Raw genomic sequence first — 134,007 nt, 5'->3', positions numbered from 1 at the left:
TGGATGATTCGTTAATCGGGTAGTAACCCATCTAGCAAGTGGAGTGAGGGGGGCTCTGAGCAGTTGTACAAGTGGAAGGAGGATGGGGGCAAGAAAGTGAATAGTAGGGGCGCCTGGGTGGCTCAGTCGTTAAGCGTCTGCCTTCGGCTCGGGTCATGATCCCAGGGTCCTGGGATCGAGCCCCGCATCAGGCTCCCTGCTCCAAGGGAAGCCTGCTTCTCCCTCTCCCACTCCCCCTGCTTGTGTTCCTGCTCTCACTGTCTCTGTGAAATAAATAAATACATGAAAGAAAAGAAAGAAAGAAAGAGAAAGAAGGAAAGAAAAAAAGGGACTGTTCCTGACAAGATCACTTTCCCTTAGTGGGGAGAACAGGGGGTCTCACCATGCGTGTTAGAGCTCCCTCTGGGAGATGGTGAGGGCCATGTGGCAGACTCATTGGTGCCCATCGGAAAACTCCACTGACCAGTTAAGACTACATTTTGGGGGGTGCATGGGGGGTGCAGTCAGTTAAGCGTTCAATTCTTGGTTTTGGCTCAGGTCATAATCTTGGTCGGGGTCATAAGATGGAGCCCCGCATTGGGCTCTGATCCGAGCACAGAGTCTGCCTGAGATTCGCTCTCCCTCTGTCCATCCGGCTTGTGCTCTCTAAAATAAATAAAGCTTAAAAAATGAGACATTTTAGGGGGAGGTCGACAATGCAGATTAGGTATTAAGCCCCCTTTGGGGGACTTGGCCTAAGTGATATCATTTGGGGCCTATTGTTTTAAGAGAGGGAGAGAGAGAAAGGTGGGGGGAGGGGCAAAGGAAGAGGGAAAGCATTTTTTTTATTTGAGAAAGAGAGCACAAGCAGGGAGAGGGACAGAGGGGGAGGGAAGCGGACTCCCCTTTGAGCAGGGAGCACAATGTGGGGGCTCGATCCCGGGACCCCAGGATCATGACCCGAGCTGAAGGCAGATGCTTAACCAACTGAACCACCCAGGTGCCCCAAGAATTTTTTTTAAAGGCATCTCAGCGTGGAAGCTATTTTTCCACTCAACGTTTGTTTGTTTGAAGATTTTATTTGAAAGAGAGAGCATGAGCAGGGGAGGGGCAGGGGGTAGAGAGAGAGAGAACCCTAAGCAGACTCCCCCCTAGCTTGGAGCCCAACGTGGGGCTCAATCCCACGACCCTGAGATCATGACCTGAGCCGAAATCAAGAGTCGAAAGCCCAACTGACTGAGCTACCCAGGCACGCCCGTTTTCTTTTTAATTATACGTATGGTTTCCCAACATCAGGGAAGAATATTCAAATGCCAAAAATGACCCCTAAGAGCCCCCCCATCCGCACCCCACCCCCACCCAGACGCTCAGGGTAGGTCAGTTTGCAAAGCAGTAAGAAGCCTGAAACAGTTTTCTTCATGGAGATCATTTAACATTGTATCATCACTATGATATACTCCATCTTGCGGCTGTCCCACTAGAAGACTGTGCTCAGCACCCCCTGCCCTCCCACCCACCAACCCCCCCCCGCCGGCTGCCCTCTAGGATCTGACTCCAGTCTCCATTCTTGGGGAAGTGTCTTTAATGAAGATGTTGAACTACTTCGGGACAAACGGACTCTGCGTACAAGTTTCATACACACGCCTGTGAGCAAAGGAAGCGATGGACGGCTGTCAGCAAGTCTGGACGGCCTCCAAAACCTGTGACTGCAGGATGCCAGGGTGCAGCAGCAGGGGTGAGTGGGCCTCCGGGCTCTGCCCTTACAAGCTGTGTGACCCTAGGCCATTTATATAATCCTTACCCTTAATTCCCCCTTTGTAAAAAAAAAAGGGGGGTGGGAAGGGGCACCTATCAAGTACCTTGCGGAATTCCTGTGAAAAATACTTTAGATACAGATGAAATGCCAAGGACACGCTTGGTTCATGGCACGTGCCATATATAGCCATGGTTTGATTTTTTTAAGTTTATTTATTTAGGTAATCTCCATACCCAACGCGGGGCTCGAACTCACGACCCTGAGATCAAGAGTCACATGCTCTTTGGACTGAGACAGCCAAGCGCCCTAGAGCTATTATTTTAAAATTCTATCAGATCATAAAACCCCTGGGGGCAGCGACAGTGCTTGGCACTGTAGCTAATCACCAAACATTAATGGAATGAATGAATGGAGGGAGGGAGGGAGGAGAGAAGGAAGGAAACGGATGGATGGATGGATGGATGGATGGATGGATGGATGGAGGCAGGAAGAAATGAATGGGATGGGATGGGATGGGATGGGATGGGATGAAGGAAGGCAGGCAGGCAGGCAGGCAGGCAGGCTAAAGGCTAAAGGCTTAATTCTAGGGAAGCAGGTGCTGACCATTTCTTTCAGGAAGGGAGCTGCTACACTGAGGAGCAAATACTGAGTTCAGAGGCCTGCACTGGGGTAGCCCTAGGACACAGCTGGAGACCCGCTCAGAGAAACTTCTGCAAACTGCTTACACAGCACAGCGCAACATTTTAAAAAGCGGAATCCAGAAAACTTCTGTTTTTCTGATGAGAACATGCAGGTCCTGACTTGCACGCTTTCATACACCCACAAGCCCCTCAACCCCCGTTACGAGGAAGGGGCACATACAACATCCCACCGAGCCCAGAGGAGTGACGGCAGGCACAGCGTGGCGATCACTGGGTAGAGTGTGTGTGGGGGGGGGGGGGGCGGGCAATGGAACATTCTCCCGGCCGCGCATCCTCACTTCCCAGTGTGGGCTCTTTCCTCTTTCTGGCCCACAGACAACCCTGTCAGAGCAGAAGCAAAGACAGATCCCATGGCATAAGGCAGAAGCAGGCAGGTTAACAAAACCAGCAGAGTTGTTTTTTTTGGCATTTTGGCCCTTGTCTGTCCAAGACGTATTTGGAGAGAAGGTGGGGTGCTTCTGAGTTTGAGGATGAGGAGGACAGCAGACCCCCAGGCACAAACCATCAGGCCCAGGGGAGCCTCCCCGGCCTGCTCAGTGGCCTCCTTCCCGGGTCCAGTTTCGGGCATTGATGAAGAGCTGCAGCCAGGGGGAGGCAGTCAGGGTGTCAAATGGGGGAGGTCGCCAAGCCCACTGCCACGGCCTCACAGCCCGCTCAGGGTGAGGCATGAGAGCCAGGTGGCGGCCATCAAGGGAGCAGACGCCTGCCACCCCCCCGGGGGACCCGTTGGGATTCATGGGGTACTGTTCCGTGGGCTGACCAGCATCATCCGCCCAGTGCAATGGAGCCAAGCCCCTGGCCTCAATCTGGGCTTGGAGTTCCGGAGAAGAAAATGCCATGTACCCTGCGGGGGAGGGGGGAAGTGAGGGCAAAGCTCCCTCAGGCCCTCCACCCACGTCTGCCCCCAGACCCCCCCCAGACCTTCCCCCGGCCTTCCGGAGCCTGACCTTCCCCGTGAGCGCTCCACACGGGCAGTACGGCGCCCTCCATGCCTCGCAGCATCAGGGCGGGCCCGGGCCCCACCCGCACGCTGGCCCAGCGGGACTCGAAGCGCCCGGACAGATTGTGGCGCAGCACGAGGCCAGGCGGGGCGGGCCAGGAGTCTGGGTCCGGCTCCTCGGCCTCCTCGCTAGGGCTGCCTCCCACCCAGCCCAGCAGAGCCAGCAGCTGACAGCCGTTACACACGCCCAGGCTGAAGGTGTCGGGCCGCTTCCGGAAGCGCCTCAGCTCGGCCCCGGCCAGGGGGTGGAAGGTCACGGCGGCTGCCCACCCTAGGAGGAAACAGGGACGTCAGGGTGGGGCTGGCATGGAGGGGGACGGCCGCTTTCCTGTGCCAGCCAGCCCCCAACACATGTGCGCACACGCACACATGCACACATACACACATGTGCACACACATACACCCTACAGGGCAAATACAAAGGGAAGAAACAGGCTTATCTGCTTAAATATTGCCATTCCTGGACCAGAGATGGCCCATAAGTGTTTTGGCCTGGCCAGCAGAGCATTTTCAACACTTTTTATTTAACTGCCTGATGTTTAAAAATAAGATTTCATATAAAAATCTGGATCTGGCGGCGCCCCAGTCTGTCAAGCATCTGCCTTCAGCTCAGGTCATGATCTCAGGGTCCTGGGATCTAGCCCTGTGTCAGGCTCCCTGCTCAGCGGGAGCTTGCTTCTCCCTCTGCCCCTCCCCCTGCTTGCGTTCCTCTCGCTTGCTCGCTCTCAAACAAGTTCTTAAAAAAAGAAAAAAAAGAACCATTAAAAAAACAACCAATCTGGATTCTCGGCTTCTCTTAGAAACCAGAAAGATCTGGCCACGCTGAACCCGCCTTCCGAGAGCACAATGTGCTGGCGCTGCGTAGCTGCCGCCCCTTTAGACGGGCTCCTTGCCACCCAGTGCCACCCAGCCACCCGGCCTCACGTCAGTTACCCACGGGCCTGCTGCCAGCACCCGGCCCAGAATGACCATCCTCCCCACCCATGGCCCTGCAGAGGTGAGAGGCCAACTTGCGGTCAGGAAGGGGGGGGGGGGAGGGCGCCCCCCGGGAATGCGCAGGGGGGGGGAGCGGGCAGATGCCCGACACCTACCTTTGGCAGAGCCCAGGACATCTGCATAGCTGAAGCCGCCCACGAAGGCCACACCACGGAATGTGTCCAGACCGATTGCCCCAGAGCACAGGTCCTGCATGGTCACGTCCCACACCTGGCAGGACAGGCAGGAGAAGTATAGGACGACACACAGCCCAAGGCCCAGCCCTGGCCCCAGCTCTGCCGGCCACCTGCTCACCTCAAACCCGGCCAAGTGGAAGGCATCTGCCATCTCGCGGTCTCCATTACTTCCCTCCTCTCGCAAGATGGCAACACGGGGCACAGGACCACCTGCGGGGAGGGAGAGTGTCTCTGGGCCGGAGGGCTCCTTCCCTACCACAAACCACGCCCCTGCCCCCCCGACACCTTTTCCTGGGCAGGCCCCGGCATCCAGGCCTTGGGTTCCAGCCCCCAGGCTGAGGGTTGGGGAAGCCCAGACGGCACAGAGTCCCTCACCAGGCTCGTGGGGCACAGATGCTTTGGGGAAGGTTGGGGGCAGGCAGTAGCTGGGCCCCGTCCGCTCCCTCAGCCCCTGTTCTTCCTCGGCCACACAGTGTGGCTCTGCCTGCAGCCGGTCCAGCTGGAAACTCGTCTCCTCCCAGACGGCTCGTAGCTGCCCAACAGGCTCCTCCAGGACCACGGTCCCGTTCACGGACACTCGCACCTTGAGGGAGGGGCGCGTCAATCAGGGCCAAGAGCAAGGGTGTCCCGCCTGGGCCCCCCGCCCCCCCCCCCCCCCCCCCCCCCCCCCCGCCGGGCGGGGGCCCCCCCGGGCCCCCCCCCCCCCCCCGCCCCCCCCCCGCCCCCAGGCTGGCACAGGTGAGCCACGGCCTCCCCGCTGTGCACCGCTCTGCCCTTCCTCACCAGGGCGTGGGGCCCGGCGTCGCCCGTGGGGCCCAGCTCCAGGCAGCGGAGGCCGGCAGCCCGGAAGCGCTCCAGCACCTGGGCCAGGTCTGGCTCCCGCACCTCCAGCACCAGGCCCGGCTCCTCGGCGAACAGCACAGACAGCGCTGGGAGAACGAGGGGGGGCACGAGGGTGACGAGGGTGCCGCCAGGGGGCTGTGGGGGATCAGAGGTGAGGGGAGGCCTGGGAGACAGGGACCAAGGATGTGGCCTCAGGGTCTGGGGGCCCCGGATGGGTGAGTCACCAGGCTCAGTGGTCAGACAGCCAAGGACTTGGGAACGGGGTTGGGGACACTCCATTTTTTTCACAGGACGTGGGGCCTACAGGGTGGGGCAGGCAGCCCAGGCCCGAGTCTAGACCCCAGGCTCCTCACCGTCGACCCCAGGGGCAGGCACATCCACCTCTATCCCACAATTCCCAGCAAAGGCCATCTCTAGCAGGCAGGTGATGAGACCCCCGTCACTGACGTCATGGCCTGAGCAGAGGAGGCGGTCTGGAGGAAGGAGAAAAATGCTCAGCAGCCTCAGGGCCCAGACCTGGTGGGCCTGCACCCCCTTCTGCAGAGTAGGTCACAGGGGAGAATGTGGGCACACTCCGAGAACCAGAGACCAGGGCGACGGACCCCTCTTGCCCACCCCCCTTACTTGCTCAGCCGGTGAGTGTCTGCCATGCGTCAGTCACGTGCCCCATCTCCCCCAAGGCCTCACTCACCTCTCAGCAGCCCCTGGGTGACGTTAAAGGCACGCACCAAGTTCTCGGGGAGGTCCAGGTTGGGAGGATGCTCGCCCAGCTGCGAGAAGCATTGGGCCAGAGCCGTGCCCCCCAGCCGGTGCTGCCCGGGGCTCAGAGGCACATACAGCAGAAGGCCTGGGGAGACGGGGCGGGGTGAGGGAGCTGGACGGCTTAGAATGCCCTGCCCTGCTCACGAGTACTAAGGTTCCCGGCATGTGGACAGACCCACAGACCCCCAGTCCCAGAACCAAGACAAGGGGCCCGGACCTCCCAGAGGACCCAGCTCTGAATACACAGTGCAGTGAGGGGCGGGGAGGGCCCGTACCTCCCCCTCCAGGATGCTTGAGGTCTGGGGTCACAGTGGCTGTAATGTCTGGACAGACGGCATAGGCTGAGATGACCAGCGATCCTGCAGAGCAAGGAGTAAGAGAGTAGGGGTGCCTGGAGGGTGCAGGCGGTGGAGCATCTGACTCCTGGCTTCGGCTCAGGTCATGATCTCAGGGTCGTGAGACCAAGCCCCGTGTCCAGACAGCTCAGGGAGTCGGCTTCCCCTCTGGCTCTCCCTCTGCCCCCTCCCTGCTCTCGCCCACAATCTCTAAAATAACTTAAAAAAAAAAAAAGGTAATCACAGACCCGTATCTCTGAAACAAAAATTATAGGTTAAAAAAAAATTAAAAAAAAAAAAAAAAAAAAGGAGTAACAGTGAGGTGCCAGCCCAGCCCCGCAAGTCTGCCCCTCTGCCCGTGACCCCCAGGACCATACCAGGAGCCCGCACTGTCTCAGAGCCGACCCGGGCGGCCATGCTGAGAGAGTCCTTGCCACCATCCACCGCCACACCCAAGGCCGCCATCACCGCCACCATAGCCTCACAGGCGTCAGCCAGAGCCGCGCCCTCCCCCGGGAGCTTGGCCGCCCACATCCAGTTCCCGCTGCACTTCACGTCCTGGGAAGCGGCGAACAGCGGCCGTCAGAGACAAGAGAGGTGGGGAGTCTGGGCTGGGGGCGGAGGGGCTGGGAAGTCACGAGCAGGAAGGACGAGAGTGGAAGGTGGAGGGTGGACGCAGACGCGTCCCAGCGGGACTCACCCGGAGGTTGGTGACCAGAGCGAACACTAGGTTGGTGAGGGCTTCGGCCACAGCCAGCCGGGCGGCCGCCTTGGGCTCCAGCAGGCTTTTCACGGGCTGCTCTCCCAGAGCTGTGGCAGCCCCGACGAGCTCCTGGTGACTCAGCGCCACGACGGCCACGTCTGCCAGGGGAGTCTGCAGGGCTCCCACACACTGCTGCTGGGCCACCAGGCCACCCACAGAGCGGTCTACCTGCAGAACCAGCTGGGGTTGGCAAGGGGCCAGGGACGCTGGGGCGGGGAGGGGGGGACCCCCACACACAGGCCCGAGGTGGCGGGAGCAGGGGAGCCGGCCTTCAGGGCCGCTTCTCCCTTGGGCCTGCTGAGTCCCCACAGTCACGGGGAGGGGGAGCAGAGGGAAGGGTACAGGGGCGGAGCAGGGGGTGTGGGGAGCACCTTGTTGGTGAGGTAGCGCTTGCTAGCCACGGCGGGCAGCCTCAGAACGCGCTCCAGAGCCTGGCGCACACGCAGACCCGGGGGCAAGGCCAGAGGCTTCAGCACGGGGAGACTCCTCTGGAGGAAGAACTCCTACGACACAGAAGGTGACAGGGGTGTGAGCAGCTGCGGGAGCACCGGGCATATAGGGGACAAAGCACGCGTCGGGCAAAGGGCGGTCGCAAGAGCTGGAGCAGAGAAGGTAGGAAAACCGGCCTTCCCTCCCACCGCCACATACCTTCCGAGGCATCTTGCCCAGCACCCAATCCAGCTCCAGGTCCACAGGGGTTGGGGAAGACAAGGGGGGGCCGTCCTTCTGGCCATTTCCTCCAACGGGGCACTCCCGATCGTCCACCAGCACTATCTACGGCCACACAGCCCACAGGGCTGACTGGGGACCCCAGCAGGGAATACTTCCAGAAAGCCCGGCAGAAGCACGCTTTCCACCCTCTGTCTGGCTTCCCCGTTGAGTGCCTGCCCCTGGCCGCCTCCTACACGCTGTCCGCCAGTTTGCGTGTCACCGACTCCCATCCTCCCCTCATCTCTTCCCCCTGAACAGCTCTCCCTCCCTCCGGCCCGGGAGGAAGCAGCTCCGAGCCCATCCACCGCGGCCGCCACCGACTCCCTGGGCCAACTCACTCTCCTGTCCCCCGTGATGGTGCCCACAAAGCTGGCTGGGCAGCGTTCCCGAGCGCTGACGCGATCGAGGAAGTCCCGGTCAAGGGGCCTCAGCAGAAGTGCATTTGACTCCTGGTACTCAGCCCCCCAGATTTCCAGGGCGTTCAGGGTCGGATCCCCGAGCTGCATCCAGGAGGGAGGAGGAAAGGGAAGGGTCAGTGGGCACTCCTCTGTCCCGTGTCTCTGCTAGGAGTCTCGGGGAGAAGGCTGGGGCCAGCGGGGACGGAGACACGGCCAGACCTCAGGGGACAAGGCCCACCTGGAAGCGGCTGGTGTAAATGACGGCCCCGGCGGGGTCACTCAGCTCCTTCAGGACGTTGCCTGGTGAGAGGGCATAGGGGAGAGGTGGTGACCCGGCCATGGTCAGGCCCTGGCGTCCAAAGGAGCCCCTAATTCTGTGTGTCCTGCTGCACCCCCACCACCAACCATCCCGCGACAGCAGGCTCCCACGCCCCCCAATGCCGAGTCTCTCCAGAAGGTACTGGGGGTGGAGAATGGGACCCAGGGCTGGGCGGCCGCTTGCAGACCCCCAGTGCCTCTGCCTCAGCCGAGTCCGGCAAGAGGCCAGGGAGGCCAAGTCCCTCAGCCCAATCCCTTTCCTCACCATTGCCACCAGCACCCTGGTCGTGGAGGCTGCAGATGGGGTTCCCCCGGGCGGCCTCCACACAAGCCCGGATCACACGGTTCATCTTCTGTTCCATCTCTGGGTCCCCGCGCTGCACGGCCCCGAAGTCCAGCTCACTGGTGTTGTCTCCCTGCACCTGGGGGAAGGGACGGCAGAGCACGGCTGGAGGGGTGTGGGGGCTCACACCCCACCGATGCCCAGGGCCTGACAACGTCACGGAGCCTGCCCCTGAGCTGGTCCCACTCACCTGCACAGACGACGCAGCTCCGCCCCCAACTCCGATCCTATAGACAGGACCCCCAACCTTCACCACATCCATGCCTGAGAGGAAGGAAGGCAGAGTCAGGATGCTGGGGAAGCCAACAGAAGAAGCGGGAGCAGGAACAAGTGTAAGGATAAAGGGAAGCGTGTAAAAGGGGAGAGCAATCAATATTACAAACGTACGTATTCTTTGGGTAAATACACGCGGCGGAATTTATGCCGCACCTTTAACAACATAGGCACAAAATGACCTATGCACAAAATTAAACATTGCAGCATCATTTGCAATACCAAAGATAGGAAATACAGTTGACCCTTGAACAACACTGCGGTTAGGGGGTGCTGACCTGCACAGTAAAAAATGTGCACAGAACAATCAACTCCCCCAAAAGTCAACTACTAATAACCTACTATTGACCGGAAGCTTTCCCAATAACAGTTGATTAATAAGTAATAAAAACTAATAAACTAATAAATAAGTAAAAAAACTACCGAACAATTAACACATATTCCATATGTTATAATACACCGTATTCTTACGGTATACGTTGTACTGTGTTCTCACAATAAAGTAAGCTGGAGAAAAAAGAATATTCAGAAAAGCAGAAGGAAAATACGTTTACAGGACTGTACCGTCTTTATTGAATAAAATCCAGGCACAAGTGGCCCTGCAGGGCTCAAACCCGTGTTGTTCAAAGGGTCAACTGTGATGTAAATGCCAACAAGAGGTAGCTGATTCATAAATTACGGTACATCCATACACTGAAACACTATCCACCCCCCCCTGCAAAAGAGGATCACACGAATGATTTTTATGATATTTATCAATATGACATGATCTCCAAGATATATATATTGCTAAGTGAAAGGAGCAAGGTACAGAATTATGCGTGCCCCTTTACAACTGCATCAGAAAGAAAATAACAATAATTAACGTAACAACAGAAGTGCAAGACTTACACACTGAAACTACAACATGTTAGTAGACCTAAACAAATGGAAACAGATCCCACGCTGACAGAGTAAAAGGTTTAACTTTGTTATGATGGCCATGTTCCCAAATGATCTGCAGTCAACCCGATCCCTGTCATAATCTAGCTGTCTTTTTCACAGAAATGGAGCAGCTGATCCTAAAATGTGCAATGAAATGTAAAGGACCTAGAATAACCAAAACAATCTTGAAAAAGAACAAAACTGGAGAACCCATACTGCCTGCTTTTAAAACTTACTACAAAGCTGTAGTAATCCAGACGGTGTGCTTCTAGCACAAGGACAGAAAGATACATCAATCGATCTGTGGACTATGGAATACAACTGTGAATCCATTATGAACTCTACGTTTATGGCCAGTTGATTTTTGTTTCTTTTCTTCTTTTAAGTTGGCTCGGCACCCAACATGGAGCTTGAACTCACAACCCCAGGATCAAGAGCCACATGTTCTACTGACTGAGCCAGCCAGGAACCCCCGGGGACAACTGATTTTTGAAAAGTCCCAAGACCATTCGGCAAGGTCCAAATAGTCTTTTCAAAACACGGCATTAGAACAACTGGATATCCATGCGTAAAAGAGAGAAGTTAAGACTCCTACCTCACACCATATTAAGAAATTCATTCAAAATGTATCAGAGGGGCGTCTGGGTGGCTGAGTCGGTTAAGTGTCTGCCTTCGGCTCAGGTCATGATCTCAGGGTCCTGGGATCAAGCCCCTCATCAGGCTCCTTGCTCAGAGGGGAGCCTGCTCCTCCCTCTGCCCCACCCCCTGCTCGTGCTCTCTCTCTCCTTTTCCCTCTCTCGAATAAATAAAAAAATCTTAAAGGAAAAAACAAAAAACAAAAATGTATCAGAAACCTAAATGTCAAAACTATAATAATATGACAAGAAAACACAGCTGTAAGTCTTTATGACCGTGGCTTAGGCAATGGTTTGGTTAGCCATGACATCAAAACCATAAGCAGCAAAAAAATATATAGATAAACCTGACTTGACCAAAACTAAAAACATTGTTTTCTTCACAAGACACCATGAAAAAAGTAAAAAGACAATCCACAGAACAGGAAAAAATACTTGCAAATCATGTATCTATCTGGTAAGCATTTAGCATCCTGAATACATAAAACTCCTATAACTCCACCAAAAAAGAAAGACAACCCAATTTAAAAATGGACAGAGAATCCAAAAAAAGAAAAAAAAAAGGACAAAGAATCCAGACAGACGTTTCTCCAAGGAAGATCTCTAAACACACGTGAAAAGATGCTCAACATCATTAGTCATTAGGGAAACGCAAACCCAAACCACAATGAGATACGACTTCATGCCATAGGGTGGCTAGAATCAGAGAGACATAACAGGAGTTGGTGAGGATGTGGAGAATTCAGAACCTCTTACACTGCTGGGGGGAGTGCAAAATGGTACTTTGGAAACCAGTCTGGGAGTTTTTCAAAAAGCTGGACACAGTTACTGTGCGAGCCCCCAATTCCACTCATAGTTACATAGGCTAGAGGCATGAGAACATACAGGCCCAGAAAACATGTACACGTGTGTTTATAGCAGCATTATCTACACTAGTGGAAGAACCCAGATGTCTACCAACTGATGCACAGATAGACACACGAGAGGTCTGTCCCGAAAAAGGAATAAGGGTCTGGTTCATGCTACCATACAGATAATTCTTGAAAACATTGTGCAAAGTGAAAGGTGCCAGGCACAAAAGGCTACATTCTGTGTGAGTCCCTTCACATGAAATGTCCGGAATAGGCAAAACCCCCAGAGACAGAAAGTAGATGAGCCGTTGCCAGAGGCTGAGGGAGGAAGACACTGCTAAGGGGTATGGCGGTGACAAGAATGTTCTGGAATTAGTGGTGCTCGAGGCACAGCTTTGTGCCTATCCTAAAAAACCGCTGACTTGTACACTTTAAAAGGGTGAACTTTACGGTACCCGGATTACATCTCGATAAAGTGGTGATTAAAAAAAAAAAAAAGAAGTAGTGTACGCCTATGTTATTTGTTCTAAAAAAAAAAAGGACAAATACGCATACAGGTCTGTTCACAGATGCAGGAAAAAACCCTCTGGTCAGATACACAAGTCACTGGTTTACACCGGTTATCTCTGGGGAGGGAAACTGGGAGGTCAAGGGAAGGACAGTTTTCACCGTACGACCTTTTCTGCCTTTTAAGTTCTGAACCACGTGACTGGATCACCTCTTCCATAAACGTGACCTGGCTCTTATCTTGACTCCAGCACACGATGCAGCACACGATGGGGCCTAATGGATGTTTGCCCCCCCCCCCCCCCGAACTGAGCGGGCAGATAAAAGCCCCTGGCGCACGGCAGGCACTGAACACACATGGGTTGGCCTGACTTAGCAGGGTGGGTCCCTGCCGTGCGGGAGGAAACCGGGGCGCACACAGAGGCGATGCAGACCGAGCACCCCACTGGCGTAAAGTCCTACCCTACCTTGGAAACCTGTACCGGGAGGAGAGACACACGCTGGGAGATGAAAAACCAACCTAGGAAGTGGCCTCTAAACTCCCCTCCGGCAGTGCTGGGGACAAAGCTGGCTGGATATGAAGAAAAGGGGCGGCGGGCTCTTACCTGGCTCCGGGGGCTCCTTGCTCACATGCTCAGCTTCCATGGACCCGATGCCCCCGCTAAACATGATGGGCTTGATCCACTCACGCCGCTGGCCGTCAGGGAGCTGGAGACCCAAGGAGCGGGCGAAGCCTGGAGCATGGACACCCCAGGGAGAGGGGGCAGAGTCCGGTCACCCAGTATCCCCCAGCACCCACTCAGTCATACACCCCACCCCCCTCTGGTACTCGGTGTCCGTTGTCCTCGACACCCCCAGCCTCACCGGCCAGCACTGGCTCCCCAAACTTGTTGCCGTAATCAGAAGCCCCATTACTGGCCTCAATGGCGACCTCCAGGGGCAGGGCGAAGTTTCCAGGATACTGGAAACTTGGATCCTCCCAGGGCAGATTATAACCTGAAAGGAAAGCAGAAAGTTGGCTGGACCGTTAAGACAGGACACAGAGGAGCCAGAGTCCTTCAGGAAGAGTCTAACTAAGCCACCAAGGACCACCCATGCGCGTAGAATATCCCATTTTAGGAAATCCCATTTCAGGAGGAGGTAGGGCGTACAACAAAGCACCAATCTTTCTCCCTAGGTCCCACGCCAAACTTCCCTCTGAGTCTTAGGATCAGGGTTCTTAGGACTTTGGGGATGCCTGGGTGGCTCAGGTGCTTAAGCTTCTGCCTTCAGCTCAAGTCATGATCTCAGGGTTCTGGGATCGAGCCCTGCACTGGGCTCCCTGCTCAGTGGGGAGTCTGCTGTTCCCTCGCTCTCCCTCTCTGTCCATCACAAATAAATAAATAAAATCTTTAAAAAAAAAAGGAAAAGAAATAGGACTTGGGGGACAGGTGGTCATGAGACTGACCCAGTGTCATGTTTCCTTGCTGAGCAGGTGCTAGCTGATAAAGAAAATGGCGGTTCTGCAAAGCCTGTCTGGTGACTTGGGTTTCCCCTGGCCTAGAGTCCTCACGGTGACAGGCCAGCTACTCTAGGGCCTGCCTCCCAAGAAAAGGCACCCGGGATGACGTAAGAGATAGAAGTGCTCCATGGCCGCCAGGACAAGGAAGAGATGGTCGGGAGGAAGGAGGTGGGACCTGGGATGTGCAGGTTTCCAAAGCAATAGCCAGCCGTGCCAGCCACCACGTGGGCCCCGCGGCCCGTGCACTGGACATCTCGGATCCGGCCCCCTGTGCCTGTGGTCGCACCGCTGAAGGGGGCCACTCCTGTAAAGAGATGGGGGAGATGTGTGGGTACCAAAGAGACAAACCTCAGTTCTGACCACCCCATTAAAAATCAGGACGGGACGCCTAGGTAGCTCAGTCGGTTAAGCATCCAACTCTTATCTCCACTCAAGGTCTTGATCTCAGCGTGGTGAGTTCAAGCCCCGCGTTGGGCTCCATGTCAGGCATGGAGCCTACTTAAAAAAAAAAAAAAAAAAAATCACGATAGCCAGCCTCCCTGATTGTTTTTCCCAGGCCCGGACCAGAGGACCTTCACTCTACCCCACACTCTTATCTCACCGATCCATACCCAGGACCCAGCTCACCTGTGGGGAAGTTGTGGGTCTCTGCTGTGAAGACGACATGTCTCAGGGCCTGCTGTTGCCGGAAGCAGCTTGGCTGTGTGGGGTCCTCGGGCCGTAGGAATCGGACTTCCTTCCCCTGGATTGCGCTGTGGACACAGTGGTTCTGGACCTTGCTTCCTTCCTGGGGCCTCCCCTCCCCTGAGCCTGCCACCGCCCCCCCCGACCTCAGGCACAGCCCACCTGCTGTTGTCACAGAACTTGAGGACATTGTTGGGGTTCGAGGACGCCTGGGTGCTCATGATGGACTCAAAGAGGGAGTGTGCCAGTTCCTGCCCGTCCATGTGGAGAAGGCCCTTGAAGAACCAATGTCGACTGTGCTCGCTGCAGGGGTGACGTGGGGAGGGAAGGAAAGGCAGAAAGCTGGGTCACTTCTCACACCATGCCGTGTCTTCTCAGCAACCAGCAACAGTTAACGGCCAACTCTTACATAGAGAACAGGTCAGAATAGATTCCAAAAAGCCAAAACCTTCAAATGTCCTGTCACTGTGGATTGCTGAGATCCAAAGTGAATATGAAATCGAGACCTGGGTATAGACTACCAGATGGAGGAGGAGCCCGGGCCCTCAAACAGACTCAGGGACACCCCCGAGCCAGAGGAGAGCCACGAAGGCAAGTCCCTGTGCCCTTCCCTTCCAACCTCCACGGGCTCAGCCTTCAGAACGTCCCCACTGCCCCACCACCTATTGGACTGAGCCAAGTCAAAGGCCTCCACGGTGCTGGGGTTCCGCTGTAGCTCCTGGAAGCGTTTGGTGTAGAAATCCAGGTCCCAGGAGTCTAGGGCCAGGCCTAGGAGACAACCCGGGAAAGCTGACTGTAAGACGCAGGGCACCAGGTCCCGGGGCCCGGCACCCGCTGACTGGCCTCGCCTGGGCCTCCCTCCCAGGCACCCCGGCTCACCCAGCTCCCGGTTGGCCTTCTCCAGGGCACACCGGCCCTCAGCCAGGATGTTGATAGAGCCGTTGAGAGGTGTGGAAATGCTCCCAAGGGAGAAGCTCTGGATGGGATGGGGGAAGGGCTGCTCGGTCATGCGGTCATGCAGGGTGGCCAGAGCGATGGTCTTCATCTCAGCCGATGGAGGGTGGGCGAACTAGGGGCAAACACACACAAGGCGTCAGGAGGTGGAGGGCTGGAGTCTGGACAGAGTGGTGCACCCCGGCTCCTCCCAGTCATCCAGCCCATGGCTAATCTGCGTGGTGCCCGAGTGCCGATTAGAAAGACATGCCCCGTCCAGGCACGAGCCCACGTAAGGATGCACAGATTAGCAAGGGGACCACAGGCTGGACTTCCTTCCCATTCAGCCCTCGACCAGGAAGTCTCAGGCAGTGAACAACCTGGGAACAGGACAGGCCTAAAGCCAAGAGCTCCTCCCCGTTTCTCCCGAGTTCAGGACCTCATCTCTTTTATTTCTGGCCCAGCTCCTCCTCCCCTTCACCACGGATAGCCCAACACCTCACCGAGAGCAAGTAGCGCCGGGTGGTCTCCACACGATCCACAGCCCCCAGCCCAGCAGCCCAGCACACTGACACGACGTTGGTGGATGCTGGGGTCGAGAAGTTCAGCCTGAGAAGTGGGCTGGATGGTTAGGACCTGAGAGCGCCAGCCGAGAAGGTGGATCCCGCCCACAGCCGTCCCGCTGATTGCGACCTGGCCTCTAGCCTCAGACCCGGGCACCAAGAAACCTGCTTTCGAAGGTCACTCAAATCAAACCGGACCTGTCCTTCCAGCATAAAATGCTTTGACTTCGTACTTCTCAGAATGCAATCTGTTTTACTTACAGAACGTGCCTGGTAGCTGGCTCGGTCTTTTTTTTTTTTTCCCAAAGATTTTATTGATTTATTGGAGAGAAAGAGAATGAGAGATAGGAGCACGAGAAGGAAGAGGGTCAGAGGGAGAAGCAGACTCCCCGCTGAGCAGGGAGCCCGATGCGGGACTCGATCCCGGGACTCCAGGATCATGACCTGAGCCGAAGGCAGTCGCCTAACCAACTGAGCCACCCCGGCACCCTGGCTCGGTCTTTCAAAGACATCTTCCCATATGGGGAAGGCAGGTGCATGGCCTTCTAAGCAGGGAGCAGGATGGAGTGAAGGAAAAACAGACCCGTCAAGGGTCACAGGAGAAGGAAGAAGAGGAATGGGAGTGGAAGGGGTGGGCAGTGTGTCTGGAAGGGAGCTCCGCCTGAGAACATGGAATGCATCTACCCTGGGCTGAGACACTCGCCTGGGCCCAACTTCCACCAGCAGGTCGTTGGAGTCAGGATGGAGCCAGGACTCCTGAGCAACATCACCCAGTAACAAGGGGCAGCCAAACAGCCATGTCAGCTTCTTCATCTCCTCAGCGCTCGGCAGGGACTTGGCTGTGGGGGGACAGGCCGGGCATATGCTGAGACCCTGTCCGGCCTGGCACCCACCCCCCATCCAATACTTGGCCCAACCTGTCCAGTTCACATTGTAGCACAGCTCTGTCTTGACACCCTGCAGCGCTGACAGCTTCCCTTGGAGCTTCCTCTGAGTGTGTCCAGCAGCTGCCCTCTCATGGCCAGAGGGATGGACGTAGAAGTGAAGAACGGAGGCCATCGCTGGAGTTGTCCGTTGTGGGAAATGATGTAGATCCCTGAAAGGTAATCAGCTATTCCCTGTCAAACAGATTTCAGATTTCCAAGACAGCTGAGGCTCTGGAGGCATTAGGGATGGGGTGGGGAAAACAGGGGCATTCGGAGAGACGAGATACTAAGAAAAACGGAAGCTCGGGGGGCTTCATCCTGCAAAATGTGGGAACAGGGAATACGGGTACATCCTTGGCACACGATCCTTGAGCACCTGCACTTTGCTGGGCCCCAGGCAAGGTCTTAGGAACACCGCTCTGAAGACAAAAACCATTTCCGCCCTCACAGACCTTACATTTTATTGAGGGAGACAGGCAAGCGCCCCCACGTTTCCAGCCCAGTGTGGTTAAGGCTGAGAGACTGTGGCTACCGGCCTAGCAGCTGAGGAGTTAGGGGAAACTTTCTGGAAAAAATAGCATCTAAATGTAAACCCACAGGATGAGCTGGACTGGGCCCAGTTGGTGGAGTCAGATGACACCATTCTTCTGGTATGCCTCTACCTTCTGGCTGCTCCGGCTCAGGCACCTGTCCTTCACTCTCTTCTGTCTACATGCTCTTCCCAAGTGACTTCATCCAGACCCGTGGCCTTAAATACCATCTAGTAGACTGAGCCAATGAAACCGCCAGGACTCAACCATTTTTGACCCAAAACAGCAATTTCATCTCATTCAAGTCGCTATCTGCCAACAGATTCCATAAATTAATTCAATCCTGACTTGCCCGGACATGCCAAACCGGTACATTAAAATGCTCACGTGACATCTCCACATGGATGTCTCATAAACACCAATGGTGGTCTGTTTGGGCCAAAACAGAAATTCTGATCTCTCCCTTCTCCAGACCTCCTGTTCTCCCAGTCTTCTCCATCCAATCAGCACTCTTAAATCAGTTGCTCAGGCCAAAAATACAGTCAACTTCACTTATTCCTGAGCCCTCTCTATATCTGATGGATTCATCAGCAAATCTATTTCCAAACATATCCCAAATCTGTCCACGTCCTTTTTTTTTTTTTTTAACTTATTTACTTGACAGAGAGAGGGGAAACACAAGCAAGAGGAGAGGAAGAAGCAGGCTCCCCACTGAGCAGGGAGCCCGATGCGGGGCTCGATCCCAGGACCCTGGGATCATGAGCTGAGCCAAAGGCAGATGCTTAACCAACTGAGCCACCCAGGTGCCCCTGTACGCATCCTTTCATCTTTGCTACCATCACTCTTTTTCAAGCCATCACCGTCACTCACTTGGGGCCTCCTGAATAGCACCCGATTCCACTCCTGCCCCAACCACAAACCATTTGCCATATTTCAACATAAGTGAGATCATGGCTTCTCATCACACACGGTATAAGCTTCTAACTCAGGACCTTGGCTCACCTAGCCTGGCCCCCTGCCCACTTCTCCAACCCTATCTCACACCATGATCTTTTTTCACCTGCAACGCCCCCACCACACTTGCTTCTTTTGTATTCTAACTTGCCAACCTCTGTTTTGGAAGGCCATTTTCTCACCCTGATATTTGCATGGCTTTTTTTTTTTTTTAAGATTTTATTTTTATTTAACACAGAGAAAGAAGCAGGCAGAGGGAGGGAGAGAGAAGCAGGCTCCCCGCTGAGCAGAGAGCTCCATGGTGCAGGGCTCAATCCCAGGACCCTGAATCATGACCCGAGCCTAAGGCAGAGCCACCCAGGCATCCCATGTCTAACTAGCACTAGCACTTTCTTATTTAGATTCCTGGCCTCTAGCCAGGGACTTCCTCAACCCACTCCTATCAGATGACCCTATCTTATTTTCCTATATAGTATTTAGCAGTACTTGAAATTTTATTTTATCTATTTAGTACCTCGTTTCATTTTATTTTTACTTATTTACTTTTAATACCTGACATTTTAACTTATTTAAAACTCTACCTTCCCCACTAGAACAAAATCTCCACGTGGGCACGGACTGTAGCTGTTTTATCTCCACTGGATTGCCAAGGCTTGGAAAAATAGGTGGGGCTTTTAAAAAGGAAAAAAAAAATCTAGTATTTGCAGACTGACTGAAGGGCCTCTTGATCTACATCCCTCAGCAGCCCCTCCCGCCCTTTCAGGCCAAGCCTCATTTCAGAGAAGGATGCTGGATTTCGGTTTCTCAGCGCTCCCCACCCCATTCTGATCACCTTTCTAAAGTTAGGTGCCTCACAGTTGTCCTTTATACCGTAACTGCCACAGGATTTATCACATAGAAACCATTTGCCTTAGATCTACCAGTCACGCTCCAAGAGCGCAGGGGCAGGGCTGTCTCTATCAGGGTTGCAGGCCCAACGACTAGGACATAAGCGAGGCAGTCGGCAGGGAGGCTTTCTGTTGGTGGAAGGAACTGGGCAAGAGGGGATGGCTCTACGTGGGGCGGGGGGGGGGGGACGGTCCTCCCCTGACTCGCGTCTACGGACCGCGCACAAGGTCGCAGGAAAGGGCCCCATCTGGACGCAGCTCTGCCCGTTGGGGACACGGAAGTGGCCCGCATCAGTCAGGCCTGGGGTGAGTGCAGAAAGAGATGGCAGCAAGCAAGGTAGCAAGGATGGCCCAGGAGAGCGATACCCACGTGAGAGATGGCCCGGACAGACTCGTGCACCGATGGCGCCCGGATGAGTCATCCAAGTGCGCGGGGAAAGACACGGGCCCCGACGGCGCCCCGCCCACTTCCGCGTGCCACCGTAAGCGTAGCGGCGCGGGGGGGTGTGGCTAAGGAATCTCGCCTGCAGGGCGCCTGGCTGGCTCGGACTGCCTTCTGCTCTGGTCTTGGTCTCGGGCTGCAGAGATCGGCCAGCGTGGGGCTCCCTGCTCAGCGGGGCATGTGCTTCTCCCTCTCACTCTTCCTCTGTGCGCGCGCGCTCTGTCTCTCCCAAAAGGATTAAGGGAACAAAGTACAGGGGGGGACACCCAGAGGATAGCAACAGCAGAAAGTGCTTCCCCTCTGTAGGCTTAAAGGGACAAAGGAGGGAATGGTGCTCTCCAGCTGCTAGAGAGGTGGAGCTGATGTGGGAAACAAAGGGAAAAGAAAAATTAAATTTCCTTACTACCTACAGCCCACGGACAAGTCCTTGAAATAATTGGAGTGACATTCCTCTAGAAAGTCAGCTGCTTCCATGTTGACACTTTACCAAGGGCAAAAGGTAATCTTAGCCCAACTCCCCAGGATCCTATAAGTCTACTTTAACATATAAAAATTCCTTGGCGGGGTGGCGCCTGGGTGGCTCAGTCAGTTAAGGGTCTGCCTTCCGCTCAGGTCATGATCTCAGGGTCCTAGGATTGAGCCCCCGCATTGGGCTCCCTGCTCAGCGGGGTGTTTGCTTCTCCCTCTCTCTCCCTCTGCACACACACTCTCTCTCAAATAGATAAAATCTTTAAAAATTGTAAGAAATAATGAAAATTCCTTTGGAAACTTCCTTTATCTCTACCCCCAAGATACAGGTTGGCAATCATCCCCCAAGCATATGACCCACCAATATACATCTGAAGGGTCTCACGACTAAGGTTTTATTAGATAGTAATAAATGACCCCTTCCCAACAATAGCTAGCCCCCTCAAGGTCTAAGCAACCTTGCTTCCAAAACGCTGTCCCTAACCTCCTTCCAACTTGAAATATATAATGGGCCACTCTTCATGACCCCAATATAGCTCTTTCTGCCCACGGGTCCTGTCCCGTGCTTTAATAAAACCACCTTTTTGCACCAAAAACGTCTCAAGAATTCTTGGTTGTCGGCTTTGAACCTTAACATCTTTTCTACATCATAGCCGTGAAAGAAAGGCATCCAACAGGGCAAAGGAGGCCACAAGTACAGTGTTCAGGGAGAAAGGGAATAACACTGCGTCCTCTCTCCTGGCCAAGTTCCCACATAAACTGTTTCTGTCTCTCATTAGCCAAACCTAATCTGAAGCCTGAGGGCAAGGAACCTGGAGTGGCATGGCGTGCCAGGGCAAACACAATACCTGGTGCAGTGGTCTTTTTAATGAGTCAGACAACAAAGGAATGGTCAGAGTAAAAAGTGAAAGTCTTTATCTTCATCTCTCTCCTTATTCATTCCCCTCTGCAGTACAGGTTCAAGACAAGGATAAGGCAAGTGAGGCACCTAGGGTGCAAAACTTAGAGAAGTACTTAAAATGTTCCCCTAATTCCAACCCTGCCCCAGACATAAAAGTTACTACCTGTTTGGTGTATAAAGTTCCAGGCTATTGAAATGAGTACTCTCAGGCTCACTTCTGACAGAGGCCATATGTTATATCTTTGACATCCGAGCACTTCTTGGTTTCTTTCCCTTTAGGCACTCCTTGGCGCCATCCAGTACCTACCTTCCAGAACCTTCCAGAACTTTCCAGAATCTTCCAGGAGCCTTAGTTTGCTCAGCTCTCTGGTCCTATTTCCTTCACATTTTCTCTCTCTCTCTCTCTCTCTCTCTCTGTGTGTGTGTGTGTGTGTGTGTGTGTGTGTGTGTGTTTTAAGAAGGCTCCATTCCCAACATGAGGATTGAACTCACAACCCTGGGATAAAGAGTCACCTGCTCTACCAACTGAGCCAGCCAGATGCCCCTCCTCCATATTTTAGTAGTCTCAGGGCACCATAAATTTTCAGTTTTCACCTCCATAGGGTGACTTCCAGATTTATCCTTTTGGCCCTAAACCCTCTCCTGACTTGGGTCCCATATATCCAGCTGCCCCTTGGACGAGTACAGACTGTTCAAATCACCAGGTCTGGAGACAACACACTTCCTTCCCTGTGTATGACGGGCCAGCCACTCTTCACGCTTCCCTAATATCTCCCCCTCTCCCACCACATTCCTTGAAGATGCTTATTAAATCAAGCTGGATCTACTTCAGTGGCTTGCTATTCTCTTGTGCCCCTCTCATTTGGTCTTGCATGCTGCCACCAGATCAACCTACATTTAAATCACACCAACAAGGGACGCCTGGGTGGCTCAGCCGGTTAAGCGTCTGCCTTTGGCTCAGGTCATGATCCCAGGGTCCTGGTATCGAGTCCTGCATCAGGCTCATTGCTCAGGGAGAGCCTGCTCTCCCTAACAAATAAATAAAACTTAAAAAATAAATAAATCACACCAATGGGGGGCTGGTGAGGGGGTAGATTCAGTACAACGCTCTCTGATCACTGTAGCTTAAATTCAACACTCCCTCCTAGGAACTATCAAAAGTAAATCCACATCTCCGTGGATTTGGTAAATAGAAGGAGTCTTCTGAGTTGAGAAAATATTGGAAGCAAAAGGAATGATCAGGTCTGGGACTTTAGGCTTTGACACCACAGTATCCTGCATAACTAGTTTATGCAGTAAGGAACAGAGAGCTTGCATCAAATGTGCGGTTGAATCAGGGAATACCATAACTTGTAGAATTAAAGTCTTTAGGGGCGCCTGGGTGACTCAGTTCTTGAGGGTCTGCCTTCAACTCAGGTCGTGATCTCAGGGTCCTGGGATTGAGCCCCGCATCGGGTTCCCTGCTCAGTGAGGAGCCTGCTTCTCCCTCTCTCACTCCCCCTGCTTGTGTTCCCTCTCTTGCTTTGTCTTTCTCTGTCAAATAAATAAAATCTTAAAAAAAAAAAGAATTGAAGTCTTTATTTCCTGTCAAATGATGACAAGAGCATTCTTTTTGTCTACAATGTTTATACTATCTTGTTCCAAAAATTTGAAGCTGCTATAAGTTTAAAATAACTTAAAAACTCCCCTTTACCTTATTTAAGATTTTTATTGATTTTTTGACAGAGAGAGAGACAGTGAGAGAGGGAACACACGCGGGGGAGTGGGAGAGGGAGAAGCAGGCCTCCCTGCCGAGCAGGGAGCCCGATACGGGGCTTGATCCCAGGATCCGGGGATCATGACCTGAGCCGAAGACAGACGCTAAACGACTGAGCCACCCAGGCGCCCAACCTTATTTTATTTTGAAACAAATTTTAAACTTTATATTATTTTTTTAAAGATTTTATTTATTTATTTGACAGAGAGAGACACAGTGAGAGAGGGAACACAAGCAGGGGGAGTGGGAGAGGGAGAAGCAGGCTTCCCGCGGAGCAGGGAGCCCGATGCGGGGCTCGATCCCAGGACCCCGGGATCATGACCTGAGCCGAAGGCAGACGCTTAAAGACAGAGCCACCCAGGTGCCCCCAAATTTTAAATTTTAAGTTGAAGTATAGTTGACATACAATACCGTATTAGTTTCAAATGAACAGCATTGTGAGCCAACAATTATATACATCATGAAAGGCCCACCACGATAAGTGTAGTTGCCATGTGTCACCACACACACTTATTACAATATTATTGACCATATTCCCTATGCCGTACTTTTCATCCCTGTGGCTTATAACTGGAAGTTTGTATCTTTTAATCCCCTTCGCCTCCTTCACCTATCTCCCCATCCCCCTCACTTTACCTTTTTAGATTTTCTTTTTTTTTTTTAAGATTTATATTTATTTGAGAGAGAGTGAGAGAGACAGAGAGAGCATGAGGGGGGTTGGGGGCAGAGGGAGAAGCAGCTCTCTGCTGAACAGGGAGCCCAACGTGGGGCTCAATCCTGGAACTCCGGGATCACGACCTGAGTCGAAGGCAGTTGCCCAACCACCGACTGAGCCACTGAGGCGCCCCTCGCTTTACCTTTTTAATCTCCTGTCTTCCCCTCCCACCGCACTGACTTCCTTCCATTTCTTTTCACCATAGCGCCTTTGTGCTTGTGGTTGCCCCCATCCATCATTTCTCTTTGGTCCCCACCATCTGAATCCTTCATCTCTTCCAATTCTTTACTATAATGTCACCTTTACAGTAAAGCCTTCTGCATACAAAAGGGTCACACTACCCCCTGCGTTCCCTGTTTCTCTTTCAATAGTACCTATTACTAATTGTGAACACTTTTTTTTTTCTTTTTAACTGTCCGTCTCCGTGTCCTAGGATGTAAGCTTCATGACAGCAGGGATTTTTATCTTTGCTCACTGCTGTATCTCCAGAACCTGGAACAGTGCCGGGCACAGAGTTGCGTGAATTCTGTTCACTCACTGCCTACTAAGCCATGGAAGGATTAGTTGGTTGACTGAATTAGAAAGAGCAAGAGGCTTTCATTAGCTGATCCACAAACATTTAGCAACAAGCTCTGTTCTAGGTACCAGACTGCAAAGATAAATAGAATGAATAGGATGTGCCTTCTAGGTACTCGTGGTCTAGCGGGGAAATAGTTACACCAAGGAGTCAAGGGCAGAACACAAGCACGAATGACGCGCTCAGGTCGCGTTGAGGAGGCACGTCTCTGTGCTTTGGCAACATCAGGGAGACGGAACGATGCTTAGGAGCGACCAACCAGGCCGGCTGCGTTCGAGCTCCGGAGCCGCCCCCCGCTCCCCTTCCCGTGCCAGGGACGCCACACGGGAAGTCATCCCGGAAGGAAGCGGGCGTGCGGGAGCCGGGGGGCTGCCGCGGCAGCTGCGCACTGGGGGCCTGAGGCCGCGGGTGGGAGGAGCCGGAGGCGCAGCCGCCGCCGCGCCCACCGATGCCGTCACCGAGCGGCCTTCCCGTGAGCCCTGGCGCGGCGGCTGTTCGCGGGCTCTCCCAGGGCGTAGCCTCGGGCGCATCATGGAGGCCAACCCGGCTCCGGCTCCCGACTCCGTGAGTGCGCTTCTCCGTCCTTCGTCCCCGTTTTTCCTTCTGGTCCTGTTCCCTCCACGTTGCTTCTCAGCCTCCCTCCCGTCGCTGGGCGAGGGGAGGGAGCTGCGAGGCTGATCGTCCTTCCACCGTCGCGGGTTCTGCGAACGCAATTGTGGGCGCCTGCGGCGCTAGCTGTGAGGCTTGGACACGTCTCCGCCCCCTCTCCAGGCTCCCAGCAGGGTGGGAAGCCGCGGGCGGGCTATTAATGGCGAACGGTGGGGCCCCTGACGCAGCTGGGGGGAAAGGGGTAACGGGAAGCAAGGAAAGCGTCTGAGACCCGAAGTGCATGTAGGGGTTATCCAGGCAGAAAAGCGCTGAAAGAGGTTTCCAGGCAGAGGCAAAAACACGTTCAAAGGCAAGAGAGAGAACAGGTATCTTTGGAAAACCCAAGTTCAGTTGGGTGGTGGTTGGAGGGGTGACGGCTGACAGTCTCGTGCGTCTTGCTGAACAGCGACTTTAACCTGAGGCTAATTGGGAGTTACTGAGGGGTTTTAAGCAGAAGAGCGATTGGATGAGATTTGAGATTTCGTTTCCTGAGGTAGCAGGGTAGAGAGTAGCGGTTAGAAGGCTGGGACTGGAAAGCAGTGAGAGATGATGGTGACCTCGACCACGGCAGCAGTGTTGAGGTTCCAGAAGTGAAAACAGTAAAAAAAAAAAAATATATATATATATATATATATATATGTTGAGGAGGTAGAATCTAAAGGACTTGGGTATGGAATGGAAGGCGTTATAGGAGGACCGCGGGTTTCAGGGTAGAATTACTTGGTTGAGGTTGCTGTTTGCTGATTGGTGAACGTTGGCAGAGGAGTGGGTTTTTTCGTTTTTTCGGTTTTTTTTTAAAGGTCAGTGTTGGGATGTGTGGTGCCTGTAGGTTGGCCAGGTGGAGAATCTGGTAGGCAGATGGAGGTCACGAGAGAGCTCAACTAAAGTAGCCTCTGTGGATGGCTAGTAAGGAAATCCAGTGGCAGAGGTCACCGAGGGGAAAATGTATAGTGTTCTCAAACTTCAGTTTATATTTATGATCTGGGGAGTTTATTTAAAACACAGACTCCTGGGGCACCTGGGTGGCTCAGTGGGTTAAGCATCTGCCTTCAGCTAGGATCATGATCTTGGGGTCCTGGGATCAAGCCCCACATCTGGCTCCCTGTTCAGTGGGGAGTCTGCTTCTCCCTCTCTCTCACCACCCCCTGCTTGTGCTCTCTGTCACTCTCTCTCAAATAAATAGAAAATCTTATTTTAAAATAAATGAAATACTCCTGGAGCACCTGGGTAGCCCAGTCAGTTAAGCATCCCACTCTTGGTTTCTGCTCAGGTCATGATCTCACGGTCCTGGGATCAAGCCCCAAGTCGGGCTCTGTGTCAGCCGGGAGTCGGCCTGAGATTCTCTCCCTGCCCCCTCTGCCCCTCCCCCTGCTTGTGCGCATGCTCACTCCAAATAAATAAATAAATCTTTTAAAGTTCCGATTCCTGGGTCCCCCACTCCTGCCAGGATTCTGTTTCAGTAGATGAGATCCATGAATTCACATTTTTAACAGAATTTAGGGGATTCTGAGGCAGTGGCACAACTTTGAACCATGTGCCGAGTGGTGGACAGGCCCTCAGGAGCTAGAGAGGAAGACAGAATGTAGGAGTCCGGGTGAGGCGCTCGTTATGTCGCTGAGGCAGTGCTGAATGATGATGTGGTCCAATCTTTTTTTTTTAAGATTTTATTTTTAAGCAATCTCAACACCCAATGTGGGGCTTGAACTCACAACCCTGAGATCAAGAGTCATGTGCTGTACTGACTGAGCCAGCCAGGTGCTCTGACCTAGTCCAGTTTTGACAACCATGATCACGGGTGACAGTGTTTGGCTAAGGTGGGGTAAAGGTGAAGTTTAGTGGTAGAGCTGTTCACAAGGACACTGAAGTCAATAGAACCTGAAGACAGGTCCCTTGAGCTGCTAATGATTGAGTGACTGTGGAGGATTGACCAGAAGGCTAATAGAAGGGCATTGGAGGAACAGGGATGGAGCTGTAATGGTTTAGCATTATCACTGGGGATCAAGAAGGATAAAGGTTGTACTCAGTACTGTTGAACGCTGTCAGAATTTTATTATTATCTTAAAGATTATTTATGTATATGAGAGAGAGAGGGATAGAGTGCACGTGCCATGACGGGGTGGGGGGGTGGGGGGGGTGACAGAGGGAGAGGGAAAGAGAGTCTCAAGCTGATACGGGGGTGGCGGGGGACTCGATCTCAGGACCCTGAGATCAGGACCTGAGCCAAAACCAAGAGTCGGACACCTAACCAACTGAGCCACTCAGGCACCCCTGTCAGAATTTTAAAATAAAGCAGCCTAGGGGCGCCTGGGTGGCTCAGTCGTTAAGCGTCTGCCTTCGGCTCAGGTCATGATCCCAGGGTCCTGGGATCGAACCCCGCGTCCGGCTCCCTGCTCAGCAGGAAGCCTGCTTCTCCCTCTCCCACTCCCCCTGCTTGTGTTCCCTGTCTCGCTGTGTCTCTCTCTGTCAAATAAATAAATAAAACCTTAAAAAAATAAATAAAAACAAAAATAAGCCATTTAAAAAAAAATAAAGCAGCCTAACATTGGAAGTAGGCCAAGCTGGTCCCCTTCTCTAGAACTAACTATAGAAAGGCAACTATGTCTCCAGACTGTGTGGTAAGCATACAAAGGTGGCTCATGTCCTGCTTAAGAAGTCTGCATCTCAGCCGAAAAGACAGAAAACAGATCTGGTGGGATTGCACTTACATTGATTTAGCTCATGGGAACTCAAATGTATATACTTGAGTAGAAAAACGAATGATTAAAAATCGTACTCCACCTATGTCCTTTTTACATACTGTTTGTAATTACGCATATTTACATTTATATTACATATTACTATGTAGTATTGTGTCCTATTTATGAGCAACTTAAAGGATTTTTTCCAAGAGTGATTTTGACTATTTTTCAACATGTTGGCCTTAGGACCACATCCCACGTAAGATGGGACACCACGATACTGTGCGTGATGATCGTTGCTCTCTATAGAATTATGTGCATGGTGCTGTGGGAGCTCCAGGAAGGGAGCAGCATTCTGCCTGGGACCGTCAGAGAAGGTTTCCCAGGGCGATGTTTATTCCAGTTGAGCATGTTAAGGACTGGTATGGGTCTGTTGGGGAAAGAGATAGGACCACCCGCACAGTTCCAGTGGTGCAGCCGGTTATCACACGGTACTTAGAAGAGAAACAGGTGAGACCAAAGCCGGAAGGCCAGCGGTCTGAGGAGGGACCGGACTAAGGCTTCTCAGGTTTCCTCCAAGTTCTAAACTCCAGTACTTGTTTATTTACATGCCCTCCGAATTTCTTTTTCTTTTACTTTATTCCCAGAATTTCATTGGTGGGCAGGATGGTTAGGAAGATGTTTTAACTAGTTTCCCTTTCCTCAGGAGCAAGCCTGGCTTGAGGCTGCCCAGACCTTCATCCAAGAGACCCTGTGTCTGCCTGGCAGCGAGCCCGATGTCCAGTTGACTCAGTCGGTGATTGACTGTGTGAAGACCACCTGGTTGTCCCAGGGAAAGAACCAAGGTTTTCCCCTGCCCCTCAGCTACAGGTAAGGAGAGGAGGGGTTCAGAAGGGGGTTAACTTTGGTACTAAAAAAGGACCCAGAGTTAACCAGGGGGAAACGAGAAGCACAAGGGGAAACATGCTAAGGGGAGGAAAATGTGCTTGAACACAACCCCCTCTGCCAGGCTTTTCCATCCTCCGTCAAGCTGCTTTCCCTTTCTGATGGCTCTCCTAAATTGGCTGAAGCCAAGTTAGGGACAAGGAGAAGAGAGAGGAAGGTGGGGGAAGATGGAAAATTCGTAAAAAGAACTCTCAGGGTGGAGAGAGAGGCCAATGTTCTTTCGTGTGTGTGAGGAAACTAAGGCAGCGAGTTAAGACATCAGCAAGTGCAGATAGTTGTGTTTAAGACCAGAGTTTAAAGTCTTCTGAGGGTGTTGCGTTTTTTGTTTTTAACAACACTTCCGTTTCTGAAACTGTTCAAAGCAGTGTTGATAAAGTACTGCAAGAAAAGGGTTCCATGGCCAAATAAGTTTGCGAGACACTGCATATGGTGTGATAAGCTTCTCTAGGAAAGTCACAAGGCTCATTAATGGATTAAAGGCTCTGAAAGTCCTGTGGAAAGAACCCCGTTTACCTCCTCAGAGAAGTGACCACGACTTCAAATGTGGGTGTATTTGTTTTAAGTTTTTATTTTTATTTTTTATCATTATCTTTTTTTAGGGAGGGAGAGAGAGGGCAGGGAAGGGCAGAGGGAGAGGGACAGAGAATCCTTAGCAGGCTCCATGACCCGAGCCATAATTAAGAGTCCATGCTTGGGACACCTGGGTGGCTCAGTCCGTGAAATGACTGCCTTCGGCTCAGGTCATGATCCCGGGGTCCTGGGATTGAGTCCTGCATCGGGCTCCCTGCTCGGCGGGGAGTCTGTTTCTCTCTCTGCCTGCCGCTCCCCCTGCTTGTGCCCTCTCTCTGTCTCTTTGTCTCTGACAAATAAATAAATAAAATCTTAAAAAAAAAAAAGTTGATGCTTAACTGACTGAGCCACCCAGGCGCCCCTTAAGTTTTTATTTTAATTCCAATTAGTTAACACATAGTGTTTTGGCTTAATGTTTTATTTTATTTATTTTTTCTTTTCAAATATTTGAATTCTAGTTAGTTAACAGGCCGTGCAATGTTGGTTTCAGGAGTAGAATTCAGTGATTCATCACTTACATATAACATCCAGTACTCATCACAACAAGTGCCCTCCTTAATCCCCATCCCCCAGCTAGCCCATCCCACCCCTGCCTCTATTTCTGCCTCTGTCACGCCTCAGTTTGTTCTCTGTTGTTAAGAGTCTCTTATGGTTTATTTCCCTCTCTTTTTCCCCCCTTCCCATACGTTCATCTGTTTTCTTTCTTAAATTCCACATATGAGTGAGATCATATGGTACTTGTCTTTCTCTGTCTTATTTCACTTAGCATAATATACTCTAGCTCCATCCAGATCATTGCAAATGGCAAGATTTCATTCTTTTTGATGGCTGAGTCATATTCCATTGTGTGTGTGTGTGTGTGTGTGTGTGTACGTGTGTACGTACACACACACACCATCTCTTTATCCATTCATCTGTCAATGGACATCTGGGCTCTCTCTGCAGTTTGGCTATTGTTGATAATACCGCTATAAACATTGGGTGGCACGTGCCCCTTTGAATCTGTATTTTTGTATCCTTTGGGTAAATACCTAGTATACTTGCTGAGTCATAGAGTAGTTACCTCGAACGTGGGATGAATTAGTCCCTTATCTTTGTGTTTTTATTGCATGTGCGTCCATCCCCAAGCCATGTACCATAGAGTTTCGTGTACCTTTTGTACATATTTTATATAGTCTCTGCAGTTTGCTTTTTGTGCTTCACCTGCTCCTGAGATTTACTCCTGTCAAGAGCTCTAGCTCATTTATTTCAACCGCTGTGTGGCATTCTGTGAGTGTACGTGTCACCGTTTATCCTTTAAAAAATAAAAAAGGCGCAAGTCTGTTTAGTTTTGCTTAATTAGGCATTTCCCAGCCTTGCGCAAGCATAGGGTACTTTTCCCCTGGACTTAACACTGCTTATGGCAGCGTGGCGTTCACTCGGCCCCGCAGTCCATCTCCATCAGTAAAGGCAAGGGATCTTTGGTGAGAAGACAGCTTAATCGTACTGTGTTATCCAAAACATCATCTTCAAAATCCTATGCTTTTCTCATCTGAGGACGTTGTTATAAACCAATGGTAACTAAATATGCTGCTCCACCAGACTGTGAACCAATTCAACTGCTGCCTTCATTGCAAAGGTGAAGCCCTCCAAATTCAGCAGTGGGCTTACTGACCCCGTGTGTAGTCCGACTCAGTGCTCAGCTCGTAAAAACCGTAGCATTTGCCATATTATTTGCTCCAGGTCTTTTTTTCATAAGAAATGAAACGTTACAGGTTTAGTGGAGTCTCCTCTGTGCTCTCTCCTGATCCAGTTGGTGGTTCTCTCCCCTTGTCCGGCAGCACCCAGGGTCCTGAAGGGAGGTGCGGGCTCATCGGGCATGCACGTGCCGTTCCAACAGGTGGACGTGTGCCAAAGGACACACGGGGCCATGTACCTCCATGTCCTGAACCATTCCCAAATCTGCTGTTTATCTTGTTGGAAAAATGGTTTTTGTGTGTAGTTGCTGGGTAGTAAATGATATCTTATTTTAATCCCAAAGTAATTTCTCAGGACACACTTACTTGGGGGCTTTTTTCTTTTCCTCCCGTGTAACTCTTCTCAATCTACTCCACTGGCTTTAGGTTTTCCTTCAATTTCCTACAGCCCTCGTCCACGTCCTAACTGTAACTATTACGGTTAAATGCATTGTTTGTGTAAACACAGAAACAGATCTCATTAGAAAACTGACCTGTTAGCATGGGACAGAGAGCTACCTATCAGTTAGTCTTGGTTGAAGAAGTTGTAATTGCTGTGAAGCCTCGTGCAGCGGGGTTTGAGTCTCCCACAGGTAACCGAGTATGTGCCTAGTGGCCTCCATGATCACAGTCTAATCAAAGAAAGATCCGGATCTCTCAAGATTCTGGCATTACTGGGATAGTGGAAAAGTGGTAAGTTGGAATCTGTTAGGAAAGCTTCCTAAAAGGAACCTTTTTAAAGTTTCTTGTTCTTCAAGATAAATGTAAACTAGGTGGCACGATGTGTTGAAGTGAGGAGTCTGTAAAGAATGGTGGGCGAGGCTAGGATAGGAATTATTCCCCGGGTGTAAAGATTTTATTCATACGTATTTCCGTTCTTCATGGAGTGCCTGCTGTGTGCCAGGCATTGTGCTAGGCGTTGAAAGTTGGAGATCAGTGACAAATGGAAGGATTCGAGCTTCTCACCTTCAAGTTTCCTGACCTAGACCCTGAAGAATCTGGGACAAATGACCATGTCCTTACTGTTTTCTGTCCTGAAGGTGCCTAGGGGAAAGAAACCGCTATTTCCAGCTTTGTCCTGGGCCTTTAGAAAAGTGGAGAAACACAGGGAAAGAACATGGTCTTTTGAGTGAGGCACTCCTGGCTTTGCCACCCACACCATTGTGTACTGACCTCTCCCAAGTTTCTTCACTGGTGGTGGTTACAGGGTTTTTGTGTGTTTTTTTTTTTTAAGATTTTGTTTATTATTTATTTGACAGAGAGAGACACAGCGAGAGCGGGAACACAAGCAGGGGGAGTGGAAGAGGGAGAAGCAGGCTTCCCGCTGAGCAGGAAGCCCGATGTTGGTCTCGATCCCAGGACCCCGGGATCATGAGCCGAGCCGAAGGCAGACGCTTAACGACTGAGCCACCCAGGCGCCCCATTCACAGGGGTTTTTGGTGAAGCTTCGGTGCATTACTGAGCATGAATGGTCCCAATATAGCGTGTGCATAGCAGGGACTCAACACATGCTAGTCACCATTTTTGCCTTTTATATCGTCCAAAGCCTTTGGGGAAAGAATGAAACAGATGTGGAAGGGGAGTGCGCCCCTCAGGATAGTGTTCCCAGCTGTCAGTGCTCTCACGGGGGTGGTGTTCATGAGTATGAGGAGGGTGAGATGTGCCACTTCATACCTTTATTCTTTCTCTTCTGCTCGGAAGACCATGAGAAGGCAGGTGTGTGGAATAACGGGATTACAGATGTGAATCCGTCACAACTTCAATAAATTCGCTGTTCACGTTCTGAGTGCCGCACCTCATCATTGGTAGTGACGAACAGTGTTGAGACACTTGCCTGGAGAATGGCTGATCTCAAGCCTCTTTTGAGATTTGGGGGCTCTAGATATGGACTCCCACCTCAGCCTCTGCTTCCCCGCCGGTCTCGAGTTCTGTGATATCCCAGCCTGGGGAGGAAGCCTGGCTGGGGCCCCTGAGGTTGGGCCATTGGCACGTGCCCTAGCGGCCCCATCGGCGTTCTCTGTGGAGCTGAGAGCCGAGATGCTGTCAGAGGAGCTGAGTGTGGTCAGGTGCTGTCCCCACGCTCAGCCCCCAGGCTGCTGGTGCACTCCTTCGTTCCTCTGGTCCTCTCCGAGGCGCCGTCTTGTGTAGAGTATCACTCAGCACTGACTTTCCCCCTCCCATCCGGAGGCACTCCCCAGTCCTCGGGCCCAGGCCGTATCCTCATTTCCTTAGGCTCTGAGCCCTGAAGTTCTTGCCGTTCAGCCAAACTCCTTTCTTGGTCTGTGGCGTCCATTGACGTTTCCTTAGGATCTTGGGGGACTTGTTGGGGTTGAGGGTAGTTTCCTAGGCTTGGATGCAGCTTTGCAGGACCTCTGCTCCGTTTCCTCTGCAGCTTTGTCTCAGTACAGGACCTCAAGACCCACCAGAACCTGCCATGCTGCAGCCACCTGTCCTGGAGCTCTAGTGCGTACCAGGCTTGGGCCCAAGAGGCTGGACCCAATGGGACCCCGCTACCCCGGGAACGGCTCTTACTCTTAGGGACGCTCACAGACCTGTTGGGGGACCTGGAACAAGAGTGCAGGAAAGGAGACCTCTATGTGAGAGATAACACTGGTGTCCTGACCTGTGAGGTAAGTAGGAAGGCGGGGTCCAGGTGTCTCGGAGCCTCACAAGGACGGTCTAGGGAGCGAGGCAGTTAGGTCTCTAAGGGAAAAAAGGAGGGTGGGTGGGATGCTAGGGTCCGGGTTAACCCTTGCTCTTGGTCTTCTCTAGCTCCTAGATCTGGACCTGTCTTGGTTGGGCCATCTCTTCCTGTTCCCCAGCTGGAGTTACCTCCCTCCTGCCAGGTGGAATTCTTCAGGGGAAGGACACTTGGAGCTCTTGAGTGCCCCAGTGCCAGTGTGCCCCTCGACCGCCAGTCCTGGCCCTCCCACCCCTCTCCCTGTTCTCTACCCAGAGACCGCTTCCCGCTTGCTCAGACACAGGTAGTCCTTCCCTGCCTCCAGGAGGATGGAGCCAGGTGAAACGGGGAGGAGGGAGGGAAAGGCCCTGAGAGCAGTCCGGGGCGGGGGTGGGGGGGTGTTCCCACCGGAGTCAGGGCGACGATGGGGTGGGGCCTCTCCCAGACGTTGAGTACGAGTCTTCAAGGGAAGTTTGCCTTGTCCAAGGTCAGGGAGAGTTTGAAGGACATCGTCGGAATGACAGCTTTGGGCTAGGGACATTTTAAATTCCTGCTAGGGTATTTACAGCAGTAGGGAAGGCATTTGTGGGGGGAAAAGAAATAAAAATTCCTCTTTCCTCTCGTCCTCCTTCGCTAGAGGCAAGCTCAGAGGCGTGCAGCCGAACCTGGCTGGGAAGCTGGCTCGAGTGAGTGCTCTGGTGAGGAGCCAGAAGAAAGCTCACTTTGTCTTGTCTCTTGGTGGCGGCTCCTCCCCAGCTGGCAGCCATGTGTCCATTGTCGTGCAGGTGAGGATTGGGGTCAGTTCAGGGTCGTGGAGGTGTGCAGGAGTTGTCAGGACTCTTAGTAGCAAAGGTGAACATCAGAGCAGGGGCCAGCTTAGGGGGGAAGGGGCGCTGTTTCCTGGGACATCGCTGTTGCCAGAGGGGTCCAGGTAGCATCACTCCCGCACGGAGAAGGAGGAAACACACTTTTCTCCTGTGCGCTTCGTATGCATAGACAACTTTCGTATCGTGTGTGACTATTTCAAAACCTGTCGGAATCACTTGTTTTTCCCGTGCATTAGCAGGATGACCATGAAAATTATCCAGCTCAGCACCATTAAGGCATCGAGTATGTGCCCTTTTTTTTTTTTTTTTTTTTTGGCCAGGTGCACTTTTTAAAACGCTTGGTACTTTATTATTTACTTTCTTTCTACATCAACTGGTACAATTTTAGAATCATTAATTTTTACGCTATTGTCTAATGACTCATATAATTATCTGAATGATGTTTCAAAGGCATTCAAAACAAAGGATAAAAAGACTTTCTCAGATGCATATCAAAAAAGGGAACTGTGACATTTATTAGCGCTGTTAGAATTCTTGTGTCGTAGGCGTCATAAGCTTGAGTGACGGTGATTAGCGGGTACAGGAACTGAAAATGCTAAAACTAAAAATGCTTAGGAGCTGCCCCAATTTCTGGTCTTGTTTCTCCTCCCAGCCTAGAGAGGAGCTTCTGTATTTTCTTTACATTAGACTGTTTCACGTCTCCTCGAGCCCAGTGGAAATGCTGCTCTGGGCAGAGTCGGCTCAGGGGAGAAGTGATCTTGCTGTGTTTGTAGGCTGCTGCAGACATACTGGAGACACACTTGTCACCCTAGATGAGCCCAGGGAATCTCTTCTGTGATGGAGGAGCTGAGATCATCATCTCTTGAAAAGGAAGGACTGGACTCTGAAAAGAGGAGAAAAGATTCAGGGTAACTGCCGTGCTAGGCAGTCGGGGATGAGACGTTGCTGCTGAGCAATGACTGTGGCCCTGCGGAGGGGGCTTGGCACTGGGGTGACGGGAGTCTGACCTCCGCAGGTAGGGCTCTTGTCTTCGAAGAGGAGCAGAGGACACTGAGCGGTGGCGACCCGCTGCGGTGGCCTCGGGGCGCGGGGGGCCAGACGGGCAGGGCTGGGGGTCTGCGTTCGGATGCTGGCATTCCGACAGAGGAAGGGAAGGGGCGTCTGAATACAGGCGGCAGGGCCGCGATGCCGGCGGTCCTGCTGAGGGCAGAGGGCAGTGCGAATGAGCAGAAGCACTGCTCCACGCTGCCTGCCTCCTTGACTCAGACCACCGGGGACCCCGGCTGTGCGCCAGCAGGCACCATCAGGCAGGGCTCAGCAGCACAGTGACGAGGGGTGGCGGCCGAGGTCTGACGGCGGTACTCACCTGCTTCCAGGGTAGAAGTGGAAGTCTGTGAGGCTCGGGTGTCCTGAGTCAGTGCGTTCGCCCCTGCGAACGGCAGCGTGCTGCGTGGGACCTGTGGAAGGAGCGTGCCCCAGACGGTTGTTAGGTTTGGGAGCCGTGTTTCTTCCCCTTGTGCTTAAATTTCTCCACAAGCACCTTCTGCAGCCCCTATGACACCCTGCTGTCTGCGGTTGGTTTTATTTCCGTACTTCGGGCGGTTCTCATTTTCCTCTAAAATCACGTCCTCAGCAGGTCATTGCTGGCTTTTCCCTCCTCTCGGCTCTCCCATCTTGTGTCTTGCGTCTCCCAGGAACGCTCCCTCTCCATCCCGGCCAGTGTCCTCACCGCCTCACCCGTCCTGAGTTCTGAACGCTTTTATGGTGCTGCCTCCTGCTGGAGTCGCCCCTCCCTCCCCCTCTCCTCCAGTTTGGTGAAGCAGAGACGCGCCCTTCGGGACCCTGTGTGGACTCCACTTCTTCCACGGGGTCTTCCCGCTCATTCCCACCCGCCCTGACCGGTCTGGCCCCGAAACCTTGCCCACTGTAGTTTTTGGTACTTGATCATATACGGTTCCACATCGTTACTTGAGTTTGCGTCTGTGTTCCCCAGGGGGTTGAGATATGTTGGGAGAGAGGGACCAGTCTGTTGTATTCCCTTCACGTCTGTCCCAATACCGAATACATATATACTCTCTACCTGTAGCTTAAATAAATGAAGGTGGTTTGTGTGTTACGGGGTGGGATGGGGAAAAGCAAAAGCCATGGAGTCTTGGGTGGAATGTTTCTGTATTTTGGAGGAAGTTTTAGGGATAGTTTGCATCTTAAGGGAGGGATTGGGAAATACCTGGCATCTCCCGTGAGAAGGAGGCAATCCAGGAGGTTAAGATTGAATTGTCAGAGCGCAGGGAGAGGCCAGGCAGAACTCACGAGGAGCGGGTCGCTGAGGTCAGATCATGATGGGGGGAGACTCTGGCAGAGGGGCAGTGTCGTGGGAAGCGTCTCATGTGCCGTGTTGCCTGCTCCCGCACAAGCCAGATCCCTGCCCAGCTGGTGTGGCACCGAGCCCTTTGGCCTGGTAGGTCCTATGTGCTGACAGCACTGCGAGTAGTCAGGATCCGCGGGCACTGCTACCGCGTGTGGACGACCAGTCCCTCCTCCCACCTGCTGCCACTGAAGCCAGAATGCGTGCGAGAGCTGGAACTGGAGCTGGATGGGCCCCTCTTGGAGGCTGACCCCGCACCGCTCCCCGTGCCCAGCAGCTCCCAAGATGGGGACAGGGAACCTGCTCTTGTCCGCCACTCAACACTCTTATCCTACACGGTGAGCGAGATGGAGAGATCCGAGAGGGGGGCGGGGGCGGGGGGGGGGCAGGAAATGTGGGACTCCAGAGAGGGAGGAAAGAGGGACCACCCGGACCTTTGGCCTCTCCGCAGGGAAAGGTCACCGGCGTGCTGAGTCAGCCGGCCGGCCTCTATGAGGTAGACGGGCAGCTGGCACTCTGCCTCGCCTACCAGCAGTTCCACAGCCTCAGGAAGGTGGTGCGGCCAGGAGTCTCCCTGGAGGTACGTGTGGCGTCGGCCCTCTCGGCAGCTTCTCCTTCCTTTCTGGGCTGGTACTCACCAGCAGCAGCAGGGCAGAAACTTCTGCGGCAGAAATGTAAAAGAACACGTGTGTGTCGGAGGGTGGAGGTTGCATACTTAATGCCAGGAATGATTTGGACAGGAGCTCAGATCAGGAAGGAGGAGAGGCTGGGACACGGGAGTATCTCCTTTACGGAGGGGCTTCCAACTGGAGGGGGAGAGGCCGGAGCCGAATCTCAGGTGTGGGGCCAGGAGGTCTCTGACAGCCTGGTGAGTAGCGGCGCCTCGCCCACCGGGAGCCTCCCGGCCCGCAGCAAAGCCGAGGGGAGCGCGTGGGAGATGAAGGCTCCCCACAGTGGGAGCGCATTGTGCAGAAAGGGGCCTGGGGCCTGGAAGAACATGCCCTGCGTGGGAGAAACGGTATTTCTTGGGCGCCGGGCAGTGGGACACCACAGTAACTCTCCCAGCTTTCATTGAGCTGAGGGCTTCACCCCGGCTTTACAATTTTTTCTGCTTTTCTCCAGCTCCAGGATGTTCACCTCCTGCAGTCGGTGGGTGGAGGGACGAGAAGGCCAGTGCTCGCCCCCTGTCTCCACGGCGCCATTCTCCTTCGGGGCTTCTCTTGTCAGAAGCCTGAGACTCAGTCTTTCTACCAGGCCCAGGGGGCCTCCCTGTTTGAGCAGCTGGTATGGGAACGCCAGTTGGGCCTTCCCCTGTACCTGTGGGCTACCAGGGCGCTGGAGGAACTGGCCTGCAAGTGAGGAGGACGGGGGGCTGGGCCGGGCGTGGAGGGCTGGCGCGGCTAGGGACCAGGGGCGCAAGATCCTGCAAGAGGCATCCCCCTCGGGGGGCCTCGAGCGCTTCTCTTCCTGGCCCAGGCTGTGTCCCCACATGCTGAGACACCACCAGCTCCTGCAGCACTCGTCTCCGGGGAACCCCAGCCCGGGACTGCAGCTCCTGGCTCCTGTCCTGGACGTTCTGGCTCCGCCGGGCAGCACGCGTCGGAATGCACACAAGGAAATCCTGGAGGAGCCGCATCACTGTCCCCTGCAGAAGGTGCGAGCGTGTGCGGGAAGCGTGCGTGGCCGAGCTCATGCCGTGGGGGACCCGCAGCCGCACACTGATTTCTCTTCCTTCCCCCACAGTACACGCGGCTGCAGACGCCCTGTTCTTTCCCTACTCTGGCCACCCTGAAGGAGGAGGGGCGGTGCCGGGCCTGGGCTGCCTTTGACCCTAAGAGCCTCCTGCCCCTGCCCGAGTCGTCACACCTGACCAGTTGTCAGCTCAATCAGCGCGTGTCTTGGTCCTGGCTGTCGCTGCTGCCTGCCACCTCCCACCCAGCCCAGGTAGGGGGCGCCGGGGGCGCGCAGGCCTCCTCCCTTGGCGGCCCTCACCGCCGCTCTCGTAGTCCTCCCCCACCCCTGCGGCTGCACCAGCCTCTAACCAGACCTTCCCGCCTCTTCTCGCCCTGGCCGCTTTCTCCGCAGCAGATGGAAAGCGGGGTACAGCCTCACTGGGCTCACAGAGCTGTCTTGTGCGAAATCCTTTTGTGCTTCCTCCCAGAGCACATGAGATAAAACGCAAAGTCCTCACAGTAGCCTGTGAGGTCCCGTACTGGCTCCTAGTTCTACCCTCAGTGTGTATACTTCCCCCCCCCCCCCCACTAAACGTGGGGACGCACGGGTCTTCTTTTCAAACCCGTCTTCACCACTGCAGCGTAAGCCCTTTGAGGTCGGAGACTGGATTTTTTGTCCACTCTGTAGCTAACATTTAACGTGGCACCTGACACAGAGTGGCTGCGGAGTATTTGTTGAACAAATAATTCAATACCTTGTTCTTCGTCTCCCTGCAGATTTTAATTGGGGTTCTGGCGGCTTCGTCTCATAAAGGCTGTCTGCAGCTTCGGGACAAAAGTGGTTCCCTCCCCTGCCTAATCCTGGCCAAGCACTCTCAGCCCATCACTGACTCCCGGTTCATAGGTTTGGAGTTCAGAAGTGGAGAGAAGGGGGCAGATGGGGAGGGTCTCAGAACAGTAGGGTTGGGGAGGAGGCACCTGCTGGGATGTTCTTGAGATGCTGAAGCGGCCTGTGTTGATCTGCAAGTTTTGGGACAAGGCCGGGACCCCGGTGTTGGCAGAGCAAAGGAGCGAGGGTTTCTCTAGCCAGAACTCCAACCCCCAATGTTCATTTCTCCCACCATAGCTTCGGACGTGCACACCAGCAGGACACTTCTAAGTTTGGGCTTACTGAGCCGTATTGACAGGAGATGTCCTGTGAAGGAAGGCTTCTTAGATCAAGGAACAGGTGTTCTGGGATTTGTGAGAAAGGTGAACTGAGCCTGGCCACCTAGGAGGCCGGGGCAGGATTGGACGCCTGGCTGGGATGGTTTCTCCCTTGGAAATATCAGCCCTTTGAGGCGGGGCTCGGGTCTGGGCCTTCACCTCGTGTTAGGCGAGCAGCTCAGGCCTGGGACAGGCGGTGAGACCTGCAGGGTGGTCTCCTCTTGCCAAACTAGAAAACTTTCTCTCTCCAGGCTGCTTGGTACGGACAGAGAAGTTCCAGTTGGTCATAGAGCGGAATGTCAGAAGCAACTTTCCTTCCTATAAGGAGCTGAACATGACAGGCTTCATCCAGAAGCAGCAGGCCAGGTTGGCTCCCTGGGGTTGTGGCCGCACCCTGAGTCTCTTGAGGGGCAGGGCAGGGCCTGGTGCCGGTGGTGGAATGCGGGGGCCCACGACGCCCAGTGCGCACATTGCTAAGAAAACTACTCCTTGTCTCTCCCAACAGAGTCTATATCCAGTTCTTCCTGGCCGATGCCCTGATCCTGCCTGTGCCCAGACCCTTGCTTCACTCAGCCACCTCCCTCACACCTCAGGCAGAGCCCATCCTCCCCGACGGTCCCCACATAGAACAGAGCCGGCTGTTCTTGCTGTCCCACAAGGAGGCACTGATGAAGAGGAACTTTTGTGTCCCCCCAGGAGCTAATCCAGAGGTGCCCAAGCCCATCCTCAGTTTCCACGTATCGGGGAGCTGGCTTGGGGGCACCCAGAGGAAGGAGGGGACTGCATGGGGCCCACCTGAGCCCAAAGGAGATGAGAACAAGGATCAGAAGGTAAACGGGGACCGCGGGGACCTAGGGCCTGTCGTCCTGTGCCCCTAGATCCTGTGTGGGAGCCCATCACCTGCCTCCCTCCATCCCTCCCTCCCTCCCAGGTTCTCTTAATCTTCCGTGGTCCCTCAGTCCGCTGGTTCGAGTTCCTGCACCCAGGTTATGTGTACCGACTCGTGGCTTCTGGCCCTCCTGTGAGTGCCCCACTTGATCCTTCATCCACCCTGCCCCGGAAAGCTTTTCTGGCTTAGGGACTGGAGAGGGAGTGCCGGTGCCTGGCTACTGTCTAGGTCTCCTGGGAGAAGGGCGGATTTAGATCAAATGCAAGGCCCTCTCACCAGCCTCTGGGAAGAAAACAGAACCGGTCGTAGTATTTTGTGAACTGCCTCTGGAGCAGGACGCACTCAGAGAGTTGTCTTCCTGTTCTCGGCAGACCCCGCTGCTGTTTGAGCAGGGCGGGCCATCGTGCATCCCACAGCATCCCCTGGAGTTGGCTGGCTGTGCGTCCTGCCTCACTGTGCAGGACGAGTGGACTCTGGAACTCGAGAGCGGCCCGGACTTCCCGGCCGTGCTGGACGCCAGCAAGGCCCTGCCTAAGACCTCGCTGGACGACCTGCTTAGTGGCAAGTAAATGTCCGCCAGCTTCTTCAGCTCCCGTGGCCACACTCTCCTACCGGGGTGGGGCTTGGTGAACAGTCTGTTCCCCCGCACGGCGCATGTGTCTTTGACGGGACTCAGCTCCTAGAGGAGAGATGTCCCCATGACCGGGAAGCTGGATTTCATGCCTGAGTTTCTCCCTAGCGCCTTAGCGTTCACTAAAGATCACGAGCGAGCTTCCTCACAGTTAAGGAAAAGCTGTAGCAATGAAAGGAAATCTAAGAAGGAAAAAAAAAAAAAATAAAAAAGAACAAAGCTGGAAGCTCTAGGCAGGGCCTTCCTCTTCAGTGCGAGCAGCACTGGCTTCAGGAACAGCTGTTCTGTCCCTCCCAGGCAGCTGCCGGTGCAGACGACGAAGCCACAGATTTCCCCTGGGGTTTAAGGGGAAAAACAAAAAGCCCCGCTGGATTGTATGTGTAATTGTGTAATTCTTACAAACCAGTCTCTAGTAGAAAGGATCGTTTCCACGGACCCATGAGTGGCGGGCGTGGGCACGAGCGCCGGCATATAAAGCCGCCAGGGGTGGGCCACCTGAGCTCCTTAGGCACGCACGCAAACGCAGCTTTAACATCTGCCGTACTTCCTGGTAAGGCCGCTGCTTACGGTGTCGTGTGGGTCCTGAGTGATCTGCCACAGCTCTGTTTTTCCCATAAGCCCTGTTACTTTTTTTTTCTTTTTAAGATTTATTAGAGCGGGCGTGTTGCCCACGAGCAGGGCGCGGGGCAGAGGGAGAGAGAGAATCTCAAGCCACCTCCCCGCTGAGCCCAGAGCCCCCTGTGGGGCTCCATCTCAGGACCCTGAGATCACGACCTGAGCCAAAAATCGAGAGTGGGACGCTTAAAGTGACTGCACCACCCAGGCGCCCACCCTGTTCCTTTTAGTGCGTGACTTGACCCGGGGCAAGGCTTTTTTAGGACCTTACAGATGATGTTCTTGCATTTACTTTAGCTCTTTTTCTTGTCCTCAGACCCCTCTCCAATCTCTGCTTTCTCATGCCTCTGTTATCACTGTATTTCTGTGACCCTCCAGCTTCACCGATACCCTGGTGTCTTTCTCAGCTGAGATTTTGTCACGGACCTTGTGTGAGCCATTCCCGGCCCCTTTCTGGGCAAAGCCTGGTAATGACGCCTCCTTTGCGGGGAAAGGGGTGAAGTCGCGTGCTGGGACTCTGGGGTCCCGGCAGATGCCCTTGACCCCTCCCCTTGGCTTCTGCAGGCGGCACTCGGACCTCGAGAGCGTCTGTGAAGCTGACCGTGGCCGTGGAGGCTGCCGACTGCCTGTCCCGCCCGCACTTAGACATCTATATCAAAGAGCCGCACTTGCCTCCCCCACTAGGACTCCTCCCAGGAGCCCGAGTCTACTTCGGCCAGCTGGAGAAGAAGATGTCCAGGTGAAGATCTGCGAGGCCACTTGGCCTCCCCGCCCCCCCCCCCCCCCCCCGCAGCACCTTCTCTTTGATGTGACTTCGCCGTGTAGTCTGGTGTGTATGCCCTCGGCCCTCATGAGACGCTCCACGCCGCTCCTTCCCTCATGCTTCCCTCTGCTTAGGCCACGGTGCAGCCTGCTGGGGGTGGTGGGGGGAGGGGTATGTGTCTAACTTGTGATCTGGTACCAGCTCCTGCCTCAAATTGATTTCTTTCCCCTCCTCTTCATTCTGCCGCCTGCACCTGCAGATCCCACAATATTTACTGTTGTTTCCAGCCATCCACTTATCTGCAGGTCCTGAGTTTCCCCCCCGAGACCACAATCAGGTCAGTGCCCCAGGCCCTGCTCCCCAGACTTCACAGCCTTGCATCCACATCCTACACATGGTCCCGGCTCTGGGAGTTTTGCCATAACTAGTGTTCTCCACTCCTAGTAGAACGTGTTGAGTCAGAAGGGTTTCCTCTGCCCCAAATAAAAATGCCCGGTGCTAGTTATTTTACCCAGAAAGATGTAGTGTTCTAGGTTTTTCAGCCTAGTGTTAAAGGCTTTTCAGTCTAAAATGCAGATCTCTTTCTGGGCTACCATCTTGGTTCAAGCCTGGGAAATAATGGACGTCAGAGGTGAGGATTCAGAATGAGCCGTGAGGCTTCTGGGAGAGTACAGTGTCCTCTCCCGTCCCCGACCCTGTGCCTGCCCAGTCCTTCCCGACATAGCCCGCTTTCAGAATGCTGTCGGCTCTTCCTGGACTCCGGTCTCTCTCTCTCTAGTGCTCCCCTGCCCCACATCTTCCTGGCTGAACTTCTGCAAGGTGGCCGAGCCCCCTTCCAGGCCAGTGCCTCTTGCCATATCGTTTCTGTCTTCAGCCTTCAGCTCCTGTGGGTGTGTGCTCACTGTACCAGCCTCTGTCCCCAGGTATGGGAGGGCACAGGCTGAGTGGGGTGCAGGGTGCCAGGTGGGTGTGAGGGGACTCAGCATTTTTCCAACCCCCTCTCTCCACCCCAGGGAAGGTGTACTCGTCAGGGCTCCACCTGTCCCACACAGACCTCTGTAAGCCAGGCCAGCATCAGGTGAGAGCACAAGGTGGGCACCCGTTGCGCCCCGTATTTCCCTGTCACGTGACTTGCTCTGTCTGCTGGCCTGTTGGCATGATTCCTGGCTTGTGCGAATGGCTTCGGAAGTTGTTAGGGATGAGTGGGTTAAAGTCAAATGGGTTAGGCGGGAAGTGGTGGGGAGGGAGGCACGTTGGGGCCACCCGGCCACCCGGGGTCTGCGTGGGAGTTTCTGTTTCTCCGGGGCCCCTCCTTTCCCCAGGCTCCTGGTGGAGGATGGGACTGCCGAAGCCGTGGTGACCTGTAGGAATCATCATGTGGCAGCAGCACTAGGGCTGTGTCCCAGTGAGTGGACCTCCCTCCTAGAGTCTGTCCGAGGGCCGGGGAAAGTGGCCTTGCAATTTACAGGTCCTGGAGCCCAGCCTGAGGTGAGACGTGGCTGGGAGGTGGGGGCTCGAAACCCAGATTGCCGAGGGTTTGGTAGAGGGTTTAAGAATCTGAGTTCTGAAGAAAAAAGAAAAAAAGGAATTCTGATTAATCCTCAGTTTCCCCTTTTAGTCTTCAGCCAAGGTGGATGAGCCCTTGACCCTCTTTCTCCGGACACTGTGTACCAGCTTTTCTGTCCTCCGCCCTGTCGTGCTTTCTTTTGAGCTTGAGAGGAAACCTTCCATGGTCACCCGGTTAGGTATGGGAGAGGGAGGGGGTACGTGGGTAGAGGGGCCCCTGAAGGAGGAGGGACGAGCGATCAGTCGATGGGAGGGTGTTGGGAGCTGGGGAGGAGGGTGGTGGGTGGGGGCGACAAACCACAAGCCTAGGACAGCCGGGTTCCTCTCTTCTGGTCTCAGAGCCTCGGCTACAGCGGTTCCAGTGCGGGGAGCTGACTCTTCTGACTCGTGTGAATCCCAAGATCCGACTGTCCTGCCTTTCTATCCAGGAGCCCAAGCACCCCAGCTCCCTGGGAGCCTTTTCTTTGTCCTGCTGAGCTGGAGGGCGGTGGGGGCCTGCCGGAAGCCTTGGGGCCCCAGGCCTATCATCTCCTCCCCCCTCGTTGTACCTCACCTGTTCTGTGATGGCACCAGGACCCCAGATCCCCGAATTCACAAACTGCTACCCTTCTGTGACGTGTCCTTCCCGTTCTGGTGCCAGCCTGCCTGGAAGTTGTTGAAATGGGCAGATGACGGAGCCGTTGATATTCCCTCTCTAGTCGGGGTCAAGGCATTGGCCCCAAGAGGGGGCCCCGCGCGCCTGGGTTCTGCCTTTGGGGGGGTATCTGTGGCAGGCCCCTTGGCCCGCAATAAAGCTCTGGTGATGTATCCCGCCTGTGCGTCTCTCCGGGTCCCAGGCCTCCTGACCTCCTGGCGGCCAGCCCATCACTTCGCTCTTGTTTGTTGCTAGAGCCAAATTCGGTTTGGAGAGGGGCTTCTGGTCGGACAATGATACCAAGAGTCAGGCCTTAAAGGGAGGAAATTGGGGAGTGGAGGGCAGGGTGGACAACATGGCCAGATGGTGTCGCTCAGCAACGCCGGGCCCCGGGGAAGTCCAGCGTGCCAGCCTGGGGTGTCGGGAAGGAACCGGACGGGTATCGGGGAGGGGAGCACCAAGCGCGGAGAGGGGCCTGGGAGGAAGCCGGGGCGCATGTGCCAGAGAACCCGAGTCAGTGCTGTGGGCCCGGGCCTGGCCCGAGGCCGATCCGGCAGGAATTCCGGAATCCGAACCCACAGAATCGGGAGTTGCAGGAGCATTTGTGGGCGATGATGCGTCTGGCTGGTGTTCTGTTTCTTTCCCGGGAGCTGCTCGCTAGCTGGAGAGGTACAGCCGAGTCACACCTCTTCGAGACGCTCAGAGGGCATTGCTTCCTGGCCAGTAGGGATCAGTTCTAGTTTGTATTTGGGAAGCCTTTGGGTCACGCTCTTGTGGTCTTCAAAATGGTCTTTCTTGTACTGATCCATATGTAGAGATTGAGGAAAACCGCGTAAGCAGCCGGCCGGTTAGCTCAGTTGGTTAGAGCGTGGTGCTAATAACGCCAAGGTCGCGGGTTCGATCCCCGTACGGGCCAAGTGCGGCTTTTTTTGTTGTAGTTCTTTTGTTTTAGCGCGCACCTGCTCTTTACAACCCAGAACTTTCTGCGGGGAGCCATTTGACTTTTGATCACAGACGACATCAGACCCACCGCTTCTCAAAACCTAAACTGCTAGCACACTCCATGGCTTGGGAGGGAGGTCCCCGGGCTGGGGCTGAGGGAAGCTTCCCCGGGAACGCGTTGTTGGAGGCGGTGTGAGACAGGGCAAGCTCCGGCACTAGGGGCCCAGAGAGGCGGGGCGGGCGCTGCGCGGGGGCGGATCGGCCCCGAGTCTCCCCAGCGCTGCCGGCACCCGCCGCTCTCCCGGCCCTGGGACCCCGAGTAATTTAGGAGGCGTGTCTGCCGGGCATGAGATCTAAGAAAGGCTAAGGACAAATACTCCAATTTCAACGGGGTAGTCGTGGCCGAGTGGTTAAGGCGATGGACTAGAAATCCATTGGGGTCTCCCCGCGCAGGTTCGAATCCTGCCGACTACGTGTGCTTATTTTTCCTTCTCTGACGTTCTGTCCGTTTACCTCCTGTCCAGGGCCGGAAACTGATCCCGCAGAAACCCTGGGTCTCAGGAATCCTGCCCCGCCCTGGGGCTTCCCCAACCCAGCACTTCTGTCTTTGGTTTATTCCTTTAGACAATGTGGGGACACCAGGGGTGGGTGTGTGATGCCAAATCCAGCTGCTTTGCAAAACTGGGTTTTAGAGAAGTCGGCAGTGGCTGTGGCTGAGCTCCGAGCGCTCTATTCCTGTAGTGCAGCCCCGGAAGGATCCCGGTTGTCCTTGGCGCCGTGGCTTAGTTGGTTAAAGCGCCTGTCTAGTAAACAGGAGATCCTGGGTTCGAATCCCAGCGGTGCCTTTTATTCAATCCTGCGAGGGGATTCCTAGCATTTTGTTGCTAAATCTATATTCCCTAATGGATTTATCAAGTGTTTTTATACTGGAGGAGCAAGGGTCCCCGTTCCGCCCTCGGAGCGCCCAGGTTTCCTGCAGACACGAACTGCCAGTCCTTGGAGACCACCGCTGCAAAAGCTGCCCCCACCCCCCCACCCGCCGGGCCCACGTCTTTGAACACCTGCTTCTGCCCTGGAGCCGGGAGGGTGGGCTAACCCAAAACCCCGCGGGAGGACGTCCCCGCGCGCCTGAGTCGGTTTGTTTTGTTTGGTTCTTCATTATATTTCTTTGTTTTGGGACCTCAAAATTGTATATGTATATATAATATGTTTTTAAATTTTTTTTATTAAAAAGAATTTGGAGGGGGTGGTGCAGTTCCTTCACGTATAGTCACCTTCATCGGTCTCTATCAGCTGGCAGTCGGGGTTAGGAGTTAGCAGAGAAACCCGTCCGTCTGGTTTCCTCCGAGAGGGTGCTGAAGGGCTGGGGCCACGAACGTGGACAGGGCGGGAGCAGAAGAGACCTCATTCCCCGTGGGGTCTCCCGAGAGTCGGGGGTGGAAGGGAGCACTGAAGCCGGGCTGGTGAGGGTGCAGGAAATGCCCGCTGTGCCTGCACAGCCCCCTTTTCTCCAAGAGCTCGTGGAAAGGAAGAGGAAATCACAACCCAATGCACAAAGGGCAGGAACAGGGAGCTTGACAACATGGAGAAGGGGTCTCTCATGGGGCCTGAGAGTAGAGAGTGGTCAGGGGTGGCTCTCTGGAGGAGGTGAGCTAATTCTGGAAGATCACGTGGAAATGTGCCCTATGTTCTAGTAAACAACTATTACTGTGTCCAGGCCGTTGATCTAGATCCTGGGAATATAGCAGGGAGCAACAAACACAATGAAATTGTCTTAAAAATTAAATTATATCATATGCTAGATCAATGCTACATAAAAGAATAATAGCACAAGGGATCAGAGAGTCTGTGTGTGTGTGTGTGTGTGTGTGTGTGTGTGTGTGTGTGTGTAGACAGGGGGTGGTTCTGGAAATGTCAAAGGCTTGCACCAGGGCAGTTGTGGAAGAGATGGAAAGGAGGGGTTGAATTCAAGGCATTTTAAGATTAAAAACAAAACAAAAACAAAAATGGGAGGACTCAGTAAATGATAGGATGTGGAGTCTGAAAAAGAGGGAGAAATTCAGGACGATGCCTGGGTTCTACTTTAGGGAAGGGCTGGGGGCAAGGGGTGCCACCAACTCAAATTCCCCAAGAATATTTTTTTCACTCTTTCCCACCCAAACTTTTTCAAACAACTGGGACTACCCAAAGTTATACCTTAGAACGCAATCTTGCCGTGTAAAGCTCTGACTCTTGTTGAAATGTAAAATACACCAAACTTAAATAGTGATCAGTTTACACCTTTGTTCTTGGATTCTAAAAGTGGGGTCGGAGGATGGGGCTTCGGGGTATCTGTGAACTCTCTGACATCTCATGTGCGTTTCTCTAGGGAAAAGGAGGACAGCTTTCATCGCGTTCTGTAAGGGAGGTCGGGCTCCACCTCTGTGCAGATTAGGCGCCTGAGCCCAGAGAAGAGAGTGGTTGGTAACTAGAGACTTGGGGGAAACGCTGGGGCCCAAGCGGAGGAGACAGAAGTTGCAGAAGAGTAAGGAGGAGGGAGATGCCAGAAGACCAGCCCTGAGCGCTTCAGCCCCCTGAAAAGGCTTGGGACACAGACAGGAAAGGATGATGGGCTGCTCTCTACTGTCCTGCCCCACCGTCTGGCCAAGGACACCTGGGAAAGAAAAGGCAACGTGTTAAACCCTTCATTGAAGTCTCCCCACCACAACATCTGTGGTTTGGATATTAGGAAGGACCGGCCCCCCACAAATCACCCGATTGGGAGGTGGGACAAAATGGTTCAGCCCAGAGATGCTACCGGGAGGTCGAGGGCCGTGGCTGGTCAGACCCTGCTGGGAGAACTCCCCAGAGCAGGCACTGAGCAGAGGGAAGGCAGAGCAGGTGGCCGAGGCCGCTGACTCCACCATGTCCTGCCAGGACCCTGGGCAGCCCCAAAGTGAGAGCGTGGTGAGTGTATTAAGAGCTTAGAGGCTCACCGAGCCCGGGAAACTCCGGTGGCCTGGCCTTAGACCACACTCAGGCGGGCGTTTGCCTCGGAGCCCCTTACCTTCTGGGGGGTCTTAGGCGGCAGGGAGGAGGGTCTCCTTCCCGGCCATCCTAGGCGGTAAGTGGAGAGCGGAGGGTAGACGGGAGGGTAGGGGTAACCTCATCGTACAGGCGGGAGGTCCTGGAACCAGTGCTGATAGGGGCGTTAGGCATCAGGGACGGTCCTGGCCGCCAGACCTCGCCCCAATCGCGCAGGTTGGAAAGTCTGTCCCCTACCCCGCCCCGCCCCCCATTCATCTCAATGACTCCTCCTCCGGGGTCCTCTTGGCCCCGGGAGTTATTCCCTTGCCTGGGTACTGGACCTGCTCGTCGCTCCAGGAGGATGGACAGGTGCAGGGACAGATAGAGGGGCAGGTGTTCACCTAGGAACCTCAGGACTCATTCATTGTCCCCAACCATGCAACTCCACCGCCTATCTTCAAAGCTCTGCGCCAGAGGACTGGGTCCGAGGACGGCGGGCGCACGCGGGAAGAGCCGGGACCCCAGGTTATGCAGTGGCCCCGAGACAGTGACCACAGGGAGTGGAACAACCCGGGCGCTCAGGGTAGTCCTGGAGGGCTGCGCGGGGTGCGGAGGAGGCCGAGACCACTCCCTCCTACTTCCCCGACGTTATTTCCTGGGAGGAGCCGGAGTTCGCGGGCGGGAGCGGAGATTCCCAGACCCGGCTCAGGAGTGCGCGGCGTTGGGGCCGGTGGTCCCCGCGCGCGCGCCGGACCGGCTCCGCCGCGAGCCGTGGCCCTAGGGCCGCAGGAGGCCTAGTACGACCTCTAAAGGCGTCCGCGAGCGTGCTTTCACGTCGGCTCGTTGGTCTAGGGGTATGATTCTCGCTTCGGGTGCGAGAGGTCCCGGGTTCAAATCCCGGACGAGCCCGGCTTTAGTTTTGGCGGAGACCGGAGTGCCCCAGGCGCTGGTGGAAGGAACGGCGCGGCGCGCAGGCCGCCCTGCAAAGCCCGTGCAGCCGGCCGAGAGCCCCGAGCCGGGGAGCTGGCAGCTCTTTTGTCCCGAGCGCACAGCCCGGTGACCGGAGGGAGCTCGCGGCGCGCAGCCCGGCCCGGGGAGGCGGCGGGGAGAGCGCAGGCACGTGCGGACGCGGGGCCAGCCCCTCGCGTTCCCGCCCGGCTTCTGAGCGCTCTGCAGCGGTCCCCGCCGGCCGGCTGGAGCTGTGGGGGACTGGGATGGAACGGGGTGGGACCTATCACAGCCGCGTTTCGCCGCGCCTCGGGGTCGCTCAGGGGCGGTCCAGAGCGTGCGCGGGTCTCCGGCTGGCCCTTCCCAGTGGTCGGCGGGCTGGAAACCGGGGTGGGGAGCGCGGCCAAGATGCCACATCTCCGAGCCAGAAAGCACTTCTCCCAGCTCCTTCCTCGTTAGTATAGTGGTGAGTATCCCCGCCTGTCACGCGGGAGACCGGGGTTCGATTCCCCGACGGGGAGAAGCAAAGCATCTTTTGCTTTTTTTTCTATCATCCTGTGATAAATCCTACTCACAGCGAAGTACCCGGCCCCGGGCGTGGGACGGAGGTTTTCCTTAAAAAGAAGGGGGGAAAAAAAAAGGAAGAAAGGGAAGGGAGAAAGTAAAGGGTAGTTAGTCCCGACTCTCGGGCTCACATTCCAAAAGTTCGAGTTTGTGTTTCGCCTCAAGCAACTTGCATTTTAAATGTGCGGCGGAATGAGCCATTTGTCCCCTCCGTTCAGTGAATGTGCTGATGAGACGCGTTCGCCGGCGATGACAGGCGCACAGCCGGACAGGAGCGCTCGAAGCCGGCGCAGCGCTCTCTCCGCGACGGGGACGCGCGCTCGTGGGCTCCGGTGGGCGCGCAGCCCTCGGTGCTGGTTGTGCATCGACAACGGAGTCCGGGTAGAGGGGCGGATCCCGGAGCGAGTGAAAAGTTGGTTTGTTGGTTTTTTTTTTTTTAAAAGGAAAAAGCGAGAACCACTGCGTTGGCCGGGAATCGAACCCGGGTCAACTGCTTGGAAGGCAGCTATGCTCACCACTATACCACCAACGCCTGCTGCGAAGTCTCGGTTCCGATGCTGGAACTTCAATACATGCGCAGGCGCGTGGCCTGAATGACACGAGTCTGGGCGAGCGGCGGGTGGGCGTGAACGAGGCGGCGTGAATGAGGTAACCCCGGTCACCCCGCGAGAGACTGCGCTTGACCACGCGCAGCCGACACAGGAGAAAGCGAGGTTCAGAGGACCGAAGTGAAGGGGCTTTCCGAGTCACTGGCAGAGCCGGGGTTACATCTATTTGTCGGGGTCGGGGGGCCGAAGAATCAGGACTGCAGTGACACCGCGATGGCTTTGTCATCCCCAGAAATAAGTCCCAAACACACCAGTTGCTCCTCTGCTGAGCAAGCGCCGTGTGTCCCAAGGTTAAAGAGTTGGGCTTTACGCCAAGTGCCCTTAAGCACATTTGCCCACAGAGGGAAGGTCCATTCCTACATGTCCACGCACGGTTCTGAAAGCGACGCGGGCGGAACCTTAGGGGAAGGACCTGAGGATTTAGCTCCGCCCCTCGTCGCTGACGATAGCTCTGTTCACGAGATCCCGCCCGCCGCGGACTCGGGAAGGCCTCGTGGCGCAACGGTAGCGCGTCTGACTCCAGATCAGAAGGTTGCGTGTTCAAATCACGTCGGGGTCACAAAAATATGCAATTTTCGATGTCTAGACCTGCGTTGATATTTTTCGGGCAAAGTTGGGGGGGAAAAATTCGTTTCTTTATCTTAGAAAAATACAAACCTCAGTGCCCCTGGTGTTTTGCTTTTCCCAAAGTGTATAAATTTTCTCCTAAAATACAAATTTAGGAATTTGTTTTTCAAATTTAGGAATTTCTCTTGCATCTTTATTGTTTCTGTCAAATCAACCAATAGTGACACCTTTAATCTCATAGATATTTTAGGTATCCTAGCGCAAATCGTTCACGAGCAGCTCCGAGTTCTTGTTCAGAAAATGTATTTGGAGCAATAAAGATTGTTTATTGGAAAGAGTGTGGCAAGAATTAATCATTATTATACGTAGCAACTGATTAATTAATTAAACACAAATGTTCTCCAGACTTCTCAAATGTCACTAAGAAGCCTGGAGCCGCGTGCATTTTTGCTGCTTTCAGATTATTGGGTGGGGGGCGGGGGGGACAAAGACATACAGGCCAGCCACTCCATAGGTCTTGTCCTTCCCCTTCCCAGCGGGAAATTTCTTCCTAGACATCTCTTTCCTAACAGTGCCTCTGTTTGAGGGTACCAGGCCTGGGCTGCGCAAGAGGAATTTGGGCGGGCTCAGCATCACGCGCACGCAAGCAGGCTGGACGCTGTGCCTCGCCCTCCCTGTCTGCTCCGCTCCCCTGCCGCTGCCCGGCTTTCTGTTGGAGCGGTCACTGTGTCGCGTGTGCCAAGACGGAGGCAGACAATCTGCCCTTCCTTGCACAGGCTGTGCGTGCTCGAATTGGGAATTGCTGATGACTTAGGAAGGCGACAGCAGCCCAGGAGCTCCGGCCACCTGACTCGGCCGAAGGCATGTGATGGGGACAGCAGGCAGCCCACCTCCCCATCACAGCCCCACCCTAAGCAGAGCACCTTTTAGGAGATACAAAATGGTGATTTTTTTTTTTTTTGTCAATTCTGTCTTGCATTCGACATTTATTAGCTGGCATTAATTCATAAAGAAGATCCTTCTCTCATCCACTGGGACCAGGTGATGTGGTAGTCATGGTGATAGCTAACATGGGGGGCTTGCTGTGTACCAGGCCTCGTGCTGAGTGCTATTCTCATTTTAGAGCTGATACTCAGAAAGATTGAACCGATTGCCAAGTAATACAGATTGCAAGGGGTAGGCTCAGACGTGCACCCGTAACACCCAAGTGCAGGAGCTTTCTGCTGCCTGGTGTTCCCTAAAAGCCCACCTGAGGGGTGACCAGGTAAGCTTGGTGGCCCCGGGGAGAGAAGGATGCTTGCAAAGTGCGGTTTCTGGTCTGGAAGAGCCCTGGTATTACGGATGGGATATTTCTAGTCTATAGACCAAATCCAGTCCACAGACATGTTTGGTGACTAATTATTTGCTGACATTTATGGCTCAGTAAATTTCAGTAAATTTCGTAAATCTAGTTTTCTAGCTTCTCTAAAAAAAAATGGAAAGATCTGTCCATACCTGGGCTACACTTTCACACAGTAACAAGCCGCTAGAACTGAGTCTTGCCTCTTTCAGACATGCACTCCCCATTTGCCACGCTCCCCGCCACTGAAGCTGAGCTCCTTCATACACCAACTTAGGGTCCATCCAGAAAACCTGGTCTTCGAAAAAAGCCTGGATTTTTTGGCAGAAACAGCCAAGATGAAGTTACAAACCCAAATCCCAAAACAGATGAAGAAATTTCATGGTGAGAGCATAACTGGAACAGAGACAATCATGGGAACATAAACGAAAAGAAGTCTATGGAGTGGTCTGACAAAGAATTTTACGTAAGTATGATTATGATACGTGAAAAGATAAGTAACAAAATCAAATCATGAGACAAAAAGACAAAAATTCAATAAAAGCATATGGATATGCAATTGACCAATTAGAAATCTTACACATGAATGACAGATGTAACCAAATAAGTCTGTCTTACATTCCAAACTGGGCACAACAGGAGATAGAGTTCGCTATTTTAAAAAGAGAACTCAGGAATTTACCCAAGACACAGAACAGAGGGACAAGAAATTTTAAAAGCACAGAAAAGAGGGACGCCTGGCTCAGTCACTGGAGCATGTGACTCTTGATCTCAGGTTTGTGAGTTCCAGCCCCACCTTGGGTGTAGAGATCACTTAAAAATAAAATCTTTAAAATAAATAAACAAGGGGCGCCTGGGTGGCTCAGTCGATGAAGCGTCTGCCTTCGGCTCAGGTCATAATCTAGGGGTCCTGGGATTGAGTCCTGCATCGGGCTCCCTGCTCATGGGGAGCCTGCTTCTCGTTCCCCCTGCTCATGCTCTCTCTCTCTCTCTGAAATAAATAAATAAAATCTTTTAAAAATAATAAAATTAATTAATTAAAGCATGAAAAAGGAAGCTAAATGATGTGGAGGAGAGAATTAGAAGCTCTGATTACCTCAAAGAGGAATTTTTTTTAAAAAAGACAATAGAAAATGGTACAGAAACTGTACACATAGACTTAATTCTTAAAATTTTACCCTGGAGCTTCACCTGTATGCCTTTTATTTCACTAAAAAAGAAAAAAAAAATCAGAAGCAAATAGGGCCAAGTTTGTTAAGATTTAAATAATTGAATAGTAGTTACACAAGTGCTTTTAAAAATTATTCTTGATATTTGAAATATTTCATCATGTTTTTGTGGTAAGATACACTTAACATACAATTTACCATTAATCATTTTAATGTATACAATGCGGGGGTCTGTACTATATTCACACAGTTGTGCATCAATCACCACGATCTGATTCCAGAACATTTTCATCACTCTGAAAACCCTGTGACCACTGGCAGTCACTTCCCACTCTCCCCAACCCCAATCCTTGGGGGTATTGGCCAGGCCTCCCTGCCCCCCAACCAGCCACTTCCAGACCCTCCTCATTCCTGAAAGAGGCTTATTGGCTGATGATGAGAATTCATGTCTTGAAACTTCTTTGGGGGATATCCCATGATCAGAAATTAAAGGGACTAACATCTGTTCCTCCCGAACATTATAATATCCTACCATCCTGCCCTGACCTTCAGATCACAATCCAATTCTAACCCTTCCTAGTCTTGGGAAAATTCCGCCGTAGCAAGAACAGTGACAATTCCCCCCTCATGACACCTCGAGAGTCACTGGGGTAAACAACAGAGATTTTGTTCCCGAACTTCAACAGGCAGCTGATGGTTGCCTAGCCGATAGAACAGACAGCTTTTGTTTTGTTTTGTTTTGTTGTTTATGAATAATGCAAATCCCGATCCTATGCTAGCCCATCAAATATTCCTGAAAGGCCAAATATCTTCTGGCATAACAGGCAAGTGGGAATTTAAAGACTGTGGGGGACAGGGACACTGTATTGGATCTATCAGGGCATATCCCACCCATGCACTGTGTCCCCTGACAGATTCCAGAAAAATCTCCCTTCACTAGGTCATGAGGAATAAAGTACTCGGCAGGTGATAGAATTTTTACAAAGCTTTTCATTAGCTGGTCTCTCCATGCCAAGCACGTTGATGAAGGCGCTGCAGTTGTGATGGGCTCCCTGATCTTGGGAAGCGGGGTTGGGCTCACCCTAAGACACTTTACCAGTCTCCTTTGCAGTAGCCATGGGACACATTTCTGGCCAATGAGAAATCTATTGGGTACTTCTAGAAAGGTTTCTACTCATCCTATAAAGGGGGCAGAGACCATTGGTGGCCATCTTGCAATCCTAAGGGACACCTCAAGAGAATCACAGCAAGGCCAATCCACATCTCTAACAAAACAACGGCCTACCTGCTGACTTCTTGCTAAGAGAAAACAGATCCCTATTGTTCGTGCCACTGCTGACTGGGTTTTCTGTAACTTGCAGCCAAAGGTGTTACGAAGCGATGGAGAAACCCATAAGGACTTCTTGGATCTACATGTGGCTGAATCATATGAAAATGGTATTTTTGTAGATCAAGTGATTGACTCTCAGCAGTTTTGCATCATTCACTCACACTCTATGGCTAAGAACCCTCTAGGTCTGTAGATGTGTGTCAGTTAGTATGCTTTTGACAGCGAATAACTAAACTCTTGAGTCAATGCATTAGGGAAGAGACCTACCGGTCCCTATAAGCAAAGTGCAAAATAGGCGTTGAGAGGCTGAACAACACCATCAAGGTCTTGGGTTCTTCCCAGACCTTCTACAAAGCTAGGCTCGTTCTCAGGCTGCTCCCTTCCGGAGCACCACCAGCAGCAGCAAGGTGGGCTTTGTGGAGAAAAGGAGTTTCTGCCCAGCATTCTTGACAAGAACCCTAAAATTCCCATTCATGGGGTCACTTGGGTCACATGCTAATCCCTGAACCACGACCACGATCCCGTAATAAAAAGTGTTGTCTGGTGTCGATCAGTTAGCATCCAATCCTGGACCTGAGATGGGGTCAGCTTCCCTCTCAGACCCAGAAAATTCTAGGTGCCTGCAGAAACAGAAACAGACGACAATGGAAACTGACTACCCAGAAGGGGGGGCGGTGCAGGTGGTTCCCTAAAGCAAAGTTGGGGCGTTGTTTGAAGAAAGAGGAAGGGTGCTAGGCAGGTGATACTTACAAATACCCACTACTTATTCCATAGAAGGCCCCCAAATGTATTTATTAACCCAATTATGACATGTGTGTTTGGAAAGAGCAGAGAAGGGAGCGTGGCAGGAAGGAGAAGAGTTAGGGTCAGTCCAAACAATGCAGCCACCGTCGGGAGATCTGCAGAGAAAGGTCCACTGGTGGAAAAGTCTTGTGAGTGCAAGACTTTAAAGAATAAAATAGTAATGACACAAAAATAAACACATGCAGACAATGGAATAAAGAGTCCAGAAATATGGAGATCCAAGTATCTACTATGACAATATATCAAGAGTAGTTTTTTAAATTTAATTTGATTTTATGATGTTATGTTCGTCACCATACATCATTAGCTTTTCATGTAGTGATCCACGATTCATTGTTTTCATATAATACCCGGTGCTTCATGCAGTATGTGCCCTCCTTAATACCCATCACCTGGCTAACCCATCCCCCCACCCCCTCCCCTTGTTTGTTGTTTTTTTAAGATTTTATTTATTTATTTGACAGAGAGAGAGAGAGACAGAGAATGAGCGGGGGAGGGGCAGAGGGAGAGAGAGAATCCCAAGCAGACTCCCCACTGAGTGCAGAGCCCGACGCGGGTCTTGATCCCACCACTTAAGATCCTGACCCGAGCGGAAGTCATGAGTCATATGCTCAACTGACTGGGCCACTCAGGTGCCCCAAGAGTAGTTTTTTCCCTCCATTTTTTCCCTGCTAATATATTAGAAGAAATAATGCCACACACATGTTTCAGCTTACATTTTTCAACAATATAATTGTAATCAACTAACATTTACATCTGTATCATAATGTTGCATTTCTTTCTTTTTTTTTTTTAACATTTTGACCCCCTTTCACTCATTTCTTCCATCCCCACCCCCACCACCTCTGGCAACCCCTAATCTGTTCTCTGTATCCATGAGTTTTTCTTTGTTGTTTTTAGATTCCACATATAAGAAAAATCATACAGTATTTGTCTTTCTCTGTCTGACTTACTTCACTTAGCATAATACCCTCCCGGTCCATCTATGTTGTCACAAATGACAAGATTTCATTCTTTTTCATAGCAGAATAATATAATATTCCAGTACACACACACACACACACACACACACACACACGCACGCACCTCATTTTCTTTATCCTTTCATCCAACTGTAGACACTTGGTTGTTTCTATATCCTAGCTGTTGTAAATAATGCTGCAGTGAACATGGGGATGCAGATACCTTTTTGAATCTTGCTTTCCTTTCCTTTGGATAAATACTCAGAAGTGAAATTGCTGGATCCTTTGGTAGTTCTGTCCTTAAGTTTTTTTTTTTTTTAAGATTTTATTTATCTATTAGAGAGCGAGCGAGAGAGAAACAGCATGAGAGGGGGGAGGGTCAGAGGCAGAAGCAGACTCCCTGCTGAGCCAGGAGCCTGATGTGGGACTCGATCCTAGGACTCCGGGATCATGACCTGAGCCGAAGGCAGACACTTAACAGATAGAGCCACCCAGGCACCCTGTCTTTAAGTTTTTGTTGGCCCTCCATACTGTTTGCCATGGTGGCTGCACCAATTTGCATTCCCACCACAGTGCACGAGGGCTCCCTTTTCTCTACCTCCTGACCCAAACTTGTTATTTCTTGTCTTTTTGGTGACAACCATTCTAACAGGTGTGAGGCTAAATCTCATTCTGGTTTCGATTTGCATTTCCCTGATGACTGATGATGGTAAGCATCTTTCATGTACATGTTGGCCATCTGTAGGTCTTCTTTGGAAACATGTCTATTCCAATCTTCAGCCCATTTTTAAATCAGATTGTTTTTTGCCATTAAGTTGTATGAGTTCATCAGATATTTTGGATATTAGCCCCTTATCAGGTATATGATTTGCAAATATTTCTTCCATTCACTAGGTTGCCTTTTCATTTTGTTGATGGTTTTCTTTGCTGTGTAGAAGCTTTTAGTTTGGGGGTGCCTGGGTGGCTCAGATGGGTCTGTCTTTGGCTCAGGTCATGATCCCAGGATTCTGGGATCGAGCCCCATGCTGAGCCCCACGCCAAGCCCCACGCCAAGCAGCCCCCCCAACCCCGCCGTGCTCCTGGCTCAGTGGGGAGCCTACTTCTCCCTTTGCCTCTTCCCCAGCTTATGCTCTCTCTCTGTGTGTATCTATCTCTCTGCCTCAAATGAATAAATAAAAATTTAAAAAAAGTTTTTAGTTTGATGTAGCCCCACTTGTTTATTTTTGGTCTTGCTATTGCTTTTGGTGTCAGGTTTTTAAAAATATTGTGAAGACCTATGTCAAGGAATCTACAGCCTGTGTTTTCTTCTAGGAGTTTTATGGTTTCAGGTCTTACGTTCAAGTCTTTAATCCATTTTGAGTTAATTTTTGTGTATAGTGTAAGATAGTGGTCCAGATTCATTCTTTTGCAGGTGTGGCTGTCCAGTTCTCCTAGCACCATTTTTTGAAGAGACTACCCTCTCGCCCTTGCGTGTTTTTGGCTCCTTTTCCATAAATTGGTTGACCATATATGTGTGGATTTATTTCTGGGCTCTCTACTCAGCTCCATTGATCTATGTGGCAGTTTTTATGTCAACACCGGGCTGTTGTTGTTGTTGTTGTTGTTTTTTTTTAACACCGGGCTGTTTTAATTACTACAGCTTTGTAATGTGGTTTGAAACCAGGGTGGGTGATACCCGTGGCTTTGTTCTTTCTCAAGATTGCTTTGGCTATTTGCGTCCTTTTGTGACTCCATACAAATTTGCTATTGTTTTTTTCTATTTCTGTAAAAACTGCCATTGGAATTTTGATAGAGATTGCGTGGAATCTGTGGATTGCTTTGGGTAAGGGTAGCATTTAAATTCCGCTGGGAACTAGGTGGTTTGTTTAACGAACGGTGCTGGCATAATGAACTCTCCATCCGTCGAGAACAAAACCCTGATGCATACACACAGAAGGATAAATTCCTGATAGATGGAAATTTTAAATTAATGAAAGAAGATGTGAGAACATTGGACTCGGGGATGCCCGAAACTTTCCTAACCCCGAATCTCCAGTGGGCGGTGTCTGGCATTCCGCCTCCGGCATTGGGTCCCACGGGCTACGTCACGGGGAGTCCAGCCAATGAGGACTGGGCATGGGCAGCGCGCTCAGCCAATGGGGCCAGGGCGGGAGATTTGAAAGGGCCTCAGAGGGGGTCCGGCCCGGCAGGTTCAGTCGTTTGCCCGCGGCCCGGGGGGTGGCTGTGCCACGGGCTCCAGGTGAGCTGGCTTCCTTTCGCGGGTCTTGCGCTGGGAGAGGGCAGGTGATCAGGCAGGTCGGGGGTCCGTTGGGCGGCCCGCGCGCACCCCCCGGGCTACTGGGAGCTCAAGGGTAGAGGGAGGGTCCTGAAAGGGGGGTGTGCAAGAGTAGGGCGGGGGCGGCGACACGAGCGCCCGGGTGCGCCCCGATGAGCCAGCGACTTGATCAGCCCCCTTTCAGCAGCCCTAGATCCGTGCTTCCGGCTCGATCGGTCCGACCTTCTCCTCTCTCGCTCTCTCTTTTTTTCCTGCTTCTTACAGCCCTGTTTCCCTTGTGTGCCCAGCTCTCCTCCCCCTTTCCCTCTAAGGATGGCCCAGAAGGAGAACGCCTACCCCTGGCCCTACGGCCGGCAGACGGTAAGGGCTTTCCCACTTCCCCTCCCCCCACCCGCATGGAGAATTCTTACCTGGGGATTTGAGGTCGTGCGGAGGGCGACCCTCCGAGTCTGCCCTGCTTTGCTCCAACGAATGCGTCCCAAGAGTTTGCTGGCGGAACCCGGTCTGGGCATTTGCAAATACATCCTATCAGGTGCTGCCAAGTTGAATCTGATCAGCCTATGAGGACCCCTGCAGGGTTGAGCCTACTTGTCACATATACAAATGATACCTGGGACTGAGCAGGCAGGTTTGCCCTTTGGGCCATGATTCCCAACCCTTGTCCTGAACAAACAGGCTAGACAGGAAGTAGAGAGAGACTCTGAACAGGGTTTTTATAAGTTTAAAAGATTCAGGACATGTTAAATTTGTAATTTGGAATTTGTTTTAGTGACTGGTGTGTGATCAAGATCTAAATAGATTTATTTTCCAGTTGTCCTAAGACCTTTTAGTGGACAGTCTACTCTGATTTGAAATGCCACCTTTATTATATAAAATGCCCACCTCTATGTGCGTCTATTTCTGGACTCTTATTTTGTCCAACTTGCTTGCTTATAAATTCTGTAGTGATATCACTGCTTGGGAATGGGTTTTTAGGGCATGAGGCTTTCTTCTCTAGGCTAAGAAGAAGGAAGGGGCTCACACAGGCTTTGCTCCCTGTTGGTGGGACTTGGGTATCCTGAAGTGTCCATCTGTCCCCTTGTCCACCAGCTCCTGCCCTCACGGAGCACTTAGTGAGGCTGGCAAGAACAGAAGCTGAAAGAGAAACCATTGTGGTCACTCCTGAAAGGAAGTTGTGTATATTGCTCTGAGAAGCTGCAAGAGAGAAATGGTCCGGGGCCATCAGAGTAGCCCTCGGTGTCTCCAAAGCCTCTTGTTGCAAAGGGGTGAACACTGGAATTTGTTGCAACATTCAAGACCTCCGGGACCTTATCTAAACGTCAATAGCCTGAGTTTTTTAATTTTTTTTCTAATTTTTTCAAAATTTTTTTTTCGAAGATTTTAAAGTAATCTCTACACCCAACACGGGGCTCGAACTCACAGCCCTGAGTTCAAGAGTTGCGTGTTCTACTGACTGAGCCAGTCAGGTGCCCCTAGACTAAGTTTTTAGGGCACTGTGAGAATGTTTCTGCTAAAACCCCTTGAATTGTGGGCATTTTTTTTTTCCTTTTTTAACCTGGCGCTCTACTCCCCACTGGGGTGAGGGAGGGCAGAGTGAATGAGTGTGGGGTTGTGGACGGTACCATAGAGGTTAGACAGTTATGTGCCTGAAAATGTGATGTGGGCCATGGCCAAGGAGGTGAAATGTTCGGTGTTGGGGTGAGTCCTTTGCTCCTTATCTTAGGCCAACCTAGGTCGCTTATGAAGAACCCATTTTAATATGGAGCAAAGAGCGGAGCCTTGGGCTGAGTAGCAAAACTGTGGTCTCAATGTTCCTCTTTGAACAGGGGGTGGGTGGGTGGCTGGCTGGGTGGGCTGACAGCAAGTATTGAAATGCTGCTTGCAGCACATTCCAACTCGCTCCCTGGGACAAAGGCACCCTCAGAGCTCCCCACTGCTGCTCCTTCTCAGACTCAGCCTGGCCTGAACACCCTGCCCCAGAGAATCCTCCGGAAGGACCCTGCCACCCCATCTGCGCTTGTCCTCATGAGCCGCTCCAATGCCCAGCCCACAGGTAACTGGGACACGGGAGGGGAGTGAGCCGAGGGGCCTAGCGTCTATGGGGAGGGTGCCAGGATGAAAATGTCAGAGTTGGGGGGGGGGCTCAATTCCCATGTTGTTTCCTTAGCTGCCCCTGGCCAGAAGGTGGTGGAGAACAGCAGTGGGACACCCAACTTCTCAACGTGAGTACCCAAGCCTTGGGGTGGTAAGAGGGTGGGGGAGAGCAAACTCGGAGGACATGGGGGGAGGCGGCCACTCAGGGCAGGAGCAGGGATGCAGGCAAGAAAGCCTGATCCGTCCTCAACTCCCTTGGGAGAGAAGCAGGGCTGAGGGCCGGCAGGGCTGAGGGAGAGGGGAGAATGTGGCCTCCTGGGATGACCCACAGGCTGGCGCTCGCCTGCCTTCCCCCCACCTCTCCTCAGGCGCTCCTTCACCATTGACGACTTTGAGATCGGGCGTCCTCTGGGCAAAGGCAAGTTTGGAAACGTGTACTTGGCTCGGGAGAAGAAAAGCCATTTCATTGTTGCTCTCAAGGTCCTCTTCAAGTCTCAGATAGAAAAGGAGGGCGTGGAGCACCAACTGCGCAGGGAGATCGAAATCCAGGCCCATCTGCAGTATGAGTCCTGCCCTCCGCTCACCCCAGCCCCTCTGCTCCTCCCCCGGCTCCTCTTTTACCCCCTGCCCATCCAGACTGCCCTGCTGCGGTCCCTTGGCCCACTGAGCTCCCAGCCCCGGTCAAGGCCCTACTGAACTCCCAGCCCCGGCCAGAACCTTGAATCCAGAGGGCCGCCCCCAGTTCCCCTTCACCACTGCCAGCCCCACTGTCCCCGGCCTGGTCCAAATGTGACCCCACTTTGCCCCACCTGGCACTGTCATCTTTCCCTTTTCCTTCGGCCAGGATGCAACCTGAGTCCTCCCCTGTCCCCTCCAGACATCCCAACATCCTGCGTCTCTACAACTATTTCTATGACCGGCGAAGGATCTACTTGATTCTGGAGTACGCCCCCCGCGGGGAGCTCTACAAGGAACTGCAGAAGAGCCGCACTTTTGACGAGCAGCGAACAGCCACGGTCCGGGCGGATGGGCGCTTTGGGGCACCAGCAGGGGCCCGAGGCTGGGGGTCTGCCGCTTGGAGCTGGAGGTCCAGCCTTGCCTGACCCACTGTCGTTGGCCCTCCCAGATCATGGAAGAACTGGCAGATGCTCTGATGTACTGCCATGGGAAGAAGGTGATTCACAGAGACATAAAGCCGGAGAATCTGCTCTTGGGGCTCCAGGGAGAGCTGAAGATCGCTGACTTTGGCTGGTCTGTGCATGCCCCATCCCTGAGGTACGGTGGGCCAGGGGACCGGGCCTGGGTGTGAATGGCAGGCACGTTCAGGGTAACAGGACTCCAGATCTTGGTCCCCGGACACGTGTGGGTTTGTCCTCAAGTGCCTATAGACACGGCAATCTCTTTACAAAAATAGGAGACCCCCAATTCTCTTGCCCAGATTTCCTACCGAATATCCTGGGACCCACTCATTGCGTCACTGAGAATACTCCCACCTCATTTGTAATGGCTTCATAGTATTGTACATAGATAGAACCTGATCCATTTTTTTCCCCAAGATTTTATTTATGTGAGAGAGAGATGAGCAGATGGGAAGGGCAGAGGGAAAGGGAGAGGCAGACTCCCCACTGAGCAGGGAACCCAATACGGGACTCGACCCAGGACCCTGAGATCATGACCTGAGCCGAAGGCAGATGCTCAACCGACTGAGCCAACACAGGCGCCCAACCTGATCCATTTCAGTGGGACCTGCCGGATGGACTTTTGAGAGGGCCCCAGTTTTCCCGTTAATTCTAAGATGAGCATTGTCCTTAGATCTGATTATTTTAAGATACATCCCTCCGGGTGGAAAGGCTGGGGCAGTGTGTGATTCTACCCCTGGGGCTTTGGGCTCTATCTTTACCCAACTCCTGCCCCAAAGGGCCCTGTCAGAGCCTGGTTGAAATACTCCCCTGGCTCATCCTGAGGTTGCTCAGCTCCCTGTCGGGCAGCAGGGAAAAGACAGGTGGTCTTTACCTGGGATCCCTGCCCTTTCCCCTGCCATCCCACCCAGGAGGAAGACGATGTGTGGTACCTTGGACTACCTGCCCCCAGAAATGATTGAAGGGCGCACGCACAACGAGAAGGTGGATCTGTGGTGCATCGGAGTCCTCTGCTATGAGCTGCTGGTGGGAAATCCGCCCTTCGAGAGCGCTTCCCACAATGAGACGTATCGGCGCATCGTCAAGGTGGGAGCGCAGGCCTCGGTGCCTGGCCGCAGAGGCCAGGCGGGCCCTGTGGAATTCTCCAGATGGAATGGGGGTGGTCAAGGATAAAACTAAGGGGGCCCTTGTCCTTCCTTGACTTCTGCAGGTGGACCTGAAGTTCCCCGCCTCTGTGCCCGTGGGAGCCCAGGACCTCATCTCCAAGCTGCTCAAGCATAACCCCTCAGAACGGCTGCCCCTGGCCCAGGTCTCTGCGCACCCTTGGGTCCAGGCCCACTCCCGGAGGGTGCTGCCTCCCTCCGCCCTTCAGTCTGTCCCCTGACTTGTCCCTGTCAGTTGTGTCTGTTTGTATGCCCGTGTATGTGGGGTTGGAAGGAAGAGTACCTGGCCTGTTTCCTTGACTTGTCTTCTACCTCCTTTTTATTTAATAAAGTCTGAAGCTTTTTATACGGATGAATTTAGATGCTTTACAGACAGGTGGAGACTGCTGAGGGGTGGGGGCGCTGGTGGGTGAGGATTGCCCCTGCTCAACTCTCCCTGGCCACACCCACCCTTGCCCTGGTCAGCTTCCTGCTCTCCCCACCCCTGTCTCCCGTTGTTTCTTCCCCTGCTCTGGCTGCTGGAGCCTCGGCTCCCCTTGGCTGCTGCTGAACCCCAGCTGCACCTCTAGTCTTTCTTTCTGGTTCAGCCCCTGCTAACCTAGGAGCCACTGAACATGGCCTTCCCCTAGAAGCTGTCTTTGTTTTACTGCTCTGCTCAGGATCTAGCACAGGACACAGAGAGGTTGCAGAGTCCACCAAAAGTCACAGAGCTAGTAAGTGGGGAGAGCCCAGTTTTAAAGTCCATATTCCTTAATGCTGTGCTAGGATGGTGTATTGATTACTTTTGGGCAGCACACACATTTATTTTATGTGCCTATGGATCACAGATCTGGAACAAGGAATTGCAGTTTTTACCGTTACTGTGTAGTCCAGGAAAAAAAGGTGCCTTACCAGATTAAGAAAGGGTTTGGTTTTTGGTGTCCTGACTAGATGTTGACTTTCATCAAAGGCTTTCTCTTCGTCTGCTGGTTACTTACTCTTTTAATCACAATCATGTGAGGTAGGGGAATAAATTTTCTTTTTTAGACTTCATGCAGTTTTGTTATTTTTTTTTATAAATGTTCTTATTTTGGGGGACGCCTGGTGGCTCAGTCGTTAAGGGTCTGCCTTTGGCTCAGGTCATGATCCCACAGTCCTGGGATCGAGCCCCACATCGGGCTCCCCGCTCAGCAAGGAGCCTGCTTCTCCCTCTCCCTCTGCCCGCTCCCCCCTACTTGTGCTCACTCTCTGTCAAATAAATAAATAAAATCTTTAAAAAAAAAGTTCTTATTTTTATTTGATCTTTGTTAACTGATGCGCCACCAGCCATTCCTAGAGCTGCCGTAACAAATGACCACCAAGGAGGTGGTTTAAAACAGAAAATTGGTCCAAAATCAGATTGGCCACAGTGCCCCACCCCCATCAAGGGCTCTGGGGGGGCGGTGGGGGGGAATCCTCCCTCCCCTCTTCCAGCTTCGGGTGGCTCCACGCATTTCTGGGTGTGAGGCTTCCCTACTCCCAGCTCTGCTTTTTCATGCTCTTTCCCTATCCTCTCTCTTCTGTGACTTATAAGAACTCTAGTCATTTTCATTTAGGGCCCACCCAGATAATCCGGGATGATTTTGCCTTAAGATCCTAAATTACAGGGCGCCTGGGTGGCTCAGTTGGCTGAGCGACTGCCTTCTGCTCGGGTCATGGTCCTGGAGTCCCGGGATCGAGTCCCGCATCGGGCTCCCCCCTCTCATGTGCTCTCTCTCTCATTCTCTCTCTCAAATAAAATAAATAAAATCTTTAAAAAAAAAAGATCCTAAATTACATCTGTAAGGACTCTTTTCCAGATGGGGTAAAAAGACTCTTTTACCCATGGGGTAAAACAATTGAATGATGTTATAAAGATTTTTTTTTAAGATTTTATTTATTTGACAGAGAGAGAGACAGCGAGAGAGGGAACACAAGCAGGGGGGAGTGGGAGAGGGAGAAGCAGGCTCCCCGCGGAGCGGGGAGCCCGATGCGGGACTTGATCCCAGGATTCTGGGATCGTGACCTGAGCCGAAAGCAGACACTTAAACAACTGAGCCACCCAAGCGCCTCAAGGTTTTTTTTTTTAAACCCTGGTTTCTCTCCCTTTTCTCTGCCAACCGCCTCCTTCCTTCTGCCAATGAAATCCACAGGGTCTCAGCCCTACCTCCCTTACTCACAAACTGCACTGCTCTCACCCTGATTCAAGCCACCAGCCTCTTAACTGTTCTCCCTGTTCCTATTCCTGGCCTGTCCTCCACATGGGAAGTTAGAGTTCTTGGAATAAAATCCAAACTCATTCTGTGGCAAGGTCCTCTACCCGTTTTCAACCCTGGCTGCACGTCATAATCACCTGGAGGGCTTATGGAGAAAACAGAACTCTTGGACTATCAGCCTGAGAAATTCAGATTTAATCAGCCTAGGCTGAGACCCAGGCATCCATCTGAGTTAAAAGTCCTTACCCGAAGAGATTCTGCTCCTCCCTACTTGGAGATCAGCTCCCAGCTGCTCTAACCCCTTCCATCACTAAAGCACTGGCCTCCTTGCTGTTCCTTGAACATTGCCAAATTTGTTTCTACCTCTGGTCCTTTGCACTTGCTCTTCCTTCTGTCTAGAATGGCACCTCCAGCCTCCTTTGAGTCATGGGAAGAATCCGCGGTCTGTATCATGATCTTTGGTCAGTGACCTGTGCTTGACCCCTCAGAGACTTTTCTAAGGGGCATCATCTCCTTGCTCATGAAAATTCCACATATTCTAGCAAGAGCCACCCCCTTAATTGAATAATGTGACGATATGACATAATTCCATATCCCACATAAACCCTACATTCCACCCCACAACCCACACAACAAATATCCTACTTGACAAATCCTACAGAGAACAGAAGGGCTTGTGTCCTGGGGTGTGGGGGAAAGGCTAGCCTGGTTGACATTTTTTTTTAAAGATTTTATTTATTTATTTGACAGAGAGAGAGAGAGAGAGACAGCGAGAGAGGCAACACAAGCAGGGGAGTAGGAGAGGGAGAAGCAGGCTCCCAGCCGAGCAGGGACCCCAATGCGGTGCTTGATCCCAGGACCCTGGGATCATGACCTGAGCCGAAGGTTGATGCTTAATGACTGAGCCACCCAGGTGCCCCTGGCTGACATTTTTTTTAAGTAAAGATACCATTACGCTGAGTCCAGCTGACTTGGAATGTTTGTTCACTCTGGGAGCTTGATGATCACCTTACCTTCCCACTGAACAGACGATGACAGGAAAAAGAAACGAAAAGCCACTTCTCTTCTTCCTTGGGCGTCTGGTTGTGTCCTCCTGGTAGGTTGGCCAATATTTTGCTCTTGAAAGCCTGTCTGCATTTCTGTGGGTGGTGTGGGCACTGGTAAGACGCAAGAGGTGGTCTGCTGCCCTCATTGTGGCCTGATTGGTGGCGGGGGGGGCTCTGTGGAGGAACGAGCTTTAGCTTCTGGCTGGCACCCCTGAGTTCTAGTCCTTTCTCCAACGTTCATTAGCCATGTGACCTTGGCCAAGTGGTTTAATCTTTATGAGCCCTTTAAGATGGAAATAACAATCCTATCTTGCCCTATAACATAGTCTGTTCTCAAGTGCAGTAATGTGCATGGTATAAATAGCATTAAAAAATATAGTCTCAGGCGCCTGGGCGGCTCAGTTGGTTAAGTGGCTGCCTTCGGCTCAGGTCATGATCCTGGGGTCCTAGGATCGAGCCCCACATCCGGCTCCCTGCTCAGCAGAGACCCTGCTTCTCCCTCTCCCTCTGCCTGCCACTCTGCCTACTTGTGCTCTCTCTATCTCTCTGTCAAATAAATAAATAAAATCTTTTTAAAAAAAGGAGAGAGAGAAGAAATAAAAGGCATTGGCGAGGATGTGGAGTAAGAGAAAGGAACCCTGGTGCACTGTTGGTGGGAATGTATGTTGGTGCAGCCACTATGGAAAGCAGCATGGAGAGTACCCCAAAAACTGAAAGATAGAACTACCATAGGATCCAGCGATCCCATTTCTGGGTATTTATCCAAAGAAAACAAAAACACTAACTTGAAAATATATATGCATCCCTATATTTGTTGCAGCATTATTTACAAGAGCCAAGATGTGGAAGCAACCAAGTGTCCATCGATGGATGAACGGATAAAGAAGATGTGGTATATATACGTATATATAATAAATATATATTTTTTAAATGAATATTTATAAATAACTATAAATAGTCTTATCCTAGAAAGGATTTAAAGTAGTTTACAAGCTATGTAAAACAAAATAATAGAAAAGTGGGGATGCATTCCTCAAAGAACATATATAGATGGCAAATAAGCACGTGAAAAGATACTCAACATTGTTAGTTATTAGGGAACGCAAATTAAAACCATGCTGAGACATTAGCACACACTTACTAGAACGTCTAAAAGAAGGAAGACAGACAGGACCTAGGAGCTTGACTGTGGGTTTTCCAAAGGAATAGAAAATGGAATTCCCAACCAGGAGACAAATTCCCACACACGGGCTGCAATCTCGAGGAAGTCGCTTTCTAAATGTGAAATAGGTTGAAAGGAGAGAGGGTGGAGTAGCACCCTAAAGGAAGCTACATTCCCCCCACGGTCCCTATACCTACCAAGCTTTGCAGCCTTACAAACCCTCTCTGGTCTGGTCTGTGGCAAGATTCTTTCTTACTAGATTTATATTTTGTGCGCCCAGCTGATCATGGGAATGAACGAGTCTAATAGAAGAGCCCTGCTAGTTTCACACACTGTCTCCTCATGACTTGAAACACAACGGGGTGGTATTGATCTCACTGACCGACCTACTGACCGCTAATGCCACATGAAGCTGGTTCCTGAGATGGCTGGATGTGTGGCAGACATTCTGTGCCCACAGGGACAGCTGAGGTCAAGACAGATTGTCAGTAAACTGTTTCAAAGCGCAGAGTGAGAAGTTTTCTCTGGGCTACCTGGGTAGGGAATTGGCTGGTTGGGATTTGGAGGGATTTTCAGTGGACCCCCAAAAGGATGTTCAGCCCCCAAAGCAGCCGCCAATGATATATATCTGCAGAGAACGTCACACAGAAAAATGGAATAAAATCCAGGGATCCAATCAGAGGCAGAGGATGTGGATACAGAATAAAGTACGAGAGAAGGACAAAAAGATCGGTGGCTCGGGTCGCCTGGGTGGCTCAGTTGCTTCAGCATCAGACTTTTGATTTCGGCTTGAGTCATGATCTCAGGGTCCTGGGATGGAGCCCTGTGTGGGGCTCTGTGCTCGAGGGGAGTCGGCTGAAGATTCTCTCTCCTTCTTCCTCTGCCCCTTGCCCTGCTCATGCACTCATGCTCTCTCGCTCTGTAAAATAATAAATAAATAAATCTTTTAAAGAAAAGATGGGTGGCTTTTGATGCTCGGTGAAACACAGAATTCAGGGCGCCTGGGTGGTTCAGTCATTTAGTGTCTGCCTTTGGCTCAGGTCATGATCCCAGAGTCCTGGGATTGAGCCCTGCTCCGCGCGGAGCCTGCTTTTCCCTCTCCCACTCCCCCTGCTTGTGTTCCCTCTCTCGCTGTGTCTCTCTCTGTCGAATAAGTAAATAAAAATCTATTTAAAAATTAAAAAAAAAAGAAACACAGAATTCAGAACACTATCTTTGTATTTGCAGTTGCTGTAAATGTGGTATAGCTTTTGATTAGTGTGCTTATCTTAATGAACAGAAATACATACACATGATTTCATTATTTTTTTTTACATGATTTCATTTTTTTTTTTTAAAGACAGATTGGCAGACTGAAGTAATTGGTAGAGCGTAAAGATGGAAAGAACCAGGGTCCTTGGTGATTTTGTTGAGCTAGTGAATTTACCAACCCTGGAGTCCTTGGCCATCTTCGGCAGATTTACGAGTAAGATCAAGGGATATTAATGGTTTGTCATATACTGGGCCAATATTTTCTTTCCCTCTCTGCAATTTGTCTTTTAACATAGTTTTATCAGATTTTTGGTTTTACTTTAAGAAGCCTTTGTCACCCCAAGCTTATAAAACAAACAAACCAACAAAACATGCACTTCTGTTTTCTTTCATAACTGTTTTTTTTTTTAAGATTTTATTTATTTATTTGAGAGAGAGAGAATGAGAGATAGAGAGCACGAGAGGGAAGAGGGTCAGAGGGAGAAGCCGACTCCCTGCTGAGCAGGGAGTCCGATGTGGGACTCGATCCCGGGACTCCAGGATCATGACCTGGGCCGAAGGCAGTCGCTTAACCAACTGAGCCACCCAGGCACCCAACTGTCTGTTTTTCATTTAAAAATGTGATCAAGGGGCGCCTGGGTGGTTCACTCGGTTAAGGGTCTGCCTTCAGCTCAGGTAATGATCTCAGGGTCCTGGAATCAAGGCCCGCATTGGGATCCCTGCTCAACGGAAAGCCTGCTTCTCCCTCTCCCACTCCCCCTGCTTGTGTTCCCTCTCTTGCTCTCTCTCTGTCAAATAAATAAATAAAATCTTAAAAAATAATAAAAAATAAAAATGTGATCAAAATTATTTTTTTAACGTAAGGGTTGAAATCTTTTTTTTTTCATTTTTGTTTTGGTCCAACTCCCTGATCTCTTATAATTGCACCATTTATATAAATTGACCCCAAATACCACCATCTTCTTCATATACCAAATTTCCATATACAGGCATTGCATAATTTGGAACAAAAAAAATATGTGTATTCATGGAGCAGCGGGGAAAACATGGGCCTTTAAAAACAATTTGCCTATGGGCACCTGGTTGACTCAGTTGGACAGGTGACTGACTTGATTTTGGCTCAGGTCATGATCTCAGGGTTGGGAGATCGAGCCCCACGTCAGGCTCCTTGCTGGGCATGGAGACTGCTTGGGGTCCTCTCTCTCTCCCTCTGCCCCTACTCCCCAAACCCCTGCTTGCACTCTCTCTCTCTAAAAAAATAAATAAATAAATAAAATATAAACACATGTGTTTAAATAAATAAATATAAAAAGATATTTGCCCGCTTGCAGCAAAACTCATCCTTCTCTATCTCCCTACTACTGGGTAGTACAAGCCTCTTTGACCCAAATCTGCTCTTATAAAGTTCTAAAAAGAGTATTGCAAAGTCTCATGAACAGAGTGTGCATATGCATGAAAATATGAGTCATGTCAGACCACCAGCAGTTACCCATGGCCGCTGACAGCGATAGGCAAACAGGAGTACTGAGCCCGTCCTGGGGTGGGTTCCCACTTCCAGCAGCTTGGAGTGAAAGACATAGGGAACTATCCGGGAAAATCCGGGAGGTAAATCCTGAAATCTCTACAGGCCATCTGGCTTCTATTGAAACTACTCAGCTTTGCCATTGCAGCACGAAAGCGACCAGAGACAGTTCATCGATGCATGGACATGGCCGTATTCCAAAAATACTTATGGACACTGAAATTTAAATTCCATATAATTGTATGAATTTTCATATCCTTTCTTTTTCAACCATTTAAATCTGTAAAAACCATTCTCAGCTCACAAGCCGTGTAAAAAGCAGTAGTGAGGGGCGCCTAGGTGGCCCAGATGGTTGGGCGTTTGCCTTCAGCTCAGGTCATGATCCCGGGGTCATGGGATCGAGCCCCACATCGGGCTCCTGGCTCAGCGAGGAGCCTGCTTCTCCCTCTGCCTCTCTCCCTGCTCATGCTTTCTCTCTCTGTATCTCTGTGTCTCAAATGAATAAATAAAATCTTTAAAAATAAATAAATAAATAAAAAATAAAAGCGGTAGTGAGCTGAATCTGGTCCATGGGCCATACTTGGCTGACCCCTAACATAGGACACACTGTGGTTGCTCCCCGACAGCCCCTGCCCCCCTCCCCCACTGAGTCGCAGCTACTGGGGTTTGGAGGGGACTGACCCACCCGTAGCTCCAGAAGGAGCATAATTGTTTTAACCTAATAAGTTGATTCTCGTCACCTCCCAGAGTGATTGCTTCTGGATACTCAGTCCTTTTTTTTTTCTTTTAAGATTTTATTTATTTATTTGAGAGAGAGAGTGAGTGAGTGGGCACAAGTGGGGGAGGGGCAGAGGCAGAGTGAGAAGCAGACTACCCACCAAGCAGGGAGCCCCGCCCACGCCGGAGATCCCAGGACCCTGAGATCATGACCCAGGACCCTGGGATCATGACCTGAGCCAAAGGCAGATGCTTACCTGAGCAACCCAGTCATCCCTGGATACTCAGTCCTAAGTCAGTCAGACATGGTATTACCCCGGCCAATGTGACTAAATTGTACCTTGTGACTAAATTGTACATTGAACCAGTTTAGGCCAATAAGATGTAAAGGGAAATTAACTGGGCCTTTGGTGGAAGCGATTCCTTTCTCCCCTTCTGGAAGGTGTGGGAGCATATCATTCAGGGGTCCTGGCTGCATGAAACAGAGAATAATTTGGGCTCATTGAAGCATAAGTGGACTTTATTATGAGCATCCCGGGTGATTCACAGCCTCTGGAGGAGCACCAGGAATCTCTAGAAGGACCAGGCGTGGAGTCCGCCCAGCCAGGGAAAATTCCACTGCAGAAGCGCTCCATGGTGGAGCCAGAGCCATGTGCCTGGGAAACTAGGAGAGGGGCTGCTTGATATTTCAGCTTCCTGATGATGTGGGAGTGTCCTTAAACATTGAGTCAGATCTCAAGAGACCAAAAAGGATGACGAGTGACCTCCGTTATGGACTGAAGGTGCTTGTCCTTCCGAAAGTCGTCTCTTGACGTGTTAGTCTCCAGTGTGATGGTATTTGGAGGTGAGGCCTTTGGACATAATTAGGTTTAGACAAGGTCATGAGGGTGGGGTCCTTACAATAGGATTTAGTCCCTTCTAAGAAGAGGCTGAGAGCTAGCTTTCTCTCTTCGCCATGGGAGGGCACATGGAGAAGACAGGAAGAGGGGTCTCACCAGGGACCACATCAGCTGGCATCTTGGGCTTCCCAGACTCTAGAAGTGTGAGACATAAATGTCTGTTGTTTAAGACACCCAGTTTATGGTGTTTTGTCATAGCAGCCCAAGGAGACCAATACAACCCCCGAAGAATGACAAAGAGCGGCCATCTTGCCACCATGAGGAAGCCACTTGGGATAAGGCTGCCCCCGCAGACAGAAACCAGTTCCTTTGTGACAGTCCTAGGGCACTGGACCCAAACTTCTCTGAGCACACTCTCTCTCGTCTTGAGACCATTATCGCATGACACAATGCAGTCTCCTTGTTTTAACGATAGTGTTGGTCCAACTTGTGTTTTCTATCACTTGCTGAATAAAGAATGTCTGCCTGCTGAGGGGTAAAGGGAAGACGGGGTTGGGGGGCCAGCCCCAGAGAGGGGGGATCTCATGGTTTATTAGTCAGGACTCTGGGTACAAGTGACAGAAACACATCTTGAATGTGTTCAAGTCACAAAGAGGAAATCAATGGTTTGTGGTCATTTAATACATATTTACGCAGCGCCTACTATATGCTAGGCACCCTAAACACTGCGGATACGGATCAAAACAGACCAAAAAAAAAAGCCCTACAGAAAACCATTACCCTCAAGGAGCTTACATGACCAAGTAAGCAAGTATATAGTATATGCCACGCACAAAAGGAAGGGAAGGGAAAGCGGGGATTGCTGGGGAAAGCGGCTGCAATTTTAAACAGGTTATCAGGGGAGGCCGCACTGAAAAGGTGATATTTGAATAAATAAGGAACTGAAGTTGAAATTTTCCTTGGTAGACTCAGACTTAAAAAAAAAAAAAAAAAAAAAAAGGAAGAGCAAGGGTAAATCCCTGAGGCAGAAGAACAGCGAGGGGGCCGGCAGTGTGGCTCCAGCGAGACCAACGAAGGGAAGAGAAGGAAGAGTTGGGATCAGAAGAATGGTACCAGGGCTCCGATCTCCGTGCAGAGCCATTCGTTTATTGAATATTTTATCTCGTGGCAAAATCACACACCATCCTCCAAGCGGAGAGATCCTCCAACGTGGAGGGGGCCGGAGACAGAGGACAGAGTGGCAAAAGCACAGGAAAGCCCTTAAGCCGACTTGATTGACCATCGTGAGTCGCTCAGGGCAGTTCTTCTGCAGGTCGGTGAGCCGAGGATGGTGGACCCAACCATTCGTGCTCTGCTGGGGATTCCGGTTGCATCCCTCCCGATGGACTAAATTGGTTCAATCCCGATGGTCCAAGCAGGAAAGACTCTTTTCATGCCCACAAACTCTCTAGGAGCCGCAACTCTGGTGCCCACTGGGTGTGTTTGCTAAGCAACAACTGTGGGCGTGACAATTGTGGGTGGAAGGAGTCTGAGCCCCGCCCCGGAGGACTCGGGTATTTCAGGACCTTGATCTTTAAGACTTGCCCCGCCTCATCCTGAGGGGGCAGAGCAACGAGGGCAGCTGTCACCTCCTTCGCACCGCACCGCCGGCTCTCACGTGTGTTCGGCTGCCTAATAACAGCTCTTTTTCCGAGACTTCCTGGTCACAGCGACCAATCAGAGTGTTCTTCCTGTCCTGACCATTGTCAGCCGGCTGCCAATCGCGCGCCTCTACCAACGCCCCTTAAAGGCGCCGCCAACGCCGCCCGAGTCGGGGCGAATCAGTTCCTCGGTTCGTGCCCCGAACTGCGGCATGGAGTCGTCCCGGGGGCGGCCTGGGCCCGAGGCGGACCTTCTGGCTCTGGGGGAACAGCAAGCCGCGATCTTCGGCGGCGGGCTGGGCCGAGCACCCTCTGCGCCGCCCTCAGGCCTCCCGGTGTCCGGGCAGGAAGAGGCCGAGAACGTTGGGGGCGCGAGTCACCACCCCGCGGCGTCCCCGAAGACTTCGAGCCGCGGCGCCGTCCACCGGGCCGAGCGGGAGGCTCGGGACTACGAGCCGGGCCGCGGAGGGACGCCGTCCGCGCCGGGGAGCCGCCGGGGGGCGCCGGGTCCGGAGCCCGACCCGCACGGGTCCTCTGGGTGCCAGGACCCTGAGCCGCCGGAGGACGAGCCTGCATCCGAGAGGGGCTGCCGTCGAGGGAGCCCAGGAGGCAGCGGGATGGAGGCTGAGCCGCGGGAGGAAGACGAGGAGGAGGAGGCGGCGGCGGCCGGCAGGGCTGGCCGCTCGTTCTCCAGCCGCCTTCAGGACAGCCGCAGCCTGGACGGGCTGAGCGGGGCGTGCGGCGGCGCCGGGTCGGCAGGGGGTGCCGAGCCTGGCGCGGGCGGCGGGCGCCGCGCCACCATCTCCAGCCCCCTGGAGCTCGAGGGCACGGTGAGCCGCCATGGCGACCTCACCCACTTCGTGGCCAACAACCTGCAACTCAAGATTCGTCTGAGCGGCGCCCCTCAACCCCCGCCCCCTGCCCCGGCGCGGCCCTGTGCAAAGCCCGCGCCCACTCCGGCCATCCCCCCCCATCGACCCCGACGTGCTGCGGGACCTGGAGCGGCTGAGTCGGGAGCTGGGCGGCAGGGTGGACCGTCTGCTGCGCGGGCTGGGTGGCGCGGTGCAGGAGCTGACCGCGCTGAGCGTGGGCTGCATCCAGACCTACCGCGACGCCGTGGACTCCCTAGGCGAAGCGGTGGACATGAGCATCAAGGGCATGTACACCCTGCTGGCGCGCTGTGAAGAGCTGGAGCGGGCTCTGCAGCCAGTTCAGGGGCTGGCGCGCCAAGTCCGGGATATCCGACGCACCCTGGAGGTGTTGGAGGCCTTGTGCAAGTGACCGGGAGGGCAGGAGTGGCCAAGCCAGGGCCCAGCAGGATCCTAAGGTCTCTTCAAGGAGCCCTGGTGGGAACTGCCCGCTGAGGGGAGGCCTATGTATTGGAGGCTCTTCCAGACGCATTTAGCAGGTCTGCGACCACTCGCTGGGCCTTATTCAGGTGTATATGGGGGAAGTTCTGAAGCCTCTCCTGGTGGGAGGGGATGATGCTCTGCTTCTATTAAGTTGGCCATCTGTAGCGACCTTGTTCTCAACTCTCTTCTCCAGCGAGAGCACCATCTCTGGGAACCCAGGGCTTTAGGTCTCGGCTTGGGAGACAGGACTGCCATATGTGGTCAAGAAAGGAGAACAGAAGAGGCTCCAGCCCCGACTGTGGCCACCCTGACTCCATTGGCCACATCTCAGGTGCCAGGGGCTGTGGGAGCTTGAGTGGTCCTTGGCCACAGGCCATGCAGAGAAGGATGCACACCTGCAGATGGATAACTCCCTGCTTCTTGCCCTCTGGCCCCCTACCATCCCCCCTTCCCCAGCCAGAACTGGGGTGGAACTAGAAGGAATGCATTGCATGGTAGAGGGGGTGAGGTGGGAGGGGTCTCACTGCTCTCAGGGTTCAGGCAGAATTGTTGCTGGTTTTGAAGCCCACCTGTTGTGGAGTGTTCTAATCAGTTTTGGCTTTCTGAGTTTTTGTGGAATTAAAGTGCTGCTGCTAAGGCTGAGGTGTGTCTGTGTGGGGTTCCAGGGATTGATGAGCTGAAGGAGCGGGGATGAGGGTCGGTCTCTTTCGTGGAGCTCTCTTGACCGATGCTGGGTGCCGGGCGGGAGTACATGGGCAAGGGTCTATGGTTCCTGCTGTCAGGCAGCACTGTGATGGGGGAGGGGGGCAGACGCGGGAGGTGGGGCACGTGAGAGACACGGATCTGGGCTCCGGGATCCAGTAAAAGCAGAAACACAAGCAGGGTGTTCCGGTACCGAAAGGGAAGGGGCTGTCTTCTCAGATCTGGAAGGGGACAGGCAGGGGCTGGGTGAACTGGACATCTTGACTCAGGAGGAAGACTGGAAACGCTTGTTACCGCCATTCCTGACCACATTTCCCACCCTCCGCCGATCAGTGTCATGTTCATTCCAACGTCTCCAAGCTTACTGTCCACGTAGTAAGTTCCAGGAGCCCCACGTTATGGCCGGGAGCGTTATAAATAGAGATCACAGAAGGAACTCTAGTTTTATTAAACCTTCCTCCTCCTCCCCCAAGGCAGTGCCATCTTGGACTGAATTTCAACATGATTCTATTTTGGGTGTGAAAAGTTCTGGAATTGGAAATGTTGCTCCACAAACCTTCCCCAGTAACAAACTATAGCGGTGAAAAGTTAAAAAAAAGACAAAAAAACACATTTTACGTTTCTGGCCCGTACGGGGATCGAACCCGCGACCTTGGCGTTATTAGCACCACGCTCTAACCAACTGAGCTAACCGGCCAGTTACCGTCTGGTTTTCAGTCTGGAGCTATATAAAATTTATATTACTGATCGGTCTTGTCTTCAGAAAAAATTGGAAATGGACAGGACCATTCTGAGAGACGCAAAAAAGACATGCAGGCGGAATCACTGAGCATCTGGGAAAGTAACAGCAAGGCAACACCCGGGCAAGCACAGATGCTACTCTGGTGCTCGGCGGCATGGGTCAGCAGGGCGCAAATAGGGAGCCCCAGCTTGGCAACAAGCACGCGGCTTCCGCTCACGCAACCACCAAACGCCAGGAATGGAAAGCGCCACCCAAAGGCTCCTGGTAGATGCCGGGAGGGAAGGTGATGGATCTGTGGATGCCCACAGGCTCTTCGCAAAAGCAGTAGAGCGCGGAGGCACCGCTGGGATTCGAACCCAGGATCTCCTGTTTACTAGACAGGCGCTTTAACCAACTAAGCCACGGCACCCACTGTTGGGGATTTACGTGCCCTCTTTCCCTGGCCAGGTTAGCTCTCCTGCAGGTGAGTGGATGCCCAGGTGCCCCCTGGTAACCAAGCTTTGGCCGTCCTGGAAAACGGAGTAGAAGGGACGAAAACCACGGTTGGTGGGGTACCGCGGAGTACTGGGGTGACGCGGAAATGGAACCGGGGCAGGTGGGAGGTAACAAGAGAAATTCTTGCTTTGGGATGACAAAACTGAACCCCGGCTGCGACAATCGCACGCCGACGAGGATGGGATTCGAACCCACGCGTGCAGAGCACAATGGATTAGCAGTCCATCGCCTTAACCACTCGGCCACCTCGTCCGCCGAGAAGCGGCTTCCGCTCTTCTCTCTGGGGCCTGAACTCGTCCTCCCGCCCGCCGGACCCGCCCACGTGGCGGACAGCGCGCTCGTCTCCGTCGCCGAGCGATCTTCCCGCCCGCGCGCGCTCCACCCTCTCCCCTCCGGACCCAGCGACCCGCCGCGCGCGTCAGTCCTCCGGAGCCCTGCCCCCAGCCCGCGCTTGCGGGACCTGGATCCGCGCGCACCAGCCGGCGAGATCTGGGCTCCCCCGACGGGGCGGCTCGGGACGTGGCGCCAGGGGCGCTCGCCGTCCCCGCCCTGCGAGGCGCGGCTCCGACCTGGGCGCCGGCGCTCGAGGCTAGGTGGACACGCCGGGGAGGGGAATAAATAAAAGTGACGGAAGCCCTAGCGGGAAAAAGTAGAGCTGACCCCGACGTGATTTGAACACGCAACCTTCTGATCTGGAGTCAGACGCGCTACCGTTGCGCCACGAGGTCGGCCGGCCGGAGGGCTGGACAGGTCTCCCCATGGCCACTTGGCGGCCGGCCGGGGTCCCGGCGACCGAGGCTGAGAGCCGAGGGCCTTCCGGAGTTCCTAAGCTCCCGCGGCGTGGGGGGTGCGCGGTCCCTCCCGCCTCGTGCGTCCCGCGGGGCCCCCGCCCCCGGAGTCCTGCCCCCGAGCACCTGGCCCCGGGCTGTCCCCCGGGGTCCCCGGAGCGCACAGCCCGGCGGGGACGGGCGGAGGGAGCGTGTGGGAGCGCTGCCGGAGCCCCCGGCACCTGCGGGGCGCGAGCCCAGCTCCTGCAGCCACGCGTCTCCTCCCGGCTGCGCGTTCCCGGCGTCCGCGGGGCCTGCCTGCCCCAGCACCCGCCCCCGGCTCGGAGACTGATTTCAAAGCCCAGCGGGTAATTTCGTCGCTCGTTACGGTTCTGGGGAATCATTTACATGCAGTGACATATACAGACCTGACGTGTGTGTTTTGGTAAATTTTTACAAAAGCAACCCACAACGCATTCAAGGTATAGGACATTTCCTGCACCCCCCAGAAAGTTCCTCCCTGCCCCCTCCCAGAGGCAACCACTGTTCTGATTTCGATCACGACAGACGTCAGCATGTTTTAGAGCTCCCCAGGTGAGATGAAGCTGGCAGCTTCCAGAGAGGGGTACTGGAAGCTAGCAGAGACCCCCATTTGCCTCTCGAGCCGTTCAACAGGCCAACACGAGGAAAGAGGTCATGCTGTGTCTCCCTCCTTCCCTTCCAAGTCAAATGTCTGTGCATTCGGTACAGTGCCTCCCAAAGTCCTCAGAGACCACAGAGATGACAACCCCCCCCACCCCACACACACAACGTCTCTCCGACGTGACTTTCATTGACTCGGGCATCCTTCCTTCCCACTCCCTCTGCACTCCCAGCCTGTCTCCTCTTGACTCCTCCCTCTCCCTCCCTCCCCATTCCCAGTCCTCAAGTCTTGTCAATTCCATTTTCCTTCATAATTCTCCCGCCGGCTCTCACTCCCCACCCTCTCTTGCTGGATTATTGTAATAGACTCCTCTCTGATGTCTCTACCTCCAGAACAGCCAAAGAGGATCATCTTTTTAAAATGCGAACATAAAACCAGTGCCCCATCCCCTTCGAGATTACGTCTTAACTTATTGGCTGGGTCCCCAAGGCCACAAACTTATTAAGTGTGGGCCCTGGAAGGGGGTTGCCAATATTCACATATAGGCTTTCCTACTTACTGGTCGTGTGATTTGAGCTCGTTGTTGAACCTCCTTGCGTGTCCATGTCCCCATCCGGAAAATGGTAAAGACTGTGATGGATCACTAGTAGTTTATTTGCCAAGATAAAGTGCTCAGAACCTCACTGGTCATAAATCAGTTACTATGGTTGTTATTAATATGTGGTCCTTGCCTGACTCTTCAACCACTGCCACCTCACCTCCCAGGAGACAGCTACGGTGACTCATTTATAGTTCCTTAAAATCATTTTTGTGCCCCGTGTCTCTGTGCCACTGTCCTTCATCTGGATGACCCTTAACATACCCTTCAAGACTCAATTCAAAAGCTCCCTGCTCCCTACTTCTCCCCCCATCTGGGGGAGGAGGCCTGTGATGTGTCTCCTCCAGGATAACACTTTAAAGCACTATTTTTAACTGTTTCCCTCACCACACTCTAAGTTACTCAGGAGAAGGAAATATGTATTCCTAGCACCCCATACAATACCTGGAGTATCATGTGTATTCAATAAACATTTGTGAAATTAAGGACGGATAGATTTGGCAAAAGCACTACGTGGGCAAGAGCCTGCTTTATAGAGGAAGGAGACGTGTCTGAGTAGCTGAAGAGCATGGGGTGAGGTGGAAATTTTTGCTAGAAGGGGAAGTTGGGTCAGCGAATATGGTACCAGGGATTGTGGACTTGAGTTCTAGGCTCAGAAACGTTCTGTAGCAGGTGTGAGGAATTATCAGTCCAGGGTCACCATCCAGAGTATTCTCGGATGTTTAAATCTCCATTTATCCCACCAGTTTCCAAGTTTTAGAAACCAACAGATTATTCTGTCCAGAGCTGCATTGCTCAATATGGTAGCCACTAGGGTGGCTATTCAATATGCGGCTTTTCAAATTAAGCTGAAATTTAAAAATTCAGTTCCTTAGTCCCGCTAGCTGCATTCCAAGTGTTCATTAGCCCCATGGAGCTAGCTGGCTACCACATTGGACAGAGACAATATGAAATATTTCTGTCATAGAAAGTTCTCTCGGACAGTGCTGATCCAGAGGCTGAAAGCTGGTGACTTGAGGCTGTTGCATGCTGTTGTCATCAGGGGTATTTTTCTCCCTCTTCATTTTTTTCACCGTTAAGCTGGATACTAACATTTATAACTGGAGTAAGAATCTGGATTTCTGGCCTCTCTTAAAAAAAAACACAAAAACAAAACAAAACAAAAAACCCCAGAAAACAACAACCACAACAAAACTCCCAGAAACCTGGCAACACTGGATTTCTATCTCCTTAAAACAATTGCCTGAAGCCGAGTAGGTGCTGCCCCACAAAACCCACAAACCATGTTAAATCTACCCGTTCACAATGATCATCCTAAAAACAACTAATTGATCCCTTTTGGAGGATGGTAGGGAATCGACTTATTATTCTGAAAACCGGTAAATGAATGGGGAGAAAGAAATCACACATGTATCCAGCTTTTCCTGTATGACCTGTATCTCAAGGTAAACGGGTGGATGAAGGCACATTCTTATTTATAGAAGAATAACAGGCGACAAATGCAGAAAGGAACAATGCAATTAAGACATCCCTGTTTTGCAACTCCTCCTGAAATAATGAAGCTAGGCAGCCGTGATCAATTAAACCAGTAGGTGAAAAACTGGTGGGAACTTTATAATGCTTGCCTCAGTCTGACTACACCTGAATCCACCGCTCACATCTAACATGGGAAAAAAGGGAGACAAGCAGTCAGGAGGCGCCTCCTGATGTGATAGAATAAGAAATACAGGCCAACTCCCGTGATGTCTATTTACCAGAAAATCGAATGTGAGATTCATCAACCACTAGATCTAGCAACCAGTTTACAGAAAACACAGGACATAGAGGAACATGTGAAATGACAGGACCAGAGCACTGCCCACAAACGGCCCAGTGTCTTCATCAGAGAAATTGCAAGGAAGGAGAACAAGGCAGAAGAACCTACGATTAAAAAAAAAAAAAAGATTTAAGAGACACATCAACCAAGTGTAATATGTGGACTTCGTCATATGTCTATATGATGGATATTGGGCAGTCTGAGCTATTTGGTGATGCCTGGGATTTGCTTGGCAATAGCCTAGCGGGGCTGGGAGGGAGCTGGGAATCTAGCTGAAACAAGGTTGGCAATGTGTTGGTGATTTTTGGAGCAGAATGGCAGGCTTCGAAGGGGTTCATCCTTCTATTTTCCTTATTTTTACATATGTTTGAGTTTTTCCATGATAAAAAAACATTTCCCTGAGCTTTTCTGACCAGATCAAATGTTAGGACAGGTGGGTTCCAGCCCTGGAGCCCTTGGATCCCGCTTAGGGAAGGACGTGCCAGGTCACCAGCAGTACCTTCTGTGGCCACAAGGTGGCTCTAACACTTACTTTTGTGTGACCTCTGTGGGACAGGCTTCTGGGAACCAAGATCATAGAGAGTGACAGGACAGACCTGAATGCCTGCTCACTGTTCATTAATTCATAGTGTGAAAAGTGACTACCCAGTTCTTACTATCTAGTAGGTTCCCTAGGCAGGAAGCCTATTGTAAACAGAATGCCCCACACTTCCAGCTATGGGAGCCCAATCTGTCCTCCTTGACCCCTTCCTTTTCTCATCCACTCATAGCCCCAAGTTTAGACCTTCTTATCTTTTAATGATCTCTTGATTCCTTACACTTTGCTCCACTTTCTTTATTCCACCCTGGTCCAATCTCACTCTGTCTGTCCTGGGATCACTATGCAGCTTCTTCGCAAGCCTGCTACTTAACATCTCAAAATCGATTCTCCACATTGCATCCAAAGTCATCTTCTAGAATACAGACCTGACCAGGTCCCTCCCCCTGGCTGCAAGGCCATGCACCGTGTCTGCCCACCCCACCCTCTTCTCTTCTACCCCCCGCTGTTACTAGCCTTCAGACATACTAGCTTCCCTTCTGTTAAATGAACGTACTGGCCTCGTTCCCACCTAAGGACCTTTGCCCTTGCTGTGCCTCTGTCTGGAAAGTTCTTTCCCCACATCTTCACACGGCTGGCTGACTCCTTCTCTTCGTTCTATTCGTTCTGGGACCTTGGAAAATCTTGCAGAAACAGGTCCTGGGTTTTGCTCACTTCCGACGGATGACAGCGTTTCTTTCATCTGTGAATAGTCACACTTGATCAACTGTCACTGGGGGAGGTTGGTTCTGACAGCCTGGGCTTCCCGTTCCCAGGAGCAAAGTCTTAGGAGTTATAGGCAGAGGGGGGAGCCCTTCAGTCCTTGCATCTTATCTGCGTGCTCAGAATGTTTTCGCACGTGCTATGCTGTGCTTTCCATGGTGGAGAGCACATGGAGCCCACCTCTCATTGTATTTAGGATGTCAACACTGTCACTTGTTTTGAGGGTCTCATACTGATGGGGGTCACCTCCAGGGAGAGAAGCAGTGGGGTCCACTGTACTTTGCCTGTCCTCCTGAGGTGGCGGAGGTTTGAAAACATTTTCAGAACTTTAAAAAGGTTCAACAGTTAAAGAGAGAACCTCCCTACACACCTGAGAACTCAGAAACCCGTGAGGGTATATTTGATTACCATCCAATATTTTTGAAGTAAAAAAAGTCAGAGACTTGGCTGAATCTCACTCTTTATACAAGTAATTCCTCTGAAAAGTCTAAATGATTGCATTTTTTATTTTATGGGTTTTGGGACCACATTGTCTCCATTATGAGATTAAGGCTGTACTGCCCCTCTAAAGAGGTGGTTTTATAGGAAAATGTCACTGTATAGTTTCAGTATATAGGAGTTTAACATGTAGGGACCACCAATCCAGAAATCATCCCTTCTTTTTATAAAGCAATTTAATGTCTCAATGATATTATAGAAGACCCAGAAGGAAACCTTAGAAAAGGGTTATCATTTAAAACTTTTTATTTTAAATAATCTGGTTTACCAAAAAGTTGCAAAAATAATACAGAGAGGGGCACCTGGCTGGCTCAGTCCATAGAAAACCTGACTGTTGATCAGGGGTCGGGAGTTCAAGCTCTAGGTTGGGTGTAGAGCTTGCTTAAAAAATAAGTATAAGGGGCGCCTGGTTGGCTCAGTTGGTTAAGCGTCTGACTCTTGGTTTCAGCTCCCGTCATGATCTCATGGGTCATGATCTCTGGGTTGTGAGATCTGGCCCCTGTTGGGCTCCACGCTCAGCGGAGAGTCGGCTTGAGGTTCTCTCTCTTCCTCCCAGTCTGGCCCTCACCCCTTCAAATAAACAAATCTTTTTTTTTAAATGAAGATTTTATTTATTTATTTGACAGAGAGAGAGACACAGCGAGAGAGGGAACACAAGCAGGGGGAGTGGGAGAGGGAGAAGCAGGCTTCCCGCTGAGCAGGGAGCCCAAAGTGGGGCTCTATGTGGGGCTCAATCCCAGGACCCTGGGATCATGACCTGAGCTGAAGGTAGACGCTTAACGACTGAGCTACGCAGGTGCTCCTCAGATAAATAAATCTTTAAAATATATATATATATATATATATATATAAAATACAGAGAATTCCCATGTGCCTTCGAGACCATGTTCGCTCTAACATTGCCTCTCTGTCTCTATAGACACATATTTTTCCAAACCATTTGAGAGTAAATTGCAGACATAATGCTCCTTTACCCCTAAAATAGTGTGTATTTTCTAGCAAGGACATTCTCTTCCATAAAGGCAGTAGAATTATCAAAAATCAGGAGGTTAACATGGATAATACTGATATCTAAACTAGAGATCTTATTCCAATTTGCCAATTGTTCCACTGGTGTCCTTCGCAGTGAAAGAAAGTGGGTTTTTTTTGTTTTTGTTTTTTTCTGGTCCAAGATCCATGATATTTCTCAAGTCAAATTTGTCACATCCCTTTAATCTCCCTAAATCTGGAAGAGTTCTTCAGTCTTTGTCTTTCATGACCTTGAACAAACACCTCCTTGCTATCTCTTTGAGTTCTGAATTTTTTTACCCACTGGTTTAGAAAAAGGAAATCTGCTTATTATATTGGGGTCCTCAAACAGAGAAATGCGTTTCCTCTCAATCTGACATTTACTACAACAAAGTTGAAGATTAAATGACTCATTTTTCGGAGGGTCTTTCCTCGATCTGTTATTCTAGCGTCTCCCTTTTAAAAATATGTTTATAGCACCTCTTACCCTGCGAATTTATTATTTGTTCGCATGTTTGCTGTCCATGTCAATCTCCCTGACTAGAATATAAACTCCAGGAAGGTAGAGCCTTCTGTCTTGTCAAGAACAGGAGCTCAGCACTTGCTAGCTGGTCAACGGATATTTGTCGAATGGATTTAGAAATCAGAAGTGCCCCCTGGGCGTGCGTGTTTAGCTTAGACCGGCCTGAAAGCACTGGGGTGGAGAGGAGGAAGAGAGATGATCTGGTAAATGGGCCGGGGAGGTCCCGGGGACGCTGTGACCTGACCCGGGAGCAGGGAGCTCGGGCGAGAACTTTCCCTTCTGCAAGGATCCCAGCTGAGGACCCAAGGTCAGTGAGGACGCTGACAGAGGTTCTTGGACCGCAGCTGGGCCAAGTCGGGTGCCCACACCTCGGAGAGATGAAATCAGAGCTGAGTCTGCGTCGCCGCCCGCTCCTTGCCTCCCAGGGGAGCGGGGCTCCCTGCCCTTCCGCCCGGTCACCCACTCCCTTCTCCAAACGCGCTCTCATCCACGTAGAGAGCTGGCCATTTTCTGCCCTCTGCGATCCCCTCGCCAATCCGAGCCAAGTCGTCTGGGGACTCGGTGGGGGGCGGGGGAGGTGGTGTCGGAGAATCAAGGAAGGTTCCGGTCCGGGGTCCTCGGATAATCAGGGACCCCGTGACCATGTAATAAGGGACAGCCGTGCAATGCGGGGGCATCCACGTCTCCGCGTTTCGTTCCCGCGTCTGCTCGGGCCCAGGGCAGTGGGGGAGCCACAAGGAGGCGGAGGAGGGAGAGAGTGTCCCTGCCTCAGGCCCGCCGGCGCCTTAAGACCGGCGTGGCGGGGGCGTTGGTCTCCGGCGAGCGCCTCGGGCGGAGGGCCCTCCCGGGCCACGCGGCGGCGACCGAGGGCTGCACGACGCCCCTCGCGGCCGACCCCCGACTGGCGCGGCACCCCAGAAACCAAGGCCGCCGCCGCTCGAGAATTGACTGCCCTCGCGAGATTTTCCGAGATCCGGCCGCTCCCCCCGCTGACGCGGTTGCCAAGGCAACTGGGCGGCGCCGGCGCGAGCGGGAAGGAGGCGTCCGTCGAATTTTTGCTTGCCAGCCCGCGAGACTTGAGGAGTGGCCCTTCTTGAGCGTGCAGCCCCACAGAGCGCGGCCTCCGCTGCAGTCGGCACCGCTGCCCCCGGGGGGCCATGGGCCGCATCTCGGGGCTCGTGCCCTCTCGCTTCCTGACGCTCCTGGCGCATCTGGTGGTCGTCATCACCTTGTTCTGGTCCCGGGTAAGACCCACGGCCGCCCCCCTGCCGCCGCCCACCCCAATCCCACCTTTTAGGGGTGCTCCCAGCCCCTCCGCGCCCCTTCCCCACGACCTCACGGGGGCGAGCCCTCCCATCCCCCGCTGACCCCAGTGCTGCCCCGCAGCCCGCCCCTCTTTGACTTTCTTCCTCTCTGCCCTGCTCCCCAGGACAGCAACATCCAGGCCTGCCTGCCTCTCACGTTCACCCAGGAGGAGTATGAGAAGCAGGACTTTCAGTGAGCACTTGGGGGGCAGGGTGGTCAGAATTCAGCAGTAGCGGGAGTGGCGGGGTCTTTGAAGAAGTCCCGGAGGCCTGAGCCAGCCCCTTTCCTCTCTTCAGGCTGGTGGTAGCGCTGTCCGTCACCCTGGGCCTCTTTGCTGTGGAGCTGGCGGGTTTCTTCTCCGGAGTTTCCATGTTCAACAGCACTCAGAGCCTCATCTGTATCCTTTGACGCACGGCCCGTTTCCATTTCGACTCCCTCCAGCCACCTAACTCGGCTTTTCTGGCACGACGGTGTGCGCTCTGGCGGGGGGGCAAACGGTCTCTCCAGTTGGTAGATCTTCTTAGGCAATGTGGAAGTTTTAATACGATCTTCAGTAGTTTGTGAAGCTCCCGCCGTGCAGCAGGCACTGGAGATCCCAGATGGGAGTAAAACACAGTTTTCCACCTTGAGGAAGAGGCAGATACTCAGACAGACATCTGTAACTCAGGGTGAGCATGTAAAGTATGAAGAAGCACTGTGGAAACTCAGAAGAGACAGCAAGATAAATAAATAGACGAGAAAGACAGAAATGAGGAAGATGGAGCAGGGAAGGCCCTTGACGCTCGAATTGTAGCCTGGGAGGACCGCGGCGTTGCATATGATTCCAGCAGTGTATCAGGTCACTGCGAGCCTTCTTGTGTGCCTGGGGCAGAAGGGGAGCCTACTCCTGGATCTGAAGGGTCCAGGCTAGCCCCTAGATACCGGCTCTCTGGCTGTCTGGTCTCTACCCATAGGGCTGTCCTAAAACTCAGAGAAGTCAGGGCTGCGGGCTCTTGCCGTTGCAGTATGGTGAGGGAGCTAGGGGTGAACCTGAGTGCAGACGCCCGTCCCGGCAACGGCCTTTTCTGGCTTATCACTACCTATTGAACCAAAGGCTTTCCTTGACTCTGGTGCATTCCCAAGCCATTGGGGCTCACTGTAGTGCATCTGTGGCCCTGTCCTTTTTCATATTCGAGCGTTGGGAGTGCACCACGTACTGGTACATTTTTGTCTTCTGCAGGTATGGTAGCATCCAATGTTTGGGGATGGGGGAGGGAGGTTTATTCAATCTGAAGGTTCCCCCCCATCCAAGGCATATCCAGGATATCCTCCATGTGAGATATAGCAGATCCACTCAGCATGCCTCTCAGCATAGTCTCTTGAAGTCCCCCTCTCCTACACTTTTGGGGTGGAGTCTCTGGTTTGGGGATTTGGGTTTCTTTTTTTTGGAAGGATCCTTGAACTCACCACCTACTGTCCACAGTGCCCTCCCAGCTATCACTGAAATGGCATTATTCGTCAGCGTCTTTGGGCTAAAAAAGAAACCTTTCTGATACCTTCATGACGGGAGCATAGGATTGAAGGTTGGAGGATCAAGGGACCACTCACCATTCACGGAACAAGAAAGGCCGTCTGCAGTCCTCCGCCTACTGCATTTGGTGGAGGATGTCAGTGTTCCTGTTAGGGTAATTATCACTCGAGTCTGGGATGATCAGCGTTTTATTTAGTACTTTGTAATAAAATATACTTTAGAGTAAGATCAAGACTTACAAAACGTTTAGGGGAGAATTGGGGTGGACAAACTACTAAAGAAATGGAAGGCTGGGGCGCCTGGGTGGCTCAGTCTTTAAGAATCTATCTGCCTTCGGCTCAAGTCATGATCCCAGAGTCCGGGGATCGGGCCCGCATCGAGCTCCCTGCTCCGTGGGAGGCCTGCTTCTCCCTCTCCCACTCCCCCTGCTTGTGTTCCCTCTCTCGCTGTGTCTCTCTGTCAAATAAATAAATAAATAATTTAAAAAAGAAAAAGAAGAAAGAAAGAAACGGAAGGCTGTTTTACAGCCTTGCAGACTGTAAGATCCTGGGTTTCGCTTTTATTTTGGTCATTACGGTAGCGTCTGGCGGCAGGAAGTAGGCGGGGATATGTAAATATGAGTGGTGTCTGCCGTTAGGGTGCCAAACTCCTGAGTGGGGCATTCTGGGAGGGATTAGTTTATGGGTTTTTTGGCAGCCAGTTGAGGGGGGAATGTTTTTTAATATCTGTAAATACATATAGCAATAAAATGGAAGACCCTCGATAACTTCAGTTGCTGGGGCTAGCGCGTTATTTACTCACCCTAGCCGTTAGCGGCATCGTTCGCCCTGAGTAAGGAATACGCAGGGGTGGGGTTTTGTCGTCAGGTAGGATAATCCTTACCTGTTCCTCCTTCCGGAGGGCAGATCGGAATATGATGATTGGAGCTTGCATGATACGTGATTAGCGTCTCTGCGTGGCCGGGACTTGCAACACCCCGGTCGCTCCTGTCTGATTCTGCCTGACGATCAACTTTTATTTTGTGTGTACAGAAATGGGAGGTTGGGTTTTTGTTTTTTTTTTTTTTTTTTGGTGTCTAGGTTTGCTCGTAACTGCGTGTATGTTCTGGTGTTCACGTGTGGTTTTCCGCTTTAAGCGTGTTTGGGCTTTAGTGGGAGGGTGTTTTTCCCCGGGGGAGGGTTTGCTCCGGGGGTTACTGGTTAGCGGTGGGCCATGTTACGGAGGCTCAGGCTCCCGGACGCGGGGTTTTTATCTTTCCGGGAGCGTACTCCACTGCTCGGTGTCAGGTGTCTGTTACTTCTGAGCTTCCACCGTCCCGGTTAACTCTGGAGAACAGATGTGTGCCTCAACTCCCTGTTCGTGTTTTTTCGTGCTTGGTGTTACGGACTTCTGTTTTTTCTCCATGGCAGGAAAGACCACCCGCTCAGAAACCGGGGTTCAGCTTACCTGCGGGGGTATCAGGGTTTTGGTGGGAACCCCCCAGCTCTGTTTGTACGCACACGGGGGGTAGTTTCTGAAATACACTGTTGGGCGTTGTGCAGACGCCCCAGTCGTCGGAGGGGTTGCCCTGTCCCAGGATGAGTGTTTTCAAGGTCCTATTTCCTACGAATCGGGAAGGTTCTCTATATTTTTCAGCCCTGAATAGTGGAGCCCACGCCATCCTAAACCAGCAGAAGGCATCCAAGGTGGTGTCTCACACACACAGCCTTTCCCGACCCTCTTGTCGCCCCAGCCCTTCATCCTGAGCGTGTGTTCAGCAAATACTTACTGCAGAGCACTGTGGTGGGTACGGAGCGAGTCGTGGTGACGAGGACCCATGCTCGGCCTCAGCCATCACAGATACTGGGGCTCACGAAGACACACACTTGCCCCCTACTCCCAGAGTAACTGCCTAGCACATTGTGGTAAGTGCCCCAGGGGAGGATTGCAGAGGCTTGGGAGTAGAGACCACTTTGCCCAAGGTGGGGAGTGAGGTCCCAGAGTGTGGCTGGAGCAGAGGTGGAGGGGCAGATTGCCGAGGCCAAGGAAGGCGGACATGGCCGGCCGGGCTTACAGGCCGCTCAGGAAGGTCACATCCCACTGCAATCTGGCTGTCACCCGCACCCACTGGTGTGGTTCGATGATTTGGGAAAGCCGACTTTTTGTTTTTCAGAAACATTGTGGGCTCTTGCACCACAGCTATTATCAGAAATTATGTAAACTCACAACTTATATTTAGAAACAGAGGTAATACTCATTTAAATAAAATAAAATTTAAAAAAAAGGTACGACTCAAAACTCATTACTTCCTGGTTATTTTTTTTCTTCTTTTTTTTAAAGGATTGTATTTATTTATTTGAGAGAGAGAGAGAATGAGAGATAGGAAGCACGAGAGGGGAGAGGGTCAGAGGGAGAAGCAGACTCCCCGCTGAGCGGGGAGCCCGATGCGGGACTCGATCCCGGGACTCCAGGATCATGGCCTGAGCCGAAGGCAGTCGCTTAACCAACTGAGCCACCCAGGCGCCCTCTGCTTCTTTTTTTAGTTTGTAAGAATTTTATTTTTATTGAGTACAGTTGACACACATGTTCCATTAGGTTCAGGTTCCTATTTTCTACATTTTACTATTATGTGCTCTCGAGCTTATTTACATTTATTGTATTTGTATGGTGGGAGTGCTATATAAGGATTGGCTACTACTTGTGTTTCTCTTCCCAACTCATATAGATATCAAGTTGGTATTTTGAATTTGGCCTTGGTAGGAGGATTTATACCACAGAAATTGGCAAACACTACATATCAGGCTTTGTTGATTGTCTAGATTTCAGAAGATGATGGAGAAAATGCTAATAACGCAGATTAAATTTAAAAATGTCACGTCTGTTACATTGTGAATAGCACACAAAATGGAGGAAATATCCCCCCAGATGTTGAAAACTATTGTCAGATTCAGCAAAGAAGTTTGTCAAGTCATTGAGGAATGAGTGAAGTCTCAACATATTCTCAATGTTTCATTTTTGTCTTACTCAAAAATGTAAATAAAAATATCAACCAACATTCATACTGGAGATACCCCTGGAGTTGGGACACAACTCCATCTATGAAGTCATGAATACAAGAGTGGAATTTACAATAAATAATATTGTATGTTTTATTATTATTTGTAAATCCTCTGTTACACATCCTTTGACTCAGTAAGATTTATAATAACCATTTATAAATGCATACTATTTTTGGAGAACTGGTGGTGGGTTTTTTGTTTTTTGTTTTTAAGATTTTATTCGTTAGAGAAAGTGTGTGCACAAGAGCACAAGCAGGGGAGGGGCAGAGGGAGAGGGAGAAGCAGACTCCCTGCTGAGAGCTCAGAGCTCAATCCCAGGACCCCAGGATCATGACCTGAGCCAAAGGCAGGTCTAACCACCTAACCGACTGAGCCACCCAGGCACTCCTGGATAGCTGGTTAAACATTCATCAGCAGTTCCTTGGATAGCTTCACCCACCTCTTGTCCTCAAACAAATCTAGATGCTGCTGGTTTCCAAGTGTAGGCTCTCTTATGTGAGCCCCAGTCCAGGGCAAAGACCATGGGAGCAAGCTGTGGAGCCCATCCAGGGTTCAAAGTGTCCCTCCCCTTCTTGGCTGTGTGATTGGCAACAGGTCGCTTAACCTCTCTGTGCCTAACTTCCTTCACCCAAACTCCAGAAGTAGGTACTACAAGCATTTCAACTTTCCGTCTCTTAGTCCACCCCAGAGGCTTTGCCAGTTAGCATCAGAAATAGGTTTTCATTTTTATTTTGAAGTTAGCTCGTCAACCAGGATAAGCCAGTCACAGAAGACAAATACTGCTTGATTCTACTTCTCTGAGGTACCGAGGGTAGTCAGAGTCATAGAGACAGAAAGTAGAATGGTGGATGCCAGGGGCTGAGGGGATGGGGGTGAGGAATTGTTGACGGGGTAGAGAGTTTCAGTTTTGCAAGATGAGAAGAATTCTGGGGATTGGTTGTAAAATAGCATGAATGTACTTAACAGTACTGAATTGTATGCTTAAAAATGGTCAAGATGGTAAATTTTATGTATTTCTGACAGTTTAAAAATTAAATAGATGATTTGGGGCATCTGGGTGGCTCATTCGGTTAAGTGTCGGCTCAGGTCATGAACTCAGGGTCCTGGGATCAAGTCCTGCGTCGGGCTCCTTGCTCAGCGGGGAGTTTGCTTCCTCTGTCTGCTCCCCCTGCTTGTTCTCTCTCTCTCTGACAAATAAATAAAGTTTTTGAAAAAAAAAAGTTAAATACATTTAAAAATAAAAGGCCAGTGGGGGAAAGAAAAATTAGTCAATAAAGGTTATTAGAAAATTGAGTCGCCATCTGGGGGGAAAATATGGATCGATACCTTACACCACTATTACCAGTAGATCAAAGGTGACTGTAAAAAAAATACAAGCATAGAAGGACTGAAAGAAAACTTGACATTTTAAACCTTTTATCTTGACTAATTTCAGACCTACTGAAAAGTCGCAAAATGGTACAGATCTCCTGTATAGCCTTCACCCAGCTCTTCCAGATGTTAACATCTTGCGTGGCTGCGTCATGATTATGGAAACCAGGAAATTAGCATTGTGGCCATACTATGACCTCATCGACAGCTCTGATGTGAATTTTGCCAACTTTCCCACTAATTACCCTTTTCTGCCTCAGCCTCTAAATCAGCCTTTGGCTCAGGTCATGATCCCAGGGTCCTGGGATTGAGCCCCGCATGGGGCTCCCTGCTCAGCGGGGAGCCTGTTTCTCCCTCTCCTTCTGCTGCTCCCCCTGCTAATGTTCTCTCTCTCTCTCTCTGTCAAATAAATAAAATCTTTTAAAAAAATAAATAATAAATAAATCAGGATTTCACATCGCATTTACTCGTCACTCTTAGGCTTTGAACCTGAGACGGTCCCTCGGTTCCTTTTTTTCTGCCTTTCACCATCTTGACACATTTGGAGAGTCCTGGTGAGTGGGTTTGCCGAATGTCTCTCCATTTGGATTGAGGGTATGCATCTTTGGCAAGAATACCACGGCAGTAAATAGTTTGGAATGAAGAGGACTTTTCTGAGTATGAAAACAAAACGCAGAAGTCCTAAAAGAAAAGCCTGATGCATTTAAATATGGATTAAAAAGGTAAAAAGTATGCATGGTAAAAAATCATAAGCAAAAGCTAACAGATAAATGACAGTCTAGGGAAAATATAATTCATATTGCAGAGAAAGAGCTAATTTTGAAACATGAAAATCTACAAATCTATAAGAAATATACCAATAGGGCACCTGGGTGGCTCAGAAGGTTAAGCGTCTGCCTTCAGTTCAGGTCATGATCTCCAGGTCCTGGGATCGAGCCCCATGTCAGGGGCTCCCAGCTCGGCGGGGAGTCTGCTTCTCCCTCTCCCTCTGCCTCTCCCCCCTCTTGTGCTCTCTCTCTCTCTCTCTCAAATAAATAAAATCTTTAAAAAAAAAAAAAAGAAATACACCAATAGTTCAATAATAAAGGACAGAAAAATTATATGGATATTTCGCAGGAGAGGAAATATAAAGAACTCTCAAATATATGAAAAGATGCCTAAACTCATTTACCATAAGAGAAATGCAAATCGTGTTTAACTTAATTTGTAATGCCCAAAAAGTTTCATTAAGAGGTAAAGAGGGGGGCGCCTGGGTGGCTCAGTTGGTTGAGCAACTGCCTTCAGCTCAGGTCATGATCCTGGAGTCCCGGGATCGAGTCCCATATCGGGCTGCTTCTCCCTCTGACCCTCCCCCCCCATATGCTCTCTCTTGCTCACTCTCTCTCTCTCTGTCTCAAATAAATAAAATCTTTAAAAAAGAGTTGAAGAGGGTATGGGTTTAAGGAAACAGGCCTCTCCTCTTTGTTGGTGGGAGTAAAAATGGGTAACACACTCACAGAGCCCAATTTGGCAATAGTCACAGAAATCAAAAGTAATCAAAATCACAAATATTCATACCCTTTTGACCTAGGATTTTCACTCCTAGGAATTAGCCCTGCATATTTGCACATAGGTGAAATGGGAACATGCAGATTATTCTTTGCAGCTTTGCTTGAGTTGGCAAACTATGCCTGTCAACAGATTGGTGGAATTATGTTACAGTGTAATACTAGGCAGCCAGGAAAGAAACCACCTCCAAGAGGGGTCCTGTCCCTCCCCCGCTCAGTGGGAGGAGCGTGGGACTCTGGATCTCAGGGTCATGACTTTGAGACCCACATGGGGTGCGGAGTTTATTTAAATAAATAAAAACCTTAAAAAAAAAACAATCTCCATATGTTAAGTGACAAAAGGACCTTGTGGAATGGTTCCTATGGTTTGCTTCCATTTGGGTAAAAAGAGGAAACTATGGGCCCTGCATGTGTCTGGAAGGTCTGGAAGGAGGCCACGGTAACTGGGAAGATTGGTGTTGAGGACAGAAGCTGGAGGGCAGGGAGACAGGGCAGGAGGTTAGATTTTCTCCAGGAGCTCTTCTGAACTTGCAGAATCTTGAAGCACATACATTATTTAAGAAGACAAAACTATAACGTTTTTAAAGAATGTGAGCCCGCAGCCGCTGATGTTTTCTGCCTGGAAATGAAGCTAAGTCAAGAGTCCAGCAAAGCTTAGAAAGGGAGAAGCAGATCCCCGATGACATCACATGAGTGCCTGTTTCCTGCTATTTCCAGTGAAGTTGCATAACAGGAGAGCGCTCAGATTCTCCTTCTTGGCTGAAATCTGTTTGAGCCGTGTTGGCAAGTCTCTTGATTGTTACTTCCATCAAAGATCTTGATGTTTTGGGTTATTGTCTTTTTTTTTTTCAGCTTTATTGAGGTCTAACTGACAAACACACTGTGTTTTGATGATCTTTCTTGTGTATTATTGTAGCTCCCGGTGCCCGCACAGTGCCTGGCGCAGTGGAATGAAAGAGGCCTCATCCCACCAATGAGGAACATGAGGCCGAAGGAGAAGGCCATTAACTTCACGCAGAGACGGAGAGCTGGGGCTAGAACCCAAGTCTCCTGGCTGTCAGGCCAACTCATTTCACTCAGTCTTCATTGAGGGGCGCCTGGCAGCCTCAGTCCATAGAGCCTGCAATGCTTGATCTGGGGTTGTGAGTTCGAGCCCCATGTTGGGTGTGAGATTACTTAAAAAAAAAAAAAAGCCAACAAGTCTTCACTGAGCATCTTCTACCTGCCAGGCTCTGGACATGGTGTGTGAGATGGAGGGGAAGTAAGGATGTGGCCCCTTCCCCCACAGTCTGGAGACCCCTCCACTCCCCCCAACACACACAGAGGAACCTGTAAACGCCAGTGAGTCTCTAATGAATAGAGGATTGCAGAGTCAGGATTTGGGACCAGGAGGCCTCCCAGGTCCAGAAGACTGTGATCTGCCTGTGTCTTGTCTTACCCACACCCGGGCTCGGGTACCTGGCTTTCCCACCACCCATGGTCCCAAATGCCCACCAGCCCAGACAGGGCTGTCCTCACGGGGAACAGTGGGCACGCAGGTCCTGCCCGAACCCATTCTCCCCAAACGGGTGCCTAGGCACTCACCATTGGCAATCCATTTGCCTGCTCTGCTGAATTGGCGTTTACAACACTCCTAGCCGAAACCTTAGTCCACTGTCATTCATTATTCATTCGCCAGCCTTGTTTCTGGCACTGTGTTGTGGCACCTGGGCAGGGAGAACAGGGTAAAATGGTACCACTTTATATATGTAAGTTTCATACAAAAAAACTTTTTATTTTTTTTAATTTTTTTAATTTTTATTTTTTTTAAAGATTTTATTTATTTATTTGAGAGAGAGAGAAAAAACATGAGAAGGGGGAGGGTCAGAGGGAGAAGCAGACTCCCTGATGAGCAGGGAGCCCGATGTGAGAGTCGATCCTGGGACTCCGGAATCACGACCTGAGCCAAAGGCAGTAGCTTAACGAACTGAACCACCCAGGTACTCCTAAAAAAAACTTTTTAAAGAGACATTCCAAATGTGAAAGAAAATTGACTAACCATCTTACAAAGACTCCATCAAGGCATTTCTCTGTGCCTAGTTTCCCCCAAATGTAAAATCAAGACAGTACCCACCTCCCAGGATTGTCCTGAGAGCTGGTTGATCATGGGGACTATTTACAACAGCATTCTTAAGAGCATTGTTATAGGAGCAAAAGAATGAGAAACAACCTAAAAGCCAGTCCCTTCAGGGACTAAACTCTGGTGAGCTTTCTGGCTGAATACGGAAGATTGGCCACGAGTGTTGTCTTCCCTTTCTTCGGAAACGGAAGTGAATAACAGGAGGCGAGTCGAAGATGGATACATCAAAAAGGACCAAGAGACCAGAGAGACAGCAGTGGACAGGAGATTTCAACAGTGGCTGAAGGGGGGTGGTGGGCAAGCAAGGGCAGGGGGAGTCAGGACGTGACATCTGGAGATCCTGGAGGTCCTCGAGGTCACTGGATCCCCGGGTCAAGGCCCCGCTGAACCCAGGGGGTGGCTGAGAACCCAGATTCAACGTGTTGAGACCCTTGGCGTTCCCTCACCTCTTTTTTTTTTTTTTTAAGATTTTATTTATTTATTTGAGAGAGAATGAGAGATAGAGAGCACGAGAGGGAAGAGGGTCAGAGGGAGAAGCAGACTCCCTGCTGAGCAGGGAGCCCGATGTGGGACTCGATCCCGGGACTCCAGGATCATGGCCTGAGCCGAAGGCAGTCGCTTTAACCAACTGAGCCACCCAGGCGCCCCGTTCCCTCACCTCTTACACCTGAGTCGCACGCACCATCCCCCACATCCCGATTTTCAGGGAGGCTTTGGACTTGGGGACAGCAGGATCATTAGAGACGTGAGGCTTGGGGCTACAAGCAGGAGCCCCCACCCTACTCCAGATTCTGCTCCCTCCACACGCAGTGAGGGTGGGGATGGAGAATGGAGGATAGGCATCTCTCATAAAAACTGAACAGTCCCAGAGAAAGCCTGCCACCCATCAACATTTCGGAGTCCCCGTGAAGAGGCTTCCACTGTCCTACGGGAAAGCCTAGGGTCAATGAATGCTCCCCGCTACACACACATCTTCCAATCAGCCTCTTGGTGGCTCCCTGTTAAAGCCAAGGACCAGCAGACGTTTGAGGGAGGCCGGCAAAATGAGAAGGAGAATCCTCCCACATGTTAAAAACAAAAATTAAAGGGGCGCCTGGGGGGCTCAGTTATTAGGCGTCTGCCTTCGGCTCAGATCGTGGTCCCAGGATCCTGGGATCGAGCCCCACATCGGGCTCCCTGCTCCACGGGGAAGCCTGCTTCTCCCTCTCCCACTCCCCCTGCTTGTGTTCCCTCTCTCGCTGTGTCTCTCTCTGTCAAATAAATAAATAAAATCTTAAAAAAAGCAATTAAAAAAAAAAGACAACTGGAAGGGGGTCACCTGGGTGGCTCAGTCGGTTAAGTGTCCAACTCTTGATTTCGACTCAGGTCATGATCTCAGGGTCTTGAGATCAAGCCCTGATTTGGGTTTCATGCTGGGTGTAGAGCCTGCATAAGATTCTGACCCTCTCCCTCCACCCCCGCAGGCACTCTCTCTCTCCCCACCTCTCTCTCAAAAACAATAAAAATAAAAACAAACTGTAAGAGACAGAGATAAATACAGGGTGGGGGGGGCACAAGAAAAAAATAGCCTATAATAGGAAAGCTAAAAAAAAAAAAAGGAAGGGGCTTAATGCATATAGTCTACAAGCATTTGTGTTTTTAAAAAGAAAAAAAGAAGCATCTATGTCTTTTTGTGTCCGCACCAACCATTCTGGAGGATTTACAATCAGCTCAGAAGGAGGGTTGGCTATGTTTTCATTCTTTTGTACCTTTGAATTCTGATTTTTGGTTGTTTTACCTATTACCGAGTTTAAACTCTAATACCGAATAATAAAAATATAATTATTATTGTCAGAGAGATGAGAGAAGAAACTGCATTTTGGGGAATGAAAAAAATAAATATCACAAAAACCTTTCCCCCCCCCCCCAAAAAGGAGAGTACACAAAACCTTCCAGGGTATAAAACAAAAAGACAGATGAGTTGGGGGGTGGCCAAGGGAACCTCAGCTTTATGTCTAATGTTTTAATATTTTGCAAGGAGAATACAGTCACATTAGTGTGTAATTAAAAAACGGAGCTCAGGTGGAAATCCATGTGAAGCGCCTAGCTCTGAGGAGGAAGGCTCCTGGGAGTTTCCTGTCCCTCCAGGAGCCCAGGGCTGGGCAGGCAGCCCCCAAGCCTTCCAGGACTGGAGGGCTCAGCCAGAGATCACAGAGGTCACAGGCCTTGATAGCTGTTTGGGATAGAGGTGGGGCGAGCCCCTGGGTCCCTGTTCCAGGCAGCATTCCCGAGGGCGTGCCCCTTCTGCTCCTAATTAGAAGGCCTTGTCCTTAGGAGCATTGAGGAACACACAAGGTTTCTGAAATTAATTACTATGTGGTCAGGTTTGACTCATGGATGGAACGAGTTCATAAGTCAGTGTGGGAATGACCCGGCCCCGTTCCACCCCAACGTCTAAATCCGTTGTCGTTTGAAGAGGAAAACATAAGAGAAAACATTTATTAAAGTTTTTCTCTTGGGCCTCCTATATCAGAGTCACCAGGGGTGCTTGTTAGAAATGAACCCGGGCCCCCTCCCACATCTTTTGAATGAGCCTTAGCAGTGGGGCCCAGAGATTTGGCCGCCGAACCCCGAAGCAGGCAAATGCAGAAGCCACCGTCTCAGTCTGCAAAGATATTACTCTATTTTTCTTTAGTTCAACTTCTATTTTGCGTCTTCATCCTACTGCTTGCAGAAAACATTCCCTTATCCATTTCCAGGTGAACTCTGTCATCCCACACCATCCCCTTCTCTTGCCTCCACCATTGATCTAAATTTGGAGTCCCTTAGTCCCTGGCATAGGGGGGTTGGCAGGGAGAGTCCTCTCTCTGAGATAAATCCTCCTGGGTCCCCACCTCCATGGATCAGACATGCCCTCATTTCTACCCTCCTGCTGCTGCCCCCAGGACCCAATAGCCATGTACCAGCTTGCCAAGCCACGCTCCGTGGCCCTGACTCCCCAAATGTATTCTGGGTTGTGTCCCTTCCAAGTCCTCTGGACTTGGCCATTGGGGAAAATGAAGATCACTCAGAAAACAATGTCTAACATCTCGTCTGGTCCTCCACTAGCTTCTCTCCAGCTAGTGTGGGGTAGCAGGGCCGGTGGGCGTGGGGGCTCTGCCTGTTTGTACCTCCTTCGCCATCTTAGACCCAGACACTGCAGCTTTTGAACTTAAAAGCCTGGAATTTGGCATCTTTGTTCTCTGGCTAGATAATAGAATAGTCTCAGGGCCAAAAAGCAAAAGCTAGCACCGCACAGTGCCTTCTGGGCCCCCAGATGAGAGCTCCCTTTTCACATAGGCTGAGCCATCCAGACATTTGATGCCTGTGCACAAGAACCAGGGACGTGGCTGCCCCTCTGAGGAGGGAGGGAGCTGAGAGTATCTTATCTTAGATCTGCTGAATCCCCACACCCAACACAGGCTCCCTGTTCACTCACCTCCCCCAGACAGCTGGGAAATGACACCTCTGGTGGCAGAGCCAGTCCCCAGGCTTCTGCTGGGAGGGGGTGGGGCGCTGCATGGGGGAGGCTCTCACACCCTGGGAAGCCTGGGTGGGGGAGGGAAGAAGCTGGCTCCTGTTTGTCTCAGATACCAAGGCCACCAGCCTCCCTCTGCTCCCCTTCCAGGGATGCAATGAGCACCCCTGGCCCAGGACCATGATCCCTCCCCTAAGACACCTCCTCCTTCACTTTTGAGGCTTGCCTTGACCCACCCCACAAGATAGGCAGCTCATCTGGTCCCATCTTGTCTCTGAAGTGCCAGGCCTAATGGGGATGAGCGGACTGAGTGTGTGCAGCTGATGTTTAGAGGATCTAAGAGAGACCAGTCGGGGATGGAGGGGGACGTGGGTAATCTCCTTCTACCACGTTCCAGATCAAGCCATTTAACATGTATGCAGTGCCTACAAATGTAATATATGTGCGGCCCAGAAATAGGACAGGAACTGGCCAAGGTCACACCTATGAGGTTAATCCACATGTATAGTAGTACCTTGTACCTGGGTACTGCAGGGGCAGCCCCTGCCTACTGTCTTTCCCCTAAAGAAAAACAGAACGCACAAACAGAAAGCCCCCAAAGCCCCTTTCCGGCGAAGCCTGGGATCAGAGGCTGAGCCCTCCTTCTGTGGCCTGGGAGCTGACCCAACTCTGGGGCAGAGCTGGGTTTTGGCCGGTCTGCGGCCACCACGTGAAGCAGCCCCACGGGACAGCCTCGGGCCCTCCTCCCTGGGCCTTAACCTTGCCCTATGTCAGTCAAGCACCCCTGGTCTGAGCCCCAGGTGTGAGGAGCGGCAGCTTACACACTTTGTAGTGACTTGCTTGCGGTGAGGGGAAGAGCCTGCCTCTTCTCCTTTCCTTCCACCCCGCTCCTCAGCGGCCAGGGGCCCCAGGCCTCCCCTGAGCCGCCCACCCGCGGGGCGGATCGAGGGCACCAGCTCCCGCCGCTCTGTCCACTTCGGCAGCTGGGTCCCAGCTACCCGCATTGCCCCGGCGACCCGCACTTGCCCCTTCCCGTGCCCCCCCCCCCCCCGCCCACCCCGGCCACTGCAAACGCTGCAGCTGGTCGCCGGCCTTGGGGCCCGCGCGCAGACCGAGGCCTTGGCGGGGGATGTGGGGTGCGGACTGGTTTACGGGTTTCGCGGGTGCGGGAGGACGTGGCCTGGGGCTCAGGGGCGCCGTCAGGGCCAGGAGCAGAGGCGTGGGGCGACTGTGAGGGCTGCGGCCCGACCGGGCGGGTCGGCGGAGGGTGCGGGGAGCCGCAGCGCCGGGGCTCGGGGCTCACGGAGCGGCGGCAGGCGCGGGGCCCCCGAGGTCCAGCGCCCGGCCGGCCGCGCCCCGCCCCCACCGCCCCGCTCGCGACGCGCCGCCCGCGGCGCCCCGCCCCCGCCCGCAGTGCCCGGATGTGGGTGACGTGCGGCCGCCATCTTCCCGTCCCGGGCAGCCAGCGCCAGTCGGAGCCAGCGCGAGCCGCCGCCGCCGCCGTCGCCGCCGCCGCCGCCGCCGCCGCTGCCGAGTCGCCCGCCCGCCTCCCCCGCCATGTGAGTCGGCCGCCCGCGCTCGCACCGGGCCTGCCTGCACCGGCCGCCGCCCTTGGGAGCCGGTCCGGGGAGCGCCCGGGGTTCGGTCGGCGCCCCGAGGCCAGGCCGGCGCCCGTGACTGCGCGCGGGCGGCTGGAGAGCGCCGCGTCCCCGGGCTGGCCGCGCGGGCGGTGGCCGCGGGAGGGAGCGGGCCCCGCGTCCGGCCGCCCCTGGTCTCGCCGCCGCCTGTCATTTCGGGTCGACCCCGGACCTTGTCTTTGAGGTCGCCCTTTTTTGACGGGCGGGGAAACTGAGGCCCGGAGGGGGGAGGGGGTCTGACTCAAGGTCACGCAGCTAAGCGGCGGCGGGGCCGGACGGAGTCCAGGGCTCCCATCGGGTGGCCTTCCTCCGGGGAAGGAGAAAGGGAGGGACGGATGGATGGACAGGAGGATGGGCGGAGCCCTGGCCGCGGGGCCGGTGGCTCCAGGCCTCGGGTCTTAATCCGACCCTGCTCCTCAGGTCGGCTACCGCTGCCACCGCCCCCCCTGCCGCCCCGGCTGGGGAGGGGGGCCCCCCCGCGCCCCCTCCAAACCTCACCAGTAACAGGAGACTGCAGCAGACCCAGGCCCAAGTGGATGAGGTGAGTGGGGGGGGGGTGGCCGAGGCAGTGGGAAGGACCCTGAGGGTTGGCACACCGGTGGGGGGGCCCATCGTGGGTTGGAGGGGATGAGTCTGTGAGTTTGCGGACAAAGACATACCCTGCCCCTTCCCTGTTCAGCTTGCATTTGGAACGGCCCTGGGGTGTTAGTCAGCCTTGATAGCCTGGGGCAGTTCAGTCCGGGCAGGTGTGGTCGGGTGATGGACAGGCTGCTTGAGGCTCAGTACATAATAGAGCGTGCTGCTCTGACATCCGAGATGTCTGACGGTCAGCATGCCTCTGATGTGTGCTCCTTGCATGTCCCCAGGTGTGTTAGGCATGTTCTCTGTGTGTCCTTGGCATGTTAGCCTGGCAACATCGGGGTGCATGTTCCCTCTGTGGGTGCATGATTGAGGAGTGCCCTCATTGAGGCGGCCTTGGCACACCCCCTGCCTCGTGGGCCCCTCCCCCAGGTGGTGGACATCATGAGGGTGAACGTGGACAAGGTCCTGGAGCGGGACCAGAAGCTGTCAGAGCTGGACGACCGTGCAGATGCACTCCAGGCAGGGGCCTCCCAGTTTGAAACAAGTGCAGCCAAGCTCAAGCGCAAATACTGGTGGAAAAACCTCAAGGTAAGGGTGGAGGCACGCAAGCGGGCTGGTGTGAGAACTAACTGATGGGTGAACGGGAGTGTCATGGTCTGTGTCACTGACCCCCCTCCCCCTCTCGCCCCCAGATGATGATCATCTTGGGAGTGATTTGCGCCATCATCCTCATCATCATCATCGGTGAGTAGGGCAGGAGTGGCTAGGGCCCTTTCTCTGGAGAGGTTTCCCCTTCTAGGTTTTGAAGGTCGTTAACCTAGTTTTTACTAGTCAGCAAAAAGCACATATGGCTGCCAGTGCAGCTCTGATTCATCTGGAGCCCCAAATCTTGCTGTTGTTTAGCCTGCACTTTGCCTGGTTGTGGGCAACTCTTGTTAAGATTTTTGGAAACAGGAAAGCTGGTGGATCCCCACTGGTCCCTTGAGGATCCTTTTTGGGCCTAAACCTACTCTGGGAACCCTGGAATTGGGGAGTGGGAGACCAGGCAAGGCCCAGGGGCTTCAGACATGGCTAGGAAGCCAAACACCCTGCTATTTGAGAACTTGAGGGCCCAGAGAGCCCAGAGGATTAGGAGTCTGTGGCCCCAAGGCCATACCGTGGAGTTGTAGAGACTTTGGAACCTGCCAGTCCAGCCCCTTGCTTTACAGATGGAGAACCTAAGGCTGAGAGGGCTGGGGAGTGGGGAGGATGGGAGCAGGGCCAGGCCTGACACACTGCTTTCTCTCTCTCTCTTTCTCCCCCCTCTCTCTTCGTCCTTCTCTTTCCCTCTCTACAGTTTACTTCAGCTCTTAAACCCCTGAGGAGCCCGCCCTGCCCAGAGAAGGGCCTCTCCCCACCTCCCCCCCCCAATCCCCAGCCGCTCCTCCACCTCTCAGCCATATCTTCCAGCCCCCCTCCCCTGGATCCGTGTGTGTGTGTCCCCGTGTGTGTGCCCTTCTGTAAATAGCCAGCTGTTATTTATACATATATAATATTATATATATTTGGTCTGTTTGTAGTTTTATTACTAGAAGATTTTTCCGGTTGTCCTTAACACCCCTTCCTGAGGTTCCCATCTCTTTTCTCTTTCCCTCCTTCCCCTTTCCTCTCTTCCTAATCAGCCCCGAACCCCTTCATTTGCATCTGCTATGCAATAGTCCCTCTTCCTCTCTTCCTTCCCTTGGATTTAGCTGATCCTTCCTCCCACCCTGGCCTTCCCTGTACCTCCACTCCCTATTAAAAAAAAAAAAAACAAAAAACCCACAAAAAAAACCACAAAAAGCAACTGTCCAGGCCTCCCACGGTGCATCTTCTTTGCATCTTTGGGAGGCCCTGAGACTGGCCCCACTTGGTCCTAAGAATCCCAAGGTCTTCTGGGAGCTTCCAGCATGTTAATTAGCATTTATTTACATACTGACATCCCTTTTGGTTTCCTCCTTTTTTGTTCCATCGCTCTTCATTCTTTCAACCCATGTTTCTTTTTTACTGAGGAGTTAGTCCCCATGGTCCTTGTATCAGTCTTTCATTTGCATGACATTACTTGCAGGTGGTGGGAGCCTGGGCTTTTGGGGAGCCAGGCTCTTCTGGCCCCCAGAATCACCCCCTCCTAGCCCCTCTAGTCTGGTTTGCCTTCCTACCCCCATTTTCCAAACCTCTGGTCCCCTCCTCCCCCTCCCCCCAGCTGGTGTGTAAGTGTCTTGGAGTTCAGTGTGTCATGATGGACCAATAGTTTTGCCACTTGGAGTCTCTCCCCACATTCCTGCTCCCCAGTTTTCATGTGGGGCACTCAACCGACATTCCCATGGGGTCTCCCTCCCTCCCATCCCCCTGATCTGCCTCCTCCTCCTCCCACCAGGAGAGTTTGGGGGTTGGCCACAATCTGACTCTTTTGGGAGAGATGGCTGCCAGTGTGTGGGGGGTCATCACTGCCTTGGGGAGGAGTGGGGCAGGGCAGAGAATCCCCCCAATTCCTGCCTGAAATCTGGCCCCACCCTTGCTGGGGTTTGGACCTAAAACTCCCCTTCCCGGTTTGGGGGGGTGTTGCTCCCATCACTGCCCAGCTCCTTTTGACTGCCCCCCTGAATTCAGGGCGGGGGTACTAGTCACTGCCAATGTGTGTATGGGACTTGCTGGAAGATGGGGATTCTCGCCCCTCTCCAGGGCAGTTGAGCCCAGAGAGTTGTCTCCTCCTTAGGTGAAGTGATAGAGGAAGGGTCTAATGTCTTTTTAAATGGCACAATTTTAGGGGTCTGAGGGTGCAGTCCCTTAACCTGCTGGAGGGGACCCCCCCGAACTCTTCCCCCCACACTCAAGGTTTCTGTGTGGAGGGGGAGCAGGGAGATCTAAGCTGTGGTGTGAAAGGGTAGGGAGAGATGCTGGGGGTGGGGGTGCTGTGTTCTAGACCCCCCCATATTATCCCAGTGTCCCCTGCCCCCCTTCCCTCCCCCCATGCCCCCAATTCTGTGACGCATCCAGATTGTGAAAATGTACAATAAATGTGTAATGAGTAACCAGCTGGTGTGTGTTCTAAGACCTTTTCTTAACCAGTGGGAAGGGTATAGGATCTGCAGGTGAAACGGGAAAGTTGAGAAGGTACATTTGGAATGGACTGAGCTTTGCTGGAGGGCCTGACCTTGGGCAGAGCAAAGTGTGATTCCCAAAGTGGCCACGGGTGGGCGCCCGGCGCTGATAAGAGGAAGTGTTCTTGATCCCTGTGTCAGCCTGGTGAGCCTCGAGGCTTGGGCCTGGAGGCATGCTCCTGCTCTTTGCTGGATCCCTCTCCAACCCTTGATTTAATTCCCAGATGCTCTGCAGTCGCTCCGGTGGTCATTTATTCCTAGGCCTGAAGTAGATGGCCGACTTGTGCGAAACGTCTCTTCCCCTGGGTTCCTCTCGCAGTGCCAGCATCCCGAAGGGGTTAATAAATACAGAGCAGATGGGCTCAGGGAGACCCGGCCATAGGCTGGCCTGCTAGGCCTGCACCCTGTTGTAGGACTGGTGACTCTCGACCCCACGCTGAACTCCCTTGGCCTCCAGGCCGGTCGGTGACGACCCCGACGTGGCACCCCTAGCACCCCCGACCCCAGGTGCTGCAGCCGTGAGTGGCGTGCTGGATGAGCCCTGGAAGCCCGACTTCCCGGGCTGCGGCATGAGGTGAATCCTACGTAGTGTTTCCCAAACTGTCAAGGGTGCTTTTACAAAAGGGTACGCCGTCCTCAACAATGTCCCCCATTTACCGAGGGCTCACTACGTGCCTCGTGCTTCGTCTACTGAGGTTCCCGAACGCCCTCGGACCCGCCCTCTTTATCATCGTGTCAGGGACCTGCGTTTCAATCTTGGCCCCATTACTGACTGGAGTGTTAATCCAGACAAGATTATGTAACCTCTCTCGAGCCCAGTCTCCTCTGTGGGGCGGAGTAGTAGTGAGACGGCCTCCGGGCTTGGGAGAAGCGCCTGGCTTGGTCCACAGAGAACCACCCGGAGGCAGCCATCATCACCATGATCATCGTCGTCCTCGCGCGGCGCTGAGATCTGAAGACCGCTCCGCCGTTAATGCCGGCCCCTTCCAGCTTCGCGGGGCTTTAGGGACCGGGGCCGCAGACTCAGTCCGGGGGGCGCTCTGGTCACGCCCAGAACAGCTTGCCAGGGTCTCGGCACAAAACTCCCCCAACCAACGCCACCGCCGCTCACATCTGTGCCTGCGTGCAGGTCACACTCGCTGCGCCTGCGCAGACTCCGCAGTCTCTGGTAAGAGTGTCGTCAAGGAAAATCCCCAGCTTCCAGGTAAACAAGTTGCCGCGTGAGACCGCCGGCACGTGTCCTCTACAGCTCCGAGACCTCCCAGCCTATGAGAAACTTGGAAGGGCTGGACTGGTATTTGCATCCCAGATAAGGGCCGGTGGAAGGCTGGTGCCACAGCCAATAAGAACCTCCGAAGTGGGCGGGGGCGTGACTTTCGGCCAGCTCCCAATCAACGCGCCGGGGCGGCCCCTCTCTCACGTGGAGCTGTCACTGCGGGTGGGCAAACTGACCAATGAGAAGATGATGGTGGCCGCCGGCGCCAATGGCGGCGGCGCGGGGACAGGGCGGCCGCACGCGGCGCGGGGCATGGGTCGGGGCCCCCGGGCCAATAAGCTTGAGGGGCGTGGCCGCGCGGCGGGTGGGCGAGCCTGGAGGAACTCTTCCGGGCGCCGCCGTCCCGCTGGGGCAGAAGCTGTGGTCGGTGCGTGCGCGCCGAGGGTGAGTGTTCGCGGGTGGGCGGAGACCAGCGGAGACCCGTGTGCGCTTCTCCGGAGCGATGTGTCCTGTCCGGGGCGGTGTTAATGGAGTAGGGCGGGGGGATCGTGCGAATGCGAGATCGCCGCGGTGGGAGCTCTGAGGGTCGTGGGAAATGGGACCCAGAGGGACGAGGGCGGGAGTCTCCGACATCTGACAGATTCCTCGCTTCCCTAGGTTCCTGGACCCCCACCCCCGTGACTGACCCAGGGGGTCCTGGGAGGGTGGGGCTCGGAAGTCGTCAGCTCCCCGAGGGAGCTGAGACCCCTGCTCCCGGGGCGGTGTGGGGACGGGGTCCCTGAGAGTGGGTGGGGGACGTTCCAGTGCTTGGCTACTGTTTGGGTAGGCTCCTTAAGCGCTTAAAAGATTCAGGGGTTCTGAGGCTGGAGGGAGCCCTGATAGGGCAGGTGGGAGAGTAGGAAAGGGTTGACATGGTGATTCGAGAAAGGGTGGTTAGATGATGTGTGTGACCCTGAGCCCGTCGCATCACGGCTCTGGATGTCTTTCTCTAGGGTGTAAAGGGGAGGGGTTGAGCCTCGGAGCCATCCCTGGGAGTAAAGGTGGAGTAGCCACTGTCCTGAGAGGGACCGAAGGGTTGTGCGGACTGTGCATGTGTCTTCCTGAGCCCCTGGACGCCAGGAGGCACCAACCTCTCGGTAGAGCTCTGCTCTCTGTATAGACACCCGGGCCTGTGACAAAGTGACCCGGGGTACGGTGAAGAGTGAGCAGGTGGGGCCCCTAGGAAGCCCCTGGGGCTGGTGGCTGCTGGGGTGATCTCAAGGACTTTGTGAGCCTGTGAAAACTGAGGCTGAGATGATTCGCGGCGAGCGTGTGGGGAGTGCAGACTGGATGTCAGAGTCCAGGCCCAGGGAGAGGAGGGGCTGGATGGATCTGTGTTCCGGGCACCAAACTTAGAATCGGCTGGATATTTGAGAGGCGCCGATCCTCCAGTGCTGGGAATCACCGCACAGGTGCCCGACCGAATGGTAAGGCGCGGGAATGACAAGCCATGATCAGCGCTCAGATTTGAACCCTGGGCTCCACTTGTTAAGAGCGGAGAACACATTGTGAGGTAGTGACTTCTGAGCCTTAGTTGGTTCTGTGGAATTGGGGTAATACCCATCTCCCAGGGTTGTTCTGGGGATTAAATAAGATAATATATATATATATGTGGTGCTTAGCGCAATGCCTGCGTTATGGTTTAATGTTTTTTGTTTTGTTTTGCTTTTAGCTAAAAAAAAAATGGCTACAGGATCTCAAAACAATAGTGACAGGAGTGCTGTCGTTGGGAACTGTTCTCACGTTCTCAAGTGTTTCTGCAAGTTTCGGTGACTCCCTCCTCATTTCCCTCTTCCTGGGCCTTCTGGTCGTCAGGCACCAGCCCAAACCCTCATCCCACCCTTTCATTCCTCTCCCTGGACCCAGGCCCCGGGCTGTGCCACTTGCTCTGTCCCAGTTCGATTTCCTCATCCTACACCCATTCCTCTCCCTGCCCCTCCTCCATTTCTCTGCTGCCATAGTAACGGGAGATTCCAGCTCCGAGGGGGCCTCTGGGAAGGAGCAAAGGTGCGTGTTCTCTCGCAGAACCTGGGCCTCCAGCGTCCCCGCCCCAGATCTTTGGGATTGGGCCAGCAGATGTGTACAGTTTGGGAGAGGGGGGAAGCCAGTGCCAGGAGCTGCAGGAACAAGCCGAGGGGAGGGCGGATGCGAATCTGAAGAGGGCCAGGCGCGGGGGCGGGGGACCCCTTCCTCCTAATCCTCTCTCCAGGAATCCCTGGCTTTTGGACAGGACGGCTGTCTTTGGTTGGGGGTGGAGCCCAGTCTGGGTGCATGTCCTGGGCCACCAGCCAAGAGTACATGATGTTCCCAAGTGCGCTGGCCGCCGCCCTCTCCGGCTGGCCGCCTCCCAAACCGCTGCCTCTCCAGCCTCCCTGTCCCACATTCCCCGGCTGCCTTGCTCCGCCCTCTTCCTCCGCTTTGACGTCACCGCTCCCTCCCGCCCCCTCGCCTCCATTGACGGCAGCCGGGCCTGGTTACTGTGGGGACTGTGAGGCAGGACAGCCGGGGCCTTGAGAGCAGGTGGGCGCTGCAGGAGCGCTCGACCCCTTTGTCTATGCAAAGCACGGACCTAGAGGTGGGGGGTGAGAGAGCACGGACTGCCTGTGTCCGCGGAGATCACACCTAGACCCCAGAGAAGAACCCGGGAGGAAGAGAAACCCTGTTTCCAGAGGAGAGGGGTCTGAAAATGAGACAAGGGACGGGGCCACAGTCTATGAGTTGGGGGGCCATTTCCAAGGAGATGAGACTGAGAATCCAGGCTCCTGAATCCTTTGTTTCCTGGGTTTTCTTGCTTTGGTTTTTTTTCTGGGTTATTTTATGACATCCCTGTGCCCCAGCTTTTCCACAGAGCCCTCCCCCGGCCCCCTCCCCAGGGAACACCATTGTTAAGGAAAGCTTAGGCCACGTGACAGTGAGGGAGTGCACCCACAGCTGATTATGTCAGCATCAGCTTGGGGGCCTCTTCACTCGCCACCCACGTTATTGGGGAGCCCTGAGAGGAACTGCTCACAGCCCTCTTTGATGGAGGGGTCTGTGTCACTGCAGTTTCCCCCCAGCTCAGCCCGGCACTGTATTTCCCCCAATTAGGACTCAGAGTTCTGCTCCCCTCCCCTTTACAAAAAGCATAATTTCCAGCACCTTCTCCATGGCTAAGGCCCCTTCCCCCCCTTATCTATCCTTGTTAACAACAAAATCACCATATTTACTGATCACCCACGGTGTGTCAGGTTGTGTCCTGGGGACTGAGAAATGCAGTGAGGTGACAGATGAGGTCCTCTGCTTTCTCTTGTCCTAGGGCTGGGGACCTGAAGCCACCCCACCTGTCCCTCCAGGGTCCCAGTTGGTCTCTTCCCTCAGCTACCCCCTAGGTTTCCCCTGTAGTCCTGGCTTTGTGGCCCCCACTTGGAGGCGGCCCTCAGTGTGGGCGGCCGCATCTTCAGGAGCAAAGCAGCACTAGTCACCACGTAGGCTGCCCGGAGACCTTTTCTCTGATTGGGTACAGAAGCACCTAGCATTGTTTCCCTTCACAGCCCTTATTGGCCCTGGCTGCCCCTTCTGTTGTCTGCATCCTCCCCTGCACTCCACCCCCTGTCACGCGGGGACCCTTAATTGCCATCCTCCTGGCTGTCCACAGGATTTGAAGTGTCAGAGGAAGGGGCTGGATAAAATGGCTTTATTGTAATGACAAGGCTGGGGCGAGGAACCCAGGAGAGGCCACGCTGGGTTTCTCTGTGTGTGTGTGTGTGTGTGTGTGTGTGTGTGTGTGTGTGTCCCCGTTCTCCCAAGGGACCAGCCATCTCATCTAGCCTGGCCCACACCCCAAAGGTCAGCATTCCTTTCCCCCACCTCTGGCAAGGCCAAGGTGTTCTGTTCTGTAGGGCTGTACAGTCCAGGAAGTAGACCTCTCTTAAGCACCTACCGTGGCGCAGGCATTTTGCCCGAAGAAGGGCAGTTTATCTCCCGTCTCCGCCCTCCCATTATTCACTGTGCAAGGCGTCCTGCGTCCGTTGGCTGCGTGGTGGTGTCTGGGGCCCTTCAGCCCAGCGCCAGCACCCAGGTCCACGTGCGCCCGTGTGTGTGACACAGCCCTGACCTCAGTAGGGGCCAGTAGCCAATCAGGGGCCGGCCCGGGATCCCCAGCCAATCGGGGGCGGGGCCTGCGGCTCCGCCGGCAGGAGGCCAATGAGGGGCAGTGCCTGGCATTATGCAACCCGCCTCCTGGCCCCGCGAAGCTTCCACTCGGCTGAGGGCTGCAACGGCGGCGGGCAGGCGGCCGGAGGGCGCTCGCGCGGCCAGGTAGGCATCTCCAGGGCCACCCGGGGACCGGTCTCCCGCCCCAAGTCGGACCGCCGCCACCTCCAGCCTGAGGCGCCGCTCTGGGCCCTGGCGCTCAGACTGCACACCGGTAATCCGCCTTCCTTGCAGCTGTCCACCCCCCCCCCGCCCCCGCCGTCGGGAACGTAGGTGTTGCTCGCTACCCTGCACCGGCTGTCCGCACTCCTGATCCGCTTACCTTACCTCCAGCCTTGATCTCTCCTCCCAGCTACCCTGGCCCCACGCCCGACCCTCGGCAGGCAGGCCCCCGCCGCCTTTCTTGTCACTCGGGGGTCCCTGGTTTTGCCCCGGCACCAGGACCCCTTCGGGCTTTCCGCGCTCCCCGCGCTCCCCCCTCCAATGCCTGGCCCCGCGCCGGCCGTGATGTAAGCCTCCAGGGTGGAACATCCCGTTCCCGGCGCTAGTTCCTGCTGTTGGCCACAGCCTTCCTTTTTCTACTAGCTCTCAGAAAATGCTCCGGGGGTTGGGGGGGGTGTGGTTGGACGAGGAGTAGGGGAAGAACTATCCGCTGGCGGTTGTGTGTCCCTTGCTCACAGCTGAGTGTGTCCGCTCCGGATGGGGGTGGGGTGGGATCCAGAAAAGTAGAGGACTGAGGAAAGAGGATTCCCGAGTCCCTGACAATGGCAGGTGCCGGCTTGGCACCTGGGGGCCGGGAGAGGGTGCAGGGGCCGCAGAAGGACAGGCTGTGTCGTCTTGACCAGAATGACTGGGATCCAGGCGAGCGCCAGGCTGGGGAGCTTTTGCGCGGAGGGCGGTGGCGGTTGTGTTTTGCCCTGGGGAGCGAGGCCAGCCCCTGGAAACCCGATGGGTCGCCCTTCTTCATACGGCCACCGGGCCCTCCAGGGCCGGAGGGTGTATTAGAGGTGGGCGACCCGCGGCCGCGCCCGCCAGTGTGGGAGTGGGTCGATCCCCGGCTCCGTCGGGAAATGGGGGAGGGGTCGCCCTTCCCGGCCTCCTGTGGTCCCTCCAGCCACCGCTGAGCTCAGCTGCTGACGTCGGTTTCCCTGGCGACCGCGGCGGCGGCGGAAGCGCGTGGTGGGGCCGCGCTTGTCTGTGCGCATGTGCAGCGGGGGTGGCACCGCCCCCGGACAAAATTAGCCCGAAGACCTAAATATAGGCCGCGCCGGGCATACCCCCTGCTCCGCGGCCTTGGAGTCCCGGGCGGAGTGGGGGCCTGATGGGAATTTGGGGGTGGGAAGCGCCCGGGCTCTGGTTCTCATCTACTCAGTCTCTGTTTTCCCAGGCAACGTTGGCAGGGGACGTGGAGGAAGGCCCAAGAGAGGCCCCTTCCCACCTGCAGCCCCTCTCCCGGGATAGGAAACAGAACTTGCCCAGGCTCGCTGTGGGAAGCCTGGGTCCTAGGCGCGTGGGGTCAGACAGGGGAGGTCTGAGTGAAGCCGGCCGGTGCTGTAAAGTTAACAGCTCACCCTTCTCCAAGCCCTCCTTTTTTGGTCTCCCCATCCAGATACTGCCCGTGATCGAACTTCTCAATCCTCAGAGGCTTGGATCTCCCACCTCACTCCCCCGACCAGGCCGCCCGGCCCCTGTGTGCACTCGTGGTGGCCTCTCCGCCTTCCGTGTTTCCCTCCTCCCCGCCCCATGGCTCAGACATGAGTGGCCCTCTAGAAGGGGCTGATGGGGGAGGGGACCCCGGGCCTGGGGAAACCTTTTGCCCGGGAGGAGCCCCATCCCCTGGGCCTCCGCAGCGCCGGTCTTGCCCTGGCCCCAGCCTGGCTGATGACACAGATGCCAACAGCAACGGCTCCAGTGGCAATGAATCCAATGGGCCCGAGTCCCGGGGCGCCTCTCAGAGGAGCTCACACAGCTCTTCCTCAGGCAACGGCAAGGACTCAGCCCTGCTGGAGACCACTGAGAGCAGCAAGAGGTGCGTATGGATGTGTGGTGCAGTGTCCGGGAGCAGTCTTGGGAGCAGGCTGAGCTACCCGACAGGCCCGTGCTGTTGGCCGCTTTCTCATCTTGGGCCCGTTGCTTCTCCCCTAGCACGAACTCTCAGAGTCCGTCCCCACCCAGCAGTTCCATTGCCTACAGCCTCCTGAGTGCTAGCTCCGAACAGGACAACCCTTCTACCAGTGGCTGCAGGTTCGTGGGGTCCAGGGCCAGAGGACAACGCTGGGGGGCCTGGGCCATGATCTGGGGCTCATGGCTCTCTACCCCCTCCCTCTCTATGGGCCCTGCAGCAGCGAACAGTCAGCCCGGGCAAGGACCCAGAAGGAGCTCATGACGGCTCTGCGGGAGCTCAAGCTTCGGCTGCCACCCGAGCGCCGGGGCAAGGGCCGCTCTGGGACCCTGGCCACGCTCCAGTACGCTCTGGCCTGTGTCAAGCAGGTGCAGGGTGAGTGGTGCTTCCGGGGACGTCCCGGCCGGTCCTGGGCTGCGGCGGTGGGGCAGGCTCCTCCCCAGACACCTCACTGCCTTCACCCTGCAGCCAACCAGGAGTACTACCAGCAGTGGAGCCTGGAGGAGGGCGAGCCTTGTGCCATGGACATGTCCACCTACACCCTGGAGGAGCTGGAGCACATCACGTCCGAGTATACGCTGCGCAACCAGGTCAGCCGCAGCCCGGTCTCCTGGTCCTGATGCACCCCCACCCCCCACGCGCACAGCTCCTGATTCGACTTTTGTCCCCGCTTCCCTGCCTAGGATACCTTCTCCGTGGCTGTCTCCTTCCTGACAGGCCGCATCGTCTACATTTCGGAGCAGGCGGGTGTCCTCCTCCGCTGCAAACGGGATGTGTTCCGCGGGGCCCGCTTCTCAGAGCTGCTGGCTCCCCAGGATGTGGGCGTCTTCTATGGTTCCACTGCCCCGTCTCGCCTGCCCACCTGGGGCGCTGGGACCTCAGCAGGTGAGGTCCCCAAGCAGTCCCCGGAAGCTGCTGCCCTGAGGGACCAGGGGACCCCAGCTTTTCCTCGCCGGGTTCTTTTTAGCCCAGGGTGGGGTGGGGGGGCTGTTCTTAGTGCCTTTTTGGTCTGTTCCAGGTTCAGGCCTCAAGGACTTCACCCAGGAGAAGTCTGTCTTCTGCCGTATCAGGTAGGTGGGGGACGTGGGAGCAGATGCCCTCCTACCTTTCACTCTCCTGCTTCTTTGCTGTGTGGGTTGTGACCTTGAGGTGCAGGGTGGGTGGCTGTCTACCGAGTCACTAATGCCTCTTTCTCTCCCTTGCTAGAGGAGGTCCTGACCGGGATTCCGGGCCTCGGTACCAGCCATTCCGCCTCACGCCATACGTAACCAAGATCCGGGTCTCAGATGGGGCCCCAGCACAGCCGTGCTGCCTGCTCATTGCAGAGCGCATCCACTCGGGTTACGAAGGTGTGTGGGCATCGGGCCTGGCCTGGCAGAGGGTAGGAGGAAGGGTGATTTCTCTAGGCTAGGGGAGAGGCAGGACCTGAGTCTGGGAGGCATATCTCAGCCCTTCAGAATTTTGGAACAGAGAAGGTATGGTAAGGATGAAGGTTTGAGCCCGTTTTTAGGGGGAGTATTGGATAAGCACCCTGAACTAGGAGCGGAGAAAGGAGACTGCTTTGGTTCTCAGTTTCACACTTGGTGTGGGGTAGGAGAATGGTCCAGACCATCTCTGTAGGCTAGACGGCCCTGGGCAGAGCCATGGGGAGGATTGCCAGCCCACTTGGGCCTGAGACGGTGGGGGGGTGGCGGCGGGCAGAGAAGCTGGACCATTCTGGATAAAACCCAATGCCCCCCCCCCAAAAAAAAACAACAAACAACAAAAAACCAATGGCCACATTTGCTGTGCTCAGCTCCCCGGATCCCCCCTGACAAGAGGATCTTCACCACTCGGCACACACCCAGCTGCCTCTTCCAGGATGTGGACGAAAGGTGAGCTCAGGACCTGGAGGAAAAATGGGGGTGGCTGGGGCCGAGGCCTTGGCTACTCTGATGCCACCTCCCCTTTCAGGGCTGCCCCGCTGCTGGGCTACCTCCCCCAGGACCTCCTAGGGGCCCCAGTGCTCCTGTTCTTGCATCCTGAGGACCGACCCCTCATGCTGGCCATTCACAAGAAGAGTGAGTCGTCTTTTTCCTGCTCTCCCTTCTTGGCTGTCCGTGGGGCTTCTCCATGGCCGTGCTTGGAGTTGTATCTCTCGGGGCCTTGGTCTCTTGGATCCTCAGGGGTGGCCCTCTGCTTTCCCCGGCTCTCCCTCCTGCTGACCCTCCCCTCGTTTCCCACTCCTTCAGTCCTGCAGTTGGCGGGCCAGCCCTTTGACCACTCCCCTATCCGCTTCTGTGCCCGGAATGGCGAGTATGTCACCATGGACACCAGCTGGGCCGGCTTCGTGCACCCTTGGAGCCGCAAGGTGGCCTTTGTTTTGGGCCGCCACAAAGTCCGCACGTAAGTGGGCCCTGCCCCAGAGCTGGCTTTGTGGGCTGGGTCTGTGCGGCAGGGGGCAGGTCTCAGCTTCCCCTTCCCCACCCCGCAGGGCACCCCTGAACGAGGACGTGTTTACTCCCCCGGCCCCCAGCCCAGCTCTGTCTCTGGACTCTGACATCCAGGAACTCTCGGAGCAGATCCACCGGCTGTTGTTACAGGTGACTATGGAGGGGTGGGGCTTGGCGGGGAGGCAGGGCTGGGAGCAGGGCTGAGACATCTAACCCCTTCTCCTCCTGCCTCAGCCCGTGCACAGCCCCAGTCCCACGGGGCTCTGTGGAGTGGGCGCCGTCGCTTCCCCGGGCCCTCTCCTCAGCCCTGGCTCCTCCAGTGACAGCAACGGGGGTGATGCCGAGGGGCCTGGGCCTCCTGCGCCGGTGAGTGTCTGTCTTCCGCTGCGCCCCCTAGGCCGGCATTCCCCGGGTGCTGTCAGAATCAGCTTGGGCAGGTGCCTTTTCTGTCTCCTCCTGCTCTCACCGTGCCCTGCATGCCTGCCCGCTGGGTACCTGTCGTTGCTCTGCGCCCTGGGCCTCTGACACTGGCCACACGCCCCCAGTGCTGGCCTGCTCTGTCCCACAGGTGACATTCCAGCAGATCTGTAAGGACGTGCATCTGGTGAAGCATCAGGGGCAGCAGGTCTTCATCGAGTCCCGCGCCCGGCCTCTACCCCGGCCCCGCCTCCCTGGTCAGTGGGTGAGGGTGCGGGTGAGGAATGAGACCTGGGAGTCCCATGACTTTCGCCCCAACCCAGAGGAGCTCGTCTCTCCCTTTTCTCTCCTTGGCCCAGCTACAGGCACATTCAAGGCCAAGACCATTTCCTGCCAGTCCCCAGACCCAGAACTGGAAGTGGTCCCTGCTCCCGTCCAGGCCCCACTCACCTTGACCCCTGACGAGGCGGAGAGGAAAGAGGCCTCCAGTTGTTCCTACCAGCAGATCAACTGCCTGGACAGCATCCTCAGGTAAGGCCACCCGGGGACCGTCTCTCACGTGGGCCCCGGCCCCATCCCACCCCGGGCCCCGCCCTCATGACCTCTGGTCCCCGCCAGGTACCTGGAGAGCTGCAACATCCCCAGCACGACCAAGCGGAAGTGTGCCTCTTCCTCCTGCACCACCTCCTCGGCCTCGGACGAGGACAAGCAGAGGACGGGTCCAGTCCCTTTGGGGGCCAAGAAGGGTAAAGACCCCGCGGGTCCCGTCCTGGCCCCCTGGCCCGGTCTCCACACTTCTGCCTTTGGGGCCCCCACCTTACTCTGCCCTGTTCCCCGCCGGGCCTTCTGATTTGCAGACTCCTGGCAGGTCCCCCCCCCGCCCCCCCCCCCCCAGGGACCTCCTGGTGGTAACTGGTGCCGTGTCTCTGCACAGATCCATCAGCAGTGCTGCGCGGGGAGGGGGCCGCCCCTCAGAAGGAGCCAGTGGTGGCAGGCACCCTGAGCCCGCTCGCCCTGGCCAATAAGGCAGAGAGCGTGGTGTCCGTCACCAGCCAGTGTAGCTTCAGCTCTACCATTGTCCATGTGGGAGACAAGAAGCCCCCGGAGTCAGGTATGGGCGTGCAGTGAGGGGGTTCCATTTGGTGCCACAGCCACAGCTCCCTCCCCCTGCCCTTTCCTTCCCCGTCTGGCCCCTGAGGGAGAGAGAGAGGCCTCCATCCTAGCCTGGGGCTGTTGCCTCTGGCTGTCCATTCCTCCAGCCTCTGCCGCCTTGTTTTTCCTGTCCTTCCTGTTAGTGAGCACATAGAGCCTCGGGTGGGGGGTTCAAGCCTGAGGTGCGGACCACAGAGTGTCGGAAACTGCCCCCCCTCCCCGCCCCCCTGCAAAGGGGCTTTGGGCATTGTCCCGGAGAGTGTGTGAGGGGAGGGCAACGGCTGAGCTTGCCTTCCCAGGAGAGTCCTAGGGTTATCATCCTGGGGTACTGTCGCTGGAGGGGACTCAGCATCCTCTCTCACCTGGGGGATGGGAAGAGGGCCCAGAACCAGGCCTCAGCGGGGAGGAGGCCCGGCGGAGATGCACCTGGGGCCCAGGCTGGGCTGCTGGAGGGGCAGGGTGTGGTGTGGCTGTGGGAACCCCTGAGGGGATCCCAGTGACCGCCCCCCCTATGCCCCTGGTCTTCCCTTTCTCAGACATCATCATGATGGAGGACCTGCCTGGCCTGGCTCCAGGCCCAGCTGCCAGTCCAGCCCCCAGCCCCACGGTAGCCCCCGACCCCGCCCCAGACGCCTACCGCCCGGTGGGCCTGACCAAGGCCGTGCTGTCCCTGCACACACAGAAGGAGGAGCAGGCCTTCCTCAGCCGCTTCCGAGACCTCAGCCGACTGCGAGCGCTTGACGGCTCCTCCCCGGGCCCCCTGGCCCCTGGCGAGCGAGGTAGCCACTTGGGATGTCTCTGAGCCTTGTCTTCTGCCCAGTCCAGGACCAGACTGTCGGGGGAGGGGGCAGGGGGTGCTTGAGGGAGAGGTTCCTGCTGCAGGGACCCAGGCTGGGGAGGCTTCCACCACGAGGGCCGTGCGTAGGGACAGGCCCCTGGCTAGACTCTTCCCCAGTAGGCTGGGGTTCCTGGCTGCAGCCAGAGGAGGGCAGCCTGGGGGGCTGGCACTGAGACAGGCAGGCGGAGGTGCTCGGTTCCAGGTAAGCTGTTTCAAGCCCAGCTTGGGGGCCAGGGCTCAAGTACGGCCGCTTCTGACCGAGGTGTCACCAGTTAAGAGACCCGTATAGACTCCTGGCCGAACAGGGGCCAGGCGAGCTGGGACAACTCTCCCGCTGGGGTCGGGGCTTCAAGGGCAGGATGTCTGCCCTCCAGGTGCCTGAGAGAGGCTCCCTGCAGGACGCAGGACTCAGGACTGGGCTCTCCCACCCACCTCGTCGCTCGAGCTAGGCCGAGCGCGGCCTCGACCTGCAGGAGGAGCGCCCAGGCTGTGGGAGCCTGGTGGAGGGACCGGAGCCGCCTGCCCGCTCGTCCACGGACCCACCCTGCTTCCTCCCATCGGCTTCCGTGCCTCTGCCTTCTGTGCGCCCCCAGCTCTGCCCCACTTGTAACTTTGTCTGTCCTGGCTCCTTTTGCAATAAACCCCCCTGGCCCTGCCTCCTGTGATTCTTCCCTGAAGGTTCTCTCTCCTCCTAAGAGGTCCCCCTTGATCTGGGCCGCCTGGAGGCCCAGTTCTTTCCGGGGCCTTCTCCTGCCCTGTCCTGGGTCAAGAGTGGCAGGGCAGCGTGGGGGGGCGGGGCAGGGATCCTGCTCACCCCCAGGTTGAGGCCCTCGCTAACCCTCGTCTCTCCCCACAGGCTGCCACCACGGCCCCACACCCCCTGGTCGCCGACACCACTGCCGATCTAAAGCCAAGCGCTCCCGCCACCACCAGACCCCCCGGGCCGAAGCCCCCTGCTATGGCTCCCACCCGTCGCCTGTGTCACCCTCGTCTCCCTGGCCTCCCCCACCAGCCACTACTCCCTTCCCAGCTGTGGTCCAGTCCTACCCTCTCCCAGTGTTCTCCCCGCGAGGAGGCCCGCAGCCTCTCCCCGCTGCCCCCACAGCTGGGCCCCCTGCAGCTTTCCCTGCCCCGCTGGTGACCCCCATGGTAGCCTTGGTGCTCCCTAACTATCTGTTCCCCGCCCCACCCAGCTATTCCTATGGGGTAGCCCAGACCCCTGCCGAAGGGCCTCCTACCCCCGCCTCCCACTCCCCTTCTCCGTCACTGCCCCCGCCGCCCCCCAGCCCTCCCCGTGGGCCGGACTCTCCACTCTTCAACTCGCGATGCAGCTCCCCGCTCCAGCTGAATCTGCTGCAGCTTGAGGAGCCCCCCCGTGTTGAAGGGGGTGCTGTTGCAGGAGGTGCTGGAAGCAGTGCTGGGCCCCCGCCTCCCAATGAGGAGGCCGCTGAGCCAGAGGCCAGACTGGTGAGCACGGACCCCCTGCATCCTCTTAGCAGCCCCCGCGCAAGCCCCCTTCCCCTTGCTCCTCTTCCTGCTCACGCTCCTCCCTGCCCTGTGCCCCCCCCCGTGCCTCGGTCTCCGGAAGATGGTGTCGCAGGGTGGGGGGCCCCAGCTGAATTTCTGAATGAGGCAGAAACCCGCCGCCTCATCTGTGGCGTGGGGACAATCCTGTCTGTCTGACAGGTGGTGAGGACACATCCCCAGAACTTCGGAGAGCACTTCGGCCTCCTGGGACGGGCCCGGCGTCCTGCTCCTCCTCTACTCCCCTCTCTCGTCCTGGCCCCCACTGTCGTGGAGTGGGGACAGAGACCACTGGGGTTGGGTGGGTCCCCCCAGCCAGTGGAAGCAGTTGACACGAAGCCTGGCTGTTGATCTCCTAATCCCGTTCTCTTTCCCTCACCCCACGCAGGTGGATGTGACAGAGTCCTCCAACCAGGACGCGCTGTCGGGCTCCAGTGACCTGCTGGAGTTGCTGCTACAGGAGGACTCTCGGTCCGGCACAGGCTCCGCCGCCTCAGGCTCCCTGGGCTCCGGCCTGGGCTCTGGGTCTGGTTCGGGCTCCCATGAGGGAGGCAGCACCTCAGCCAGCATCACACGTGAGTGCCCCCCCCCACCCCGGGCCCCCCAAACACCTTCCCCTGCAGGGTACGACCCTGACTGGGCGTGTTGGGGGGGCCAGCCCCCCCCACCCCGCTTAGCTGAGCAGCCTGGGCCCAGTGGGCTGCAGACATGGCCTTGAGGGAGGGTGTGGGAGGCCCCGGGGGTGGGGGGGGCAGCGGCCTGACTCTGGGGCCCCCCTGCCCCCCCTGCTTCGCAGGCAGCAGTCAGAGCAGCCACACGAGCAAGTACTTCGGCAGCATCGACTCTTCCGAGGCCGAAGCCGGGGCTGCCCAGGCCGGGGCTGAGCCCGGGGACCAGGTCATTAAGTACGTGCTCCAGGATCCCATCTGGCTGCTCATGGCCAATGCCGACCAGCGTGTCATGATGACCTACCAGGTGCCGTCCAGGTGAGCAGGTTCGGAGGCCCCCCTGCCGCTCCTCCGTTGGAGGGAGGTGTGCTGGTCCACCCACACTTCCCACCGAGCTTGGGGTTTTCTTTTGGGGGTGTGGGGGGGGCGGCTGGCTCTGCCCTGGCACAGCCAGGCCGGGCACAAGCTTTCCTGGTCTCGGAAGCCCCAAACCCCCAGAGACCTGGTTGAGAGGAGGAGCGGAGGCCGTGTGTGGGGAGGACAGTAGTCGCTGGGCTCTGGCCCCGGCTCCCAGCCTCTGCCATCGGAACCCCTTCCTCGGGCAGGGACATGGCCTCTGTGCTGAAGCAGGACCGGGAGCGGCTCCGGGCCATGCAGAAGCAGCAGCCTCGGTTCTCAGAGGACCAGCGCAGGGAACTGGGTGCCGTGCACTCCTGGGTCCGGAAGGGTCAGCTGCCTCAGGCCCTCGATGTGATGGTGAGAGACGTCTGGGCCCGGAGGGAGAAGAGAGGATCCGGGCGCGGGGCGGTGATCCCCTCCTTGTCCGCGGGTGGCTCATTCTGAAGGATGGTGATTGCCCCAAGTTTGCTGCTGGGTTGGATAGCATTTAACCAAATGAGTCTTTGTAGACACCTTCTGGGCCCATCCTCTGTGACGGACATTGGGACCGTGTCCTAGTGGGGTCTAGATACAGGGACAGGGTATGGTGCACTTTCCAATCTTGTTGGCCTGCGTGCATCTGTGTGGACGAGTATTTCTTTGGGAGGATATTTTGGGAAGTAATCCTGGGGGGTGCGGGGGAGACACAAGGGGAGCTAGGGTGGCAGGTTAGCAGGGAGAACCTTGCCTGACTCGTCCTCTTCCTCCCTCCAAGGCCTGTGTGGATTGCGGTAGTAGCACCCAAGACCCTGGCAACCCGGATGATCCCCTCTTCTCGGAACTCGATGGACTGGGACTGGAGCCTATGGAGGAGGGCGGAGGCGAGGGTGGGGGCGGGGGTGCTGAGGGTGAGGGCGGAGAAGAGGCGCAGGCTCAGGCTGGGGCCAGGGTCTCCAGCTCTCAGGACCTGGCCATGGAGGAGGAGGAGCAAGGTGGGAGTTCACCCGGTCCAGACTTACCCACCACAGAAAATGGCACCAGCTAGACCACATTTGGGGGCCCCCTCCGGCAGTGCATGAGAAGCTTCCTTCTCCCGTGTTCCACCTCTCAGAACTCCGATGTGGCTGGACCAACCAATAGGAAACTGCCCCAGCTTCTCCCACTTAGGGGGCGGGACCCCCACCAGCAGCCCAGGATCCAGGGGCTGCCTCCTGCTTCTGAGGGTACAGACGGGCGGGGGGGGGGGGTGCGGGGATTCGTCAGCCCAGCCCAGAGAAGCCGCGTCTCCCAGCTCTGGTGAGGAGCTCTTCCTTCCCCTGGACAAGGTTGCTGACAAGCTGCTCAAGTGGTCTCGTCCCGGCTGAGCCCGAGTCCCGGTCCCTGAGGGTTTGGGGCTGCACTTATTTATTGGGGGAGACAGCCCTTCTCCCACCTCCTCCCTAGAGGGGAGGGGGAGGGCCAGCGGTCCAAACCCCTAGCTGCTCCGGGGTGGGGGAGGTTGGTGGACCATGGAGTCCCTGGTGCTGCCCCTCAGGTGGGACCCAGGTGTTCTCAGCTGTACCCTCTACCGATGGCATTTGTGTTTTTGATATTGTGTCTGTTGTTATTTTTTAATACAAAGAGGAAAAAAAAAACCACCCAGGACTTTGTGGACTGAAATGTGTCGGTTGGGGTTAGGGAGCTCTTGTGGGGAGGTGTGGCCCCGCTTCCAGGGAGGCTGTAGTGAGCCTGAGGACCACTCCCCTGGCGCGCCCCCCAGCCGTCTGCTCCGCACACCCTTCCCGGCGGAAAGGCCTTGCCGGGCCCGTAAAATCTCCACCTAACTCGGCCGGGGCGGGGGAGACTGTCACCTTGAGTCAGCGGGGTATGTCGTGGGAAGCAGGGCGGGGGGCGGCTGGAGAGCCGGCCCAGCCTGCGGGGACCCCGAAGCCGGTGAGGGTGTTCAGCTGCTCCGTCACCGTGTCACCACGCAGGAGAGGGCCCAGTCCAGGGGGGCTGCGGGACGTGAGGTCAAGCACCCATTCGTGGTCGAGTTGGGCCCCCGAGGTGCGGGAGACGGGAGGGGCGGAGAGTTAACCCTCCGGCTCGGGACCTGGGAAGGGAGGGGAAAACCTTGGAACCGAGGTGGCAGAGGACCCGCGGCGACCGTTGCCTTGCGGTTCTCACTTACTGACTCCCTTGAGTGACTGATCTACCTCCAGAAGCAAGGGGTTTTCCGGCGGCGCCGTGGCTTAGCTGGTTAAAGCGCCTGTCTAGTAAACAGGAGATCCTGGGTTCGAATCCCAGCGGTGCCTCGGTCCGCAAAAGGCGGAATATTATTGCTGCAAGGGCGACGCCCTTCCAACCCTCCCCAAGGCTTCTTCGTGAGGCACCTTCCGGAAGATTCTTATTCTTCCCCCGCCAATCTCACCTGGAGCTTCCGCTCCCGCGCACTTTTAGTGGAAATTCGGAGGCTGACTCTCGCTTCGCTTTCACGAACCGGGGTGACGCGGGCATCCCTTGCACTCGAGGACGTGGGAGCCTGGGCTGGGGCTCTGGCTCATTTTGTTGGGGCCGTACTGAGTCGTGGGCGGGGGGGGGAAGCGGGAGGACCGCGGCTTCCGCAAGGCCGCGGCCCGCAACCCCCGCCTCCATCGAGACGCACGCGCACACACGTTCCGAGGCGGAGGGGCGGGGCCGGCGGGAGGCGGGCCCGTTGATAGGCAGCTATAGTTGCGCAGGCCCGAAGCCGCACGCGGCTGTGATGGCCGAGTGGTTAAGGCGTTGGACTCGAAATCCAATGGGGTCTCCCCGCGCAGGTTCGAATCCTGCTCACAGCGTGTGTACTTTTGGGAACACGCGTTACTGCCCTCGGGGAGAGAGAAAGCCATTTGTTTTCCCAGTGCTTCCCTCCCTCGGAGAAGATACCGCATTTATTCTCGGGGGCCTCCGCCACCCGCTATCAGCCCGCGAGCGCCCCCTTGCGGGCCTTACGCTCCGGCCTGCGCTTCCTCCCATGGGTGTGTCCTGTAAAAGTCACTTAACTACTAATTTGAATTCTTCACGTCCCCAAACCCGGGTGGCTTCTCAGGGTTCTTCGGCAGTCGTCTTACATCCCCCTTATCCCTACCGCCCTGCAAGTCTTCCATACGACTGTTTCATCCCTTTTGTCACCCCAAACCACGAGTCCCTTCTTCCTCCCTCGGCCTTCCTGGTTCACTAAGAAAATAAGGCATTCTGGAGAGATTTCCCCATCGATATCTGCAATCGCACCTGCCTACCTACCTGACTGCCTACCTGTCTGTGGTTACATGCTCCATGCTCTTCCCTTCCCTCAGTGGTGTAGACGAACCTTCCACCTAACCAAGGCCAACCCCTGCACTTACTAGATCTCCCATTCCCCCGGCTCACAAGGACTCAAGGACCCTGCTCTCCTTCCTGTACCATCCGTTTTCCTCTCTAGCTGGATCACTCCCACCAGCCTGCATGCGTACTGAAACCTATTCCAGTTTGGAACAAGCAGGGCAACAAAAGCTATCCTGACACCACACACACCCCCTTCAGCTCCCACTCCTCTCTCTGTTCCCCTCTTCTGCAAAACATATATCGTATACCTACTCTCCCCCAATTCCATCTTCCCGTTCTCCTTTGAACCCTCTCTAATCAAGTGCCACCCCACCCCATTCTTCAAGGTGCTCTTGTTAACAGGTTCCCAAAGGACCATGCATTGCTAAACCCATTGATCACTACTTATGGATGCTTACCCTCCCCTTACCCACAGACTCCTTTGCTTGTTGATCACCTTCTGGATCTCTGCATGTCAAAGTGTTCCCACCGTTCAGTTTTCCAGCCTCTTTATCTATACTCACTCCCTCAGTGATCTCTTTAAATACCAACGAATAATACATTAATACATCCAAAATGTTCATCTCCAGCTCCACAACTCTTTCCTGAATTACAGATGCATATATACTATTATCTCCTTATCATTTCTGCTTGGATATCTAATATCATTTCTGTTGGTGATATCTAATCACAAACAAAATGACCAAATCAACTCCTGGCTTCCCCCCAAAATGAGCTTCACCTGTAGATCTTCTATCTCAGTAAAGAAAAATTCCATTTCTTCAGTTGCTCAGACTAAAAGCTTTAGGATCATCACCGATTTTCTCTCTCTCACACACACGCAGTCAGCAATTTTTTTATTTAAAACATGTTAAAAACTTGGCTACTTATCACCATGTCACCACTACACCCTGGTCCAAGCCACCCACATCTCTCACTGAGATTATTACAACAGCCCCTAGATTATTTCCTTGCTTCCTTTCTTTTCCTTGTTCCTTTGCAGTCTGCTCTGAACACATTGGGCATAGTGATCCTTTCAAAACATAAATCAGAATCTGTCATTCCTCTCTTCAAAATCTTCCGATGGGATAGCAATATGAATTCATGGTTTTTAACTAGTGACATATAAACATACATACATAAACAAACATACATATATACATATGTATTTCCCTCCTCTTTCCACGGAGAAAGCCTACAAGGAATGATACACAAATAGCAATAAGCACACAAGTGACCAGATCTTGGTTACTAAATACCATTCTCCTCTAAAATGAACCAGGGCTCCTAGGGAAAAAAGGCTGATTCCAGGGCTTCAGTTAGGGAATTATAAGATGCTCTTGGAACATTTTGTTGCACAGGAAAGTAATGTTCAAAGAATTTTGGGTATCTATAAAAAAAAAAAAAGACGTAACAGCTAGGGGTTACAGCTAAAGGAGCTCCCGTTGGCTAAATCTGGGACAAATCGAGCATTAAAATAAGTAGTGATTGTGATGGATTCCTTATATCAGATAAGACTCCACAGTTCATATCAATATAAATAAATAAAATGGGAAGGAAGGGGACGTCTCTTTTTACGGTAAACTGCCAACTAATAAATATAGAGTTAGAAATCATCAATGAATACTAAAGTAGAGGGTGAACCTTAATGGGGCTGTAAGTAGCAAAGAGTCTCAAAGTATCTTCCCACAAATTACATTAATTACTCCTCCGGAGGGGGCCAATAATAACGTTCCGGTGGACAGCCCTGGCCAACACCATCTAACCACGTGACCAAAGACAGTATCAGTATTGAGGCAAGCTGACCTGTGTCTTCTGACGTGACAACACGGAGGACCGAGAAGGACCTGGTGTCACTTCCGTGGTGATGTCCCTGCCAAAAAGACATGATCTGAATAACTTGATTCTAACCGTGAAGAAACATCTGACAAGCCAAACAGAAGGACACTCTACAAAATTACAGTCCTGAACTCTTCAAAACCGTGAAGATCAACAGCGAAGATTCTTCCAGATTAAATGAGACTGAAAGGACCTAGCAGTGAAACACAACCACGTGATCCTGGACTGGCTCTTGAATCAGGACAAAAGAGCTATAAGGACATCCCTGAAACACTTTAGGAAATTTGAATATGGACCGGAGGATTAAGTAATGGTATTATATTAATTTTGATAACTGATAACTGTACTATGTAGTGTTAAAAGTGCTAGAAACAGAACAAAACAAAAAAAGCTAGTTGTGGGGGTGGGGGGCGGAAGAGCCCTCCAACGGGCTCTCATCTCCTTCAGAAATGGGTGAAGCCTGACAAAGTCCATGGAACCTCCTCGAAGGCCCCGGGTGATCAGGCCCCGCCCCCCCTTTATCGCTCTGATCTCAACTCTGGTGCTACCTTCACCCCGGCCGACCAGGCCAGCCTCGTCCGGTGCCGCCATCTCCTCCTTGACAAGCCAGGCATGTCGTCCCTCAAGATTTTTACTGCCTGGTCTCTGCCTGGAGAGCTCTTCCCCGAGGCACTCCTGTGTAGTTCTCACCTCTTAAATTTCACCTTCTCGGTGAGTCCTCTGATCATACCCTCTGAAATTACAATTCCCGCTCTCTGCTCCTTTTCTGGCTTTTCCCCAAAGCACTTAACCACCACCTGACAAATACGTTTTGTATAATGTTCCTGTGACTGTTTCCCCTGCAAGACCGTCTGGCCAGTGAGGGTGGGGATTATCCTGTTTTGTTTTGGGTTTTTTGGGGTCTTCTATCCTGATTCATCCCTTGCCCCCCCCCCAGGGGGCGGCCTGGTCCTCCTACTTCCCAACCCCCAAGCCCCCAAGACCCAACCCTCCAGGAACTCCCCCTACCCAGGACCCAGGGGGTCCCAGGAAGCCAGCCTCCCCTTTGAAGAACAAAGAAGGAGGAGCTGAGCCTTGGAACCCAGGCCTGGGGAGACGTCCCAGCGGGGGAGGGGAAGCTCAGGACCCTCCACCAGCTGTGCTGTCTCAGTTCCTGGCGGTGCCTCCCGCCTCCCGAGGGGCCCAGCGCGTGTGGGACACGAGCTCCCCTCCCCCAAGCCCAGATGTGGTCGCTGTTGATGGCGGTGGCCAGGAAGAGGCCCAGACACTCATACACACACCATGTGCACGGGACCCACACCCAGGCCCACACTGACAGAGACCTGCAGGCCACACAGAGAACCCCCCCCCCCACCAAACCCTCAGAAACACTGGGCATCTGCCTGGAGGGTGGTCTCTCAGCCTCATATCTGCACAGGAAACCCTGCTGGAGAAAATCGTGCAGCCAGGACAACTGGCCTCAGGTTTTGGGGGCTTGATGTGTCTACAGTTTGGGAGGGGGGCTTTTAAAGAAAATAATACAAAGGTGGGTTTTGTAGAGAGATCACAACAACTCACAAATTGGAAACGCTGACCAATGCCACCCATGTCACCAAGTCCAGAAAAACAACTTCTTTGCCTTAATGAGCAGCCTGCACATCTCTGTAATACTTTCTACAGACTAGCTACCGGTTCTATCTCCAATCTGGCTTCTCCTCCACCATCCACGTCCTTATAGTGACAAGAGCCATTGGACCCATTCAAATGGCGTGTGCCCTCCCTGGCTTTGCGCCTTCATGGCACAAGGCCTGGTGACAGACACAGGTGATGGCAGCTTCCTGGAACTCATTCCCACACCAGGGTAGCCAGGCTAACCCATTATAGGTGGAAATAACTGGGAACCACCTCAACATATCCCACGAAACCGTACATTGTATGTCTCTCCAGCTCACCTTTCCCGGAACTGGATCCCAAAATGGCGCAGCCACTCCAACCCCAGAGGGAAAGAGTGACAGGCAGGCAGAGTGGGAAGAGACAGCGGTCTTCACCGTTTACAGTTAAAATATCTTACTTTTGCCAGTCTTATAGAAGCACATGGCCATGTGAGCATATTTGCTAGCCCCCGCCCCCCCGCCAGGAGCCTGTGCAAGCGAGGGGGTCCTGAAGCATAAACTGAATTACCGTCGTGGTGAACTGGCCTCTGCACTTGAAACTTTTGATCCCACATCTCAAATGGACTCTCCACCTGCCTAGAAATCCTAATCCTCTAGCCTACGGGGCTTTTCCTACTCTCCAAAACGAACGTTTCACACCTTCTTTCTCCGCAAACGACCTGAGCTCTCTCCCTTCCAGCAGTGAGCTGGACTCTTTCTTTGAGGAAATGAGAGCAACCAGGAGAACCTGGCTTATTCTCCCTGCACCCCAACTGACCTGCACCCTCTGTCTCCCCCCATCTGCCTGTGGGTGAGGAGCCTTCCCTACTACCGGAGGCTGATTTCTCTACCTGGCACAGGAGTCTACTGCCCCGCCCCGACCCTCCTCCCTGGCCTACTCCCTTCGGCCTCCAGGACGGTCTGTGCCCCTATGTGCCACACACTGTTCTGCTCACCATTCATGGCAGAACTTGCTGGAGATGTCTACAGCTGCTGTCCGCATGCCTTCACTCCCATTCTCCCATCAACCCACCCTAGTGGGACTGCACTCAGGCACCCCTCCGCTCAGGTCATCTGCAATGTCCAAGATGCTAAGCTGATGGTCGCTTTGCTCTCTTGTCCTTACCCGACCTCCCAGCAGCTTAGCTAGACCCGGTGGCTCCCTCCTTCACAGACTTGCTGTTATCCTGGTTTCCCAAATTCTCTGTCCCAGGGACACTGGCCCTCTTTCTCTAGCTCCCACCAGCCAAGTACATTCCTGCCTCAGAGCCTTTGCACTTGCCCTGTCACCTGCTTTCAGCAGGCTCTGCTGGGCTGAAATATCACCTCTTCCTAAAGGATGTCTCTGACCACCCAGAGTAAAGAAAGCAGGACTTCGCTCTCAAGCCATTGCCCCGGCAGGTTGCCCGCCCCCCGCCCCACCCGCACCAGCCTAATAACCATGTTGTATTATTTTCTGCTTTCTTAGTTATTTTCTGTACTCCCCTCCTCCCATAATGTAGCTTCAGCAGAGCCCAGGCTCAGTGCACTCTGAGTGCCTACCCATACTTGGCACCCAAGAGGCACCCCATAAATAATCGACTGAGTGAGTAACATCCGCAGACAGATGCCCAGATTGTTGTACAGTTTCCTGCTGGGAGCCACGGTCGCGGCTGCGAGTAGCGAAGAGAGCATTCCGCGTCACTGACACAATCCAGAGACAGGAAACCCCCAGATGAAATAGACAGGCTGAAACAAACCCGAGGCAGAAAGCGGAGGCCGAGCAGGCCCAGGGCGAGCTCCGGAGAGCGACCCAGATTCAGCGAACCACAGACCCGGGCCCGCAGGAGGCCGGGCAGCCGGCGGAGCCCAGCAGGCAGCGGCGCGGCGAGGCGGGGGTGGCGGTGGGGGTCGGGGTCGCCCCCGCCCCAAGGCCCCCCCGCTCCCCGCCGGCTCACAAGTGGCCGCGGCAGCTGGCGAGGGCGCCCGGCCGCCCGCCGGCCCGACGCGTGCGGGATCAAAGCGGCCGGGAAGGGGCGGGCGGGGAGGAGGCGGGGGGCTCGGAGGTGTGAGCGAGCTTCCCAGGGGCTGGCAGGAGCGTGGGAGCGCAGAGTGCAGGGCGGCGACAGAGACCCGGAGAGACCGCGAGAGATCAGAGACCCAGGCCCGCCGAAGACGAGCCGCGCAGGCGGGAGAGGCCCGGAGCTAGAGACGCACGGACACAGGTGCAGACCCAGCGAGACCACGCGGGCGCTGCTAAGACACCTGGAGAGAGACAGAGCCCCCGAGGGGGCCGCGGGGGGCGCAGGAAGACGGCGGCACCAAAAGGCCGGGACCCACGGACTTAGAAAAAGCAGGCGTGCTTCAGAGAGAACAGAAACTAGGAGAGAGCGAGCGAGGAAGAGAAAGGGCCAGGAGAGCCCGGGACTCGGGGAGCTTAGGGCGGAAAGGCCCCGCCCCTCCCCTGCGGAGGGTGGGAGGACCCCCGGGGCAGGGATCCGAGCAGCGTGTCCTTTCTCAGGGTCACGCCTGCGGAGGTGCGGGGGGGGGGGGGCGGAGGGAGGGGTGTGGAAGGCAGCAGGACCCCCGGGCTGGGCGGACGAGAGTGGGAGGATCTTGCGAATCCGGATCTGGATCCAGAGCCTCCAACTCTGCCATAGGATAAAAAAATTGAGTATTAATATTTGCTAGGAATGTTAAACAGAGATGCTTCTTAGACATTTCATCAGACTTCTCCCCATTTGGAGACAAGGGGGAAAAAAAAAAAAAAGTGAAGGAACACTGCATTGGCCGGGAATCGAACCCGGGCCTCCCGCGTGGCAGGCGAGAATTCTACCACTGAACCACCAATGCAACCGACAACTGCTCTTTAGTGGCCCTACCTGAGCTTGTAAGAGGTGGAGACGGCAGTGGTCAGGCAGAAAGTGTAGGCCCGGGGCTCTGGGAAGGAGTGGCCCCGAGTAGCTGACGTGGGTGGAGCGCCAGACCATCCTTCCTCCCGCCCGGATCCGGCCACCCGGCCATAAAGTCGCCCCATATGGCCAGGGGCGGCCCCACACTCGGGTGCGAACAGCCCGGGGCCCCGAGCCTCGCGTGCAGGTGAGAAAAACTCAGCCCGAGCGCAGTTTCCCAAGGAGGGGGGCGAGGGGGGCTGCTGGGGCCACACATCTGCGCTCCCATTTGGCCCAGGTAGGGGGAGGTGGGATGTGCTGGCGGCCCTGATCCCAAATGGGAGCGCCCTCCCCAAGGTCTGTGTGTCTCCGGGCTCGGGCTTTGGCAAGGCAGGCTCCGTGAAACAAAACAAAACAAAACCCCAAGGTGTGGAGAGGCCCTGGGAGGGCTCGGAGAGCCTCGTCGGCCCCTGACTCCGCAGCTTATCTTCCGACTCGGTCTGCAACCTTGTCTTTCCATGTCCTTGTCCCGGGCGGTCTGGCTGTCCCGTGAAATCTCTGATTTTATCTTCTCAGACACTTTATCTGGAAGCCTCCGAGTGTTCACGCACCATTCTGCAGAGGGTCATGTTCTTGGTTTGAGGTGGGTGTTGATCCCTTTTTGTATCTCTTTCTTGTCCCTTTAAGAAAACTGCCTGTTCCCTGCTCCCCGATGGGGTGGAGGGGTCCCCAGGAGCAAGCAGCAGGAGCACGACTTAGGTCAGGTATCCTGGAAACCATGCGCCGGAACCTCCTATAATTAGTTTTGAATCAAATACTTCTAAGTGGGAAGGTTTCTCCACCTCCTGCCCATGCTTCAAAGCCTTGCTTCCTCTTCCTTGAGGGTCCCGCTCCTCCCCAGTCCAGCCACCCGTTAGGATGACCCTCTCCCCAGCACCTGCTTCACTCTGCTCTGTAATAGCTACTTGATAACACACGTCTTTCCCCCTCGATCCTGTAAGGGTAAGCTGGGCCTGTAGTGCTTATGTAGTATGAACGACCCAAGCCTACACCAGTGTGCGTAGTGCTCGGGGAATGGAGTAAGATTCACTAAGATCGCACAGAGCGGCTCCTTCACCCCAGGTGAATTAGACAGATTCACCCAGCACACTCAGGTGGCTCCCTTACCCAATTAGGAGGTGGATTTTGAAGGAAGGTGTATAAGATCCAGTCTGGGGGTTGAGGGATGCTATCTTTTATTTCAGAGTCGGTGGGGGAACAGAGAGCTCCCAAGAAGCTGCGAATGGTGGTTGGCGGGGGGCGGGGAGGGACGGGGGACTCTGAACTTCATTCCTGAGTCCTCTCCCAGATCACCTCAACTCCCCCTCCCCCTAATAACCTCCTCCCTTCAGCTGGGTTCCACCTCATTATACAGCCTTAGGGGCCTTAAACCAGCCAGTGCTGCATTGGCCCCTCATTTCCCACACTCCCAGGCCAGTTCCACTCCTTCCCCTCCCCCTTGCGCTCCTCCCCTTTCCGGGAGCCTCGTGCCCCGGGCCGCACCGGGAGGGATCCGGGTGCCGAAGGGGGCGGGTCCGGGTCCTACACACCCCCCCTAACCCAGGAGCCTGCGGGATATAAGGCGCCAGGCGGGCAGGGGCTCGGTCCACACCAGGGTCCGGAGGAGCGATGGTCACTCGGGATCGAGCCGAGAATAGGGACGGCCCCAAGGTGAGAGGCGGGAGGGGAGGGAGCAGAGGTCCTAGGTCCGGTCAGGGGACCGGGTCCCTGAGACCCTGGGGGAAGGGAAGAGCCTGGAGGCGCAGAGTTGGAAGGGGGAGAGGTGCGTGGGGGGACCCAAGGAGCCAGGAGCTGGAAAGGAAGCTGCAAAGTATGAAGAAGGGGACAGGGTCAGGGCAGGAGCTGCGTGGGCGGCAGAAGTAGAGGTCTTGGGTTTGGGTAATGGGATGTGGCACCTTGCGGCTTGGAGGGCGTGGCAGGGGGCACGGATTTGAGTGAAATAAGCAAGGGGAGCACAGAGCTAAGGGAGGCGGGTGGAAACTAAGTGCCAAGAGGCTAGGCACTTGCTCCACGAGCCAGAGCTGGCCCAGGGCAGCCTTATAGAGAAGGCCCGGAATGCACTGGTTCCAGAGGCCCGAGACCGGGTGGAAGCTTTTAGAACCAGTGGAGTAATGTGACTGCATAGACGGCTTAGAGGGAGAAGAGGAAGCGCGGTCGCGCTGGGTATCTCCCTTTCTACACTCAGGGCCGCCAACTCAGAGCCCGGCACCTTGCGGGCCACGTGTCTGGGCGCAAAGAGGGCCCCCAAAGCTCTCCACTGAGACAGAGAGACTGCACGAGACGGAGACGTAGAGAGAAAAGAGGAGGAGAAGGAGAGACACAGAGAGGGGAGGAGGGAGGACGAGGCTGAGAGAGGAGAACGCAGAAGACCCGGGAGAGAGAGGAGGCGAGCTACAGACATTGACCCTAGGGGCGCTGGGAGCGGGAGCGGAGAGGGACCCAATGGGCCCGGCCCTAGGCCCTCGTTGGGGGTGTCCCGGAAGGGGTGGGGGCGGGACCATCCCAGCGGCGGGATCCGAACGCCGGCGCGGCCGCGCTGAGTCTCGGTCCGGTCGGCCCGCTCTCCCTTTCCTGCTGGTCGCAGATGCTGAAGCCGCTGGTGGAGAAGCGGCGCCGGGATCGCATCAACCGCAGCCTGGAAGAGCTGAGGCTGCTGCTGCTGGAGCGGACCCGGGACCAGGTCAGTCCTTCCACCGCCCCCGGAGCGTCCCCAGCATCCCGTCCTCGCGACCCAGGGCCTCCTACTGGGGTGGGGACACACGCTGCACTGGCGACCCAGGCGCCAAGGCATCCTGACCCGAGTCCCGCCCTTGGAATCCCATCCCAGAGCCCCCTCTCGCTCTCAGAACGGGATCTTCATGGCCACCCCTCGGGTCTGTAAGTTTCACACCCGGCTCTGTAAATTTCACTCCCAGGGTCGGTCAGTGTTCAACCTCGGGGTCTGTAAACGCTCGCTCCTCCTCCCCCACACCCCCTCGAAACAGCCTGCCGGGTGGTTCATTTCAAGTCCCTGGGTTTGCTGTTTCAAACCCCCTCCTCACCCTGTGGGTTGGTTTCATCCCCTCGGGTTGGACGGTGTAGTCTCAAGGTTTCCCAGGGCCATTCTTGGTCATCGCCACTCCGCATTCGGTCGCGCGCTCCGTGGGCAGCGCGCACACGCGATCGGGGGCACCCCCAGCTCCCGCATCCGCCCTCCCTTCTTCCCCCTGCCACTTCCCCCTCTCTCCCCACCCCTCTCTGTCTTTGCGCCCTCCCCCCTCCCGTCTGTAGAACCTCCGCAACCCGAAGCTGGAGAAAGCAGAGATACTGGAGTTCGCCGTGGGCTACTTGAGGGAGCGAAGCCGGGTGGAGCCCCCGGGTACAGCGCGGGGGTGGGGCAGCGGAGGGCGGGAGGGGGGATTCACGGAGGCCCGGGGCCGGGGTAGCTGGGGAGGACCCTGCGCTGGACGGTGGGCTTGGGGAGTGGTAGGCTCTGCTCCGAGGCGAGGTTAATAACACCCGCGCGTGTCTGTCTCTGTGTCTCCCTCATTTTCTCCCTCTGTCCGTCCATCTGGCTTCCTGTCTCTGTCTGTGCGTCTGTCGGGCCTCGGTATCTCTGCGCCCCGCCCCTTCCCTCACCCCTGCTGGGCCCCTGCCCTGCCCGCCGGTGCTCCCGCCGGCCGCACCCGCCGCCGCGGCTCCAGGGGTTCCCCGGTCCCCAGCCCAGGACGCCGAGGCGCTCGCCAGCTGCTACTTGTCCGGCTTCCGCGAGTGCCTGCTTCGCCTGGCGGCCTTCGCGCACGACGCCAGCCCGGCCGCCCGCGCCCAGCTCTTCTCCGCGCTGCATGGCTACCTGCGCCCCAAGCCGCCCCGGCCGGAACCGGTAGATGCGAGGCCCCAAGCGCCGCGCCCACCGCTGGACCCCGCCGCCCCGGCGCCCGGCCCCGCGCTGCACCAGCGCCCCCCAGTGCACCAGGGCCCCCGTAGCCCGCGCTGCGCCTGGTCCCCGTCCCCCTGCTCGCCCCGCGCCGGGGATTCCGGCGCGCCGGCGCCCCTCACCGGACTGCTGCCGCCGCCGCCGCCGCCGCCGCCGCCGCCGCCGCCGCACAGACAAGACGGGGCGCCCAAGGCCCCGCCGCCCCCGCCGCCCGCTTTCTGGAGACCTTGGCCCTGAGCTTTGGGGGGTGGGGCGGGGGAGGGGGCTGGGGGTGAGGTAGAGACTCCAGCCCGAGGGCAGCAGAGGGACCCGGGCGTCGGGGCTAGCAGGTGTTGGGGAGGGCGGCGGGGCGCGCGGGCGCAGCGCGCGGGTGAGATGTGGTCTATATTAGAGTATCTATATAAATATATATTTCCCTGGTTCCTGTCCCTTTTCCCTGCCCCTCCCCCCTTTGCGTCTAGGATTGTACCCTCTCTGCCCCCGGCCCAGCCCCAGTCCCTTCCCGAGTCCCTAGTGCATGGAATAAAGTGGTTATTAAATCCCCGTGTGTCCCCGAGCCAGGGGCCTGCCTTTATGTCGGCGTCCACGCCCACTTTCCTTCTGTCTCCCTTTCCTTCTGTCTCCCGCCCCTCCCAGTCCTGCTCTCCATGGCCCAAGCCCCGGGGCAGACAGGTAAGTAAAGAAGAGAGCAGAGCGGAGACTGAGGTTGAAGCTGAAACCAGGTGGAAAACACTGAAATAGGGTAGGGGGAGAAGGGATGGGAACCTTTACGGAAAAGCCGGATAAAGAGGAAGGGGGAAAAAAAAAATTGAAATAAAATCGACTCTGGTGGGATTCGAACCCACAACCTTTGAATCGCTCTTTCGTCACTAGAAGTCCAATGCGCTATCCATTGCGCCACAGAGCCACCTGGCGGGCGGCGGCGTCTGACGGCTTACGGGTACTAGCATGCGCAAGGGGCGGGGAGGGAGAGGGGTGTGAGGGAATTGGGCGGGGCGGGCCAGGAGCGCGTGGTTGGGACCTCGCAGGCCTGCCGGGGAGAGGTAGCGGGCCAAAGGCACGAGAGCCAGGTGGGAGTGCGGGCGCGCACGGGTGGAAGAGACAGGGAGAGAGAGCAACCGAGCAGGAGCGAGCGAGTACAGAGCTCCGGCTGCCCGCTTGGGGGATGCTTCCAGCCCAGGCGCACCCCACTCCCAGATGTGGCTCCACCCATGAAAATAAACTTGTTTCGTTGCAAATATCGGTGTATCTCTATTTCCTCCGCCCTGTTTCGCCGTTCGCTGCTCCTGGGTCTGGGGTTTCCAAAGAAGGCCCGCTGACTTAGAACAGTCATCGCGAGCCTGTCTCGCCCCTCTAGTCTCTTAGGAGGACTACGGGGAGGACTTGCTTCCACGCAGGTAGCGTGGCCG

The 134,007-nt window shown here is 54.2% G+C and overlaps 8 protein-coding genes and 17 non-coding genes across 40 annotated transcripts in view; 17 read left to right on the top strand and 8 right to left on the bottom strand.

The window, feature by feature from the left end:
* Nucleotides 1-1,543: 1,543 nt before the first annotated feature.
* PFAS (phosphoribosylformylglycinamidine synthase) lies at nt 1,544-17,011 on the bottom strand. Its single transcript, XM_025864144.2, has 27 exons — nt 16,870-17,011; nt 16,656-16,791; nt 15,893-15,998; nt 15,336-15,525; nt 15,119-15,224; nt 14,619-14,759; nt 14,400-14,524; nt 13,948-14,076; nt 13,136-13,267; nt 12,877-13,005; nt 9,272-9,345; nt 9,004-9,160; nt 8,659-8,720; nt 8,361-8,522; nt 7,960-8,085; nt 7,683-7,814; nt 7,249-7,479; nt 6,926-7,106; nt 6,489-6,572; nt 6,143-6,298; nt 5,805-5,924; nt 5,392-5,537; nt 4,984-5,191; nt 4,727-4,818; nt 4,528-4,642; nt 3,384-3,707; nt 1,544-3,280 (listed from the first exon to the last, which is right to left on the bottom strand). Exons 1-27 carry the CDS (start codon nt 17,009-17,011, stop codon nt 2,970-2,972), a joined length of 4,017 nt encoding a protein of 1,338 aa, XP_025719929.2. The 3' UTR covers nt 1,544-2,969.
* A 7,518-nt stretch (nt 17,012-24,529) lies between these two features.
* On the top strand, nt 24,530-44,686 carry CTC1 (CST telomere replication complex component 1). 2 transcript variants are annotated; one of them, XM_025864118.2, is made up of 23 exons: nt 24,556-24,672; nt 28,141-28,304; nt 33,057-33,294; nt 33,437-33,648; nt 33,982-34,129; nt 36,590-36,874; nt 36,988-37,116; nt 37,659-37,891; nt 38,013-38,190; nt 38,280-38,480; nt 38,987-39,113; nt 39,667-39,781; nt 39,921-40,245; nt 40,347-40,436; nt 40,676-40,869; nt 41,929-42,017; nt 42,115-42,289; nt 42,573-42,650; nt 43,092-43,236; nt 43,327-43,391; nt 43,636-43,801; nt 43,932-44,058; nt 44,219-44,686. In XM_025864118.2, the coding sequence occupies exons 1-23, from the start codon at nt 24,640-24,642 to the stop codon at nt 44,353-44,355; spliced, it is 3,654 nt and encodes a 1,217-aa protein (XP_025719903.2). In that variant the 5' UTR covers nt 24,556-24,639; the 3' UTR covers nt 44,356-44,686. The 2 variants fall into 2 exon arrangements, with proteins under 2 accessions (XP_025719905.2, XP_025719903.2); XM_025864120.2 differs by lacking the exons at nt 43,932-44,058; nt 44,219-44,686 and having other exon boundaries at nt 24,530-24,672; nt 43,327-43,404; nt 43,636-43,762.
* Nucleotides 44,687-45,355: 669 nt separating this feature from the next.
* TRNAI-AAU (transfer RNA isoleucine (anticodon AAU)) lies at nt 45,356-45,429 on the top strand. Its single transcript has one exon. It is a non-coding gene; the product is annotated as a tRNA-Ile (tRNA).
* Nucleotides 45,430-45,847: 418 nt separating this feature from the next.
* TRNAS-AGA (transfer RNA serine (anticodon AGA)) lies at nt 45,848-45,929 on the top strand. The gene has a single exon. It is a non-coding gene; the product is annotated as a tRNA-Ser (tRNA).
* Nucleotides 45,930-46,226: 297 nt separating this feature from the next.
* TRNAT-AGU (transfer RNA threonine (anticodon AGU)) lies at nt 46,227-46,300 on the top strand. Its single transcript has one exon. It is a non-coding gene; the product is annotated as a tRNA-Thr (tRNA).
* A 2,998-nt stretch (nt 46,301-49,298) lies between these two features.
* TRNAP-CGG (transfer RNA proline (anticodon CGG)) lies at nt 49,299-49,370 on the top strand. Its single transcript has one exon. It is a non-coding gene; the product is annotated as a tRNA-Pro (tRNA).
* A 488-nt stretch (nt 49,371-49,858) lies between these two features.
* TRNAD-GUC (transfer RNA aspartic acid (anticodon GUC)) lies at nt 49,859-49,930 on the top strand. Its single transcript has one exon. It is a non-coding gene; the product is annotated as a tRNA-Asp (tRNA).
* A 503-nt stretch (nt 49,931-50,433) lies between these two features.
* On the bottom strand, nt 50,434-50,505 carry TRNAG-UCC (transfer RNA glycine (anticodon UCC)). The gene has a single exon. It is a non-coding gene; the product is annotated as a tRNA-Gly (tRNA).
* Nucleotides 50,506-51,068: 563 nt separating this feature from the next.
* On the top strand, nt 51,069-51,140 carry TRNAW-CCA (transfer RNA tryptophan (anticodon CCA)). Its single transcript has one exon. It is a non-coding gene; the product is annotated as a tRNA-Trp (tRNA).
* A 7,776-nt stretch (nt 51,141-58,916) lies between these two features.
* On the top strand, nt 58,917-64,455 carry AURKB (aurora kinase B). 7 transcript variants are annotated; one of them, XM_025864375.2, is made up of 9 exons: nt 58,917-58,991; nt 59,292-59,387; nt 60,978-61,080; nt 61,195-61,249; nt 61,490-61,681; nt 61,999-62,137; nt 62,248-62,396; nt 63,172-63,346; nt 63,471-64,455. In XM_025864375.2, exons 2-9 carry the CDS (start codon nt 59,340-59,342, stop codon nt 63,642-63,644), a joined length of 1,035 nt encoding a protein of 344 aa, XP_025720160.2. In that variant the 5' UTR covers nt 58,917-58,991; nt 59,292-59,339; the 3' UTR covers nt 63,645-64,455. The 7 variants fall into 7 exon arrangements, with proteins under 7 accessions (XP_025720160.2, XP_025720163.1, XP_025720161.2 ...); XM_025864378.2 differs by having other exon boundaries at nt 60,913-61,080; XM_025864376.2 differs by having other exon boundaries at nt 58,923-58,991; nt 59,315-59,387.
* Nucleotides 64,456-73,090: 8,635 nt separating this feature from the next.
* On the top strand, nt 73,091-75,804 carry BORCS6 (BLOC-1 related complex subunit 6). Its single transcript, XM_025864386.2, is given in 2 exon segments — nt 73,091-74,774; nt 74,776-75,804. Coding segments are annotated over 2 exon segments (1,068 nt in total). The 5' UTR covers nt 73,091-74,025; the 3' UTR covers nt 75,095-75,804.
* A 686-nt stretch (nt 75,805-76,490) lies between these two features.
* TRNAI-AAU (transfer RNA isoleucine (anticodon AAU)) lies at nt 76,491-76,564 on the bottom strand. Its single transcript has one exon. It is a non-coding gene; the product is annotated as a tRNA-Ile (tRNA).
* Nucleotides 76,565-76,944: 380 nt separating this feature from the next.
* On the bottom strand, nt 76,945-77,018 carry TRNAT-AGU (transfer RNA threonine (anticodon AGU)). Its single transcript has one exon. It is a non-coding gene; the product is annotated as a tRNA-Thr (tRNA).
* Nucleotides 77,019-77,274: 256 nt separating this feature from the next.
* TRNAS-GCU (transfer RNA serine (anticodon GCU)) lies at nt 77,275-77,356 on the bottom strand. Its single transcript has one exon. It is a non-coding gene; the product is annotated as a tRNA-Ser (tRNA).
* Nucleotides 77,357-77,760: 404 nt separating this feature from the next.
* On the bottom strand, nt 77,761-77,832 carry TRNAW-CCA (transfer RNA tryptophan (anticodon CCA)). The gene has a single exon. It is a non-coding gene; the product is annotated as a tRNA-Trp (tRNA).
* A 7,438-nt stretch (nt 77,833-85,270) lies between these two features.
* TMEM107 (transmembrane protein 107) lies at nt 85,271-91,961 on the top strand. 3 transcript variants are annotated; one of them, XR_012375018.1, is made up of 6 exons: nt 85,271-85,501; nt 85,687-85,754; nt 85,859-85,959; nt 86,685-86,781; nt 87,025-87,226; nt 91,546-91,961. XR_012375018.1 is itself a non-coding variant. In XM_025864039.2 (5 exons), exons 1-5 carry the CDS (start codon nt 85,415-85,417, stop codon nt 87,092-87,094), a joined length of 423 nt encoding a protein of 140 aa, XP_025719824.1. In that variant the 5' UTR covers nt 85,271-85,414; the 3' UTR covers nt 87,095-88,071. The 3 variants fall into 3 exon arrangements, 1 of the variants encoding a protein (XP_025719824.1); XR_012375017.1 differs by lacking the exon at nt 91,546-91,961 and adding an exon at nt 88,846-90,827; XM_025864039.2 differs by lacking the exon at nt 91,546-91,961 and having other exon boundaries at nt 87,025-88,071.
* On the top strand, nt 87,932-88,067 carry LOC112817328 (U8 small nucleolar RNA). The gene has a single exon (XR_003206366.1). It is a non-coding gene; the product is annotated as a U8 small nucleolar RNA (small nucleolar RNA).
* An 8,111-nt stretch (nt 91,962-100,072) lies between the features above and the next one.
* VAMP2 (vesicle associated membrane protein 2) lies at nt 100,073-103,915 on the top strand. Its single transcript, XM_025864040.2, has 5 exons — nt 100,073-100,202; nt 100,701-100,821; nt 101,292-101,450; nt 101,555-101,606; nt 102,199-103,915. Coding segments are annotated over exons 1-5 (351 nt in total). The 5' UTR covers nt 100,073-100,200; the 3' UTR covers nt 102,216-103,915.
* A 1,603-nt stretch (nt 103,916-105,518) lies between these two features.
* PER1 (period circadian regulator 1) lies at nt 105,519-120,595 on the top strand. Of its 6 annotated transcripts, XM_025864035.2 has the most exons (24): nt 109,501-109,641; nt 111,037-111,456; nt 111,573-111,671; nt 111,770-111,924; nt 112,018-112,139; nt 112,233-112,434; nt 112,568-112,619; nt 112,756-112,898; nt 113,345-113,423; nt 113,503-113,609; nt 113,781-113,934; nt 114,023-114,131; nt 114,216-114,347; nt 114,550-114,655; nt 114,758-114,929; nt 115,017-115,144; nt 115,333-115,509; nt 116,087-116,329; nt 116,787-116,969; nt 117,245-117,855; nt 118,301-118,487; nt 118,709-118,898; nt 119,186-119,336; nt 119,734-120,595. In XM_025864035.2, the coding sequence occupies exons 2-24, from the start codon at nt 111,182-111,184 to the stop codon at nt 120,001-120,003; spliced, it is 4,047 nt and encodes a 1,348-aa protein (XP_025719820.1). In that variant the 5' UTR covers nt 109,501-109,641; nt 111,037-111,181; the 3' UTR covers nt 120,004-120,595. The 6 variants fall into 6 exon arrangements, with proteins under 6 accessions (XP_025719819.1, XP_025719818.1, XP_025719820.1 ...); XM_025864034.2 differs by lacking the exon at nt 109,501-109,641 and adding an exon at nt 105,519-105,641 and having other exon boundaries at nt 114,550-114,929; XM_025864033.2 differs by having other exon boundaries at nt 109,392-109,532; nt 114,550-114,929.
* Nucleotides 120,596-121,178: 583 nt separating this feature from the next.
* On the top strand, nt 121,179-121,252 carry TRNAT-AGU (transfer RNA threonine (anticodon AGU)). The gene has a single exon. It is a non-coding gene; the product is annotated as a tRNA-Thr (tRNA).
* A 443-nt stretch (nt 121,253-121,695) lies between these two features.
* On the top strand, nt 121,696-121,777 carry TRNAS-CGA (transfer RNA serine (anticodon CGA)). Its single transcript has one exon. It is a non-coding gene; the product is annotated as a tRNA-Ser (tRNA).
* Nucleotides 121,778-128,513: 6,736 nt separating this feature from the next.
* On the bottom strand, nt 128,514-128,584 carry TRNAG-GCC (transfer RNA glycine (anticodon GCC)). The gene has a single exon. It is a non-coding gene; the product is annotated as a tRNA-Gly (tRNA).
* A 107-nt stretch (nt 128,585-128,691) lies between these two features.
* Nucleotides 128,692-132,835, top strand: HES7 (hes family bHLH transcription factor 7). 2 transcript variants are annotated; one of them, XM_073881503.1, is made up of 5 exons: nt 128,692-128,830; nt 129,199-129,265; nt 131,267-131,362; nt 131,953-132,040; nt 132,366-132,835. In XM_073881503.1, exons 1-5 carry the CDS (start codon nt 128,769-128,771, stop codon nt 132,833-132,835), a joined length of 783 nt encoding a protein of 260 aa, XP_073737604.1. In that variant the 5' UTR covers nt 128,692-128,768. The 2 variants fall into 2 exon arrangements, with proteins under 2 accessions (XP_073737604.1, XP_025720182.1); XM_025864397.1 differs by lacking the exons at nt 128,692-128,830; nt 129,199-129,265 and adding an exon at nt 130,291-130,332.
* Nucleotides 132,836-133,418: 583 nt separating this feature from the next.
* TRNAR-UCU (transfer RNA arginine (anticodon UCU)) lies at nt 133,419-133,505 on the bottom strand. The gene is given in 2 exon segments: nt 133,419-133,454; nt 133,469-133,505. It is a non-coding gene; the product is annotated as a tRNA-Arg (tRNA).
* A 489-nt stretch (nt 133,506-133,994) lies between these two features.
* TRNAL-UAG (transfer RNA leucine (anticodon UAG)) overlaps nt 133,995-134,007 on the top strand; it is an 82-nt gene continuing 69 nt past the window's right edge. The window contains exon 1 of the tRNA in view: nt 133,995-134,007. This exon is cut by the window's right edge and continues 69 nt beyond it. This is a non-coding gene — a tRNA (tRNA-Leu).

Source organism: Callorhinus ursinus, unplaced genomic scaffold (assembly GCF_003265705.2).
Source record: "Callorhinus ursinus isolate GAN/ISIS: 27379988/994484 unplaced genomic scaffold, GSC_fseal_2.0 scaffold43, whole genome shotgun sequence".
NCBI classification, from domain to species: domain Eukaryota; kingdom Metazoa; phylum Chordata; class Mammalia; order Carnivora; family Otariidae; genus Callorhinus; species Callorhinus ursinus.
This window is presented reverse-complemented; position numbering and strand designations above follow the sequence as displayed.

Coding starts and splice junctions, on each gene's coding strand:
- VAMP2 (XM_025864040.2), top strand. Junction 100,822..101,291: donor CCCAGGCCCAAGTGGATGAG/GTGAGTGGGGGG, acceptor CCCCTCCCCCAG/GTGGTGGACATCATGAGGGT. Junction 101,451..101,554: donor ACTGGTGGAAAAACCTCAAG/GTAAGGGTGGAG, acceptor TCTCGCCCCCAG/ATGATGATCATCTTGGGAGT.
- PFAS (XM_025864144.2), bottom strand. CDS start 17,011: ATGGCCTCCGTTCTTCACTTCTACGTCCATCCCTCTGGCCATGAGAGG. Junction 6,299..6,488: donor CAAGCATCCTGGAGGGGGAG/GTACGGGCCCTC, acceptor CCGTCTCCCCAG/GCCTTCTGCTGTATGTGCCT. Junction 5,925..6,142: donor CACCCAGGGGCTGCTGAGAG/GTGAGTGAGGCC, acceptor TCCTTCCTCCAG/ACCGCCTCCTCTGCTCAGGC.
- PER1 (XM_025864034.2), top strand. CDS start 111,182: ATGAGTGGCCCTCTAGAAGGGGCTGATGGGGGAGGGGACCCCGGGCCT. Junction 113,610..113,780: donor GCTGGCCATTCACAAGAAGA/GTGAGTCGTCTT, acceptor CCACTCCTTCAG/TCCTGCAGTTGGCGGGCCAG. Junction 119,337..119,733: donor CTCAGGCCCTCGATGTGATG/GTGAGAGACGTC, acceptor CCTCCCTCCAAG/GCCTGTGTGGATTGCGGTAG.
- AURKB (XM_073881670.1), top strand. CDS start 59,180: ATGAGCCAGCGACTTGATCAGCCCCCTTTCAGCAGCCCTAGATCCGTG. Junction 59,388..60,912: donor GGCCCTACGGCCGGCAGACG/GTAAGGGCTTTC, acceptor TGCTGCTTGCAG/CACATTCCAACTCGCTCCCT. Junction 61,250..61,489: donor GGGACACCCAACTTCTCAAC/GTGAGTACCCAA, acceptor ACCTCTCCTCAG/GCGCTCCTTCACCATTGACG.
- HES7 (XM_073881503.1), top strand. CDS start 128,769: ATGGCCAGGGGCGGCCCCACACTCGGGTGCGAACAGCCCGGGGCCCCG. Junction 129,266..131,266: donor GGTCATGTTCTTGGTTTGAG/GTGGGTGTTGAT, acceptor TGCTGGTCGCAG/ATGCTGAAGCCGCTGGTGGA. Junction 132,041..132,365: donor AAGCCGGGTGGAGCCCCCGG/GTACAGCGCGGG, acceptor CCGCGGCTCCAG/GGGTTCCCCGGTCCCCAGCC.
- TMEM107 (XM_025864039.2), top strand. CDS start 85,415: ATGGGCCGCATCTCGGGGCTCGTGCCCTCTCGCTTCCTGACGCTCCTG. Junction 85,502..85,686: donor TCACCTTGTTCTGGTCCCGG/GTAAGACCCACG, acceptor CCTGCTCCCCAG/GACAGCAACATCCAGGCCTG. Junction 85,960..86,684: donor CAGCACTCAGAGCCTCATCT/GTATCCTTTGAC, acceptor TGCATTCCCAAG/CCATTGGGGCTCACTGTAGT.
- CTC1 (XM_025864118.2), top strand. CDS start 24,640: ATGGAGGCCAACCCGGCTCCGGCTCCCGACTCC. Junction 37,117..37,658: donor GGCCAGGAGTCTCCCTGGAG/GTACGTGTGGCG, acceptor GCTTTTCTCCAG/CTCCAGGATGTTCACCTCCT. Junction 44,059..44,218: donor TTCCATGGTCACCCGGTTAG/GTATGGGAGAGG, acceptor TTCTGGTCTCAG/AGCCTCGGCTACAGCGGTTC.